Here is a 144179-nt window from a genome sequence, read left to right on the forward strand (position 1 = left end):
TTCTGAATACAGATTAAATTCAAAGATTTATTGTCTATTTTTAATACCCCACTCCCCCCCGTTTGTTTTTTTTCCAGGTGCTCTTGCATTTCTCTGATGTTTCCGATAGGGATAATCCTCTATGATTCCCTATAATGACATTCATGAAGACACACTGTTAAATAGGAATCACAGATGCCATGAAGAATTCCCTAATATCACTGCCAAAAGGGAGCTGGAGGAGGTAAGAGTTAAGGGCAAGAAGTTTGTTTCAATCCTACATGCTGCAAGAAAGAATATTTTAAATGTCATTTTGCGATCTTTTGAGAGTATCTCTTTCCTGAAAGGATTTCTTGGAAGCTCTTAAGTGTCTTTGGTAAGTCTTTGCATTGCATTTAGGCCATACATCTTTGACATGGATGATCTGGGAACTCTATCTCCTTCTTCAGAGCAATAGGGAAGACTTTAAACATCGGTTTAACTCTTTATCTTTTACTTGGGACAGGATTGATGCAAGATCTGCAATAATATGCCAGATAGAAGTTGTCTTGACCTGGAGATGTTAGATTGCCTGATGTTAATAGCTGTTTCTTAGCATTGCTGCCGCCTGGCCTCCTGTTTACTTACCATTTGCTTTAAAGTATTTTAACAGACCTGATGTGGTATCAATTCATTAACTCCTTCCTCTGCACAGAACAGAAAAAAATTGTGTCCTCCTGCCTTAGGGATGAAGACAGGGAATTTGCCATGAGAAGCTCATGCTGTTGCTATGATCTGTCTCAGTCTTGAAGAAACACAACTTGTGTTGCTCTTTTAGAGTCTCCAATTCTGCTTACCGTAGGATTCTCCTGATTAATTTTTCTTTACTTATCCATTTTTTGTTTTACAATCTTCATATACTGTATAGAACAGAAACTTATAGTCAAATGTGTTTCCAAGCTGGAGCTTTCTTTTTTGTTTTTCCATGCAGAAATTAGAGTATGGACAGCTATCTTTTAAATTACAGCTCTCAGCTTGTTTCAGGCCAGCTTAATCTGGTTTGCTAAATCTCAGTGTGAGTCACAATTTAGCCATTAAAAAGGTCAAATTTAGAAATTATTGATTGACTCAAAAATAAAGTCTTGAAAAAAGGGTTAATAAAGACAAATCCCACTTTCGTGCTATCTCAGCTAGTTCAGACACCAGCATTTCAAATAGTTCTGCTCAGGCCCGACTTCTGCTAATGTCTGCAAGCTCAGGAAAGTGCTTCCTGTGTCTATATCTTATTTTTCACAAGGTAATCCAAAGGAATGCCTATACAGTGCTCTAGTCAGTCCTGAAGGGTTTCTAACAATACACTGAATAAACACTCAGCTGCTACCAAATAAATTGATCACCACTCTGGCCATCTAAGTGCAGGACAAACCCATGCTAAGGATTTGTGCAACAGCTCATGCAAAACTATAAGTGTAGCAAAAAGAATAATGAAGCTATTTCACAGGCATGAGCACTAGCTTCTAAAAAATGAGCCTATTTGACTTTGGGTAAATTTGTTTTCAGATCCAGACTTGCACTAGTTTCACATGAAATTTCAAGCCAGTGGAAACTTTATTTTGTTTTCAGTTTAAGTCTGATGCACACCTATGAGACACTTGGGTCAGCAGAGCTGATTCAGGTTCACCTGGCTCCAAGCAAGGAGGTTCTCAGATGTCTGAGTACGTGCTGCTGAGTGGGGAAACCCAAACCTTCTCCCTTACAGTTTCTTTCCTTTGTGCACAACCCCTGTTATTATGCAGCCACATGTGGAGAAACAGGGATCACTCCTGTATTCTGCTACATCCTCTCCTACACCTCCTGTTGGACTGGTACTTTTCTTCCAACCTTTTGTGCTGAGGTTTTATGGCAAGCCTACATGATAGAAACAGCTTTCCTGATAGTGATTCTGTGGTGTTTCCCTATTTCCATGAAGTCTGTCCATTGTCTCTTGAAGTCAGCTGGATAGTCCTTTACCAGATATCTTGCCATCCCCCTTGTGTAAAGTGAGCTACATGTTACCATGTGTGGATGTGTGGTTTTGCAGGGTGTTCTGTTAATTCTGACTGGAGTACGAGCAAAGATGGCTTCTGTCCTCATCAGTGAGGCTGGAAAGAAATCTTCATAAACATAACTATCCTTTACTGTAACTCAAACCTGCTCTTTTTGTTGGACAGAGAAAGAGAGGAGAGGGGTTTTTTGCTGGAGGAGTCCTGTTGGCCAGTGCTGTGCCAGTGGGAATTGCTGGCTGGAGAGTTTCAGGTGAGACTGGAGTTGCTAGGGCTCAAATTCCCTTTCTGGTTTGTGGCAAAGTCATTCATTTTTTTCTTGGCCCTGCTGACATTGCAAACAGCTTCTGGACCTGAAAAGTTTTTTGAGCTCCTAGCAGGTGAAACAAATACCAATGGATGCATAAGAGAGGTCATTTTGGATTTCCATACAGACAGGTTTTGTTTTTTTCTTTCTTTAACGAGATTTCAGGAGAGGGTGAGGGAAGGTGGGGGACTGAACATTATGATGGAGCTTGTAATTGCTCATACAGCTTTCTAACGTAGCTGTATTAGCAAGAGTGTGATGGAAGAGAGGCAAGGGGCTGACTGCTCTCTGTAGAGTTGTGGGGAAGGGCAGGGATGCATGCAGCGATAGAGAAGGGCCCTTCTGACATTACATGCATAATCTAATCTAGCCCATAATAATTTCCTACTGGCTCAGCATCAGTCACATCGTTGGCCTAATGCTGAAATTAGATCTTGTCTGTCACTGACATTTGTTTTCGTATCTGGACCATCTCTGTACTGCAGTACTTCCTGGCTCAATTCATGTGGGACCAACAATCCCAGTTATGTTGATCCAGACGTAGCAGAAAGCTTTTACTGAGCACTCCCTGCAGACAAGGGAAACCATCAAAGTGAGTGTTTCAATATGCCATTGCTCTCTTGTGTAAAATAAGAGAAACTCCCCATTACAACTTGGGGTCTTATTCCCGTCCAACATTCTGCACTGGTCGCAAACAAACAGTGAATAATAAAAATATCACAGAATCATAGCCCTTATTGTCCTGCATTTGGCTGGGATAGAGTTAATTTTCTTCAGAGTAGCTGGCATGGGGCTATGTTTGGATTTGTGGTGGAAACAGCGTTGACAACACAAGGATGTTTTCCTTGCTGTTGAGTAGTGTTTACAGGGAGCCCAGGCCCTTTCTGCTCCTCACGCACCCCACCAGTGAGGAGTCTGGAGGGGCACAAGGAGCCTTGAAGGGACACGTCCGGAACAGCTGACCCCAGCTGACCACAGGGATGTTCCAGACCACAGGACCTCACACTCAGCATACAAAACTGGGGACGTAGAAGGAAGGGGGTGCATTCAGAGTGATGGTGTTTATCTTCCCAAGTCCCTGTTATGCATGACAGAGCCCTGCTTTCCTGGGGATAGCTGAACACCTGCCCATGGAGAGTGGTGAATGAATTCTGTTTCACTTTGCTTGTGTGCTTGGCTTTTGCTTTACATACAGAACTCTATCTCAGCCCACAGATTTTCTCACTTTTACCGGGAAGAGTGAGTGAGTGGCTGCATGAGGCTGAGCTGCTGGCTGAGGTTTAATCACAATACGTCTACATCCATACCGTCCCTGCGCCTATACTGTGTGCAGTCAAGCTGAGACAACTGAGCTGGTGGGACACATTCATTCAGTTGATGTCCTCTTCCTCTAAAGGTTCCTCTCTAGGAAATAAAGATGCAGTATTTCTGGCCCCTGCATCAAACCTTGGGTCATACAAGTTTGTGCTGTGATCTTATATATAAAACACAATTTAGCCATTACATTTCTCAATTAGGAAGCACCCAAGTGTTCAGAAGCTGTGGCGAGGAAATGGAAGATGCACTTTCCTCAAATGAGGGCTGCTAGAACCATCACACCAAGCGTGCTGCAAATCCTGAAGTTTTCCTTTTTCCTAAAAAGGGAATGCACCCAAAACTATATTTCATTAAGGGGTTCTTGCAATAACCAGTGAGTTTTTCACCCTTCAGGAAATTAGAGAAATGTGGACAATTTCCTGTGTGGGTCATAAATTTCTGCTGAGCTTCCTGTGCTTCCCAAGGTGCAAACTTCTTGCTGTACTCACTACTGATGGTTGTAGTGATGCTTCTCCACCTCAGGGGTGGGAGAAGGGATCTGAGCCCCAGTTTAAGCACCCTCCCTTGCCCCAGGAGGGCTGCAGCTCACAGGGTGTTGCCTCTGCATTTGTATAAGCTCCAGACATTTCCAGTGCAGTTGTTTCCACTGGAGCCAGACACTGTGGGCTTCTTTCACATTAATTGAGAGAACTAGGCATTTCTGGGGATTTAGCTCATCCTGAAGCAGACATTTAAAAAGCCAGATGAGCCCTAGAAGTGCTTAAGAGGACTTTATCCATGAACAGCTTGAGGAACATTAGCCATTGAAAAGACTGAATTTTGGACAAACTCCAAACTACAGATTATCATTTTAAAATAAAATGTTTTAAACACACACTTTAATGTAAAAAAAAGAACATTCAATTTGCTCTTCTTAGCAAACACAAAATTACTTAATTCACAGTTTTTCAAATACCAGCCAGGTTCCCAGTTAGGAACTGCAAACACCATGTAGGTTATCTTCTTCTGACATCTTGTTGCCTTGTATTTCAGCAGAACTTTGAAGTGATAAGATGCATTCCTTCCTTCACCTCTTACCTAATCACAAAGTAATTTTGTGGTCAAGACCATTTTAAAGGAGTCTGATTTAGAACCTTAGGCTTCAATTCCAAAAAAAATTAAAGATCTGGAGCCCAGAAAATTCAGTTTTTGCTTAGGGCTTATTTTCCTATGAAGTTTTTAGGACCTTGGCTACTCCATTGCCTCCCACCTTGTGTTTTAATTACTTGCCTGCTTCAGGTTACATTTCCTCTGCCCTGTATACAAAGGCATCAATGTGAGATAACACCAAATATTTTGTGAAAATATTTAGAAGATTCCTACATATGCACTTAAAAGGTGGTGATGTTTTGTGATGTGATTTCTTTTATGACCTGGAGCAAAAGAGAGGCACTCTATTTCTAAAATAGGCATTAAACCAGAGGCAGGAGTTAAACTTTCAGACCTTCAGGTGACATAAACACCATGGGAGGTGTAACATTTTACGTTAGCAGGGGATTTACATGCATAATGTAGTTTTAGGTCATTTTGCTGCAAATTCCAGCAAATTTTCATTATGTAGACAAATCAATTTGACTTTTATTATTTATTTGCTAGATTCTCTTTAAGCAACAGCTGGGTCCTGCTAGGGACCAGGGCTAAAATGCTGTGGTCCTTCTAGGGATATGTATTGATCCAGCTATTCATATAGTGATTAGCTACTTTACTGCCAAATAATCCCCTCTGTTTACTTGTCTTCATCTACTTGAGATTCTGGAAGCAGCCTGGAAATTCCACACACTGCCCATTACCAGTGGAAAGTATTGATATGCTGATTGTCCAAGAGGTGATTGGAAAACTTGGGAACAGCATAATCATCTTGCTGTTCCACATGCTATCTATGATTACTTCTTTCAAAATCATTGGCTGAAAATATTGACTTAGGTAATGTTAGGTGATGAAAAAAACTCACATTTTGAATTAAACCCACCCATTTCCCCCTGAAATGCAATGGATTTTTAATGAGTCTCTCCAGAAAACACAAGTACTCAGAAGATCAAGTACAATAAAACTGTGAGTAGGTGAGAGATGAGGAGCTTTTAAACAAGAACTCTGTCTGGCTTTGTAGCTAGAGAACTGTAAGTATAGAACCTCCTAATTGACCTCCACATTATAAATAGGTGTCTTGGTTTGACCACAGACAGTAGCTCCAGTGCGACTGGGGAAAGAATCAGAAGAGCAAAAGTGGGAAAACTCATGGGTTGAGGCAAAGACAGTTCAATAGGGAAAGCAAAAGCTACATGCATGAGCAAAGCAAAAAAAAGGATTTTATTCATCACTTCCCAAGAGCAGGCAGGAGTTCAGCCATGCCCAGGAGAGCAGGGCCCCCTCACATATAACAGTGACTTGAGAAGACAAACGCCATCACTCTTAATGTCCCACTTCCATCATCCCCAGCTTTTTATGCTCATCATGATGTCATATGGTCTGGGCTATGCTGTGTCAGCTGGGTTCAGCTGTTCCAGCTGAGCAACCTCAGCCTACTTGCTGGTGGGGTGATACAATAAGCAGAAAAAGCCTTGACACTGTGCAAGCACTGCTCAACAATAACAAAAACATCTTTCTATTAACAATGTTTTCAGCACAAATCCAAAACATGCTAGCACTGTGAAGAAAATCACCTCTACCTCATCCAAAACCAGCACAACAGGTAAAACAGAAAGGATGCAGTATTTTGGAAAGTGTTTATTTTGCAATTGACTCTGCTAGTGTAGCCCCATGTCACTCCATAGAATAGGATTGAAAGATAAAACAGGTATCAGAACTTTCCACCAGCATTTCTGATTTTGAACACTGTCCTTTGTATCAGAGTAGTTGGAACTGGGAACTTACTTGGCTTGAGCAAGTGATGTGGAATAGTATAGGCAGACTGGTGCTGGCAAGCACTGGGGGGATGTGTTTGTGTGTGTGTGTGTGGGTGGCTGGAAGAGGGAAAACTGCTCTGAAAATGACCCAGCTGAAATTTAACATAGCTCAGAGTAAAATAAGGATGTGGCAAAACAGCTGTGTGCCACCCGAGTGATAAAAATTAGAAGTGGGATCCTGCACATTTTGTGAGATCAGGGAACACAGAGACATCATCCAGTAATACTTCCAAGCTGCCATCATGGTAGGCAGAGTTGTGAGCTAAGCCCCTTGCCCTGCTGTCAGGAAATGCTGCTACTGCGAAGGCATTCCAGCCTCCTACCATGGCTTCGGCAGTATGGGACAGCTCAACTCCAAAAGCATTCCATTATCAGTCCTACATTGTGCAGGTCGTGGACAAATTGACCTCACAAGACTTTTCATCTCTGATTTCTGAGTGCCAAACAGGGAGTGTTGCTAGAGCTGCAGCTCAGGCCAAACGAGAACTGTGCAGCAGAGGGCCCTCTAAAGACTGAATAAATAAAGAAATGAAAATGAATGGGCCAAAGCTTCAGGACCTCCCCTTTTCATAGCACTAGAGCGGAAAAGCTAGTGGCTTTTGAGAGCTAAGAGTCTCTAACTTGCTGAGCCCAGAGCCTGGCAGGAGAGGAGGAAGAGGGTTCCACACTCAAGTTAACCTCATTCATACTAGCATCCCAGATTTGGTCCATCATAACATACCCTTTCTGGAGGCTTATTAAACCCCTTTTGTGCACACAAAGTATGGAGTAGCTCACATCTCTAGAGACCAGTCCTAGAATTAACAATTTGCATGCCTGAGGAAGCTGTGAGGAGTGTGCTCCTGGGGGCACAGAGGCAGGCCAAGGAGGTTGGGTGGATCCCTGAATCCAAGCCTGTCACTGCTGGAGCTCAAGAGATGCAAGAGTTTGCCCAGGTGCTTCCTGTCACTGCAAGCTCTGGAGTCCTTGGTACACAGGGGGCAGGAGAGGCTTGTCTCACTCACTCTTTGAGCTCCATCCTAGTTCAATTTCCTTTCTTTGAGAAGGCTGCCAATGTAATTGCACATATCTGAGAACTGTCTCTTGCTTTTGATTTGATCCTTATGTTTTCAACTGGCATATTGATGAGGACCACATCAATGCATACAGTTTAATAGCCCTTCACATGTCAAGATGAGAGAAGCAAATGAGTAATTTCAGGGAATCTGAATGCCTGTTATGACCCCTCCCTTAAAAACTGATCTCCAGCTCTGTTTTGCAGAGAGAATATTGCTTCAACAGCCAGGAGACATAGAGATCAGAACATTAGAAAGCCCTAATGAAGATAAATTCTAACTGATAGATGGATATAGGCTGATAGGCTAAAATACCTGTTTAACTTGATAGATGTTAATGCTGGTGACAAGTTCATAAATATATTTGGATCTACATTTATCATTTTGCTGCAGTGTGTTAAAAATTTGATTATTATTATATTGAATCCTTCAAAAAGCTGTTGCTAACCACAGCTCTAAACTCCCAGATTTGCTAAGTGGCAGTTCTGTCACATACAAAATATTGCAATACATTATTACAAATTTTTATCCTTAATTACAACAGTCCTGACTTTTCATCATTATCAATCTTGTCACTGGGCATGACACATATAAATTACTAGAATTAATTTTATTCAGAGTACTATTTACAGGTTGAAGTCAGCAAATTTAGATTGTACCTAGAGACATTATTTCATTTTGCTCTTTTGCCTCAAACCAAGATCAACTCCCTAAAAAATCAACTTCTACCTTATAAGAATGATTGTGAAATTAAATATGGGTTGCATACTGAGCTGATTAGAAACAACAAATGAAAAATTTGAACTTCAACTTATAACATGCTGAGCACTGGTACTTCCTATAGAGGTCAGGTTCTCTTGGGGATGCAGATCCTCTGCGATGTACTTAGGAATAATCATTTGTCCCCCTAGATAAGAGCTGGCAGGTCAGTGAATGTGAGCTGGAAAAACAACAGTTTTATGCTCACGCTTGCTGCCACCACATCTGGACCACTGGGTCCAGTCTGGGCTCCACAGTAAAAGGGGGCCATGGAGCACCTTGAGCAGGTCCAGTGGAGGGCTACAAGGATGATCTGGGGGCTGGAGTATCTCTCTTAGAAGGGTTGGAGGAAGGAACTGGGCCTGTTCAGCCTGGAGAAGGCTGAGAGGGTATTTCATCAATGTATCTGTACTTACGTATCTGAAGGGGGTTGCCAAGAGAATGGAGCCAGGCTCTGCTTGCTGGCTCCAAGCATTAGGAGGAGAGGCAACAGGCAGAATCTGATGTAGTGCAGGTTCCACCTGAATATATGGAAGAATTTTACTGTGTGTGTGTGTGTCTGAGTACTGCAAGAGATTTCCCAGAGAAGTTCTGGAGTATCTCTCATGGCAGATACTCAAAAGCTGTCTGGATACAACCCCAAGTGATGTGTTCTAGGGAAATCCTACTTGAGCAGTGAATTTGGACCGTATGGTTCCACCAGTGGTCCTTTTGATCCTTACTCACATTGTGGTTCTGTGATTCTGTGATCTTGTAGGAATACCAATGAGACTTCTGTGATAAGCTTGTCTGGAGAAAATTTCCCTTTCTAGCCTTTAACCACAGTGCACAAAGCTAAAAGTTTTGGCTTTCTTGTAATGGATCCTATGACAACTTGTCATTACTTCAGCCTCATGTACTATGAAGCTAATCTCTTTTTCAGAGTATATTCCTTGTTTGTCCTGATTATAGGCTGGTATCCTGTGTTACTGCTAGCCATTCAGAAACTAGCCAGCTTCTGAGCAACCTGAAATTATTTATTTATCCTTTATCTTTGTGGTATAGGTAGTTTCATCGAGACTCAAAGCATGGGTTGACAAGAGTGACTTGCTTGAGGCCGCACAAAGTCTGCAGCAGAACTGGGATCATATCTTGCTTTGAGGGACAAACCCAGAAATCTCTCCTGGTGAGAGGGAAGGAGGCATTCATGTGAGGATAAAGAGAATCAGAGTGTGTATTGTTGACCTGAGGCCTGTGGTCCTATTCACTTAGACACACTCAGACTGCTTGTTTGTTGGCTAATCTAGTTTGAATTTCACTAGTGTTCACACATCCCTCAGAAGTGATAGTGCACCTATGTGTAAGATAGCTGGAAACAGGACTTAGTTAGAATGTAGGATAGGCTGTGGTGATCAAACACAGGGCTCAGCTAGATCTGGCTAGCCCTTCTCATTCCCTTTTCCCTTTATTTTCCCCACATTTTTTCCTCCTTGATCCACCTCATAGATTTCCTTCTCCCTTCTTGTGTTCTTTGCCCTAAACATTGCATGGTAAATCTTGCAGGTTCCCAAAATGCTGTTCGCATTACATCCCTTCATGTGTCCTATACCACAGGCAATAATCACCTTTAGTTTGCAAGGCATCTAGGAGACAGTTTCTTGGCAGACTTCACACCAGCTACCAAGGTTTAATCAGTTTTCTCTGATGTGCTTGAGAGCAGCCAGTGTTGTGTGGTCCATTTTCCCCTGATGAAGTTACTGAGGTTTCTCTGCCTGTCTTTGTTCTCTCTGCATCTTTGTGTTAACAGGGATTACACTTTTAATCACGTAGCCCAACATCCAAAAGGTAACAAGGAATCACACTGGACTTTTTATTCTGTGCTGGCTAGGAAACTGAGGTGTACAAAATGCTTCTACAGATGAAGAGCTTCCCACTTAATTTCTCAGCAAACTAGAAGATCCTGCTTTTTTGGGAACTGCTAAGGAGGCTCCCATCCACTTTGCTTTGCCTCTGAACCCCAATTGCTGCATGTAGTCAGGGTGAGTTGGCTGGAGGCCAGCAGGTGGTGAGATGGTCATACTGGGGTGTCACACTCGCACCCCAGGAAGGAGGGGCAGAAGATGGAGATTGGTGTCCTGGCAGGCAGAGGAAATTCCCACAGTTACATCTCTCAGGAGTCAGAAACCACTCCTCCTTCTCCAACCCCCTTCTGGAAACCAGTTCCCAAGCTGACATCTATGCGGAAATTAGCTATCAGTGGTTAAAATACCACTGAAAAACTAACAGAAGTTACATCTAAGTATTCAAATAAAATATTTTAAATAAAAAAATAAATTAATCTTTCCAGATGCTGTGAAATCCTTATCAGTAAATCTCCACAAGCTCCTCTGAGTATGTTAAACATGAATTGTAAGAAACCTTCTTGGAACATTATTATTGTGCAGATTAGCTGAACACAGTTTTAGAAATCATTTGGCAGCTTTTTACTGCTATAAACTGGCTTTAATTCTTAGCTAAAATACCTTCTGCACTAAGCCTTCCTCTTTAGCTCTTAAATACATGCTTCAAGCTTTTTAGAGAGTTAAACTTTATTCTATACACAGGCAGATTTACTTATGTACTTGACACACACACAAGGGAATACTTTACAACCAAAATGTACCACTTAATGAACCACCTGATTTTTGCAGGAAAGCAGAATGGCACACAGTAATGTGGGTTTCTTCCTGATCATCATATACTGAAAAATGTTGTTCCTCAAAACAAGGCCCACTTCTGGTCCCACTGAAGTCAAGCAGGGTCAGGATTGGGCCCCTAGATTGAAAATGCAATATGAATTTCCCAAATGCTGTGTTTCAGAGCTTTACTAGAATAGTAAACTCCACAGGCTGCTCTGATTTCTCTTTGTACTTGGCACTTCCCCCTGTACTGGGCACTGGTGAGGCCAAATTTTGAGTGCTGGGTCCAGTTCTGGACCTCTCAATTCAGGGAGGACATTGAGGTGCTGGAATGTGTCCAGAGAAGGGCAACAGAGATGGGAAAGGGTGTGGATCACAAGTCCTGCGAGGAGCAGCTGAGGGAGCTGGGCTTGCTTAACCTGGAGAAAAGGAGGGTCAAGGGAGAATTTACCACTCTACAGCAGCCTGGAAGGAGGTTGTAGCCAGGTGGGGGTTGGCCTCTTCTTCCAGCCAACCAGTAACAGAATGAAAGGACATAACCTTAAACTGAGCCAGGGGAGGTTTGGATTGGATATTAGGAGGAATTTCTTTACTGAAAGGGTGATTAGATATTGGAATGGACTGCCCAGGGAGGTGGTGGAGTCACTGTCCCTGGAAATGTTTAAGAAAAGATGGAATGTGGTTCTTCATGCCAAGGTCTAGTTGACAAGGCGGTGCTTGGCCGCAAATTGGACTCGATGATCTCGGAGGTCTTTTCCGATGTAATTGATTCTGACCGACTGGCTATAGAAATACCTCATCTGCTAGCTAGAGAATGAAATTTAGAGGAGCATGCATCCGAAGATGTAAGGTAGGCTCTTTGAAAGCATTGCAGAAGGTGTTGAGCGAGCATTTATGCCCCTGCATGTCAACAGGGGTGCAGCTCTGACCCAGACTCTTCCAGGTGCTCCGAAAGGGTTCCTGCGGGCCGCTGCACGGCAAGCGGTGAGTTTGCTGTAAGCCACTCTAACGCCACCGCAGAACTGCCCGGGGGCATCTGAAGGGCACCAGGGCTGAGGGAGATGAGGCGGCCCCTCAGCCGCGCGGGCCGGGGCGGCGGCAGCGGCGGGTGGGCACGGCCGCCCAGCGGGGCGGGGCGGCGGCGGCACCACCCCCGGCCCTCCCCCGGCCCGGCCCCCGCACCGCCGCTCCCCGCCGCAGGCTCCGTCGGGCCGGACTGCCGGAGCAACCCCGAAGTTTGCGGGGCGGCCGGCGCGGGGCCATGTGGCTGCTGTGGCTGCTGCTGGGCTCGGCGGGTGAGTGCGGACGGGGGTGGTGCCCCGGGGCGCTGCCCGGGAGCGAGGGGGCGGCCCCGCTCGGCGGGGGAGGGCGCCGGGGCCTCCCCGCCACCCCCGCCTCCCTGGGCGGCTCGTGGCGGGCCGGGGGCGCCGCCGGCCGCCCGTCCCCGGGCCGCTCCCGCCGCTCTCCCCTCCCTCCCCGGGCGTGCCGGGCCGGGGTGCCCACGGCGGGGGAGCGGCGTGTGCGGCTCGGACCCTCCGCCCCTCGGGGCGTGCTCGGGGTGGTCCCGGCCCGGCGGGGGTGAGGCGCGTGGAGCGGGCAGCGGGGTCGGGCCGGCGCTGGCGTCGGGCGCCAGTGGGCCGAACCGGGCGTCGAAGTCACCGGCGGGCCGAAGGGGCCGCAGCTCCGCCGATACGTCCCGGGGCGGGCCCCCTTCTCCTTTGCGAGGTCGCCTCGGGGCGAGGGAGGCCGTGGCGGGTGGGGGCGACTCTCCGCCTCTGGGCCCGCGGCCGGGTATGGCCAAGTGAAGTGCTCGGGTCCTGCCTGGCTTTACTTGGGGTGCGGAAAGGGGATTTCATACTTCATCTGTATAGAAACTCTTCCTCCCCGCCACGGTCGGCATATGCCCGTCAGAATTGGCGAGTTGATGATGTTTTGTGCAGCTTTGCTGCAGGTGTGAATTATTTCTGCAACATGATCTTAGCGGGAGCTTTTCCAGACAGTGTAAGTAGCCTGGCTGCACGCTGCTGTGTCTGTTTCCGAATCACGCCTTGGCGATGAAGTGATGACATACAGTGTGTAAAACTCAGATTATCAAGATCAAATTATTTTCATTTCTTCTCTTTTTAAGAGCATTTGTTGTCATGAAGAACTTGTAAGTCTCACAGCTTCCATGGTAAAAGTTCGAGTTCGGTGTAGACGGGTAGGAAGGAGAAGAGTTAGAGGACTTGCACTGTTTTGAAATTACACAACTGCAAACTTTGTGACATTCATAAGTCTTTGGAGGTTTAGGTGTCTTTGCAAAACTATTTCCACCGTTCCATTTTTGAGAGGCTTCAGATGAAGCTCAGATTTGTGTATCTGGTTTGTGTTGCTTTCCTCTTTATTAATTTCCATTCTACTACTGCCAAAATTTCATCTAATTATTCACAGCAAATTATATGTTTCCATATGCTGAATATATTTGCTTGTAATACTACTCTTAGATTAACATGGAGGGTTCCCATCTACAAGATACTAATCTTTACATCTGAAGGTTTCCCAGCCTCCCACACACACCCCATGTTCCTGCTCTGCTTTGGCTTGGGAGCAGTGACCAAGACCTGTCTCTTGTGTGGAAGTTGGTATTTCAGATTTTTGACTGTTGACTGCCATTCTTGCACAACATTCTTGCAGTTACTTAACCAGAGGCTGGCTTATTTTGGGGCAGATTCAAAGAAATTTCTGAAACTTTTTTTTTTTCATGCATTCTGTTTTTCTTTTGAAAAATAAAGTAGGGGGTCTTCAGGGATTTGTTTTTTAGCTGTTGCTTCCTCTGTATATTTTGGCACCCCTGCATGCTTCCCACAGGGAGCGTAAGTTTGTCTCTGGCTGGCCTTCACAATGTTTTGAATTTTACTTCTGGTAACTCCTGATATAAAACATAAATACTTCTTTTCCTATTGAATCTTTTTTGGGTACAGATGGAAAACCTTGAAACCCTAGGGATGAATTTCAGTAAACAGAGGATGAACAGTGTCTAGTGACTCTGTCTAAACAGTTGTTCTGCTAGCAGAAGCAGTTCTACTTCTGCAGAAGTAACTGTTGACTTGCATTGGCAGTGAATATTTGCAAGGCAAAGTTGATTTTTTTTTGGTCTTTATTCATAATATTGTAGTTGTATTAAATAGTGCTTTTCATCCTGAAAGAGCCTATCTGCATGGGAAAGGTTTTACTTTGTTATGATACTCGAGTTTGATCTTACACCAGGCTGGTTCATTTCAGTTGGGAACTAACTGGTGATTGATCAGAAAGAGACTATTGATCTGAAGTTTGAGCCTCTGTTCCCTGTGCAGGAGCTTCCTGATTACCTTCCTTTCTTTTTCGAGTCTGTACCTCATTTCAAGTCTCATCAAGCTCTTGGGCAGCTCACACCATGCACACCCAGTTTCTTTCATCTCTCGTGCTCTTGCCAGTATAAGCAGGTCAGGCTCAGCTCTGATCCCCTCCTGTTGCCCTGTACATGTCGTAGTGTGACCCAGTTTCCAGCACTTTACTTTGGCTCAGTGTCAGTCCAGGAGTTCCTGGATGTAGGTTAGGTCCTGCAAGGATTCCTGTTTCCAGCTCAGACTGTAACAACATTATTGGGTTAAGTTAATATAGAAGAAGGTCTGTTAGTTAGCAAACAGACATCTATGTTTATCTTCTTCTACTGCTTGTATGAAGTAATGCAAGCTGATCTACACACAGTTACAATGAGTTTTGGAAAGGATTGTTTCAGAGTTGCAAGTACACTATAGCTGAAAAACCAATAAAATGTAAACAGTCCCTAACAGAAAAATGAGTTCTGTAATCCTGACTGCCACTGTACTGTGTATTCAAGACAATTTTATTATTCAAAGAAACCTAAATCTACCGAATATGTTTTGAACATAGATTTATGTATTTTTTTCTTCAACCTGTATATGATCCATTAAGGAGAGAAACGATGGCAGGAGTCACAACACTTAGGTAAATTAACTGCTATCAGAAGTATGATTGCAATGTGAGCAGAAAATCAACATTGTTTCTTTTGACAATTACAGACCTTTCTGCTTTAACTGAAGAAGGTTTTAAAATGTTTGTCTTCAAATGACTGGAGAATCAAAATGCAATGTACAGCTGGAATTTCTGATTATCATCCCCAGGTGTCATAGTTCAGTGTAAGGGCCTTTCTGATGTATAAATCAAATATATAATGTAGATATTATGCCTCTTAAAATATAAGCTTGCTCTGTATTAAGGGGAGGTTTCTATGTCTTATTCTCTCCAGTCTTTTGGTCTAATATGGTTAGAATCAGGACCCATTCCACAGACAGCACAGACAAAGTGCCACACATGTGCTTTCATTACATTTTGCAACTTCACCTCAAAAGCTTGCAAAAAAACCAGAACATCCCTAAAATCAAGCAGGGGTAGGAGCTGTTTAAGTCATGTTACCACATCAGTCTGCATTGTGTAATATCTGCTAACTTAAAATTTCTACATGGTGTTAAGGAAATATCCATTATTTCCTTACATGGAAATTCCTTAATTTGTACTGACATTTAGAGGTATTGCTAATAGTAGAATTTCCTTACTGAAAAACTTATGTACTGCATGGCAGGAGTAATCAGCACTGATGATTAGTGGTCTCTAGTACTGGATAAGCAGAGAGAGAAGAAAACCACTCTCTACTTGAAGACTCATGTCTGTATTGTGTATTCAGTAGGTCTGGTCTGTATTTTTCAGGCAGTCCTCTTAAAAACTCTTAAGCTGAGTCTAGTGCTTCATAACCAGTGTTTGTCTTTCTTGGTACGTAAGCCAGCTGTGGGTGTGGGTAGCACATCAGTGTGGGAGACATGGAGAAGGATTCTTGTAGTTGGCAAGTCAAGAAACTTCCAGCTTGGGACAGTGTAATAAATACACTGGATGTTTGCTGAAGATGTGAGTCTGCCAGTGATCATAATGAGAGCAGCCAGGAGTAATCACTTTAATGTGAAGCTCCACAGCCGTACTGAGGAAAATGTGGGATTTCTCTCAGGAGCCTGTGCCCACGCACCAGTTGTCTTGAATCATTTTCTGGTTATTGGACATTTGATGTTTGAGGCTGTTGTCAGACTTTACTCTTGCAAGCACATTTTTTGTGCAGGGACTGAAATAAGCAGAGGATGATTTGGAGGGGGAGGGGGGTGTGTGTCCTTGGCTAGATTTAAAGAGATTTCTCTTACTCACTGAATGTGGGGAGTTGCAGGGCCTGGGAGCTTTCAGCCATCCCATCTCACTTGGGATAATAGCTGCAAAGAGTCTGCAGTTGCCAGGTTGAGAGGGTGGAAGCATGACTGCAGTGCTGCAGTCACATGTTGTGATAGGAAGTGGAGATTGTCATAAAGAAAATAAGTAGTAAAAATGCACCTTTCATACAAATGTGAAATAAATTGCTACAAGTATGCCGTCAGTCTGTAGTGCCTGATACACTGAGACCAGCAAGCTCCATACCTCTTTAGAGGAAAAAGTTTCCTGATGATACTATAATATTTTTATTGTGACAACAGGAACCTGCATCCTGCTTTCATTTGCACACTGGTTATCTACTGGGTGAGGAATAAAATAGCTCTCTTTGCTGCAAATCTGGTAGACTGAAACAGGTATATATTGATTTGTTAGGTAGCAGTGCTGAATTGAGCTGAGATGCAAGCATCTCTGTGTTTCAGGGCAGTGTGGGAAGGCCTAATTAAAAATTAGCTTGTCACCTGAATTTGTTTCGGTTTTTGCTTGTGTTATTTATGTTTTTTAAATTTTAATTTATTTTTCCAAACTGGTACATTTTGCCAGAGTATTGTCTGTCATGTGTCCTGTTCTGTAGTTGCTCTCTCTGTCCATGTGAGCAGAAATGCAATAATGGAATAGGCCTGAAAAATCTGTAGAGTGACATCTGCTGCAATGGCAGCAGCACTCTCCATTTCCGTATCTTGTCTGTTGTGGAAGCTGATGAGTTTTATCAATTGCTAGAAACCCTTGTAGGCTGTTCAGTCCTGCCTGCTGCAGACTGGAGCTGTGGATATTCTACCTTTGGCACAAGGCACTCTGTGATAACTATTTCAGCTGGCATTTTCAGGGTCTGAATTTGAAAACAGCTTCATTGTCAGCTGGCAGGTTTTGAAGATGAGGAAGGAGAAACATCTTGGGTCTCAATAGTAGGGTTTTGGCATTTTTGTCTTTTCAAGTGTTAAAACATAACTCTTCTGCTTTGCCAGGATCTCATATTGGGCTATGTCTAAGATGCAGAATGGAATATTTCAAGTGAAAGCAGTTTTAATTATGTATTTTAAGGCAGCTCTCAAGTGAAACATAGAATGACAGATTGCCCTTTGCTTGCAATGTAAATAGATAGTGGCTGGAGGTAATTGCATAGTCAGCCATTAGGATAATCAGTTTATCATACATTTACTGACTGGTATAGAATTTTTGAGGAGGAGCTCATATATATTAAGAAACCAAAAAAAAACCAAACCCAACAACAAAGATTGAAAATTAAACAAATAGCTTAAGAAAAACAAGCAAACAGAGCACCACGGCAGAAAGCATTTGTCTAAATTATTCCGATGTCTAATTTCTCTGATAGTGAAACTTTTGATTTATATGGTCACTGGGGTTTTGCATTTGCGTGGGCTGGGTATGTGTCCAGATACTTGATTATTTGACATGTAGAATCTTGTAAGCTGCCGTAACTTGATCTGACGTTTAGTTTCTTTCATGCAGCCTCTTGTGCTAGTGAAACTGTCAGACTAAAAGGCATTTTAGGCCAACCTCACCTTGCATGCAGTGCTGTCTGTCAGGACAGAAAAATCCTTCTAGGGGAGAAGATGGTATAATAGTAGTTGGCTTGGTGTGTGTGTGAATTTTAATTTGCACATTGGAAATGCTGAGGCAATGAGATTTCTAAATGGAGCCATTCGTGTCTCCTTGTTCTCAGCTGCTTATGCAGATGCCCACTTACCACTTCTTGGTTGCAGAGGAACTTGTGGAATCATGTACTTTAGTTGCAGCTTATAGAAATGTGTACTCTTTGGGAGTGGGAGAGAAGCCGCAACAGCTCCTGTTAGTGTGAGAAATGTGTTGAAGGATTGGGGAATCATGTGGGTGGATAATCAAAAAGGCCCAGATGAACAAAATTAAAATGGAAGCAATTTGGAGGGGGTGGGGTGTCTGCTGATAACTTTTTCTTCTGTGTTCCTTAAGCCTTCTAGCCATGGGCTGGACACCTGTGAACTTGTCACAATTAAAACACATCAAGCAAAGCTGCTTTTTGTCAATGTGTAAATGGTTGAGTAAGTTGCTGTGTCACATGTCAGAGTAAACAGGGAGCTGAGGTAATGAATGGAAGATGATGTGGCTGTGAAAATCTGGGATCATTTAGGATTGGGAGCAAATGAATCCGAGGTCCTGATACTATGTCCTCCTAGCCAAAGGATTTCCATTTTAAAATGGCTTTGGTGTCTCTCAAGGAGCCTGTGAGATCATAAAGATTGGGAAGTGTATAAGTTGAATATGGTTGAAGTACGCTGTTGTGTTATGAAATACCTTGTTTCAATAGGGGAAAAAATATATTTTTTCAGGTTTTATTACTATTTTTGTTATTTAGTAGGGATTCTGATTAGTTTTTTCCTTTTAAATTAAAGGAGAAATCCCCAAGTGCCACACCTTGCTATGCATCTCTGGTTTGTATTGTCATCTTTCATCTGCTTAGACAGATTGCAGATGGCTCCTAGGGAATGTACTTGGGGAGATTCCTGGTTCAGGGTTCACTTATTGAAAATTTTAGATGGAAACCAGTTACATCACACGAGATAGCCTATGTTGGTCTATTTTGAAACTGTTTGGTTTGTTGGATGAAAAATTCCATTTTAGGTAACATTTTCCTGTGAGGATTTATCTCCATTTTGATAAAATGTAATAATGTTACTGCAGCAAGTAGGTTGTGGTGCCATTAAAAATTAAGATATGAATTCTGGCTACTAAGTATCACTTTGTGCTCAGATGCCTTCATTCCTTGGAGTAATTTCACTTGCTTTATGTATTTTGGATGAATTTATCACTTCAATTGTGAATGAGTCAGATGATGCTTATAGCTCCAGACAGAACACCATTGCTAGCCACATGTATCTGTGCCAACTGAAGACTTGTATTCCTCTGGGCGAAGCTGCTCAGGGTCTTAGTGCTGCAGGATCTACTCCAGGTTGTGTTACTGATCAGCAGTATGACTTTGGGCAAGATGTAATTCTTTCCTCAATGTATTCCCTCCCCTTTTACCTGTTTAAACTTTCTTTTGGACACCAGCTCTCTTCCCATCTTTCTCTGCTGCTGTTAGTGCGACCCTAGTTTTAGTCAAGAGCTATATGCCACAAATATCAGGCATGTGTTTTTACAGCTCAAAATGGTGTTTGTTGCCTTTAAGAAGTGTTCTGCCTCGCCTGGTATGGATTTGATGTGAGGTAAGTAGATTTTTCTTGATATGATAATTTTTAGTCAAGTATTCTTGGCTTTTTCTTTCTTTTTGTTGTTGTTAGCGTAAAGGCACTAAGCTGCCTCAAACACAGGAGCGTTAGGTGTACAAAAATGTGAAGTACAATAGAGACACACAAACTGATATACTTGTGAAAATCCATGTATCTGTCAAGTTGCATTTTCTCTCCCTTTTATAAGGCAGGGCAAGGGTTGGCAACTTAAAGTATTGTTGTTTGTCTGGGTGCTCTGCACAGGTAATCCGTGGTGCAGGCCCATGTTGAACCTGCTAAATAGTGGCTGCTTGAGAGGGAATGTGGTCATTGCTCACACGTGGCTACACAAGGTAATACTTGAGCTTGTGCTTTTGAGTTCCGAGGCTGCTGATTCAGTCTCAGGGCTGGTATTCTGCTACTGTCTCCCAATGCAAGAAGAAGTTACGTTAAGAACTATTAAATGTTTCTGCTGCTCTTTCTGTAAGCTTAGCTAAAATTCTGCAGCTAAAGATAGCCATTATTTCTCAGATTGTGAATCCCTTTCTTGTCAGATTCAAACTCCTTTCTTTTTCTTTCTTTGCCTGCATCCTTGTTCTCTTGTTGTGAAGCTGCATGCTGATGATTAGTCTTTACATGCTTCTTTTCATAGATGATTTGTGTCACTTCCTTCCTCCTCTCAATATCCTTTTCTCTTTTTTTTTCCTTTGTGCCTCATGACCTCACCAAATTGTACCCATTGATGCATAGAGCTAGCCATGGATTTCTTCATCATGCCTCTGTACTTAAAGAGAAAGATGCTGTTATGTATACTTACCTATGCCAAACCTGCAGTTCGGAATTGTCATTTTTCCCTTGCATCTACCTATTGCAAGTGCTCCACTTCACTCTGCCAGCAGTGCTGTACTTGCTTTTCTTCTCCTTGTCTGCCTGATCCATTGCTCAGCTGTGCTGTGTGCTAAGGCTCAGCTTTAGGCTATGTGGGACTTCACTGCTGCTGAGTTTGGAAGGTGGAGTTTAGTAAGAGCAGACTACTTGGGACTTGGTCTCACTCAGTTTCTGGTTCAACTTACAAGTGAATTGTGCATCTCAAGCAAATGAGCCATTTCTCAGGGATCGTTTACGAAGGACAGGTAACATTTACTTGACACAATGCAAGGTGTGATTTATAAATGGCTATATTGTTAGTGAATGCATTGTTGAACATGCACAGTCATAGACTATTTAGAGAGTTAAATATGTGGAGTTGCTGCACCTGCCACAGGTGCTGAAACACATCAGTTCCTCATAAACACATAAATTGGTAGAGTCAGCATGTGTGACCTTCCAAGGAGACACTGCAATCAATGAGTTTCAAGGCCAAATAAGTCCTAACTTGTTAGCAAGTTTCCTGCCAATGGCACAAGTTGTTCTTGTAGCTGGGCCCAAAAGTGTGAAGTCTTAAAAGCTGGGTGGAGCTGCATACTCCTAGATGGAATATATGGTTATCTGGAACCTGAAGTGCATAGATTTTGTCTTGAGGAAAATGGCTGTCCACCAGAAGACTTTGGGGCTCTCATGGTGATCATGGATAGGTGATCTTGAAGATGCCAAACCTAAATCTTCCGTGCTGATCAACAGGAAGAAACGTGTCTTCTCAAGGCCTTGGCATCATGTAAAATCTGAACACCTTTGCTTGTTTGGGTAACTGAAAAGGCACAGTACAGATGCTGAGATCAAGATCTGCTCAGTCTGGCAGAAGGCAGACTGCACTTGTGAAATCCTGGAGTCTGGAAGAACTTACTGCTCAGTAACTTAAAAGACCAAGACATTAAACTAAGTAGGCATAATTCAGAATTAGCTAAAGAAGAACAACAGTGTTTGTGGTGATTGCCGTCTTTGAAACTCAGAACAGCCTTCTTTTTCCTTTCAGCAAGTTTTTGAGAGGAAAAAATAAGTTGGAGAGGGAGGAAAACAATCCATATGGCTGAATTTCGGAGCCTCATTGTGAATGAAATGAATGGAGTTATAGGTAGAATTGTGAAAAAAACCAACCCAAAATATTGTGAACTTATAAATGAAAAGATCATTCATTTTACTATGTAACCAGGGTTCTAGATATTAAACTTGCCCTTTATTGAATTGAGTCCTGTTGGAATTCTGATTTACGTTCGCTAAGAAGTGTTTGGTAGCTCTTTCTTAAAAGGTGAGATCTACCTACTCGTTTTAGGCATTTTCAGTCTTGTGAATATACTGGATTTCAATATCAGCAAGTGTGAGGGTAAGAGAAAAGTGAATCCCTGTGATATTTCAACTTACGTGTTCTTAATCAAACCACAAGCATTTGTTCTTTTGCAGTCAGATGGAGAACTTCCCTCTGTTATCTGCAAGTAGTATTTAAATTTCAGGAACCTATTCTTTTTATCTCCTCTAAAAATGGAGCTACCACGTGCAGTATACAAATCAGGAATGTACTTCTGTCCAAAGATCAAAGCGGTGTGTCTAGAACATTAACCAAGTACCTGGAAGATAAAAAGGACATTGATAGTAGAGTTCCTAAGAGTATTTATAAACAATCCAAGTTGGCAGTACCGACTGTACCCTGAAAATCTTCCATTAGGAATGTGAGCTTCTAAATTGCAAGTTTGAAGTAGTGTTGTCAGATTTTTTTCCCAGTAACAATTACTTACAGCATCATTTTTTTTGTGTTTTTCATTGCAATGTTTCTTTTCAAAAAAAGAGTCCAGAATAGTTTCACTGACCTTATTTCATACTTGAGTTATATGCCCATTAAGAGCACAATAGCCATTTTTCTTCAAGTCTTCATCAAATGAGAGATGAAATGTTTTGCAGGGTAATTTCCTATTTGCACTCCAATTTCAAGTGACTGAAATGCCTGCCCTTTTCAATAGCTGAGGTATTAGACATTTACTGGAATACTCCTGATTCAGAGGTCCTGGATGTAGGCTCTTTCGAGGTTTCATATAAGAGTGTGTGTCTCTTAGTTACATCAACAGAGTCCACGTAGAAGTGGTGGGTACTTGATGACTTTGGTCTGCAGAACTGTACCTTTCCATCAGGGTTTGTCATCCTTATGCAAAATTGTGCATGTTACAGAGGAAAGGCCCAGTGTCTCTTCCTGCTGCAGCTTTGATAATGTTCAGGCTTTCAAAATTAAAGGCTCTTTACTTATTAATGACTTCTACATGAGATAGATTTCAGTGTCTAATCAGATTGAATATCCTTAAAATTTCTAATGGGATCCTTGAAAATTTGCCAATGGACTGTATAGGTTTTCTGATGAATTGTTTTAATTGAGCTCTGCCTTGCTATTTGGTTAACAGTCTTCAGGGTAGCCTCAGGCTGCTTACTTTCCAATTTCCTTGTGTTATCTGTAGATAAATGTCCACCTCATTGGAGCTTAATGGCCAATTAGCTGAATCAAATAAAATTTGGAAACACAAGAAACGGTGCTGATCATTGGCAGGATATTTGTGTCCTAACTGAGGTTGAATCCAGAGCTGCTGACCTGCTGACTGCCACTGCTCCTTGTGAGTAGTCTCGTGGGGAAACTTCAGCCTGTAGAGCATGGTTTACCTAATTTCTCCCTGCAGTGTTGGTGCTTTGTTTTCTTACCAGCAGTTGCAAAATTAGGCAGATCTCTATTGTGAGCAAACTTTCCAGTTGAAGAAGCAATCGGTGTAATTTCCTCTGGGCCTGTATCAAAAAGACCTTTGTAAGGCCTTTTAGATCCTGTTAAAATTAAGCCCACATACAATCATACACTCATCAAGGTTGGGAAAGCCTTCCAAGATCAAGTCCAGCCTTTGACTGAACACCATCACCACGTTAACTGAACTATAGCACTAAGTGTCATGTCCAGTTGCTTCTTGAATACTCCCAGGGATGGTGGCTCCACCATCTCCCTGGGCATCCCATTCCTGCGCTCACCCTTTCAGTGAAAAAATTCTTCCTAATGTCCAACCTGAACCTCTCCTAATGCAGCTTGAGGCTGCGTCCTCTTGTCCTGTCACTGGTTGTCTGGCAGAAGAGGCCAAACCCCACCTGGCTACAATGTCCTTTCAGGCATTTGTGGAGAGTGATAAGGTCCCCCTGAGCCTCCTTTTCTCCAGGCTAAACAACACCAACCTCCCTCAGGACCCATAACTTCACCTTGTTGAGCGTCACACAGCTGGCTTTGGCACACTGATCCAGCCTGCCCAGCAGATCAACACTCCTGCCCAACTTAGCACTGTTTGCAGACTGGCTGACAAGACACTCTCATTCAGGTCATTGAGAGAGGTATTAAACAGGACTGACCCCAAGACTGAGCTCTAGGGAACATCACTTGTGACTGGTCACCAGCTGGATGTCTGTCCATTCCCCACTGGGCCTGGCTATCCAGCTACTTTTTAACCCGGTAAAGAGTACATGATTTAGACTTCTAAAATATAAGGTGGTTATCTTCATTTTGGAAAGGAAGCATGTCTGATATGGGATGTCTCAAAGGAGCAGTGACACTGAGGAAATAGAATGGTGTTTCACCTTTGCCAGTCTGGCCCTTGAAGATGGAATAAGTTGGGTGTTTGCAAACACCAGCCTTCCAAGCTACTTTGCACATTCCTGTAAGAAAACTGACTTGGCATAGATTGAGTTACTGTTAGTGTTGTTTGCTTTGGTTTAGAAGGACTGTGTTGGCCTGTTGTGTTGGAAAAAATGTGTTACTGAAATGCTGTAGTAAATGTTTTGGTTAGAGAACAGTTTGAGTGAGCTCAGCTGTCAAAATTAAACCCTAGGTGTAAGCTGCTGTACCAAGAGCTAGTCATTGCATGTTTCCAGGGCAGAGTGATTTTTGGATACTTTGAAAGGTATTCATAATCTGTTTTCAAACAAGCTTCCCAAGTTGTTCCCTTTTCCCACTCATCACACCCCAGCATTAAATGAAGTAAAGGGTAGGTACAAAAGGAAAAGAGAAATTGAACCATACCAGGTGTTCTTGTTGAACCTGTAAGTGTAAATAAGACAGCAGTTAATTTCTGTATCTAAAATGATTTGAGTTTCTTAGGTCTAGGGGATCACTTATCTCTAGAGAGTTACTATGAGAACTGAGTCTACTTGGTAGTTGAAGCTGCAATTTCCCAAACTCCTTCCTGCTTATCTGTTACAGGGTGGTCCTACCTATTTTAATCAGAATCCCAGAACTGGGTATTAGCTGCATACCTGTATACCTCAAAGACTTTTGGTTGTAAAAATATAAAAATGCCTGTTTACTGTTGAGGAATAAATGGAGTCTGCAGATAACATCAGGCTGGATGGGAGTGTTGATCTGCTGGAGGGCAGGAAGGCTCTGCAGAGGGATCTGGGCAGGCTGGATCAATGGGACAAATCCAGTTGTGTAAAGTTCAACAAGGTGAGTTGCTGGGTCCTGGGGCCCTTGGGTCACAACAACCCCCTTGCAAGGCTTGGGCAAAGTGGCTGGAGAGATGCCCTGTGGAAAAGGACCTGGAGGTTTTGGTTGACAGCAGCTGAACGTGAGCCAGCTTGGTGGACAAGAAGGCCAATGGCATCCTGGCCTGTATCAGCAATAGTGTGGCCAGCAGGACCAGAGCAATGGTTGTCCCCTTTCCTCTGCACAGGTGAGGTCACACCTTAAATCCTGTGTTCAGTTTTGGGCCACTCACTACAAGAAAGACATTGAAGTAGTGGAATGAGTCCAAAGTAGGGTAACGAAGCTGGTGAAGGGTCCGGAGCACAAGTCTTGTAAGGAACAGCTGAAGGAGCTGAGGTTGTTTAATCTGCAGAAAAGGAGACTCGTTGGGGAATCTTACTGCACGCTGAAAGAACACTGTAGTGAGGTGAGGTAGACAGGGTAACAAGCAATAGGACAAGAGGAAGCAGCCTGAAGTTGTGCCAGGGCAGGTGTATATTGGGAATAAGGAAAAAATTTCTTCACTGAAAGGGTGATCAAGCATTGGAACAGATTGCACAACATTCACAAAGTGGTGAAATCACAATCTCTGGAAGTGTTCAAAAACCATGTAGATGTGGTCCTTAGAGAGATGGTGTACTAGTGAACTTGTAGTGCTGGGTTAATGTTTGGACTCGGTGATCATTGGGGCCTTTTTTTCCTCCTTAATGATTATATGATACACACTTTAATATTAATAGTTCGCATTTTTTATGATATTTCTTAAAATCAGTTTATATATTTGGCAAACAGCTCATCAGTGTATCTCTTCAGGTACCCATCTTCTCAGCATCCAAGCAGGATGGAAGCCTAAATTATGGATGCTGGCAGTATTCCCATGGGATAGGAGAGCATTAGCAGTCATTAACAGATAAGGAAAACTGAAGCCAAGGAAAGCAGAATAATATAATCATGTAAGACATCTGTGGCAGGGCTTAACCCGATCTCTGGACATCTCAGATTCCACACAGAAAGTTGCCCTTCCCTGAAAGGCATCCTGTCTGCAAGGCTGGACTATGTTGCAGGTACTGCCATTCATTTTCCTCCTCCTGATGTCACCAGCATTCCTGTCCGAGAGCTGACTACGAGTCAGCACAGAGCATGCATGTAACCATTATGGTGTTTGAAGGGGCATTGTGGTGTTTCATGCCAGTTGGATGACATATGGCTGCTAATTTGTAAAGCTGCATCTGTGTCTGCCTCAGCTCTGGCAGCTGCTGTTGAGGGTGAAAGCTGTAGAAGTGTGACCGACTTACCTTTAAGTGCATGTAGACAATAGCCTGTCTGCTCGCTAAGTCTGATGAAAATTGTGAAGGGGCAGGATAGATAATAATGTGCAGGGAATGCTCACATCCTCCTTTGTCTATTTGGTTTTCAGTGGTATAAATAGATAATGGCATCAGTTGGAAAGCTCAGGTGTGAAGTATGGTAGGAGTAGAGTGAGCTCTCTTTCCTAGATCAGTTTTGTGTGTTAGTGATAGGAAATGTTCCTGTGTGGCATTATTGACAGCCTTGAGTGGCTGGCGAGAGTGTTTTAAATCCAAGACTGAATTCTTGGCTTTCTTCTGAGTTTCTAGTTGAATATATTTGCATTGGCAAAAAAAGTTGGCTGCCTTGAAATCATGTTAAGCACAGACTTAAAGTATCTTGAAATAGTAGGGCTTGAATACCTTCGCTTTCTCAAGGGCAAATTCTGCCACTGAACATATGCTGTAGATCACATTTTAAAGTGGTTTTTCCCTGGCTCCAATATTGCTGCCCTTTCCTTTGAGCAGCTTTTCCTCCCCACCTCTGAAGGGGTAGTAGGATGTGGTTACTGAAATTATTGAATTCTGTACCTGGAGTGTTCACTGTGCCTCTCTGAAGCAGGAAATGTTACAAATCAAGGTGATTTGTGACCATGTACAAACAGAACTGAGATAACATGCTAGAGATAAGTGATCCTCGGCAAGATGTAATGTCACGGAATTGTTTGCTGTCTGCCTGGCTTTGTGCTGTCTGCAAAATGGGGATGGCACTTACCCACCTCTTAGTGGGTAGGTTTCTTTAGTTTCATAAATGGTGGTAAATGCTCAGTTCCCCAAAGTGAGTGTCATCAATAATTCATTATCACTTAATTGCTGGAGCTGATTTCCGATTGACTTGCTAAGTAAGACGCTAGGAAGTGGTAGTTGCCACTGTCAGTTTCACTTCTCTACTTTTGCCAATGTTTTATGAGGTTGTTGTGCACATGCCTTTTCCCTTCTCCATGAATGCTTTGCCCTCGAGCCACAATAAAACTGGAGTAGCTTACAAAAAGAATGGAGCAAACAGCATCAAATGAGGTAGTGGATTTCTTTTTGCCATCAGCAAAGCAGGAAGTCCAGAAAGGGCTGAAACTCAGACTGAACTTGGAGGACTCAGCACTGTTGCTGTTTGTCACTCTTGCTTCTTTTCTTTGTTCAAGTAGGCTACTCCTAGACTGCTGTCTTTTCCTCTTGCTGGTGCTCAAAGTGCTTACAGGTTTGCTGCTTTTGTCCAGTGATGTTGTCTCTAAGCTTGTGTGAGAAGGCTGTTTCAGTTACCCCTTTTTTATAGCCCTACTTTGAATCACATGTGAGTTACTTCTGATTGTTTTTCATTATAATGGGAATATAGAGGTTGGGAGTCGGTAACAGGTGCATATGTTTTGCTTTTTTATATGAGGAGTCTTAAGTGAGGATTTGGAATTGTGCAGGTTCTCCTTCCAGCGTTTCCTGATAGCAAAAAGTTAATGCCTCCTGTCTCCTAGGATGGAGTAATGGCAGATTTCTTTTCTGGGTGCTAGAGAGGGGAACTTTAAAATAGATGTCCTGGAAAATATGTGGTGCTTATTTTTATTAGCACAGGGTAGTCTCTGTTCTGTGTAAGATATGAGCTAAAATACAAATGAGGAAGCAGGGCATTATTACCCTCTCTCATACATAGAAATGAGAGATGGGGAAGGACTATTCATTTATCTATACAGCTTATCCCCTAGGACACTGCAGGCATCTTTCATCTACTTTCTTAGATGAAGCTCCAAAGATAAATAGCTACAACTGGACTTTATTCATATGTTTTCTGATCACTTTCTTAAAATTTGGGACACTGCCTTACCTTGCAGAATCTGAACTGTTTAACACTTGTGCAGGGATTGGCAATGCCAAATGTTTTCAAATGCTGTGCTACATCCTCAAAACCAGTGCACAGTCTGTTGGACCATGTCTTTCATCTGAATGTGGTTTGCCAAGGAGGCATTAAAGGGAAATACATAGTTTGTTTTTTGGGGTGGGTTTTTGGGTTTTTTGTGTTAACATACATAGCTTCCAATTGATTCAGTTCTATTTTAAACACACATCAAGAATGATTTTGTTACTATTTTTATACATTCATGAGAATTTGCATCATGATTCTTTAATAGAACCTAGATGAGTTTGTTTCAGTGCATTAACTTTTTGCCTTTAACTGCTGTGGGTGTAAAAATGAATCAACAGTTCTCGGAGATCACAGAATATCCTAATTTGGAAGGAACCCAAGGATCATCATGTCCAAATATTGGCCCTGCACAGGGCAGCCCCAAGAATCACACCCTGTGCCTGAGAGTGTTGTCCAAATGTTTCTTTACCTCTGTCAGGCTTGGGACTGTGACCTCTTCCCTGGAGAGCCTATTCCAGTGCCCAGACACCCTTTGTTGGTTTTGTTTTAATGTGTTCTGATGTCTTTAAACTTCATTATAGGGATTGGGCTGGAAAGAATATCAGTGTCAATCAGCTGCTTTGTGGGATTCCTTAAAGACCTATTGCATTCTTGCTTCAGTTTCCATTTACCAAGCTTCCTTTAAAAAGTGATGGTTTAAAAATGAAATTTCACATGATGATATTTCATTAAAACTAAAAACTTAATATTTTCAGCCTGTTGCACTTTGTTCTGTCTGTAGTAATTTTTACCTCTCCTCAGGGAAAAAGGAGGACACAAAAGGTGCTGCTACTTTGAGTAAATAGTTGTCCATGGAGGAGGTGTCAAACGGAGAGTTTTAACTTGAATGTGTTGCAGCTAGGATGTTTTGCACAGCAATGTCCTGTCTTATCTTCCTGAATTTGTTCTTCCATGTATTAAAGGGAATATTTATCCTCGACCTTTCTAGGCAGCAAATTGAGAAAGGCAAGAGTCTGTGTACAATGGCTTAAAACTTTACTTTCCACAAACAAAATAATCCTTGAATCTGCTTTTCTCAAGTGAGATTTTAACAGCTTCAGTGGAGCAGCTGTGATATAAAGGTGCAGCAGAAGGAAGACTTAAGACTTGGGGAAGGAGTAATTAATTTCCAGTTTCTAGTGGCACAATGAACTTTGTGCTTTTGGTTTGGGAATATGTGGGGGAAGGAAAATTTTTCTGTCTTACATTTAAAGTTTTACTGTGGTTTTGATCTTACCATACAGATTTTTTCAGGGCTAAGTAAGTGTTTGATCACAAAGCATCTCTGTCAGCCTGTGCTTCTTGTTGCCAAGATGCTTCTGAAACACAGAAGGTATGTGGACATACTGGAAAAGTTGTGTCACCACCCTTTCCTGGCAGTTGCTGTGATTGACTGACTGTTGTGTCTTAGTGTGATGAAGAGTGTCAGCCAGGTACAGGGTTATCTGCAATACACTGAAAAAATTCATAATGGCCGCTCAGATGATGACAGTGATGAAGCTGCAAAGTTACGTTGTTGTAGCAGTCTCTGTGAGGACATCTTCCTGCTTTTCAGATAAAGCTTCCAGCCTGCTGAAGGATACTCTGTACAATTTCTGATCATATAAATGAACTTGGTGACTGGCCAAGGTAAAAGGAGCTTTTTTCCTCATCTTAAGGGTGTCTATGTTTGGGATGTTGTATCATAGACATTTTCACATGACCCTCTTTTGAGTTTACACATGAAAGTATATGAATGAATGGATGTTGTTTGGTGGAGGTAACGCTTCCTGGAGTTAAGTTTGTTGTGCAGTCATCAGCTGTAATGCCGTCCATATTTATTTCATGGAAAACCTGGAGAAAACACAGCCATAGTTCAAAGAACTAATAGATACTATTAAGTGCTTCTGGTTGAGCCATATCATCTCCTTTGTGTATGAAACACAACAACATGATCTAGGACCCTAGATCTAGAGCTTGAACAAAGTTTCTTGGTCCTGGGTGAATTTTATCACTCCGTTATATTTTCTGTGTTAATTTTCCCTGTATACTTTCAGATTGTTCACAGAATATGGGTCAGTGTACATGGTGAAAAGTAACGCTATTTTTGTGTTAACCCCCTAAATCAGAAATATCCATACACAAAACTTGTAGTGAAGCAACAAGTGCATAAATATTTCCTTTCTATGATATAGACTATATTGTGATTGAATATGTGAAAATTAATTGCAAGGAGATGGGGAAAATGGGAAAGACTATAGTAATCACATTCAGCCTTTCTTGAGTGATTAAAAATGAAGTTAAATTAATTCTGTTTATTAGTTGAGCTTCATGAGCTTCATCCTTTTTTTTTTTTTCCAAGGGACTAACCCTTGAAGTAAAGAGAAGCCCCATTGCTTAAGTAGAAAGCAAACACAGTTGAAGTGCTTTCAATATAACAGACACTATACAGTTAATTTTTCCTGCAGACACTCCAGTTACATGGCTGTTAACAGTTAAATTATGAATGAGGTGTTCTGAAGGAAGCCTTTCCTGACTCTCTGCTTTCTCTTTTGTTTGGGCTGGTCACCAGGGTCACAGGAGTCTCATTCCACATGAAGCGGTATGAGATGCAGACAGGTTTTCTTCCAGACTTGAAGATAATGTGACTGAGTTGTCATTCACAAAACTCAATTCTTCTAGGTCTTGAATGAAAGGAGTTTACATTCTGTTACAATGAATGATGAGCATCCTCGTACATACTGATGAACAAAGGCGTGTCTGGAATGATTGGGGCTGTGAGGCACTGGCTTGGGGGTCTCTGAAAACAGAACAGCCTGATGTCTTCTATAATATATGAGGTCACAGGTTAGCCAGTGACATCACCATTCTCATCATGTTGCTTACCCTGCGTCCTAGACAGTATGGCTTATTGTCTTTTTGTGTTGTGTAATGTCTCCTGCTAACAGGATGGCACAGCTGTCCTGTTAAATTGAGCATTAGTGGTAATAACAATGAAAGCATGCTTTTTTTGGAGGCATCTTGAAGGATAGTGACTTTTTTGTGTGTAATAAAAAAAATATTAAAAGTGGTCTCAAGTTGATTGTCGTTATGATATAAGGGCAGGATTTGTCTTCTTCGCCAAGTATTTTTTGCTTTTGTGAAAGTAATTTTTTTGCTAAAGTGCTGGTCTCCACATACTTCAGTAACTTGCCAAAAGTGAAGGGAAAATTTAGGGAAGATAATTGTGTTAAATGAAAGCCCCCCTCCTACTTGTCTTGTAGGAGGAAAGTCCTTGCTCTCTTTAATATTTTTTTTTTCCATTTGCTTTACATATTCTCGGACGCAAAGTATTTTGCAGTGAAATGTTTAACTGATTTTCCAAAGTTATAGCAGGGTCTGTTACCTCAGAGCTTTGTACCTCATGTGTGAGGCCTTGTTTTTCTGGTGCTGATGGAGTGGCTTCAGAGGATAGGCTAAGCCTCAGTGTATGGGTGGTTGGAGTTTACTGGGCTTCCCAGCAGTGAAGGTGGGAGCTGGGACTGCAACTCCCCAACAGAAGATCTGAGCAGAATATGTCATCTTGACTTTTAAGAAAATTACTGCAGTAACTGGGAATCAAAATTAGAGAAACGAGTCTGTGAAGAATCTCAGATGCCTTTTTAAGAACTTTATTGCTCCCAAGGGTCTTCAGTTCAGGTTTCCCCAGGAGAAAAGTGACTTTTGAATGTTCGGCAAGATTCCTGTTCTTTTAAATACTGGCCTGTGCTTTTAAGGAGAGGCTGTGTGACAGAGACTCTGGTGCTGAAAGACTGAAAATGTCAGTAAGTATGGAGTAAGCCTGCTTAGGTGTTTGGTTACAAAATCCAACCCCAAATGAGCAGAAGCAAGTCAGGACTGAGTGGGTTGAGACATTGTTCTGCCAAGGAAGAATCAGTTGTCATAACAGCAGTGATGCACTGCCATGCTGATTCGTGAAAATGCAAAGGCTGGAGGCTGCTTTGCTTTTGTGCTTTTGTTGCTTCTGTTGCACACTTCTGTTAAGTAGGAGAAACCTTGGCTAGTGTCTGTGTGCATTACACTGGTGGTCTCTTTTCATGGCAGTGGCTGTCAGTCTGGCACTGTGTATTACTTAACAAAGTGTCCTTAAAATTACCTATTATGTACAGTTTTCGTTGTCTTTTGAACTTCTTGTAGTGTGTGAGAAGGACAGGAAGGTGGAAATGTGTATGTGAGTAGTAGTGGGAGAGCCACAATTAGAGCTAGCCAGTCACTGATTTCTTGAGGTTTTGAAAGAAAATTGAACATTGTTGTTACAGAGAAAATATGTTCAGGTTGTCCTTGTATTCCAAAGATGTCTCCTGCCGCTTGTTTTGTCTTACCAAGATTTGATAGTTGCTTGGCAGAAGTCTTGGCATTGCTTGGCAGTAGCAGTTCTCTGCTTATCAACTCAAAAAAAAATGACTGCTGAAACTCCGAAATGCACAGTTTTGAGATGCACTGTTTTCATCATTATCAAGTCAATACAGCTTGATTTTTCTTACTTCTTTCTTTCCAGAGATTTGGGGGAAAACCAGAGAAGCTTTCATAAAGTGTGGTATCTTTCTTTTAATTCTCATTAATCAAATACAGTCTCCAGCAGTAAAAACTTGATGTGAGACCCACTATGCTAAATTTACACCCTGCAATTTTCAAACATTAGCTGTCACTAAATTGGCAGAGTGACTGGAACCAAATGTACCTGCTTTGCAATTATATCTGCTGGGTTGGTATTTATGGGAATAGCCAACCAGGCCGACAAAAGTCAAAATTGAAATTAACCCTTAATGGCAGCATGCTGAAACTGGTTGCTGTTCATTACTGTGTTGAGTACGGTGCTGAAGAACCTCTGTTCTGGCCAGCTCCAGGTGCCACTGCAGTGATAATGTTTACTTTCCAAGAAGCTTAAAAGATTGGCAAATTTATCAGCTTGGTGCACCCTAAGTTCCAGTTTGGATTTTTTGTGAAAACAAATGTATCCTTCCTCAAGGAATCAAGTAGTAGGCACTTTGAGAATCAAAAATTTATTACTGAGTATGTAGAACCCATGTCTTTGGTCTGTGCTTTTGTGTTCTCTGGCTTACTGGGATATTAAGATTTTTGTTTTGTTGAAAATTTTCATGAGGTTCCTGAGATCTTGTGAGTTTCTTCTGATCCCAGTCTGTGCAGCTCGGTAGGTGATTCCCCAGCTCACGGGTTTGCTCTGCAGCCCTCACAGCGTTTGCCAGTTTGGCATGCTCTGTCTGGACATGTCTTCACCCCAGCTTCTACAGAATGTAGACTTTGCAGCATACATAAATATGATGGGTGCCAGAAGGAATGTGGACCTTTCAGTTTGTTTAGCCAGGAAAATAATGTATGGGGTTTTAGAGATCTGAGTTTTGATTTGGCTCAGTGGAGAATCCCTGATGCAAAAAATATTGAATGAAGCCTTAAAAGGCAAGAATGGTTTTCTGGTTAACCTGAAATATATTCATTTTTGTTAGCTGAGTTTGTCCCTGGGATTGACTTATCTGAATGAAACACATCCAGGTTTGGAAGCTGCAAGAGGGCTGAAGTGAGACACCCAAAATATTTGGATTAGGGGCTGAAGTATGTAATCTTTCTTAACTAGAGCATACTGGGAATTTTTTTTCTGAAACTTTTTGTCTCATGGGCACTTTGAGTAGGGTTGATATGGTAGGTATCTAAGAAGCAGGTGCCACTTTATATATATATATATTTTTTTTTTTTTTTTTTTTTTTAGAAATTTTACTGAGGGTTTTAGGAAATAAAGGGAACAGAACTGTCAGGAAGCAAAAAGTGGAAAAATGAAGAAAATTAGTGCATCACACTGACCGAATCTTGGTTTTTTTTTGTTTTGGGGCCCTTTTTGGAGTCACTCGTCTGCAGTTGCATCCACTGTTCCCAGGGAAAGTTCATTTTTCTCATGCTCTCATGAAAAGCTTTTCTGCTTTTTGCTAAATCTTCCTCTGTCTACCTTCATTCCAGTATTCTTCACTCTTTGCTGTGCTGTTAAATACAGCAACTGTTGAAAACGCCAAACTCCAAGATTACCTGTGTTGCAGTCAACCCCCTGATTTTACTGCTAGCTCAAAAGCAGTTTGAAGTATATGGTGTGTGGAATGGTATCTTGCTGTGGCAGTATTTGCTGGAAAGAATCGGACACCAGTGCCTTGCAGGAAGATTGCACAGTCCCACTGTGCTCCCTATGTTAATGTCCTGTTGTTTGGAGGCACTCTTACATTCCTCTACAGGGAGGCATCATTGCTCTTGGCTGTGGCTTCTGGTACAATAAGTGAAAGACAAGGTGAAACTAAACTCCAGTGACAAGAGTGAGACCCTCACTTCAATATAATCCCTACCATTTATCTGCCTAACAGCATGTTTCCTATTCACAAAATGCAAATTACATTTATTTTTCTGGTTTTGATTTGCCTACAGAAAGCAGCAGCAGTCTAATCCATTCAGCAAACACCCAGTAACTTTATCTTCTGGATAAATTTTTATTATTGCTGTATAAAGCACATCAAAGAGCTCAGTTTGAATGGGAGAAAATCATACTTTAAGTAAGTGGTTATAAAAGCTGCTATTTTTCAGTTGAAATGATGATTTTCTATGTCTCTGGTAGTGATGATGGGAAATTTCCAACTTCAAATAAATAACCATTACTTGTATACATCTGTCATTCCTGAGCCCCATCTTCTACCCCCACTTAACTCTTTTTGAGGCTTACCTAGTGGAGGGTATGTGACCAGCAGTACAGGAGAAGAGTAAATACACAGTCTTCTATAAAAAGAAACCTCTCAACTCTAAAGTAATGGCAAAATCTCTTCAAGTAGACCTGGGGCATGACATTTGAAGAGGCTTGTGTCCCGTGGTTAAATTAGATCAATATGTTAGCAGGGGTTTCCAAAATACTGTGAGAGTGGTGAGAGCTCCTGGACAATCTGAAGGGTGTTGCTGTGGCTGCCCCATGGCTTATCATGGCTTCATATATATATATATATAGGGTAAATGAAAATCATCTGATAGCCTGGTGATGCTCTGAAATCAAGGCTCTGTTTTGGCTTGTTTTGTTGAAATTGTTTTTTCTAGCAGGGTCCAGTTCTGCATTCTGCAGCTGGTGAGTAATGAGTTGCTTTTCTCCTTAAAGATTATGGGGTGTTCTAAGTTTGCTTTGCAGCATTGTCAACTCAGTACACATGGTCTTCATGTATGCCCTCTTTTCAGTCTCACCTATTTCTTGGATTTGCATGTATTTGAAGAGGTTATTATCTATTTCCAGATGATGCTTCTGTTTAGGAATACTATCCCATCTTCACTGTCTGTGTGCTGTCACTACCACCTACTACAGTCTTTCCCTTCTCTTAAACTATTGCCATTCCTTGATTCTGATTGTCTTCTGGTAATTCTCCTCATTTCAATTGTTGATTCAATGTATTTAGAAAAATATTCTTGTTCATCTTCTAAATTTTTTTAGGAGCCTCAGGAGAGAGGTTTCTGGTCTCCTTGTTTTCTTTTCTTAGGGCAAGACTTCAGAGCAGTAGCTGAGTTCCCTTCCTAGTGTGGGGAATTCTGCAGATCTTTCTCTTGTCTAGATGAAAATCATGGTTATCTGTCATCAATCTCCTCACACTTGGAAATTAGCTCTGTGTTGTTGAGCGAAGGGTTATGAGTTTTTTCTTTATTGTTAAGGACAGTGTTGATGTTTTGTTTTTTTACTCTGTCCTGCATTCTCGCCTTCCTTGGGCTTGGTTCCCCTGTGGAGCCTCACACACATCGATCTCTTCCAGGCTTATTTTGAGGCGTGACCTTTTCATGTAGTATCAGAGCCCAAGTTCTCCCCTCATTACCAGTACCACAGCTTATCTTCCCCTCCTGATGTGCTGTCACATCCTAAATGCAAACTCTTCAGATGGGAGGGCCCTCTGCCATCTCTATCATCAGGAAGATAATCATTAACACAACTTCCTCTTGGTTTGCTTTCTCCACCATTATTACACAGCGAGGTTGCTTTCAGAGCCCTGCACTTCTTGTCTCTAGCACACCTTTGAAATTGTCGGTGACCAGTGCTGAGGGATACACCTGGAGCAGGTACTGGGTGTGCAGCTGCAGTGGGAGCTGCAGATTGTGCCTGGGTGGGAGAAATGTTGGGAGCTCCAGACAAGGAAGGGGCTGTGACCTGGTGCTGAACCACAGCAAAGGGCACAGGGACCTGTGGCACTGGCCAGGTGACTGGACACTGGGACACAGCAGGAGCCAAGGGCTCAGCAGGAAGACCCCAGACTATCACAGCACAGACTGAGGATATGAAAGCACAGGGATTCCTTTGTTCAGCCTCCCTTTCCAGAGGCACCAGCTCGAGCTGGTGTTTAGGGTTACGCACCATGATTTAATTACTTAAAGGAACCAGAGATTTGGGACTGTATTATGGGAAACCAGTACAATGTGGGAAGGAAACCTTGTCTGATAGTGAGTGTGGGGTGTGCAGAGAGTCAAGTGTGCCCATTGTGTCACTGGAGCCACCCACAGTCCCAGCAGTGAAAGTATCTGGTAGTAGGAGTGTGACTGCCAGAGTGAGTCCTGGGTAGTCAGGCATGAAAGTTCCTGTGACCCCAGTAAGATGTCAGTGTGGGAAACCTTCTGTGGGAAACAAAGTGTGGGAAACATGTTTGCTGGGGCACAGAATGGCATGTTTGGTTCTGACAGACAGCTTTCCTTCCTGGAGAAGACAGCTACCAAGAAGAAATTAAAGCTCTTGAAAACTTTGCTGCTTAAAGAAGCAATCATGGCATAATTGTTAACGACAGACAACTTTGTGAGACTAAGTGGTGTCTACTGTAGTTGAAAATGGCAGAAATATTTGCTTTAGGTTACCTGACTTAGCCTGAGAAAAGGCTTCAGTCCTTGTGTTCTTAATCTGGAGAGGGGCATGTATATACCTTTCTCTCTTCTGTGAAGGCATAAGCTCTTGAAACTTTGTGGTGGGTTGATTGAGACAACACTGAGAACTGTGGTTATCTAGATCTAGGTTAACCTTTTTTTAAGGCTTGCTGCTCACCTGTGGTGGAGTTTATGCAGCTGCGTAGTAAGAGGAAGACAGGAATTTATTGCTAGGGTTAGAGAAAGATGGGGCTATTTGCTGTGATTTAAATCAGCTTGAACTGTTGAGGATATGCACCTTTAGCTAATCACAGCTGTGTACTGAAAGCAGCATAGAAAAGTCTGACATGGTGTTTCTGCCCCTGACCATTCCATACTACCATTATTGCATGGGCTTGGACTCTATGGTCTTTGTAGTTGCAGACGTTGTCATTTTGTATGGTGGGTTTTTTCCCCCTTGCTGGCTGAAACATTATTTTGCTTACCAGTTAATGGTATCTATTTATAGTGGCTTGTTTGTTTTTCCTGAAACACATAGCTCTTGCTTAAACTCATTCACTTGCAAAGGTTGGTTCTATGTCTGATCTGTGTGGTGAGATACAAGACTACAGAAATATTTAATACAGTTAAAATATTTTTAATTAAATATTAATATTTAATATCGTTAGAAGTGCTGAGCAGCTACTCACTGAAGAAGAGGCAAGATGATACTTTGTTATCATCCTGCTGAAGCCTTCTTCCTCCCCTTCTGTATTTTTGTACTGCTGCATATTTGGGCATTGTTGTTTTTGTATGCTGGCATGTAAAAGAGCAGGGTGTGTGTCCAGTATCAGCTACCAACTCCAAAGGACTCCAGTGGTTTTTCCACCCATAAGTTAGAGCATACTTTAACCACTGCCCTGGTGAAATGCTCCTAGAGCAACTGGCATTATGGAATTAGTGTTTTTCAAAGAAGTAACACTTTTACAGCCTCACAGCCCTACAGCCTAATTCTGCCAGTCCTTGTGATTACTTCTCATTGGAACAGTGCTTTAAGTGATTGTCATGTGACACAACAGAACAGCTTGAAGTACCACTTTCCTGGGAGGAAATAACCTAATAGTGAATTCAGTTGTTTTCTCCAGACAGAACAACTGTGGGATTTTTCTTAAATCCTGTGTAAGGCCTAGATGAATTTGCACAGCTAACCATATTCTCTGAGTGCCCTGAAATGCAGGTAATTCAATACATGCTTTTAAGCAAGAAAAGGTGGTTAACAGCAGCTCTTTATAATCTCTTGCATCTGCACACCACAGAAAAAGTCCTTGCAGAAACAAGTCTCAAAGGGTAATTAAAAGCTTTTGATCTTTGAAAGGAAATGTTCTGATTCCGATTGGGAAACTTAATTGTGGTAGGCAGGTTTTTTATTGGCATAGAATATCATGTGAGTAAATTTAAACCTAGCCCCTCCCAATTTTTAGGAAAACAATAAAATACCCGTCATGCTTTTTGCTAAATTGAAGGGGTTTTTTTCATCACTTCTGTTGCTCTTCTGTTACTCCTTTAAATTTGATGCTGAATGAATCAGACTCAGTCTTGCTGCTGTCACATTTCAGGCACAATCTCAGTATTTTCTGAGCAGAATGTCAGTTTGGCCTGTTTTTGGGGAAATTGGAGTAGTGTGATGGATCACATGAGCTTATTATCTCCTTGTTTACCCCTATTCCCCATTTAATTTCTCATAGGTGCATCTGTTCGATATGAAAAGTGATGCCAAGTAATTACAAATGCATTGTTAAATGAAGGACAGGAATAATGAAATCTAAATTCTGTCCTAAGATCTGTTGCAGGTTTTCTGGATTATTGTGCATAAATCCTTTAGTCCTTTGTTTTTGTGAAGACAGAAATGATGTTTTCCTCAGGGTGGTGTTACAGAAGAATGCCATAGAGTCATAGAACATGCTGAGTTGGAAGGGACCCATCAGGATCGTCAAGTTCAACTCCTGCCCCTGCACAAGACACCCCAAGAATCCCACCCTGTGTCTAGAGAGCAGTGTCCAAACACTTCTTGAGCTTTGTCAGGCTTGGTGCTGTGACCACTTCCCTGGGGAACCTGTTCCAGTGCCCAAACACCTCTAGGAGAAAAAACTTTTTCTAATACTCAGCTTAAACCTCACTGACACAACTTCAATTCCCTTGGGTCCTGACACTGGTCACGAGAGAGAAGATATCGGTACCTGCCTCTCCTCTTCCCTTCATGAGGAAGTTGTAACTGCAGTGAGGTCTACCCTCAGTCCCCTCTTCTCCAGGCTGAACAGACCAAGTGACCTCAGCTGCTCCTCACAGGGCTTTCCCACCAGATCCTTCACCATCCTAGTGCCCCTCCTTTAGACACTCTCTAATAGATTTATGTCATTTTTATATTCTGGCACCCAAAACTGTCCCCAGCACTGGAGGTGAGGCTGCCCCAGCTCAGAGCAGAGTGGGACAATCCCCTCCCTTGCCTGTCTGGTGATGCTGGGCCTGATGCCCCCCAGGACAGGGTTGGCCCTCCTGGCTGCCAAGGCACTGCTGGCTCAGATCCAGCTTCCCATAGTCCAGGACCCTCGGGGCACTTTCCACAGTGCTGCTCTGCAGCCTCTCATTTCCTAATCTATACACACAACCAGGGTTGCCCTGTCCCAAGTTCAGAATCTGGCACTTGCCTGTGTTAGACTTTACATAGTTGGTGTCCTTCAAAGGTATTAGAAATAAAATGTTTTTATCTTTGCTGCTTCTTTAAGGAAGCAGTGTGGGTAGCTCTAGCTTGGATAAGAGCAGCATAAGATCTCCGTTTGACCTTCTTACTGGAGAATGTTTGTCTTCCAAGGTGTATACAGTTCAGTAATCTAAAGCATTCCTTCCTCATTTGTTTCTGCTTCCTTTTTCTCTTTGAACCTGCACTAGTTTGGAGCTGTGTTCACTCTGCACTGTTAGCGGCCCATAGCCTGTTCCCTTTCCACCACACTAAGTGTGCGGAGAGCCTGCAGACCTGGGGGATGTATTTTTGGTGTATACTCAAGCAGCTGCACTGCTGCTGAGACAAGCAAATGTGGAAGCTTTAGTGAAATGCCCAGTCCCCCAAATATAGAATCCAGCCATGAAGGGTGCAGGATTAAAGTTAAGCCTGTTCACCATGGCTCACTTCCTGCACGTGTTGTTAAAAGGAAAAAGCAAATGGTTGTTTATTAGGGAATGGTTTAGAAGATTATATTTAATTAAGGTGCTTGCATGGCTAAGTGCTGAAATGCAGCCACCTACTACAGGGAATGTGCCAGTTGCTTCAACTAATGCTCTTAGATATTTAGAAGAAGATACTCAGTTCTATGCATTTTGTATTATTTATGGTGGGGATGGATTATGCTGGATTAATTGACCAGCAAAGGCAGGTTTTGCAGTGAGGTGTTAATGGGTGAATGATGGAATAGTAGCCTGAGTTCCTCGCCACAGTAGTTTTTCTGTCTAAATTAAAAGAAGCTATCCATTTTAGTGCTCTGAGAGGGTTGGTTTTCCCATTGTGTTTGACTTGCCTTAGTAATATTTAGTGTTTCATTTGAAGTTACCATAGGTGTTTCTGATCTTTTGGCTAGGACTCTTGTTGCAGTCAGCAACCTCAGGATCTCGTCCAGGGAAGCCGCAGGGTTCTGGGGACCAGCATGGAACACCAACGAGACGGGCTCCCAGTTCATGAAACCATTTATTCAGCATGGGAACAAACTCAGGTCCAGAACAGAGAGCTCTGAACAGAGGCAGAGCCGGGGTTTTTGAGGGACAGAACTCTTAAGGGTCTCCACACTTGAGGGTGGAGTTCAGGGTCAGGGACATTAGAAACACAACAAGGGAGAACCCCCCCCCCCACCCCCAGGGACACAAACCCAATCAGAACTCCTGGGCCGCCCTTCACAGGGGGTTTGGGGTGGGACAATGTAACTTTTGCTTCCCCGGAGGCACGTCCCCGCAGACTCTGATCCATTTTAAATCTTGAAAATGCCGGATACCAAAAATACCGCATCTCATGGATCGCAGTTGGAAAACTGAAGGAGGGAAAGTCAAACCTGATCAATGAGCAGTTCCTTGAGTAATCACTAATTACCTGCTGCTCCAGTGAAGAAACATTTTTGAGCACTTGTATTGCAGTGGGACTGTCAATCTGCCTTTACAAATAATCCTCATAACTTCTAATGTAGCATAAGCACTGTAATCATCAGGCAGTTTAGATGAGGATAGGGGAGGATAGGGATTAAAACTGTTCAAGGGGATTTAAGTTGTCAGATAATTAGTGGCAGGTGTCCTTTACTTGTGGCAGATGGCTTAGGTGTTGTCAGAGGTTTCACTGCACAACAAGAGAGCGCTTGTCTTATTCTTTGCTTCCCAAAGTCAGTCTGAATGTGCACTGGCATGCTTTCCTTCTGTTCTGGTAAGGACCTTTGCAGCAGTGCATAGGAAAGCAGATCAAACTGAAGACTGGCATTTTTCCTGATTTACATGATACACTTATAAACATTGAGCTACAAACAACTTTTTGGGTAATAACAAAAGTGTTTGAGAGACTGAAAGTAAGCTTCACCTTCATTGATGTATTTTCCTTACTTTTTGGTGCTGTTAATGAGCAATCTTTTTATACCCTACGTGCTTGAATTCAGTATGGGCACCTTCCTCTTCAAAGCTAGTGCCTTGTTTTCATTTTAACAAGGGGTGAAGTGTAATAAAGAGGTTGAGCAAGTCTTCCCCACAGTCTCTCTGGCTGACTGCATGAGTGAGTCCTGACTTTCTCCCATAAGCACAAAGTGTCTTTGCCTTCTGTTTCAGTGCAGTGAGCATTAATCCAAGTCTACCTTGATGCCTGTGGTGTTACCTTGCTGACAACATACTTCTATTGCCAGTGAAGTTTGTGCATGTACATGTTAAACTGAAGTTTATAAGCAAAGCACTTTCTTCGTGCTCAGCTTTTAAGTTCCTCCTCTAAGTGCATCACCTGCATTCGTAGATCTCTGTAAAGTAGACATGGAGTGAGCCACATGCTTCATGTCAACATGAAGAAGTATGAAAAGAAACATCTGTCCTGAGGGGCTAAATTCACAGAAGCAACTGGACCTGAATGTAAGTATTTGGAAGTAGTTTTGTGTTCTCTGAGGAATCAAATCTTGTAATAGCCTTCCAGTCACTTGATAGTGCTTGTTTGTTGTCTTTTAAGATGACAGAGGAAGATAAAAAAATGTCTGTTCAAGTCTGCTAATATTGCTGGTTTATCTTTAGTTGTGATGTGTGTTGCTGGTGATCAAGTATTGGCAGGTATTGAAGGTATGTCTTTTGGATGCCATCTTCCTGCAAATTCCAGTTACTGACTTACTGTAGTCTCTCTTCATTAGTTTTCATTACATGTTGCAGATTTCAGTAGCGTTAAAACAGATTTCTGATGTGCTTAAATCAAAGCTGATGTAGATTTACACCTGGCAAGGGTTTCAGCAGAAATTAAAAATGAGTATGGAGAATAATGTGTGCACGGTGTGACAGGAAAGTATCATCAGTAGCCCTTCAGCCTCGCAGCTGCAGCCTGATCAAAATAATTATCTTCACATATGAAAAACTTTAAGCAGTAATCCATTGAAAGTATCCTGTGAAGATCCCATGATCCCCACAAAAGACATGACAAAGGTTTGGCAATGAAGAGTTCATACTTTATCCTTTGTGATAGATCCTTTTTGCCATGAGGCTGATGTTACTGGCATTGTTCATGAGGGCAGTGAACACGTAAGTGTCCTGTATTTCTTCCTCAAAACCTCCTTGGCCAGGCTGATTGCCTGCTCTTACTGATTATACTTTCTGATACAGAGCTGTGTGATCAGTAATGATCTGTTCTGTAATGTGCACAATTCTCTGCAGTGTTTTCAGGTAAAGGTGGTTTTTTGAAAGATATCCTTGACTTGCTTTCTTAATACAGTGTGAAGTGCTTGCTCAGTATGACTTGTCCTTTCATTTATTTTTCCCTGATTCTTTTTCGGGGAATATTAAATATTTAGATACCAACATTTTTGGAAGTGGCTGCTAAAACAGATTGATTTTCCTTACTCAGTCCCCTTCAGAGTGAAACATGAGTCCATTTTTTTATATGCAGCCCAGATGGTATGCTGCTTAAAGTGAGCAATGTGTTGCAGTGAAAATGGACTACTTTCCCCTTCTTTCCTTCCTCCTTTACTTAACTGAACACATCCGTGTAGCTCTTATTTGGGTTGAATTCAAAATTAATCAAAGATGCTGCAGGGTAAATATGTCAACTATGGGAATGCCAGCTGTGCCAGATTGAAGGAGTTTCTGCCCCTGCCAGCAGGCAAGTTGGCTACACAAAACCTGACATCTTTATGGACCCTGTTAGAAAAATGGACACAATGATGTGGTTTGGTCCTTTCCACGTCTGTTCTGAGTGTGTCTGTGACACTGCTTCTCCTTGTGTGTGTGGAGTCCTGCACTGGGCTGTGTGCTGAGTGGGGAGGAAGATCGCATTTCTGAGGGCTGGGAGCTGAGGACTGCGCTGAGAATTTCTTTGAGTGGTTTTTTTAAAATCCATTAGGAGAGACTTGCAAAGTGTGAGGGAAGCAGAAGGAGTAATACCATTTAAAACAGTTCCACATGTGCCATTGTTTTGACAGTTTTTTATCCACCAATGATGTCACTGTCAGACACGAAATGATTCACACAGACACAGCTCGAAGTGTGATGAAAGAAGAAGCAAGTTTACTTGTTCTTTCAGTATTTATAGGTTTTCAACAACGACCAGGGATTGGATAGTCAGGTTACCACCTTCCCAACCACACTGGCTGTGAGAGATGTCCATCAGAATGCATATCTTTAATGGAATGTATAAACACCTATGTTTGTAGTTACTTTCCTGGGAAAGTGGCTAGAAATTATGAAAACAATATCGAAAGGCCTGATTCTCAGGACGACACAATGTTTTTCTTTGGGCATGGAGTAATGCACAGAACAAGTTTCTAGATGCATTGGCTGTGACTCTCAAATTGCTGTCTGCAACATACAACTCTTCTAGGAGCTGGTGAAGATCATGTTTTAAGAGAATATTTGTTGGTTTGAAGCTGGATTGAGTCAGAGTTCCCATGTTGCCATTCCACAGCAAAGCTTGGGTAGGGCTGTCTGCAAGTATCTTGATCTACTGCTATGTTTTGTTTGTTCGGTGAAAGGGTTAGCAATACATCCTTGCTTTAAAAGAATGTTGAGGATAAGGTTATTATATGACAAAGAAATCCTGTAAACAACTTACTGGGTAACAAAATTTGATACCTGTTCCTGGAATGTTGCTTCAATCTAATAGGTATGGCATTTATTCAGAGGAGTTGTTAAAAGGAACAGGGACTTGATAGTGCTTTTTTAGGGAAGTTTTAGGGAAGGACGAGCTGTTGCCATTGCTGATTTAAAGTCAGGGACTCAGGCATGAGTGGGTGTAGTGTTTCCCCAGGAGCTGCAGGGAGCAGTAAGGGCCCTGCCTGACTGGGCTGGAGCTGACCCTGTTCCAGTGTGCTGTAGGCTGTAACAGTATAGAGAGCAGACCTGCTCTTTCTCCATGGGAAGAACAGTGATCCAGGGACTGAAACTGAGGTTTGAATGACACTGCTAAAAGATACCTAATTGCCAGCTGCATGCCTGGGCATGCTTTTTGATGGCTGTCACTCTCTTCCTTTTAGGTGCTAGATACAGCAGGAGAGTTACAGGTGTCTCTGGAGACCTTATTTCCACCTTTTTTTTTGCTGAACTACATTGTTTTGTAACAGCTCAGGGCAAATTTCCATTAAGGCATCTGCTCTGTGCTGGCAGATTCTTGAAACATCCCCAGGAAAGTCAGCCATTTGCAAGAAAAAACATTTGAAAGGAAATACATTGTTTGAGACAGACATAGGTTTAAAGAGACTACCTCCCTGAAGCATTCCTCTTGTGTCTTTTGAAATAGTGATGTGAAACTTAGCAGTTTTGCCTGTGTCATGGATGGAGCATTTTGATACGTTGTGGGGGAGAAAGGAAACAATCTACATTTGGCTGATTCAGAAGTTTCTGATAAGCATCTTGCACTAATCAGGCTATTAAACTTACTGTTTTGGTAGATTTGTTCTCCAAAGATGCCTGTACAAAGCAGATTCCTCCCTGGGTCTTCAGGAATGAGCTAGGCAAAAGGTCTTACCTGAAAAATCTTACACAGGCAGTTGTGATCTGCACTGTGCCCTGTGCAGCACTGAAGAATGGGGCATTCACCATGCTGTGTTCATAATAGTTTTCCTTGCCCTTGTTGTTCAGGCTTTCCTGGGAGAGGAAGGAGTTGGACTCCAAGAGTAACAGGAAGTAAGATGGCACAGGAATGGGCAGTGGAGGGAACTGACTACAGCTCTGCCATTCCCCCAGAGTTCCAAAAATAATGTGGTTATCCTCAAAATAGATAACTGATAGGTAAATAGATAAGCTTTGTGTCAACTTAGCTTGCTGTTCCTGGTTCTGAACCATGAAGGTATGCAGGTTAGCAGGGGGGACATGTTTTTGTGACCCCTCCATCCTTACCTGGGAAGCTTTGTATTTCTGGGGTTTTTGCCTTCTCAAGTGCATGTTGCGTGGGACTAGTCTGGAATATGACAGGAAGACAAGTGGAACTATTTTTCTGACTCTCTTCCTTGTCTTGCAGCTTCCCCCAACTCTGTGACAGGTCATGCCATTTTGATGCTTATTAAAGCCATTGAGTGTCATTATCCTTCTCTCACTCAAGTTCGAGCTTCTGTGATATCTGTGTTCCAAAAGACAATGCACAAAAGTGAGAAAAATGGTAGATTGAAATGGCTGACTAGTGCTGTGTCTAACCTTGGAAGTAAATCTCTTAAGTTTCTTTCTTTCACTGTTCTCTTGATCTCAGTATCCTGATACTGTGCCCCCTCAGCCTGGCAGACTTAGTGTGCCAGCTGCCCCTGGCCTGTGGACAGATGTGTGCCAGGGGTCTGTATTCACACCAAGAAGCTCAATTCTAACTTTGATCAGCAGCACTATGTTTAAAACTTAATTGAAAACCTAGTATGCATTAGTCAGTGTGTTACCTGGTGCATAACCCTTGGCTATTAACAACAGCAGCAAAGTATTTTGCAAGTACTAATCTGACAAAAGCATTGGAGGGTAGAGCCGAGTTCATGTAGCATTGTCTGTTTTACTTCTGTTTAGACTGACCCTGTGAAGAAGAGAGAATTTTTTTTTAAACAAACACGGCTTTGACAAGCATAGAGGCTGCATGTGTGTTCTAGGAAGAAAATAACGAGGAAATCTGCAAAATCATGTGAGAATGGCAAACAGATAAAATGAGAATTTAAGAAAAAGAAAGTCCTACTGAGTACCAGGATAATGACAAAATAATCAGGGTCAGGGTCCATTTGTTTCATCTTCATTCAACCACTGATAAACAGCTTGCTCAGTGACAGCTTTTGCTGCCTTTGTTAAATTCTCAATGAACTTACCTCTCTTCCATTTGCCGCAGACAGCCAACTGTTGCCTGGGAATAACTTCACGAATGAATGCAACATTCCTGGAAACTTCATGTGCAGTAATGGACGCTGTATCCCAGGGGCCTGGCAATGTGATGGGCTGCCAGACTGCTTTGATGACAGTGATGAGAAGGAATGCCGTAAGTGACCGTTCCTGTGACCTTATCATGCTTTTCCTCACAGGGCTTGGCTAACTAGTGTTACTGCTGTGTTCTGTGTTAGAGAACAAACAAAGCTGCTGCCACTTTTCTCATTTAGATCTTGTTGGAAAAAACACGTAGGCTTTATTGTTTCAGGTCTTTAATGTTCTTCAATGTCCAGTTTTAATGGAGCACTTGGGGAGGTACCTGAACAGATGGATAAATTGAGATGGACTTGACTTACGATTCTTCCATGATGCTCTGTGATTTTTAGGGATCTTGCATGTACTGGTGTAGTGCTGTAAGTTGACCTTCACTAGGTTTGATGGTGCCTTCCAATTCAAAATTGTTGACTGTATCCTGTGATTTTTGCTCTCTCTAATCAAAATGCAATTCTTAACTCTATGAATTTTAACAATAGCCTTCTAAAAAATAGGCTAAATTGATTTGCAAATTGGTGTTGTTAAGTTTTAATCCTTCCTAAAGAACTTCCAGTTCTAGAGAGCTAAAAAGTCTGATCTGGTTCTCATCTGTGATTTCATCTTTTCCATAGCATTAATAAGATTTAGTTAATGAAATAACATGAAACTTTCTAGCCTACATGTATTAACCAGACAGCAAAATTATGCTGTAGCATAATGTTGTGATTCGAAATCCAGTTGAGAGTGAAACAAATCAAATTTCTTGTGATTCTAGAGCAACTGAGAAATTTCTGAGAGGTTACCGGTTTTCATGTAGCAAATGTGGTCTCTCTATTACACTTAAACTAAATTTATAAGAAGCTTACCTTTCCCAGGACATTTCCAAGACAGAATTAGCTTTGCTGATAGAACAGAAGGAAAAAATGATAGCTTCTTTCAAATTACCTGACTAGAAAGACATGTGTTGTTAAATGCTCTTGCTTGTTAAAACACGATTCCTCTTCTTTAGCCCCAGTAATCCATCAGTTTTAAATAATGGGGCTTTAATAACAGTGCTGTGTAAATCTCCATATATAGTTTTGCTTTAAGCCAGTGAGCTTTGCTTGCTTTCTAAAGAATTAAAACTATCTGTATGAAGTTATAATGCTTTACAGTCTTTTTAAGGCATCAGGCTTGTGTTGCAACTTTGAAGACAGGTTAATTTTTTTTCCACACTTAAATGTTAACATTCAGGGAAAGGCCTGTTACAAGGATTGGTGTGGTGCATATCTGTTTAAACCCTAGCAGGAGCTATATCAGTGGGAGCTTTGGCAAGAATAAAAATATCTAAAGTTCAACCTGTGCCTTTCAGTGCAGTGTTCCTGATGACAACTGCTGTATGACTCAGGTTCCTCATTACTTGGCTCCTGAATAGACTGCTGGCATGACTTTTGGTGTGTGCTTCTACTTTTTAAAACAAGCTGATTGACAGTACTTCCTTGCATTTATAGGATACACACCAGGAGTTTTTGTGTCTCTTAAGAATGTTGTTGTCTGCCTTGCATAAGTTTTGTTTCATTTGATACAATTAGATTATGTTTATGAAGATTTTCTTAATGAAGGCTGGACTGGGTATTTACTCAGGAATCAGTAAAAAGAAAATATGCTTTGTGACTCTCTGTTCAAAGACTTCCTTACCAAAATCAGTTGGGTCTGGTGAGCTACTGAGAGTATTAAACATAGTAACTGACAATAAAATATAAATAGCTGTAAAATGGCAGTTCATAAGAGCTGTTCTTGTCACCACAGAGTCAAATAAACTTCAGTGATGTAGGCTATGCTGCAACTATGAATTTTAAGTTGCTGCAGAACTGTCCTTCCTGGGTTTTTTTTCAAATACTTTTATCTGGCTTGATTGGCTGACAGGTTCCTGGATGAACATCCTTTTGATCCTATACAAATTGATGGAGATAATTACACTGTTCTTTCCTCTTGCCATACATCTATCGGCTATTGGATCACCCTCACAAATGTAAAATTAGCATACAAAAGACACTAGCAGGGAGAGCAATCGATGTGAATCCTATGCTGGCCTGCTGTTAACAGGTCAGATAAGCCAAAACAGAATGGAGATAGTGCTCGTTTGAATTTCCACATTTGTAGTGTTTCCAGTCTTTTACATTATAAAGTAATCAGAAGTTGGATGGGCTTATACAGACCAAATCTGGTGTTAGATTTGTTCCTAGCTCAGAGATAAGGCATTGAAAAGTGGCCCTATAGGTACAAAATTTTATTTTTAAAATAATTTTAATCTGTGTTTTGTTACTTTCCTTCCATGGGAACAGGGCTCTACTTCCTAAAGCTTACCTTGCAGCGAAATTAGTTCTTTGTTTTCTGCTATGGTTTTGCTTTGCAGTAGCTGAGCTGTTGATGGTGAACGCAAAGCCATAATGGTGAACACAAAGCCATAGGAGTTGCATTAGCAGCATGAGATAGCTGAGTTCCCAGTGTGTTACTACTCACAGCTGTACTTTAAGCTATTTTGTCTGTGATTCCTCATCAAGTAACTATTTCACATTGAAAAGTGTTAACCTTGCTTAAAAATGTCTGTGTGTGAGTAGGAGCTTGGTTAAAGGACTTATTTGTTGTGAAGATGAGTATGCTGTGTTGTGGCACGGCCATGAGGAAGTAGTCATCCACATGTGTGGTTATGTGAAAAGGCTTTCTCTTCTGATTTGTCTTACAGTTGAATGTGGATGTCCGACAATATTTTGTCAATTCCATTATTGTAGCATTTCATCCTGTATGTCCCCCTTTAAACAGGAAAACTTTGAACTCTGGGTCTGGTTCTCATTTTTTGTGGCCAATGAGTGGAAAAGTGATGGTCTGGGTGTGAGGAGGAAATAAGATGCAAAGCAGAATTACCTGCACATTGTCCACTCATGTCTTATATCTTCCCACTCTTCTTTTTGACCCTTTTCTGTGTCCTCTTCTGCAGGACCGTCTCTGTTAACTATGTCACTTTGCTTATGGCCATTCCTTCATTTCCCACACTTGACAGAGCCCACGTACCCACATACCATCTGTCATCTTCTGTGCTTCCTCTGTGCGCTTACCTGTCACCTTAACATGTCCCATGCCAGCTGTCTTTGTGCTGTTTAGTGCACAGAACATTTCTCATACTCTTGCCTTCTCTAATGGTGATGTGATGACTGAAAAATGTTACCTGGTTTTATCTGGGGACAAGGGTTGAAGAAAGGCATGGAAGGGAAGGAGTAAGCTGAAACAGTGACTTCTCATTGTTGTACATAAGAACTACTTCTTCAAGAACAATCTCGCTTTTTTTCCTCCTAGCAACTAATTGGGCTTGAAGAAGATTAATTTACCATATCAATGTGAATGTTTTGTGAGTACTTGCAGTTCTCTGTAGTTTGAGTAAACTGCTGTCATCAAGTGTATCTCCCAGTGGAGAACTGTCTTGTAGTTCATCCCCCTTTCTTCTGCTTCTCATCGGTTGAATTGCTCCTCAACCTATGTAGTCCAGTTATCTGTCATGCACATTGCTTTGAAGTGTTCCTGTTACTACTGCTTTTCACCTGTGTGGATGATTTTTAAAGGAAGCTGAGGCTCTTCTTTAAAAATGCAGAATCTTTACCAAAAGGACTTTGCTGTAAAGCTTGGAGGGATTTATTGCATAGATCCTAGTTCCTCGTCTGGTTGCATACCAGGTATTACAGATACCTGGGGTTAGTGCTTGCCCTGCTCAGGTTGGGAGCTGCATGCTGTCAGCACTCAGTTATTTCTGTTATCAGATACGGAAGATAGAAAATTTTCCAAAATAGAGAGCCTGAATGGAAGGAGCCTGGAAATGTGTGCTTGCATGTTTCAGAACATTTGGAGGTAAATGGATTATCTCTAGTGCTGACTTTTATTCCTACCTGCTGACCTATTCCTTTGGAGCCAAGACCTGTGTCTCACTCTTGGAAGGATTCTCATCTTGAGATTTAAGAGTGCACTAATATTCTTAGTTAAGCTCATAATTTACTCTGTCATCTCTGTTTCCTCTTTCCTTTGCTCTTTGTACATCTTTGTATTAGATTAGTACAGAGAGAACATTGTGAACACAGAATGGCTTTTGTCACTAATGAGCAGCAGCTAGTGGGGAGATGGCATGTGCTGCCTTTGTCAGCTAACAAGCAGCAGATGGTGAGGATTCAGAGCATGGCACATCATCCACGCTAAGTGCCTGGCATGACAGCAGCCATAATTAGAGACATACCAAATACCCAGGAGTCTAGATTTTCCTTTGTTGCTCTTCTGAGAGATGCCAAATTTGTATGTTCAGCTATGAGCAAATAGTGGCACACAGTGAACGAGTGACTATCTGTGTTAATCCAAGGGCTAAGGAGTGTAGTCTGGGGGCTAGAAAAAAACTGTGCAAGGATAGCCTTGGGGCAGTGTGTTCTCACATTCGAAACCTCCGTCCCACTTGTTTCTGGTTGGCACTGTTGCTCCTTCAACATGAACATAAAGGTAAAGCAGGTTTCTGAGTCAATGGTAAAAGCTGTGACTGGCTTGTATAGATGTCTGAAAAATGGGACATCGTCCATGCTTGTAAGGATGCGCTGCCTGCACACTCCTGGGCTGGCTAGCAAGAGCTGGTGTGTAGGAACATCCAGAACTGTAGTAATAAAAAGCTCATTTCATCACCAGCAATCCATCGTCATCAAGCCTTGCTCTGATTGTCCTTCAGACAGAGCAAGTCTTCTCCATGGGGGAGAATGTCTTTATTAAATGAAGTGCTGCATGAAAATGGTCCATTATAATTAGGATTCCCCAGACAGGTATTGAAGCCACCTGCCAAGCATGCTTCCACTAAGGGTCAGTTTTGTCTCTCTCCCTGAGATTCATGTGCTTGCAAGGAACACAATCAGAACTGAAGGTTTTGCAATACCAGCAGTCCTGGGTCGCACTCAGCATGGTGTGTGAAGAAGCTTTTCTGCAATTGCACAGCAGCAGGCTAACTTTCATGGTCCTGAACACTGTGACTTGTATTTGAGCAATCTGAGAAACCAGTTTAATCCAAGCGTCTGGTAGATCCGGTAAGAACACTTCTGTTTCTGTGTCAGGGAATGGAAGCCCTGGGCACCCCTGCTGAAGCCAGGGTCCTGGTGACAAACACCACAGGAACTGCTACAGCTGGTAGGCTGCGTGCCATAGTGCCAGGATGAAGCTGTGCGGTAGGAACGTGTTCTGGTTATGGTTGTGACCATGCTTCTATTGCTGGTTTTGCAACCATTACCTGTCTTTGTCAGGTAAGTAGAATAACATTTGAGATAGTCCTGTAATTACTTGTTCATTGTTGATATGTTTGCTTATTAATCTTTTATTTCATCTTCTCTTGTGTGTCTCTTAACTGTGTTCTTGCTTTTATCCTGTAGAGTTGGAATTGTGTGTTTATGTATAATAAACATGACCTATTTTGTCACATTCCATTTTGTCTGCCTTTTCTATGTTGAGTATGTTTGCATTTCCACTTAATCTATCTAAATGCACACCGAGTTTTGTATAAATGCTTTATAGTCTCAGAAGATTTTATAGATCTGGTGTCATGGGGTTGGAGATGTGGCACAAGTAAGCCTGCGTCATTCCAAGTGTTTGTATCTGCATGCTTGCTCTAAATCTTCGTTGTCTCTGCACTGGTGGGGACTTAAACTGGATTAGCAGTATATTGTAGTTTGAAAATGCAGCCTACAGTAACAATTTTTAGTTACCCCGAGGTTTGCTGTACCTTGCTTTCCTTATTATTTCCATCTCCTATATGAGGCTTTCTTACCAGACAAGTGTTTACTGCTCCCTCTGGTGTTCACTTGCAACAGGTGTTGGAGCTCCCGAGGCTGAGCAGCAGCGAGGCCGCGGGTTCCTAATGATCAGTTACACGCGGCCGTGGAGGAGAGAGAAGGAGGCTTTTCACAGGAATGCCAAATAAAACCCACGCTCTGCAATTAGTAGCCCGGGTTTCCTAGATCACGTGAAGAATATTTTCCTGTGCTCTAAACCCTTTCATTTGGGAAACTGAAACTCTTGGAGAACAAAGGCAGATTAGCTAGCTTTTCTTCAGGTGAATTTTGACTGACTTAATTGCATTCAGTTTCTACAAAAGAGGTAGCTTTTTAAACAACTGCATCTGAGGGCTGGAAAGTATTTAAAAAAGAAAAAAATCCTACTGAAACCAAAGTCATGTCTGAGGAAGTTGGCCTGTCATAGGAGAAGCTCTTGAGTGCATGAACTCCTACACTTACTGGCATGGGAAATAAGAAGGAGGTGGATTGAGTGGGGACTGCAACAGCTTCAAAGCCATATCATATGCTTGGAATCCTCAAATGAGGACTGTCAGACTGCCTTGTCCTGCCCTCTTTGATGTAGGGTATATTTCAGGAGGCAGCTTTTAGATTTTTTGCTGTTCACTGCTTTAAAAAAAAAAAAAGGTAAATCATGGGTTTGCCCTCAATCAAGAGCATGCTTTGAGTCTGCTCTACAGGAAGCTCACAAGTTGATACACGATGCTTTTCCCTTTGTAAGTCCCAAAATTATAATAGAGGCAAAAGCAAAACTTAGTATTAAATGGTCATTACTAACAACTCAAATCATTCTGGTGACAGTCTGAATTTAGATGTGCGTCCTAACCTTGTGTTAAGGTTTGCTGTGAGAGCAGTCAAAATCATGATTTCCACACTGCTAAGAATAAGTAACCAGCTGTAGTAGCCTCTTTAAAAGACAGAGAAAAAAACTCTTGTAGAGACAATGAGTTCTGCAATCTTTATAATGTATTTAATAAGTGCTTATTATGATAGTACAGTTATTACAGCTGAAGACATTTTGCTTGGATTTAACCACTCAGCAGGGTCAATCTAATGAATGGCTTTCATGTACAGGAACAAAGGGCACAAAGTAACTCTGGCTCCCATCCTTTTAAATTCTAGGCTTTCAGTTCAGCAAGCAGAGCTCAGTGCACTGAAGAATGAGATGTGATGTTTTGTTAAAAAGAAATGTCTGCCCCATTCAGAAGGGATTGTCTAAATCAGTTGAGATGTAGAAATACAGTGGGCCAGGACTTGGGCAGGACTAATCTTACCAATCAGTAAAGATTACAGACTTTGAATTAATATTCAGTAGCCCCAGAAAATTATTCTTAAAGCATTAATTAAGTGTAGACTAAGAGTAATTCTACAGAAGATGAGAGGCAGGGTGATATTTTGAAGAGATACTCTCAGATTCCTGGCATTAAGATCCAGCATTGCATACGTGCAACAAGCTTTTGGACTGCTCCATCATGTATAAAGGTGAAGGTGTCTCAGCTGCTGCAGTCTGTAGCTGCTAGCTAGGTGCATTTTTTAGCTTTGAGAAGTTGCCATTGCTGATAAGTTGTATTCTGTCTTGCTAGTGAACAGCTTATAGGCAGTGTGAGCTCAATAGCTGTGAAGTGGTCTTGTATCAAAGCTCACTACATTTTGGAGAAGATGAGTATTCATTCATTAGTTGCTTATTTGCAAGTAAGTGATTTAGTGTCCAACCTAAAAAATCCTAAAAGGGTAACTCCAGCATCGAAATCACTTTTTCACATCTGAGGATTTTGTTACAACCTTATGATTGTAATACAATTCAAAAGTATTAGAGCTGAACTTGTAGTCTTTATTTCATCAAATCTGTCTGCTACTTTGGGAAGTGTGGAGTGGCTGTGATAATGTTCAAAGTCCTTACCAGATGGTTAGGTGGCTGTGAACTTTGGTCATTGTCTATGTGCAGTTGTGGAGGTGATGACAAGCCTCTGCTGCAAATGGATGTGTCCCAAGACAGACGAATGGTTGATACAAACAGCAGAGCTAGCTGTCAAATACTGACAGATTTGAAGTGCTCTGTGATCCCCTGTGAGCGTGAAGGAGGGTGATACAGGCACAATGAAAAAGGTAAATAATAAATATATTAATATAAAAACAGTATGTTAAAATAACTAGTATAATTACAGCAGATTGAATACTTTCAGTAGTCCTAATATCTATATGAAAGGTGGAAGTGTGAGGCTTGTGTCATTTGAGAGTGTGATCTGGGAATTTGACTTGTAAACAGGACTAACCAGTGTACTTTTGTGGTGCCCTGCTTTACACTACATCTCCATCTAGTGCATTTTCAATGCTTACAGAGGAAACAAGAGGAGTCACAGATTCTCAGTATCACAGAATGATTGGAATTGGAAGGGGTTTCTGAAGGTCATAATCAAACCCCCCTGCTAATGCAGGTTCACCTGGAGCCAATTGTACAGGATCATATTCAGGTGGTTTTTAGTATCTCCAGAGGAGGAGACTCTAAAACTTCTCTGAGCAGCGCTAGCTATGGACAGAGTACTCCTGCCACAGCGTCACCAGGGCAAGGTAGAGGGGCATTGGCTTTTGTCTAGTCCTCAAATACCTCTCCTGTTCTTCATGATCTTTCAGAGATGACAGGGATTGGCTTAGCAATAGCATCTCTTACACATGTTGGTGCATCCCATTGGGGCCCATGGATCTGTGTTTGTCAAGATTGCCTTATCTCTAACCTGTTCTTCCTCAGCCAAGGGAAAGTCAGCTTTTATCCAGACTTTTTTTCCTTGCCTCCATGGTTTAGGATTCCCAAGGGCTGGCCTTAGTAAAGACTGAAGCAAAAAAGGCATTCAGTATCTCAGTCTTCTCTGTATTCTTTGTCACCAGGGTACCCACCTCATTCCCAAATGGGTGGATCCAAATTTTTTCTGGTCTTCTTTTTGCTACTGATGTACTTGAAGAAGCCATTCTTGGTGTCCTTGACATCCATTTCCAGTTAATTCTAAACTGACCATAGCTTTTCTTACTGCTTTCCCTGTCTACTCTGACACTGCTCCCATGTTCCTCCTGAGTTGCTTGTCCCTTTTTCCACATTCCATAATATTTCTTTTTGTTTGAGATTTACCAGAAGCTCCTTGCTCAGTCATGCAGGTCTTCTGCCCTTTTCACTTGATTTCATACTCACAGGGATGCACCTGCCCCCTTTGGTGCATCCCTATGGATAAGAAATCAAACAATCCAGAGATTGGAGGAAAACTCTACTTGACTATTAACCAGTTCTCTTTGATCCTTCTACTTTCTAGGGCTATAACTCACAAGATTCTCCTCCAGATTCCTTTGGCCTTGAGAATGCTGAAGTTAGCTCTCATGTAGTCCAGGCTGTAATTCCAGTTAATGCCCAGCTTCCTCCACTCAGGATCTTGAATTCCACCATCTTGTGGTCACTGCAGTCAAGGCTGAGCCCCAGTCTTCACATGCTCACCAATCCTTCCTTGTTTGTCAGTACAAGGTCCAGCAGAACACCGCTCCTCCATGGCTCCTCCACCACCTGTGTCAAAATGTTACCACTAGTACTCTGCAGGAACCTCCTGGGCTCCTGTGTGCCCGCATGAGTTGTTTTTCCATCAGAGATCAGGGTGGTGGAATTTCCTTGTGAGCACCAGAGCCTGTGACTGCGAGGCTTCTTCCAGCTGACTGGAAAATTCCTCATTGACTTCCCCTTCCCGACAGGGTGGCCTGTAGCAAACAGCCACAGCAGTGTCACCCACATTGTCCCTGAATTCTTACTGTAAGCTCTTGTCTTGTTCTTCACCCCGCCCAAGGCAAAGCTCGGTACATCCCAGTTACTCTCTCATGTAAAGAGCAGTTCCACCACCTCACATTGCTGGCCTGTCTTTCCCAAAAAAGGATGCAGCCATCCATGGCAGCATTCCAGTCATCTGAGTTATCCCACCATGTCTGTGTAACTGCAGTGAGAATGTGCACACAGATCTCTAATTCTGCTTGGTTTTCCCCCCGTGCTGTGTGTGTCAGTGTACAGCCATTTCAGAGAGGTAATTGTTCCTGCAGGTTTCCCTGGAGGAAGGGATGCAGGAGGATCCACCAAAACCGTAGATACCCTTGAGGTGGTTTTCCTTCTGGATCTCATCTTGGTAGTCAGATAAGGAATGTTTGTTGTCGCTGTGGTTGGCCTGGCTTATTCCCCAGCTGAATGTGATGTAGTGAGCATTGCTACTTCACACCCCGAGTCCTTCAGTTTGGAGCCTGCTCACTGAGTTGGCCAGTCTTTGCCAAAGATCCCTTTGCCTTTTCTAGACAGGTGGGTCCCTTACAGGACTGAAAATACGGATTATTTTTTATATTGGCAACTTTTGTGGGGTGGTGTGTTAATATATGGAATGAGAAAATCTAACAGCAGGGCCTGTACTTAGGAAGAGAGAAGCACTCTACTAGAATTAGCATCCTGGAAGGATCATGGCAATGAAAAGCTACTATCAAAGTAGATTTTATATGTTAATGGAAAAAGCATTGTCATGTGCTAGGATTCCAGGCTGTCAGGTGGTGTGCAAACAGCAATAGTAGAAAACGGTACAAAACCTATCTTTAGTTGTCTCATTCTTACTTACAACCCAGTAATAATCTGTTTAAAAATCGAATGAAATTAACACCTCTTTTTCTAGATAACTAGAATATATAGCAGAAATCTAGGAATTTCTCAATAAAGGTAGTTGTATTGTAGTAGGTGCACATATGCACATGGAAGACCTCTGGATATCTAGTCACATCTCAAAATCACTGAGTGCTTTTTAGTCTCCTGTGTTTCTTGCTGCTTCGTGTTGTATCCTGGTTGACCTGGAAAGTTTCTTGCAGGTAAGTAAAAAACATCAGAATTCTTAAGCAAAGCTGGATATTAAACAACGCATGAAATGAGCATCAGCATTAATTGTGAAGATTCTGTAAGGCAGCTGCTGATCTTTTTGCCGCTTACTCAGATGGCTCTGAAACTTGGAATATCAGACTGGAATTAGCTCTTGTTTTTACCCATGATTAAGCAACCAAATACTTACTAGTTATAATGAGATTTGTAATTGAGTGACCATGGTGAATGTTTCCTTTGAAACTCAATTACACATGAGTAAGGGCAAGTGCAATAGCTGCTTATGTTTTATAGCTTTTTATGCAGGGAGATCAAGAGGGTTTGTGGTGCTAATTATTTAATCCTCTTGATGGGGGTCAGTAAATAGCCCAGCTGGAGAGCTTGGAATTGGGCAGGTTTAACAATTGGATGGAATCAGTGGCACAGCTGAAAGAAAAAGAACAGGTAGGTAGTATCCCATAATGGAGTGAGGGATTGTAGCCCATCAGACACAGATGTTCCTGAGGAGCACTGCTACTGAAGTGTCTTAAGGGTGGTGTTCTGTCCTGTCTGTTTGCATCCTGAATAACTTAACAACTCTGAAATTGTGCTTATTTTGTCCTTTGGTATGATGTTATTGTTCAGGTTGTTTTACTGAGTAGTAACTTCTAAAATACTTTCCTTAGTGAGAAACTGCTTTACTGAATGTCTGAAAACCATGGTTTTTGTCTGTGCTTCCCTCTGCCATCTCTGCTTTGTGATGATTTTGAAGGACTAAAAGACTCCTAGACTATGAAAGATTACTTTAGGGCCTTATTCTGGCAAGAATTAAAGGCCACTGACTTATAGTAATTCAGCTCTGAAGTGCTTTCTTTTTTCACTCTTTTAGAAGGAAGCCATTTAGTCTTCATGGCAGCAAGACTCCCTTGGTATTTTTTGCTTTAGCATTGTCCTTTCTCTCTTACTGCTAACTGTAGTGTAAATATTCCCCATGTAAGTTGTTGATAGTTTACTGTATTGGAGACAACCTCTGATGCTTCCTACTGGGCTAATTCCACTACTTAAAAAACCATAACATTGCTTCCTTTAAAATGAAGCACATTTTAGGCTCTTCTTCTGTGTGTTTGCATTAGCAGTTTAAGAATAGCAGCTCTCTCACCTGCCTTGTTAAACAGGGAGCAAAAGCAAGAGTGACCCAAGGGCTTTTTGTAGGTGCAATGAATGCTCTGCACTTGGTTGTGCTTTGTATCGTAACTCATTAAATTAAATAGTTGCTTTGTTTTGAGTTGGAGAACTTCTGGCATAGTGGACTGTTGGGTGCTTTTTATAGTGGCAATATTACTCAAGTGCTAGCTTTTTTCTGGATAGGAAAAAGCAAGCAGAGGAAGTGAAACTTCACTGTGTTGTTCTGCAGGACAGCCCTGTTCCAGAGCTCTGTGAACCAATGATGCATTTGCCTTCAGTGCTGAGGCAGCTGAGTGACTGCTGGTAGCAGTGGCTTTCCCATGGGAAAGGGAGCTGAAAAAACTGTGGGGTCTAAACAGCAATTAACTAGCACAAAATAGCTGTAACTGTTTTACATGGTTAGGGTTTATATAATTTCTTGGGGTGAAAGGAGTGATATCCTGGTGCCATCCAGCTTGTGTTACATATTGTTGTCAAATCAAGCCTTCTTTGTAAATTAAAGTTAAAACCTTTATCTCCTTCACATAAAGTCTTTACTGGAATGCTGCATTTTGCCACTCATTAATCAAAAGAATCTGGTTTTACAGTGTTGTGTGATGTGGTTGTGGCATCCCTTATCTAAATTAACAGCAGCAGAGGAGTTTAAGGTGGTTCATTATCAAAGTCAGGAAAAAGCTGATGGCTTTGCAATAATGCAGCATCTGCACGCAGTGGTTTCTGTCTGGAGAGTTGCTCTTGTCGCATGCAAGTAATCAAGTTTTGATTAGCTGAATAAATCATTATCCGTTGTTGAGTTGAGATGTGTAGCTATGAAGCAGCATAAAGTTACTTTGCTTGATTGCTGCTTGGAGAGGTTCTAAAGCAATGATTTAGTTCAAAGATACTCAAGTTCTGTGCATTTTACTTCTATCTGTGCGTTGTCGCAAAATGTCAGCTCTTGTATCTGCTACATTTTGTCTCCTCGCTTCAAATGACAAAATAATTGAGAAACATTTTAAAACAGAAGTGTCTGTAAAATTAAGGAAATAGGCTTGCCTACTGGCCACATCTTGTGGGGTACGTGCTGTGTGCTCTCTTTGCATGTTGCATGCAGTAATTAGTGCCCAGTGCACTATAGTTAGCTGTGACATGCTTGAGGTGTAGATAAGCTGGCTCAACAGTAACAGTCATAGGATCACAGAGTAGTTTGGGCTGGAAAGGATCTTAAGATCATCTAGTTCCAGTCCTCCTGCCATGTGCAGGATACCTTTCATTAGACCAGATTGCTCAGAGCCCTGTCCAACATGGCCTTGAACACTTCCAGGGATGAGGCATTTGCATCTTCTCCGAGCAGACTGTTCCCGTGCCTCACCTCAGTCACAGCATTTATTCCTTGTATCCAATCTAAATCTACTACTCCCTTTCAGCTTAAGTCCTGTCACCACATGCCCTTGTAAATAGTACCTCTCCAGCTTTCTTGTAGATCCCCTGCAGCTACAGAAGGTCAGAGTAAGGTCACCCTAGAGCCTTCTCTTCATCAGGCTGAACAACTGACTCTCTCAGCCTGGTCTCATAGGAGAGGTGCTCCAGCCCTGTGGTTCGTTCTCTGGACTCCCTCTAAGAGGTCAACGTCCCTCCTGTGCTGAGAACCTGCTGGATGCATCCCAGGATACATTTCTGGTCCGCAGGCACACATTGCTGGGTCATGTCCAGTCTCATCCACCAGAATCCCCACATCCTTCTTGGCAGGGCTGCTCTAAGTCCACTCACCCTCCAGCCTGTCTTGACACCAGGGTTTTCGTTGACTCAGATACAGCACCTTGCACTTGGTCTTGTTAAACTTAGAGTTAATACTGTTAATTATAGAATGCATTTAGTGTCTTTACTATTCCATCTATGATAAGAAAAATCACCTGCCCATTGCAGATCAGTTGTAACCTTCTAATCAGGTTCCAAGTCACTGTAGCAATGAGTATCAAAATTGCTTTTATTCAAGAGCATTATCTATATACAACATAAGGATTTACACAGTATATGCCAAATCTGATTTCTTTTTCTCTGCTATTGTGCATCTCTGCTGAGAAATAATAAAATGGATTACACATTTGTAAAAATAGTACAGTTTCACACTTGAGATCCTAAAGATAGCAAAATGTTTTTCTGTCACTGCTGTAGAGCTGTGCCTGCAAACTGTCATATCCTCAGTGGAGTGTACTACTGGTCCTGATGGGAAGTTAGTGTTTTTTTAGAGCTTTGAAAGAAGAGGGTGGGAGGATTGGGTTCTGTGTAGCATAAGGAGCGACTTCACGCACTCACACGTACAATTGCCAAAATAGTTTTTTTGAACTTAAGCAAAGCAACCTGGAGGGAACATTTGGCAAACTTGTGCTGTGGCCAGCAGCTCTCTGCCTTCTTCACCATTTGCTTCATGCTTGAACTTTAAGAGATGAAGAGAATGTTTTAGTGAAGAGCAATTTCTTCCCTTGGGTAATGAAGTCACAGGAGGCTCCTCAAGTTCATGGTAGTTCACTGACACCTCATTTTAAATACCATGGTGATTCCCTTTTGTGTAATGTAAATAAAGATTCACATTAATCTTCCAGTCATGTGTTGTTTCTGCCAAGGGTAGGTAACAAATGAAAAAAGGAACTGGAATGAATTGATCCTTTCTGCCATAGGCTCACAAATTGGTTGAATGGCGGATTTTTGGGGTGTTTTTTGTACTTGCTATATTGAATCCAGACAGGATCTGTATTTGAGTAGCTTTCTTTTGCTACAGTTTTGTAAGTTGTTCTGTGGTTTCTTGCTGTATTTCATCCCTTCCTGTCCAGTGTGTGGTCTCTTCGTTTTTCTTTCTTTCTGGAAACATGGGTTTGGGAGGACTTGCCTGTTCCTTTGGAAACAACCAACTTCCTCCTTTCCCTTTCCTTTAGCTGGTTGTAATACCTTGGCTAAATAAGGTCAAACAATTTGCCTGTGTCCTTTTTTTCACTTATCTTCTGTCATTTCCTGATATCCCTGTAATTCTTGATTATCCTGAGCCTGTTTCAACCAAGTGTAGCAGAGAGGAATATAGATTGCAAAGACAATGCTGTCATTGAAAGCATACTGAGGCTGAAATCACCAAAATAGCCAAATAGATAGCTGCTGTTAACAAACATAAAGCTTCTCACATACAGATCTGCCTGAAAACATGAAACCTGTCCAGTAGAAGACACAATGATGAGCAAAGGAGAAGAAAATTCTTTTCATAACAGTCATGTAATGGGAGTTGGAATTGCGGAGGAATGCTGGGGTAGTGCAGGATGTGACTTGCATGTCCTATAGGCTGTCATGATCCTGGTATATATATCTGTTATTTGTTAGGGTGCCAAAGACCTGAAGAAAATGATAGCCCTTCATGTTTAGGGTATTTCCAGAGACCCTTCAGAATGGGAAGGTAGATTTCTGCTCTGGAAGAAAGCATTGTCCTTTCCATAAGAGCCTTATGAGCAGTGACCAAACAACACTTAAAAACCTTGGGGAAACTATGCCAGGGGACAAGAAGGATGCCAAATTTAAAATAAAGCTGAAATTCCTCAGTGTTCTCCAGAGTCAAAATACATGACTTGGACTAAACCTTTACTGGTTTCTCATTTTTCCTGCATTTTTGTACAGCATATGAAAAATGCATTTTGTGTCTGGAGTTGGAACTTGGAAAACTAAGTTCTGTTTGGGAGCAAGACCTGTCTAGAGAGCAACTGAATGAGTGACTAGTGAATCACCTTGGTGGTTAAAATGCTCTTTTATATTCCTAAGGTCTCTAATGAAGTATAAATTTGAATTTGGATTGGTTTGTATATCGTGTCTGTTGCAAATATAAAGAATTGCATTTGGGTTTTGTTTGTTATTTTTTTCCTGCCCTCCAGTTAAAACAAAATAAAATCAGTGGGCTATAGAAAACGGAAACTTAGAGATAATTTGAAGGTGTTTAGTTCCTTGGGTTTTTTTGGTCTGTGGTTGCTAGTATGTGTGTTTTTATGAACAGTTATTCTAAAACAGAATTTTCTTGTTCTCTGGCTGCTGTCTCTGGAGGAGAAGATAGGTAGTTATATAATGTTCAGTTAAACATTTTATCCCCAGATATTTTTCTGAGTAATACTTATACATTAGATAATTTTCCTGAATGGTTTCTCCCTCTTTTTTGGTGGAGTATCTGAGTGCTTTATACAGAAGAAAGAGTTCATTTTCCAGAAACTTGACTTTGTTCTTGGTTATTCCAGCTTGGTTTTCTTCCAGGTGTGGCCAAACATTAAATATTACTTATGACTTTACTGTGGTAGCTCAAGGGAATGTCCCAGATGTGCTTTGTACCCTTCGTGGCCAGAGCAGCTTAGGATGTTGTGACCTGTCCTTGTCATCCCTGAAACAGGGCTTTTGCAGCTCTCACCACCACTTCTGGCTGCACGCTCACTCTGCTCAGGAACGTGCAGCCACATGACCTCTCCTCTTCAGAGGGCCAGAGGCTCTGGTTTTGACAACTCAGTCTGAAATCTGTCAGGAAGAATAGGCTACAAGAGTAAGAGAATGGTCCATGCTAGAAATGTTAGAAGTAAGTAATTTTGGAGCCTTAATTTGTCGATATTGTCAGAGAGGACAAAGAGCATGACTGAGTATAATTTGCCAGAAAGTTGATAAGTCTCTGAATTCAGACCCCAAGTGACTGAAGTAAACCTGCTTGGAGAAATGGGATCCAGTAAAGGTTAACAGAGGCAAAAGCACAGTTGCTTCCCCTCTTTTGTTATTTTTTTCTCCCTCTTGAAACTCTTGGAACTTCTTTTTGTCCCCCCCGGAACTGTTCTGTCTCAAAATACATCTCTAAAATAAGTTGTCCGGCAGCACATGGGGAATGTTTACTGTACAGTTTCAGAAAGATGTCAGCTTTTATGGAAAGGAGAACAGCAACAAAAGCACAACATGTGAAACATTGGGCACCTCTTCACATACATGTGCTAATATCACTCTCTTCCAGCAGCATCTTGGCTGGCTTTTTAGTGCATTAATACAGACTGCTTGCTTTGATGACACTGAATCTGTTGCTGAGGTTGTTTTGCTGCCTTTGTTTAAAGACTGGGAGTACGATGGTGCCTCACACCTTGCAGTTACTGAATTATTTAGCTGAGATCAGTCTGTCTCAGAACTCTAACACAGAAGCTGCTCTTTGAAGTTGTGTGAAGAATTGCAGGGGCTCAAATGTCTCTGCTGATGGTTTTCTATTGCCAGAGGTGTGAAACACAGCAGCTATTCAGAGTAATTTATCATATTTTTCAGCAAAGTAATGGCTCACTTTCTTTTCCCCAAGTGGACCTTGGATACTCTTCAGAAAAAGTGGTAGTTGAATATATGAAATTTAGTGATACATCTTATTTTTGTACTTCATCATTCTAATTGAAAACCACTAATAAAACGAAGGAAAACATGTAAGAACAACTGCAGGAATTTGATTTTGGAGGACATTAAAGCAAGTGAGAATTACTGTAGTTGTGGTTTAAAACAATTCATATGCACTCTGTTAAGTGGTAGAAGAAGGCTTTGCTACAGCTGTACTTAGTAGTTAATCCTGGAAGAGAGGATTCCTTCCAAATTAATGCTGTTTATCCCTATTAGATTTTTGGTTTTTTTTTAGTCTGTACACTGATAGTCCCTGACCTTCTCCTGACCTTGTAAAACTGTGCAGGTTGGTGTATTGATGTGCCATAGGGCCACATTAAAAAAATTGCCTCTTGCTGTGATACCTAATCTGTCATATTTCAAAACCTGTGAGTTGTAAGTACATCTTAGATTTTGTAGATTTGGTGTAGGGGTGGAAACATTTGCTTAAAAGGCCAGCAAGTTCTGAATCTGACTTCTTTCCTGGTGTTCTCCCATTAGTGGCATTACCACGTTGCACCATAAACACATTCCTGCAGTTACCAGCATACTCCTGAAGACTGCCTTTGCTTTAGAGTGGACTGTCTGAGGACTTCAGTGTCCTGTGGTCCATCAAGTCATAAGATAATTTGAAAAAGTGAAGCATCTGTCTTGTAAAACTGCTTTTTTGGTTGGGAATGGTTTTTTTCTAGGCTGGTGATACCACAGGACTTAACTGGACCTTTCCTTGGGCATCGTGGTAGAACCATCTGCATTACTGTGGCTGAGGGCAGTGTGCTCTTACTATGAAGAGTTGCTGACTTGAGATCATAATGAGAATCTGTAATCGTGTGTTAAACATATTTTGATGCTATTGCTAGTATTTAATGTGTTATGAATAGCTGTGCTGTGCAGCAGGAGATACAGTGGTCTTTTTCACCCAGTTTTTATATAAATTATGTTGAATAAAGGCAGTGTTATTTGAGGTTGCAGCCTGAAAAATATTTTAATGAGGGTCTCTTGTTTTTTCTTACTCTCACAAAGACACTAATTTGCTTGGAAGACACCTAACATCTGTGCCAACATTGCTGCATAGAGCACCCTTAACTGTACTGCTACAAGAGATCTCTAACCATTGTAAATTGTTTCCCTCACCTCTGCCCACTTCTGTCTCTTCTTGCAGCGAAAGCCAAATCCAAATGTGGTGCCACGTTCTTCCCGTGCGCCAGCGGGATCCACTGCATCATTGGCCGCTTCCGGTGCAACGGCTTCGAGGACTGTCCCGACGGCAGCGATGAGGAGAACTGCAGTAAGTGCGAACCTGCTTGCAAGTGAGGGCACTGCGGCTTATTTCAACTCATTGGTGCTACTTAGAAAGGAAACATTCAGTATCCTTCAGTTTCTGAGTCATTCTCCCTGTCATTTATGACCCAGATGATCCTTGGCTTTTCATTTCATGGAAATTTGTCTGCCTTGTTTTTTTTTTAAGGTCTACCTCAGTCTTGCTTTGTGCATAATGCCTTTATGATACTTCAAGCCCCTGTAATTAATTTTAAGCTCCGTGTTTGTTTTGAATGTGTTCTATGGACTCAAATGTAACTCAAATTGGACAAATATTAAATATAATTTGAATTGTTCCATTTTTATTTGCCTATTTCTTGTCACTGAAGAATATGATGTATTTGGTCATCAGGACATCTGGGTTTCTCTTTATACGTGTTCTCAAACAACAAAAAAGCAAATAATGGCATATTTAGTGAAACAGGTTCTTGGAAGGAGAGGCAGGTTCTTGAAGCCAGACATGCCTGCCAATGCACAGTAGCAGGGAAGTTGTAGCAGAGAGATGATCTGAAGTGCTGTTTGTTTTGGGCTAAACCCTCTGTGTGTGGCAGCACAGATCCATTTGTATCTGTAAGTCTAGCAGGCATAAGTCTTAGCAGTAGGGGAAAGTTATGTTGAATCCAGCAGCTCTGTTGTTGCCATCAAGAGCCGGTAAAAGCATGGGTCTCTAGGTGAAAGCTTGCAGCAAAATACTTGCTCATCCTCCTGTCAGAGGCATGCTGATGTTTTGTTTTCAATGACTTTTAAAGGTCAGGAGGAGGACAACAGACAGCAGCTTTCAAAGATAACAAAAGGGCTAATCTTTAGAGCGATCTATCACTGTCTGCTTCATGGAGGACTTGTCTTTCCTGTTGGTGGTTGCTGTGCTTTCCCCACAGCATGAACCTCTCTTAAGATGGCATCTGTTGTTGTCCCAGAGAGTCTGGTTTGGGCCCTGCGAGGACTTCGACTGTGGCAGCGAGTCAGCATTGAAGGCTAAGGAAATTACTCCGGGTTACACTTGAACAAGTGGACTAAAAATTAGTTTTGACAGAAAGTGCTTTTGAATATCCTTAAGGTGGTGGACTGATAAGTGGCCGGTCTCAGTTGAAAGTGCACCAGCTTATGGAGTTCATTAGGAATGACACAATTTCCCGTGAGCTTGTAGTGTACAGTTCCAATGGGACCTTACAGCTGATGATAACATGCTACTGATCTCCCCATTATTCTATGCCAATGAGGCACTTGGTGTTTTTTAGCATGTCTAAATGTGTAGTTACTGCTTATGAAGAGGAACAACCATGTAGGTTCTAAGGTGACCTCAAAAATCAATGTGGTATGCAAGTGTGCAGCAGTTTCAAACCAGAGGAGTTTTAGCATGTTTGTGCTAAACAAGCGCTTGGGGAGCTGGAGAAATTGGGAGTGTTTGTTATTTGTCCTGCAGGTTATATCCAGGGTAGACTCTAAAGTTTTATTAATTAATTAATAAATTAATTAAAAACTCTTTAGCTGTAGCTCTTTAAAAAATGGAAGCCAGTTAGTATTTGGAAACTGTAATCCCCTTTGTTATTGTGTCAAACAAGCAGTTTGAAGTAGACAGGGCATCTAAGCAGGCTTTAAGATTTTAGATTGGAAAGTTGCATTCTGTTTCAGTCATCCCATTACCAAAAACTGTTTGGAGTTCAGAGAAGAGTGCCAAAAATATTAAAGGACAGAGACTGATTTATGAGTAGATACTAAAACCAGCTAAATTAGGCATATCTCAGCTAAGTGATGACTGTGTTGAAGGATATGGTTATATATGATGTATATGAGGGATGCAAACACTGTTCCTTAAAAAGGAGTTGAAATTCAAAAGTGAGAGGCTGAGAGATTTCAACATTGCCATTGTATCAATTCAAAATAGTAAGGAGAATGGGGAAGAGGTAAATAAGCTACTGCCAGGCCAATTCTACTCAGTCAGAATTGTTGTCTTATAGTATGAAACTTCATCTAAACGGAGTCTTCTGTAATGGGAATCAACAGGCAGTGTTTATGGTAGGCCGTTCTACCCTCCATATGTCTTCAGTGTGAGCAAATGTGGAACAGTTATCATGATTGGGCTCTCATGAAAATGAACAGAAGGCTTATCACAACTGTGGGTGGGCTAAATCTCTGGTAATTGTAATGAATCTTGCATAAATTAGAAGTTTCAGCTCTCCCTGGTTAGAGAGCCAGGGCTGGTTTGATTGCCAAGTTACTCCCACGTACCCAGTGAATTGACCAGCTGTTGAGTTGTGATCTGTGGTTGATGCTTATCAGCTATTTAACTGCCTGGGCAAGAGAATTCCTAATGAGAGATCTCACTTTCTCTTTTTGCAGCAGCAAATCCATTGCTTTGCTCTACTGCCCGATTCCACTGTAAAAATGGTCTTTGCATTGATAAAAGCTTTGTGTGCGACAGTCAAAATAACTGCCAAGACAACAGTGATGAGGAAAGCTGCGAAAGCCCTCCAGGTAGGCACAGGGGTTTTATTCTCTTCTGCAATATTATACCAACTCAACACAGAACAGGCTCAGTAGAAAATAGGATTCTATTGGCTTGCTCTTGTGTTGGCTAGCACTGCATATAGTGAGAGTGAAATGTGTAGAGAGTGTGCACATGCATACATTGCATTCTCAGTGCTCAGAAGAGTGGTTTCTTTTTCAGGTTTGCAAAAACAGACTTTTGCAGGAAGTGCTTGTAATGTGTGATCCAATGGTCACTGAAGTTGCTGGGAATCCATTTAGTACTTCTGTGAGATGGATTGGACGTGGGGAATTGATAGTCAAACCTGAGCTGGAAGTGAATCTGTCTGTGTAGCAGATGAGTAAATATTGTGTATGCTAAAGCTTTAGATCTTCATTGCTCAGTTAACTTCTGAAAGACATATTTATGTTTAACTGCAGGACAGGTCTACAGTGAAAGCATTTATTCCTACCCTTCCCCTAAAGACAGGGAAGAAAAATTTTATTTGAAAATTGTTGTGTGTTGAGTCTTGTGAGAATCTCAAAACACAGTGACATTTTTATTCTTTTTAACCTATCATATAAGTCTACAGGTAGTGCTTCTCAGTTTTGTTTTCTTAACACCACAGTATTTTATAAAACGTGAAGTATATATGAATGACTTGAGGTTAACAAACAGTGTGTATTGGGCATCTGCTGCTAAACATTTTAATGGCTGAGTTACTACCGAGAGACCAGAGTAGAACAAATATGGGAGACGGTGGACATTTCCAGGGGAGGATCAGCCTGTAGAAAGCAGGACAGATGAAGAGAGATAAAGCAGCATATGAAGGAAGATGTCATTAGTGAAATTGAAGGAGAATTACTTTACTATCTACCTGCACTGATGAATTAATCCTTTGTGAAAAATAAAATAATCCTGAGCTTAAGATGATGATAAATTTTTTTGACAACTCACAGGGGAAGAGGAAAAACACTCAACAGCCGTGCTAACAAAACAGGGTTTATAGCAGTGGTGTGTGACAGTCTCTTCTGTGTTATACCTCTATAAGAGCCTACGAGCTCTTGCCTTGGCTCCGCATATAAAGGTTGGAGGGGTCATCTTGGTAACTTTTCAGCGTGCTGAGCTACATCACAGCCTGGGAACATAGCTATGTGTGGATCAGAGCCTTGCAGAGGGTCTGGCCTGCCCCTCCTCTCTGTCGGGAGCGGGACCAAAGGGCTGCCAAGGGCCTAGCGTGTGCCCAGGGCTGGACTGCTCTTCACTCCAGCTCTAAGGCAACCTAATCAGCTTAATGTGAGAGGTAAGATTTCTTTTGCTTTCTCTCTTTGTTTTTGCTTCTGAAGCTTAAAGCAGCAGTGCTATTCTCCTAGGTTGGGATGACTGCTTCCTCTGCAGATTAATTGGTTGGATTTCCTCCAGGTTGTTTGTTGTCATGACAATCTGCTTTTGGAACTGACTGTCAGGCTCAAGAGAAGAAAAGAGCTGTATTTCATGAAGCTGTTACTTTTGTCTTCATATTTGGTCCGTCTGGAAATGTTAGATTAGTAAGAGAGTAAGCAAAGTAATTCTTTCTGATTATTTGTGTGAAAGCGATGCAAACAAGGCAGAAAGAACTCTCTCCATTAAGACAAGAACAGCCACAGTTGCAGGCCAATTTAAAAAAAAAAAAAGGTCCAAGTATGGGGCTGGGAATGAGGAGTTCCTAAAGTGCAGTACTGGTTGTGGGGAGCCTGTGTAATTCGCTTTTCCTTAGGCAGCTCAGAGCCTCCCTGAATGGCCGTTTCACCATCTATAAGTGGACAATGGTGAGAGGGTACCTGTCTTTAAAAGCTAGGATTAAAAGTGTGATGTGTTCAGCTTCCCATCTGAATATAAATGACGATTCCCTCTGGAGTTTGCAGCTGTGGGTATGTCTGTCCTGGCTTGCAAACACACCAACTACTTTGTGTTAATTGGGAATTAGATGCTACTGTGGACAGGCTTTAATTTCTCACAATTCTTCCTACAGCAGATCTAATTACTGTAATTACAATGTGTTCGTGTCAACACAGTAGCCAAGAATCCTGGTCATTAACTAGAACTCAAGTGCTCTGGGTACTTAGGGACAGAGCAAGGCAAATCTGTAGGGTGTTATAAAATGAATGTAGAGGGGTTCCTTCAGACTGGCTGTGTTATGTCAAACGAGGTAGCTTTAGTTCAGTGTAATTGAATGTAATCTGACACATGAGATTGTCTTTGTGTGCTGTTTTTCTATCTGTAAATGTGTTGATTTAGAAGTCACTGAGCTTCTGAACCACTGCATGATAGCATCGTTATCACCATTTAACAGACAGGAAAGAGAGGGCATAGATCAGCTAAAGGAAATGCTCCCAAAGTGCCATCCTGGATGGTAGGACTGGAGCTTCAGCCGTGCTTGTCTGCTTCAGGGGCATGTCATTAGACTTAATCAATGTTTGCAAACTGTTTTGAGATACTATGATAACATGGGAAATAGAAGTGTGAATTATTAATTGATACTTTGGTCTCCTTCTGCTCTCTTGGGTATACTGACAAGCTTTTTAGATTATCACCTCTTCCTGCTCTTCCATGAACTTCAAAGGCTTCCTTTATCCTGCTGTCATTACTGCAGACTCCAGTAGCATATCAGTTTGGTTTGTGTCAGATACTCCTCCATGCAAAAGGATCCTTTCTGTCAAGAAGGGTCACTTTGCAGACTATGAAAACAGGAATGTGGCCTCCTACTGAAAAACATGTTGACCCAGCTTTGACATGGAACACTTCAAAATGTGCCATATTCAATGAATAACAGCTTTGGTGGCATGCTGCAATTTGAGATGAACCTGAAGATATGCATTTATAAAGACTAATTTTGGTCACAAATAAGAGCAGATTCATTTGAGAGGAGGGATGGCCCCATGATTTAGTTGTGAAAATGAGAGGAAGATCAAATTTCAGAGCACGTTCCTGCCCTCTCTTTTCCTCACCACTTGTAACTGAGTGTTGTGTATTTTACAAAGGTTTGTATGTCATGAAGAAAGTGTCAGATTAAAAAGTGCCAGTTCAGCAGCAAGTCAAAGAATTCTTCTCTAATTCCTCACAGAAGTTATCTGTAGCTCTTGTCACTGCCGTGATAAACTTCAGAGCAATTCTTTTAATCCCACCACAGCTATACTTTGGTCATCTCAGTTTTCCAGCAGTGAAGTAGCACAGCAAAGTATTTCCCTTAATCTGGAATGTGATGTATTCATCAAAGTATGTGCTTCAGTCTTGGGATTGGATGGGAGATATAATTGCTTGAATTATCCACACCAGTCAAAAATGTGAATTACTTAAGAATTATTCTTTCTAGGGCATTACTCCAGGTTTAATAACACCAGCAACAATTAGAAATTTCTGCTACTGTTCTGCGTTTAATTGATCTCAATTCAGAGGAAAGTTTCTCTCCCCCACATACTTTTCTCCTATGCTTCTATTTAGCTGACAGTGTTAATCATGTATAGCATCTACTCTGGGTGTACTCCTCAGGCCTGTTGCTGGGGGGATTTCCTATTCTGTGACAGGCATCCACTCAATTGGAAAGGAATTGCTCCTTCTCAGTATCTTCCAACAACTATGTAAATTTGTTCAGCTCTAGGACTGTGTTTAATTTATTCTTTTAATTGGTTTGGGTTTTTTTTAATCTAAATGAGTCCTCACAGTGCTTCTTTTACTCCATTTTGTACTTTTCGTTAGAAGACTAACAAGCATAGTGGATACTTTAATTCAAATCCCTTTTTCTTTCATGGCTGTCTTTTTCTTTCCTTCTAAGTTGCTAAATACCTTTACTAGTTTAAACCCTGTTGCCTAGGAAAGGGAGTTTTATTGTTGGTAATCTGTATTTACTCTGTCTGCTGCTGTAAAAAGAGGTTCTTGACTTCAGTAGTATTTCTGAAATTCTAGCTCTGCAGTTGTTTGTAAACAATACCATCACGATCAAGTTATAAACCAAATGTTTCGCAAGTGTTCAGAAGTTAATTCTTGACCTGTGTATTTGGTAATGTCCTCTGCTCTCCATGTGGATACCTCCTCCTTTTATTTTTAATCTTTTAGATTAATTTGCATTAGGATTTTTATATGCCCCAGTATTCTAAAACAATTATAGAAGCATACACAGTTTCAGAAGTCTCTTTTCTTTTCCCTGGGGCATTTATAAATTGCTTATATAAAACTTGTCAGCATAATAAAAAAAAATAAAATCTGACCCTGTGTCGAATTAAGAGGAAAATCATTCAAAATGTTGACTTCCTAAAATGAATTGTTATGTGATAATGTGAATCCTGTAACAATAGTTTCTGTGGATTAAGTTATAGCAAAGCTGGAAGTGGGCTGGCTGTAGATGTAATCACCAAGGCCACTGCTAATGTTTGCATGACTGAGTTGCAATGCAAAGTGGGTTTTAGAACTGACAGCTAAGTAGAACAGACGTACTCTAAATTTCAATGAAATACCACAAAACCTAGTTTATGAAACATAACTAGCTCCCAGAACATCCCACTCCGAGTATGGAGCTTGTAACCAGCCCTTTGCACATGGTAAATTGAAAATCTGAAATTCCCAAATGCTGTGGTATCACTTGAACATCCCAAGGCTTTGTAGTCTGATCCTGTGTGTATACAGGATTTTATTGAGTCTCTGACTCATTATTGTCTCAGTCTGTAAACTGAAGCTCAACTTGCAATTATTGTGCATAATCTTAGCCCAGATTCAGCCTGCAGCAGGAATTTAATACTCAGAGGCAGACTGAATAGAAGCAGAAACATAATGAAGGATACAAATAAAATGTCACTGAATGTTTTATTAAATGAAGGCTTTGCCTGACCATATTTAGCTCTCTAATACCCTTCTTTTGTAGTACTTGCTAGATGGAAATAGTTTTGTTGGCTGTGATTTTTTTCTTTCCTGTGTTCCTCCATTCCCTGAAACCATGATTCCTCTTCTTTCCCTTTTTTCCTCCTCAAAAGATGACTTATTTGAGAGGGTTCTTCTTTGAGAAGAAAAAAACTGATCCATCTGCATGGGGACTAACATGTAAGGTGAGCTACAGGAGGCAGGTGTTCATGTAGTTGGTACTGACCTTTCAGGTGACTGCTGAGTTCATCTCTGTGTTAATTTTGACAGCACATGGACTCTGTGGTCTGTGCTGCCTCCCAGGGCAGGCCATCATTTCTGAAATAGATTGTTGATCACTTGATAAGAACAGATGGTAATAATCCAGGCATTGCTGTAGATGGGCCCAGACTCATTCAGAAACATGGTATCTTCTGAGTGGGATCAAGAGAGGAACTCTTGCTTCACTCTGCATGGAGGTTTTGGAATTTAAACAGTTTAAAATAGATGTGGGGATCTCAGGGAGAGGTCCAGACAGTTGGTACAAGTGGATTTGAGTTGCTGTCACTCAGCTCCCTGAGTTTGTGAATATGACAAGGTTTTGTTGCAGAACAGGCAAATGTAGCTGTGGAACAGTCTCCTATTCTGCTAGGAATAGTAGACCAGCATGTTGCTTCTACAGTCATTTTGGTAGAATAATAAAAGACATGTTGCCAAAATGTAATTAATAAAAGGCATGCTGCCCCTGTTCGGAGAGCAGATGTTCTATTAAGAGCAACTGTAATGTGGCAATAGACAATGACTTAAGTCTTCAAATGGACAACAAACTTACTTTAAAAGGTGTTTCTAGATCTGGGAAGTGTCCATTCTCTTCACCTAATCTGCTCAGATCACTTTTGATGACTTGAAGCTCAAAGTTACCAGCAGATGATAACTTGACTACTGTAAAAATCAGTTTTATGATCTAGGTCAAATATTGGCTGGGGTGTTGTGTCACTGGGAGTCACCGTGTTCATCAACAGCTTTATCAGTGATAATAGGGAAGAAAAATAGGATCTGGCAACAATCATCTTGACCTGAGGGCAATTCCTTGATGATAGTAAGGACAGAGAACTACCACTGTGCCTCCAGCTTGTGTTACTTATGTTCTGTAGACAGAAGTACTTCAGAATGCCTTCCCTCAAGGCACAGCTTGCTCCCATCATGGAAGTGCTGGTCTCACTGGATTGCCTCATTGGACTTCTACTGTAATACCATGCTTTTTAATTTTGGTTCATTGGTTGTTTTTTTTTTGTTGCTGGAACTGAAATTGCAGTTCTCATGCTACTTATAAAAACAGGAGGTGTAGGGATACTTTTCTTTCATCAAGTGACTGATGAGAAGAGCTGGGAACTGAGCCTGAGAAAGCATGGGGTTTTCTCACCTGTCCAGATGAAATGTGAGCTCTGAATGCTTGTGTCCAGATATTCTTACCTTCACTTTGTGGCATTTATGTCTAATTAAAAGTTGCAGAAAGAGGTGATGACGTGGAGATCCAGTTTCATTGCCTGTGCTTCAAGACTTCAAAAACAGGTTATAAAATGTTACACTTGAGGAAGACAAGTGTGAAATAAAGGACATTCTTTTTCTACATTGATCTTGAGGCTCATTAAATTATATCTTGAGCTCTCGTTAGTAAAAATAAATAAATACTTGTGAAATACATTTTCCACAAGTTTATAACATCCTGTTGGAGCTTGAGGTACACTGTATGTATTGGCATGTTGTGCCATGCCCTGGCTGCTGAATTGCATTAACTTTTCATTTATGTCAGTGTGACTTAGTTGTGCTAAAGGCTCCTCTTGCTGGACTGTAGGAGCCAGACCCAAGTCTTTTTGCTGTCACTGGAGGAAATCCAAATAAAAGGCACAGATGTTAATCTTTGACTTGCTGTGAAACAAAATCAGTTCCAGGTAAGGTGAACAAGTGCATTTTCTACACTTACTGTAGAAAATTATTATAGCACTTATATTTAAAATGAAACCTTCTGTCAGTGAAGTTTCAGTACAGGGACAACATGTTTTTTTCTTGAAAAATGGGAGTTGTTGTAGCAAGCACATGTCATGGAAGAGCTTCACCAAAGGTTTCCTGGGTTAAGTACTGAAGAGACACTCTTGCTAGCAGAGTGGGAGTTAGCTTGGCTGTGTCTTCTGTTTCACTTCTAACTCTCACTCATCAGACTGGCCTACCCCAACCTGTAATTCTACTTTGAAGCCCAGATGGGAGCTGGTCTGCATTGCTCTCCCACCGGGTCTGTCCCTATCAACCCTGCACTTTTAGTTAAACCTTGCTGTTTAGCCTGGTTATTGACATTAATCTCAGGTAAGTAATAATGCTTTAACCTTAATCTAGCTTTGAGACCTGTGTGCATTTACCAGGTCAGCAAAAAGTGTGAGGTTAATTTATGGTTCAGTGCCTTTGTTGGTCTGGCATTATCATGTCTGTAACCAATGGTTAGAAATGATTTCCCAAGTCTAACTGTTGAGGAAGGTGGCTGCATTCAGCAGTTTGCACTGGGACTTGGGCAGAGGGCACCCCTGTCCCTTTCTTTCTTTTTGGGAGTTGGACTGGCTTTTTGTGAAGCAGTGGAATTGGCAAGAAGACCGGTTTTGTTGTATATACCTGTGTGTATGGGGAAAAGCAGATCTCAGCTATTTGAATGTCAGACTTTGGAGTAGGTTTTTTATTTTGGTTTTTTCTGCCTGCAGCTGCCAACAGTGAAGTTGGAAGATGTGACTCCTAAAATGTCAGGCTGCAACTCTGTCCTCAGCTGTACCTAGTTTTCTGTGTGGTTAAAATCTGTATCTTTTCACTACTTCAGTTATAACTGGGAATAATTTGGATCATGTGACCTCTGTCAAAGCTTGTATGTGTGTTCTTACACAAAGCTAAAGCCACAGGCAGAGCCAACATGGCCAGCTGTAAAAGGATCTCCATTGAGATTCTGTAGCAGTTTAGTACATAGCCAATTCTGTGACTGACCTTAAATAGTATGTTTTCAGTCAAAAATGTGACAGTCCCCTAGAGTTACCAAGCTCTGCTGAGAAGCTTTACTGACATTGGCTCAGTAAGAGTAAGTGCAGTGACTCCAGATCATCTAGGTGTCCCTTTAGCTAGAATCTGTGCTGCTGCAGTGCACTTGGTTTGTGAAGGAGAGCAGGTAAAAATGCAGAACTGTCCCCAGAAGTGTAGGTGATCCCATCAGGGCAGGACCTCAACAGGTCTTGGCAGTTTGTGTCTATTACTTTGAGAAATCCTTGTTTAGGATAATTCTTGTTTTTCTCCAATTGTTTTCACTTTACTGTGCTAGCATAGCTGCAGTTTTATTCTGCCTTACAGAAAATACGATTTTATATCATCCTATAGGACAAATAAAGGTGTGGAAAACTGAATTGTGGGGGATGCCAAATTACTGAGGTGGTGTTAATGTCAAAGTTTATCTACCAGACCTTACCAGTCTTCATGCCCACTCATTCTAAATGCTGCTCCCAGCCAGGTCAATGGAAGCATTAACTTTCTGCAGCTGAAGCTAAAGGCATTTGTTTCTTTATTGTAGATCACACTTAAGTTGCTATATCAGTGTGCTGTGTTCACTCTGGAGAACAAATTAGTTGAGGGTGGCTTTAAACCCCAAGCAAGTTGCCAATTGGGGTTCCAGGGAAAGGTATTTCATGCTGCCTGATCTAAAACTAACAAATGAAACTTAATAAGTAAGTGGATTATCATGAAAAAGGAAGTTTCTTGCCAGGTTTTAGATTAAGCTGAGATTCATCCTCAGCCAAGCATTTCGGTACCTGTAAATGTGTGAAGGATGAGGCTGTTGAATTCTAGACTTTCCTTCTTTGCTGCTCTTGCATTAAAACTTGTGTCCTAGAGTCTGATCAGACTTCCTAGAAAAGCTGGGAACTGCAGCGGATTTTCTTCTGCCTGCTGAAAATTGCGAAGTGATCAGAGACACATCACACCAGTATTTAGTCTTCGTGCTGTTCCCTGAGCTTGCCAAAGGAACTCATGCTCTCATCTCACATTACCAGATTTTTGGTACTAATTTGCTGTAAAGCATTGTGTTAAAAAATCCATATTTATGAGGGATGTTAAAACAAAGTAATTATATGGTTTTCAATTACATAAACATCAACATGCAATGCGAATTAGAAGCTGAATAATTAATTTTCTGTTCATTTGTAGTATAGTCTATGCAAACAGTAAAACCTGGAGAATGAGGAGTGTGAAGGGTGTGGTGCCATAAAGTGCTGTTAGCATCTCTGTTCAAGTTCAGTTCAGATGTGAAAACAGGTATGGGCTATTCAGGGAGGTCACAACCTGCTGAGTGGGAAGCACTGGGTTCAGAACTTCTGTTGATACATACACCCTATGATTAAATAGTGTTTCCAGTAGCATGGCTGAAGGCAGGAACACTTGGGAGTGCCTGTTCACATGTCCTGAGCACAGAGGTGGCAGCAGCTGGAGCCGCCTGATGCTCTCTGCTACTGGTGTTGTAAATAACATTGCACACTTTGGGTTGTGTGCCTCATCTCTATTTTGCATGGGGAAAATAGCAAACTTTTAACTTTTCAAAGGTGTGTAAAAGATTATTAAGTCATTTGAAGAAAATATGATTAATAATTTCTGAATATTGTCAGTCACCTGCAGTGCACCAGCCAGTCACTGTGGGGTCTGGTCATTGGTGCTGAAGTATATTCTCTGAGGCTTCAAAGCAGAGGCTTTCAAAGCTTCATTTATTCTAACAGCATTATTGCACTACAGTAAATGCAACAATTACTGAGCTCTTAAGTGGAAATAATTTTGAGGATCTGGTTATTAAGAGGTTAGGAAATATGTTACACTGCACTAAAACTGTGGGAATTAAAAACTAACTTGTTCCATTTATATTCAAATGTTTTTTCATAGATTGTCATTTCCCTCTGCCTTCTTTTTGCTGAATTGCAAGCAAACACCAACCTTGATTTAGTGATGGCTGTCAGGAAAACACTTCTAGACTTTCTGAGGTGGTTTTTCTATGGCAAATAGTGTTTATGGTTCTCTACGGAAGACTAAGGGCTTTGCTGCAGCACAAGTTCTAGACCTCAGAGGTTTTCTGAACTAAAACTTGAACTGTTCTGTCAGTCAACTTTGAAGTCCATGTTGGCTGGAGCCTGGCTGACTGGTTTGTGAGGATGTGGTTTGGAGTTAGTTTGAGGGAAACATTATATGCAATTAAAATTGGAGCTCTGCAAGGTATCTTGTGCTGATACTTGTAAGAAACCGTAGTTCTGGGAATACTGTATGGGACTGTTGTACAGGTCCTTACAGTAAGTGACCATCAAATTTAATTTCCTTCTTTCATACTCTAGAGTTAGAAAACAGTAAGTATGTGACTTCAGGAATGTAGTACTGTGAAGGAAGTTGTATCCTTGCTTAGAAACTGCTCAACTGTGATCAACCACAAAAAGGGGGATGAGGAGATCATATGTTCCGTTCAAAAATGAACAAATTCCAGGTTCATTTTAATTTGTTGTTTTTACTTGCTATTACAGCCAAATTGGTCTGACCAGGTTGGAGCAGGTGTGTTGGGGATAGGTTCGATGGAGAGGTTCTTCCTCAGACAGCTGGGTGGCTATAGGAGAGGATGGGAGCAGATGTTTTGGTAAAAGATGAGGCCTGGTGGCAGTGAGCAGAGCTTACTGTGCAAGTAGCAGCTGCGTATCACAGGTAGAGGCTTAAGCCGTGCTCCTACTTTTTCTTTTTTTAAATTACATTTTATGAATGGGTCAGTTGGCCATGGTCTTGTCAGTTGCTGTTGTGTGGGAGGCAGCTCATATAATTAAGCCTGAGGTGGTAGTAACCTGCTGTTCATATGCACACATGATCAGTTTTGTGATGAATTAACTGCCAAGGTTTACAATCCTGAGCCCAAATACTTGCTTTTTTCATTGAGTTCACAGCACAAGTGTGATTGAATCAATGAGTGTTTGTAGAAGCCACTACTGCCCTCTCCCTTGTTTTCCAGACTACCTTTAGCACTTCTTGATATGTAAATCCCAGTTGATGGTTTGTTGGCAGCCATATGAGATCAGATTCTAACCGTGACTGATAATTGCAAGAAAATATTCAGGGAGTGCCTTCCTGGCCAAGGTGGGTGTAATTCAAGACTCTGTATGTGAAGAAGCACTGGCTGGAAGTGCCTGAGGAAACGTGCACATGTGGTGTTGTGAGCCACATTTTGGAGACAGATCCCAGCAGATGCCTCTGCAAGCTGTATGGCTTGTCTGAGGTGGAAACCAAGCACATGGAAAAACACTGTGAAATGAGTTAACATTTGAATAATGCATTTCCCAGCAAGGTATCAGAATGCTTTTGGTTTGTGTCTTTCTTACCTGTACATCAGCAATATGGTCAATCTTTCCAGAAAGCCTGGCGTAAATACAGAGTAGAGGAATCATACTGAACCTGTTTCTCTTGTTTCTGTGCTCTTTTCATTCATCATTTCACCCTCACCATATTCTCTACTTTATTTTGTTGGAAAAACTCTTCAAGAAATTAAGTCAAATTTATGCTGCTTCCCCCCCCAGGTTGTTTTTTTTTATTTTTTTTTTTTTTAAATTTTTTTTTTAATTGCCTTTTTTCTTGTAAGACATCAGGAGCTTTTCCTCACTTGTTTCTGTTTGTTTGCTTTGGTTTTTTTTCTGTCTTCAGATTTTGCATCTTGCTCTTTTGTCACATATTTGTTTTTGGCTTTTCTGGACATGTCAGGCCAGGAGAACTCTGCACTAAGCCATATCCAGACTTCACTTTACTACCTCTAGTTAAAACATCACAAAATTTTGATGCCCTGTTCGGGTAAATCTCTCCTACACAATCATTGTTCTCCGATTTTAGTGTCACCTTGAAGGGGCAGGAGATCATCTAGGCTTAAAACATAAACAAATATAAGAAAACCCTCAAAACCCATAGGCAGGAGGAATCGCACATCTCGCTGAGAAGACTGGGTTATATGTTCCTTTCTGTTCCATCTCTGGACCACATCTCTCCAGTGTGATTGCCAGACAGTGGCCCTCTACAAGAACATTGCCATCTGGCAGTATTCGTAGCAGTCGTGTGTTTCTTTCAGCTGAGATTTAATGTAAGTTTAGTGGTGTCTGCAGTTCACAATCAGGTGAGAGAAGGAGTCAATTTTTGCTCTGGTTGTGCTAGAGCTGTTAGAGCAGGAATTTCCTTTCTGCCCTTTTTTACCATATTATTTGTTCTGCTTATATTTTATGGCCATGATTTATAGCATATGTCACGAGTTTCTCTGATGCTGCTAGCAGTTCCCTGCCTGTGGTTTGCTAGGTGGGGGCAGTGTCCTGATGCTTTTGACATGAGGTGTGTTTGTTGGCTGCAGTACCTTCCCATTGAACACCAGAACCAAGCCCTTGCAGTGGAAGGAGGTGGTGGGGGGAGTGTCTTGAAAGAAGTTAGTGCATTAAACATCTGCTAGAGGAAGTTTCCACAAGAACTGGGTTAATAGTCCATTTCTGGAGTGTAAGCTGGGGGCAAGCCTTTGGCCAACCCCAGCCATGTGCACCCCACAGCAGCAGATGTGGCTTTGCAGAGGTTGGGGTACAGAGCAGGAACTGTTGCCCACTCATAAAAGGGAGGAGGGGGAGGAAGCCTTTGCAGCTGGGTTGAGTGCAGACTGCTGCCAGCAGTTGTCTAGAAGTATTCCTCACTGCTGTGAGTTCTGTGAGTGATGCTTCAGCGAAAAATCTCCCCTGGCTTTTTTCAACCACAAGTCTTTGTCATGTGTAACAGGGTGGAGTTCTCTGCTGTGCTCTTCCCCAAATTTTTCAGCTGTGGGAGACAAGGGAGGAAAAAAACTAATCAGATTTCTCCAATTTGTTCCTTTCCAGGGGCTGCAGGATTGCCTCTCCAAAACCATTACTTTACTCTATGGTAGTTGCCTCTGGAATTGAAATCACATCATATTCTGTCTCTTCTCCTGATAGGACAGACTTCTTTAACTTTCTCCTTTATTTGCTTTTCCGTACCCTTTTCCCTTCTACTTTTACAGTGAGAAAGCCAAGGAAAAGAAGAGGGTGCTGTGCACCTCTGCCCTTTTCACGTTGAGAAAGGAATGTGTCTCTTTTATGTGTGCTATGGCTCTGTCCCAGCAAGAAAGCCAAAAATATGAAGTGGGTTTTTTTTCCAAAACATGTTTAGATGCACAAGTAAAGTCAACTTCTAGTAGGTTCTGTATTCAGGCAAATTTGAAAATATCACCCTTTTATATAATGTCAATGTGGGTTTTCTTTAAAGGAGGTAAATAATGAAGCAGGAAAGATAATACAAGCAAGGTTTCTCCCTGTTTGAAAGAATGCTGACTGGAGCAGATATCTCAGATATTTCCACTTATTTCCTTGTTAGAGGCTTCAAAAAGGATCACCATATCTTGACAATTCAGTTTGCCCTGTCCTGTACCACTCTGCTATGCTTTTTTGTTCAGTCTAAGTTTCAAGGCCTCAGGCTGTGAGGATTTAATTACTGTTTCTGGGGGATTATTGTAACGGCAGCTCTCACAGGTTTTCCTGTTCTAACTTAATAACCTTAATAACCTGCTCTATAGCCTATGTCATTTCAGGGCCTCTACAAGCCTGTAGTGCAGAATGACTCTTAACTTTTATCTGTCCTTTTTCTTTTGCATCCAGAAAAAACTCTCTAGATCTTTGACTTCCTGAATAGGGTAGTGAATTTATTTCAGTTGTTTTGGGTGAAAAACCGATGCTGAGATGAGGTTTGCTCTACACTTGGCTGCTTCCACTCTTGCTGTGAGCTGTACATTAAATGTGCTTCCTGCTTTTAATGAGCACTTCATCCCAGCTGCAATTTTATTAAGGTCTCGTGGACCAGTTCTTGCTGAGTCTTGCTAAATAACTCTTGAAAGAAGATTCTCATTGTCCAGAGGTAGGATTGTGTAGTGCTGAGCTTGTCTTTTAGCTTGTTACTTTTCCAGTGGTTAGATCAGCTGCATTTTGGCCCATTTTGTCATTCGGAAGTTATTAAATTGCTCCCTTGTGGCTTCATCTTCAAGCATTGACCTTTCTGTTGATGTTCTGTGCATGGTTCAACCTGGCCTGATCTCTTTCTGTCCTCTGCATTCTATCTGTTACGAGGTATTTTTTCCTGCAAGTGAAAATGTGTTTGCATAGGTGCTTCATTTCAGAGGAGTACAGGAGGGATACAGATGTTATGACTTCATTTTTTATTATTTATTATACTGTTTGGGCTTTTTTGATCTCTGGAACTCAAAACAATGATCAAACAAGGATTCTCTTTCATTTTTCTTGGCACTAGTTTCTCTCTCCATGGATGGAAGTGACTGGGGTTGATTTTCAGAGTCAGTGACTGGTAAATCACATGAATCCATCCTCAGTCCAGCTGAATTTATTACCTATTTATGTTTTTGCTGGATCTCAATTTCTAAAGCTTACTTTTGCCCTACACAGTTTACATTTTGTGTTCCAGACTGAAAGTGTATCTTGTGAGTCTGGGGGTAAATGCTTGGGTGTTTCTTCCTCCCTATCTAGCTCATTCCTTGGGCAAGGTCCAGTTCCAGGGCCTTGTCCTTTGCCTGGCCCAGGGAATGGCCAGAGCTCATTGCAGAGGGGGAGCTCTGCCTAGTGTCCAGCTGCTGTGGGTAAAGGTAGCTCTGCTGCAGGGTCTGTTTTCTTAGGCACTTTCAAGCTGCATAAAAATTATTTCAGGCAGCTGAAAAGCATTTGTACTAGCCAATATTGCATTAAATGTCCAGAAAACAGATCTGGTTAGGAGACTTTTCATGGGAGGGTAGAAGGAGAAGAGGAAGAAGATAATAGAAACTGTCAGAGGGAATTCAATGAGATAGAAATGGAGATCTCTTTGGTCATAATAGTGGAGTCTGTGAGACCTACTTGACCTTTCTTCCACCTCACCAGTATCTCTTAAAACTTCCAGTTGTTGCTGTTGCTTGTTAAAAGGTGTTTTCCTTCTGTCATTCCTTGCTCCATCTCACATTTATTCACTGGCTCTGCTGTACCAGCCCCTGTCTCACCACTGCTGGTGAAAATCCTTTCCATTGCCCTTCAGGCAGAGTGTCTGGAAGGGCAGGTGGATGTTCAGTGGTCTTCATTTGCTGAGACAGGGCTGCTCTGCTGAAATGAGGGAGTACTTTACCCAGTGCAAAACACAAATAGGAGCAGCTATTGCTTGTGATGGTTATTCTGAGGGCACTCTCTTTTCTCTCTAACTGGGGAAAAATTCTGGTGTCCCCCACACCAGCTTATTTGGCATTTTCTGGTGAATCTGAAAGGGATGTCGACTGTTGCACAGTGTCTCTTAGCGATATGAGAAGCTCTACTTTTTTCTGCTGGGTCTTGTGGGCTTGGCAGTTTGGTGTCACCCTTCCTCTAGGCAGTTTCCCACTTCTTTCGCACTTCTGGTGTGTGGTATGGCTGCTGTTTGGCTGATGTGGCTTTCGTTCTGTTGGTAAAGTAGTAGTGGGAAGGGTGCAAAAGTAGATGTAAGTGGGAGACAAGGTCCTTTGCCACTGTGCAGTCTAAGAAAGGAGAGGGTGAGGTCTGTTCTCTGGCAGTAAAGTGTGAGTGGGAGCATTTTCAGAAGAGATTATCAACCTGTCTTTTCCCTCTTGATTTCATGCTCCACCTTAGCCATCTGTTCTGTCAGCCCTGGAGAAAGCTGCTGCTTTCTCTAGTTTTCACTTGCTTAACCAAGGTTGTGAAGGTTCATTCCTTGCAAGGACAAAACTCCTGTCTGTTGTCATTTAAAAACATTTACTATTATGAATTATGAGGCCACCTGTGTTCTGCCCAAGTGGGCTTTAAATGACGCACAGGTTTGGTTCATTGAGGTACAGCTGTCACTGCAGCAGGAGCCCTTAGCGTTGGTGTAGTTCTCATTCCTGCGGGAGAAAGGGAAATTCCCACTCTACAGAATCACCATCATTTCTTACAACTTACCAGTGCATCTTTAAAATGCTTCCAAATGGGCTTCCAAAGCTCAGGTTTTTCAGTCTGTCTTCTGTTAGGTACACCTAATGTCAGTTCTTCCTTGCTAACTATGAGTAGCTAAATTCATTACAAGAGCTTGCTCAGAAGAGACATGTTCAGAGAAGTCCAGGAGGCAAAGTGAGAGTCCTGGGAGCTAACACAGGAGAACTGCTTTGCTCTCTGTGAACACTTGGTGCTGTGGTAGTGGCAGTTCTGGGGTTTTTTTTCCCACTTTCCAGAGGAATTGCATTGAGGGTGATGGGGCACAGATTAAGGGACGGTGTAATCTGGGTCCCATGAAAAATGCCAATAAACGGCAGATCAGGTATTTACACTTTAAATACAGGACTATATTTCAGTGAGGATCTTGTGCTTTCATCTAAGACAAAGCCTTGAATATTGTGAATCTTCTAGCATGGTGGTGTGGCAGTGTTGCTGATGAAAGTGAGCATTTAACCAGATGAATTCCTGTTTCTACTATCAGTAGTAGCTTTTTGGTTCCCTTTCTTCCTGTCTTGCACTGTCACAGGCATCTCAGGAAACTCATTTGCCGTAATCCTGTGTTTGACTCATGAGACCCAATGAGCTAATAGCTTGAGAATAAATTGCTTTAGCAATTGCATTCATAAATATCATGAACAGCCTCCTTAAAGTGGTGTTTGATTACTTGAGACAAAGCTTTCAAAACATTAAAACAGTTTAAAATAATCACTTGGCTAAAGCAGTAACATTCCGTGGATGTGTTTCATTTTTCACAATCCTCTATTTATTTCCCTTTTCAGAAAATGGACAAGAAGCCTGTATTAAAAAGTAATTAAATCTGCAACCCAAGCAAAACACAGAAAATTCAAAATTTAATGCTAATGCAGTTTTTCATTTTGCAGATGATTGTTGCCCACTCATATGCACACAAGTATGCACATCATTAACACTGACAAAGAGCTGACTGTTAACTTTGAGATTCTTGGTTTCCAGGAGTTTATTTCACAATCTTATTATGTAAATGTGGTTTTGTTAGCTTGTGCAGTTGCCAGGAGAATTACTGTTTGTCTATAGAACTGCATGACATGCATCTGTAAGAGCTGGGTAGGACTATCTGTTCTGTTGAAAAAGAGTCATGTTGCTTTGATTTATAACTAATCTTTAAAAGTTTAAAGTATCCTGACAATATAAACCAAACAAGTGTGATGGCGGTGTTTGCCAAATGAGACAGTGGCATGGCATCCCACTGAGGCTTGGGGGGGTTACTGCTGCATAGTTGCTGGCTTTCTTTAGGAAAAGGGGTGTGTTATGAGGCTGTGTGTAAATGCACAGAACAAAAACTGCTGGCTGTTTGGTTAAGAAAAAGTTAGTGTTGGGTCCCTAGTACAAGTTTCTTCTAGTACAATATAGGAAGTGTTCGTTGGGGGGTTGATGTTTGACAAAGCTTTATTCCTGTTACATCTGGAGACCTGATGTATTTGTTCTTGATTGATGTCTGATCCAACATGAGAGGAATGAGAACATCCTACTGCTTGGAGCTTTCCTGGCTGGAGGGCAGCTCTGGGAGTTCCCACATCAGGTAGTTCACCTACCAAAAAAAGTAGAATTAGAAGGCTCATTAGAGTGTAGTTGTGAGTGGTAGTCATGTACAGGCAGGAGCTGGTAGGGACAGGTAATGTGCATGGGAGGATTTATTTACACCGAGAGAATAATGTTCTTCTGTGAAGCTACAATGGGCGGTACATGGTGCCAAAATTACTTTCTGTGAGTGCTGTCAAATGCTATTGGAAATAGCATTCACAAATTGTCCCATCCTTCTGTGAAAACAGATTCCTTCTAGCTTTTCACAGTGGGGAAGGGGATTCAGTAGGCAGATGGTTCAAGATCATACTTCAAGGCACGTTAGTTAACGTGTCTTTAACCTTAAAAGGTTGTCAGTCCGTGAATTCTGACTTTGAAGCTTGCAGTGGATGAAGGTGGGATTGCTGTTCAGGATGGACGTGAATTTCACCTGTTAAATAGAGAGTTTGGCGAAGAACTTTCCTTTGCAGGTCTGTATTATGCTGAGAACAATGCTGCTTCTTAGCACTACTAGACTTATAGTTTGATTGTTGCACAGTATTTAATAAATTATATATGTAGCTAGAGGTGAGGATCAATTTTTTAAAATATTAAATCTTCAACTTCTATGTGGTTTTAAGCCTGGAGTGAAAAGCAGTAACTTGATGATTACTCAGTATTAACCCTGCAATGTTTTTACAGCACAGAATGGTCTAAACACTGTCCTTCATCCTCACAGCAGCAAGGTAAATTGGTTGCATTTTTTGTTGTCCTGGAGTTTGCAGCCAGATATGGATGAAGATAAGACTTCATTCTGAAGCAGTAAACCATCACAGGTTTGTCACACTGCAAGTGCTGTCTCGCTGTCAGGGGAGACTTGTGAGCTGCAGTGGGAGTGTTCAGTGGTAAAACCTGCCCCCTCCGCAACGAGCGTGGTCTTGGCTTCCAGAGAGCAACAGATCTCTCTGCTACTGGTGGGCTCATTTTCCATGATCTGGTTCATGCGTATTCAACTCATCACTGTGGGCTTTAATGGTCAGAGCTTTTTGGCTCCTTGTCCAATACAGAGATTGATTTGAAAGCTGAAGTAATTTTGTAGTACTTCCCATATTTTGCCCCAGATATTTTGCTGTGGATATTCCTGTTCCATCACATTTTTATGACTTGAAAATAGGCCACTTCAGACACTTTCCTGTGTAAAAATTGAGCTAGACCTTTTTCAAGATGAAGTTTAAAATTAGAAACTTCACACTTGAATGTCAGAGTTGCGTATAATTTCCTGTGTTGACAACTACATAGCCTGTGTCATGGATGAGTGAAATGTCTTGAGGTGTTGCTAAGTAAGTTTGTGCCTGTTTCAAGAGCTGCTGTGCTTCTGTGGCACAGATGAAGAAGCCAGCTCTTGGTTGTTGTGGCTGAGCTTTTCTGGTGTGCTAGTCACTCTGCAGGGAGTATCAACCTTTCCTATAGTTGTACCATGCCAGGGTTATGCTAGTTGTATTTTAGTTTCTGTTTTGCTATTAATTGTATCATGTAATGCTGAGATTGTTTTGTGTTTAAAATTGTTAAAGCAGAGGGAAGATAATTTTTCTCTGGGCTACGCATAGAAAGCTCTGGAATAACAGGTTTGATTTTCTATCACAATGACTTGCCATAGCCTCTGCCACTCCAGTGGGTAATGTTTTCCCTTCTGGTTCCCATTACTATAATTAAATGCATTCAGAGCATTCTGTTTCTGTCTATTAACATGTAATCATGTGATTGATTCTTGTATGCCAAGTAGATATTTTTTCCAAAGGAAATACTTATTTGCATGAGTTTTCGGATCAGCTGTGTAAATCAAGTGCTTATGAGTGGCATTTTGACGTGCAGCTTGAACACTGTATTTCCAACTTCTGTCCTCTGCACTTCTCCCTCATCTACCTCCACTGCTTTCTGCAGTTTTGTTAGCTCCCTCACTACCATGCTTAGTCAGATGTTCAAGGCACTGGTTATTTAACTTCCCAAGAGAAGATGTTACTGTATCCTGTAGATTTTTTTATTGATCAGGATTTAGTGGGAAGCTGACTTGCCTTTCTGAACAGATTGCTTGTGTCAAGGAAAGTTGCTGACCAAGGATATTTTTAGACATTGTTAATGATCCAGAGAACATACTGTCAAATATTTTCTTTTTAGTCTGTTTTATTTCTTTGGCATCACATCAGGTTAACATTAAGCTTTTTGTGTTTGCATCCTTTCGTACTGTAAATTCTTTGCCTTCTTTGTTATAACTGTCTATGCAAACCATGTGACTCTGTTTCTCTGCCCTCTTTTTCTTTTATTCCCTGATCTATGGGAATAATGTTACCCCTGACCTATAGGAAGACTTCTAAAAGTAGCCAGTAATTGTAAAAATGAACAAACCTAAAGTGCTCATACAAACAAACACCCTGTTTTTCAACCCCAAAGAATTAAAATGTATGCCCATGGATAAGGCATTGATGATCAATACTGTCTTCCTTCAAGCTGCCTTGTAGCAGAGGACAGGATCGGTACAAGACCATGATTCCAGAATCGTTAATCCTGAGAATGTGTGCTGTTCTGTCAGTCAGAGGTACAGATTTGGCCAATATTTTTGTTGTTAACTGCAGCATTGAGTTTAGGTCAGCTGAAGAAAGACTGATGATGATGCCTATCCAGCACAATGTTTTCAGACACAGGCACTTGTTTTTAAGAAATTTCTTAACCCAAAGTAGCCCTTTGCATTATGGCCCAGGTATTTTTGATTTCACACTGCAGATTTGTGCTGGGGATGCAGTGGTTTAGCAGAATGTTGCTGATCTAGGAAAGGTATTGAAGCCCCATCTGTGAGCAGATACTCACTGCACGCTTCATTTACAGCCATCCTGTGCTGAATAGACTTCACCTAAAATCAGGAGCTGTCTTAATCTTCAGAGATGTAAAGAAGGATGTTTTAATGTAATTTCTTTATCCTGAATCTTCCAGTCCATTATGGCTTCAGAATTTACTGTTGTTTGTACTCCAGACCAATTGCAGAGTAAATGAGAACATCCCAACTGCTTGTGCTGGTGTAGCCATGGCTGCATGGACAGACTCAGGAGCAGGGTATTGCTGATAAGTCTTGTGATCTTAATCTGCTGCTTTATTGATATTATAATGATTCTAATGACTCCTCTATAACAGAGCATCTTCCTAGGGAAGAAGGATTTTCTAGATGTATTTGTGGAGCTTAGCTTTTTGAATGCGTCCTCCAGAGAAGGGAGAGAGCTGCTGGAGAGAGTCTGACATTTAGTCACGCATTTGACAGTGCGAGTCAGAGTGCTTACTTGCCAAATCTGTGAAGGCATTCCTTGCTCGTGATCCCTCTCACTGTTACTAAGAGGATCTGCATTGTTGGCAACTGGTTTTGCAAATCAAGGAAGAAAGCATTTTTATTTTGAAAAATGCTTTCCTTCCATTTCTACTCTGCTTTTAGGTAGAGGAGAAATATAGGAATGATTTGTCGAAAGGCTTCCTGACACACTGTAATTATCACCAGAGATCATAAAGATGAAACAAGGCATCCTTGAGACTTGGGCCATCTAATCAAAGAATTAAGCAAATGAATTTAGTTTCTTGATCATCTATGATCCTACTATGTGACTTATAGTGAATTTCTGTCGCATTTTTTTTTCCCCAAATTTATAAGATAGCAGTAGCACTTCCTTTATCTTCAAAGGGTATAGTCAGAGATTTATATAAACTATTTGTTGATTGCTTACTTAATCATAGACTCCTACACCAGTTTGGGTTGGGATTCTAAAGATCATCTAGTTCCAAGCTCTCTGCCAGGGTCAGGGACACTTTCCACTAGATCAGTGTGCTCAGAGCCTCATCCAGCCTGGCCTTGGACAGGGTGAGGCATCCATGACTTCTCTGGACAACCTCTTCCAGTGCCTCACCTCCCTCACCATAGAGAACTTCTTCCTAACACATAATCTGTATATACTCTCTGTTTAGAGCCACCCCCTTTGTCCTGTCACTACATGCCCTTGTAAAAAGACATTAAAAAGACAGTAACCATTAGTGTCTTGGCTTTTATATCTAGCAGGACAGAAACACACTGTCACCTGAAAACATTGTTCAGGAAGAAGTTGGGAATCCCTTTCTGCTTTGGACATGCCCTTGGGAAGGTTAGGAGTTAATTCATGCAGTTCCCCGGGGCACCTACAACCAAGTGTTTTGAAATAGGGTGATCTTGATCAGATCCTTCTGTATGTTTGCAATTCAATTCAAATCATGTTTCTCCTACATTATTTCACTTTTAGCAACACGGAACTCCTCTATATGGAATTTCCCAAAAAAGCTTTTGATACTTTGTTATGCTGACTGCCAGCAGAACTGCTGTGTGACCTCTGAATGGGTGAAACAGGCATTCTTCCGTTTGTGGAAAATGCTTGCATCAATCAGCAATTTGAAGTGCAACAGAAAAAAAAATGTAGTTCCCCTTCTGATCAATACAGTCTGACTGTAGACATTAGTCGTTTTTTAATGTGATGCTTTTATGCCTTGTTAATCCTCCTGACCAGCAAGAAGAGTTTAATACTGATGATCCATTTCAGCTAGGAATTCCTATAAGGTAACACTTCAGAGTTGTATAAAAAATTGATGTGGTGACAAGAGGATATTTGCAAAATAAGCATTTACGTTATTATCTCAAAATACTCTGGCCTCTAAATCTCTCTATCAAATGTTTTTATCCCTTTTCGTATTTTTACATTTTCATTTGAAATTATTCCAGCAATTAAATAGAAGTATCAGAATATGATTAAGTCACTCTTTTGCTTTGTCTGTGCAAATAAATAATGATGAATCGAAGTTTATAATTTGTCTCTTATTCTCTGTTTTGTTTTGGGGTTTTTTGTTGGGTATTTTTTGCTTGCACAGGTAATTTTTGTCTCTTGAGAAGATAAAGGGCTTGGATAGTCTTTTTGTAGTCTTGACATACAATTTTAATGACTATACTTCTGATTTTATGTAGGGTTTTTTTTTTTTCATTAAGCTTGGTATGCATTAGATTTTAGTTCTTTGAAAGACTGTCCTTATTAATTAAATCCACTAATTATCAGGAAGAGATTAATACCTTCTCACTAAACAGTGCAATTAAAAATGTTTGCAGAGTATGCTTCCTCAAAAGGTAAGTTTATGCTCATTCAGATCTGCTCTTCTTGGAAATAGAGAAAGAGGAATTTTTGTTGCAAATTGGTGATTAAGGCCAAAACATGAGAACAGAGAAGGCACTGAGGCTCATTTGGTAAAATGGCTTTTGTTCTGTTACAGAGGTGGGGAAGAATTTTTGCTGTTGCTAATTAACCACAGGAAGAAACAGCTGGTGTTCTGTTGAGGCTTTTACTTGGAAAGCAATTTGTTCTTTGGCATCTTCATAATGATCATGTTGACACAGTCTATGTATATGGCAGCCTCCCTTCCCCTGAAGTTACAACATACAAGCCCTGTGGAGTTTGGAGGATGACACAAGTGGTGTGGAGAGGAGATTTATTGCTTCTTGATTTATTGACAGTCCAAAACTGGGACACTCCTGTGCCCCCTCAACTCAGCAAAGAACAGCTCTTGTTAATTGCTTATAATCAATACGTGAGAAGACAGTTTTGTTACGGAATCTTCAGAAGTTGAGTCTGAAAGGATATTTCTAAGCCATTATAATTTAAACCCACTTATCATTCTGAAGACAATTCTGAATTTTAGATGATTCTGTACATACTGAAAAGAATTAATATAAACCCCACATCACATAAAATATTATGTAGGTTAGGCAGTTCATTGAGGTAAATTCTGTGTTCAGTGCTGCTCATTCAGCTGCTTCTGTTAAGTTTCTGTGCATAGCTAAGTGAAACAGTCCTCAGGCTACCCAAATTTTAAATATATCATTAATTCTTTCACAAATAAATGTGGTAGAAATACAGTGTCTACCACTTTAAATCATCAGTTCAAAGAAAAGACCAGTCAAGCTGAAAATCCAGTGAATGAGGTTAGTATGTTGTGTGAGGCAAAAACATCATTCCCTTAGAGAGTGTGAAAGCAGTGAGAAGAATAGAGGCTGGAACAGTTATTAACATTTATAGTAGTCAATGAGCAATAAAACAGTTATCTACTATTGCATTTCTTCGTGGTGGTCGCATTTCCGAACAAGTATTATGTATATATCGTGTGCACAGCTCCGTAATACTGAGCTAAGCAAAAACTAGAGCAATGCAACAATCAACTCTGAGGAGGAGATCTGATGGTGGTGGTGACAGTGGCTTTTCACTTACCTAGCTGGGTGCTGAGGGATGCCATCCTGAGTTCCTCTGGGTTGTGTGATCTCAGGACTGCCCTTTTGCCTGAAAAAGAGAATAGTACTGCAAGCTTTGTACCAAAATAAATGTTCGGACTTGTATAAATTAAATTTAGAATTTTTTCTACATCTGTAGAGGCATGGGGGAAGGGAAGGAGAAAAAACAGTGCAAGAAAAAATTAATTTATTTAAAACTTCATGAATGCCAAATTTTGAGTAATTTTCTTTCTAAGTAGATCTACGGTGCACATCATTACCCACCCATTTCCTTCTAATGCAATTAAAAGAAACACATACCCTGTGCTTAAAGAGGAAATGTGCTCAGAGGAGGGCTCTTGGTGCTACCCCTCTTGCAGTCACTCCTCTCACGGGCCAGGAGAATTTTATAAATAGCATAGAGAAGACCTGGTTGACTATTTTCCTTATCTTTCAAAATGAAGTATTAATTATTTAAAGATAGAAACAGCTGTTGGCCATAAATGAGGCCCAGTGATGAAGGAAAATGAAGCTGTGCAGGTTTCTGTGTATGAAGACATGCCCAACAGTACATTGCTACTGACAGGGTAATTTAAACTCAGCCATAGATTTATGTACACCTCAACTTAAGTATTCAGCTGACAGCTCTTGGATCGCTTGGGCTCAGCAGGAGGGGAGGAGGCTGTGTCCCTACCACTGTCTAAATAGATCTCTACCAAGGATATCTGTTCTCATCCACATGTCCTACCTGAAGCTGTTGGCTAACCTGTAGTCCCCAAGACTGGTTTCTCACTCAGATGAAGGCTGTCTTACTTCAGCAGCACAGCACATTAGAAAATTTACATTTGTGTCAGTGTGAAAAATGAAATGTGTCTGTCGTTTCAAGCCTCAGCAAGTCATTGGAAGTACCGTGCTAATACTGGAGCATGAAACTGTTACCAAGTACTGATCGAATTTCTGCTTGACAGCCAGTCTTGAAATTTTGTTGGTGTTATTTAAAAAAAAATAATAATTAAATAATGGCTTTGTAGGTGTTACTGAGAGGAATTCTGCAAGACTAGATGCCATTGGGGGAATCAATATTAAGACTGTCAAAACGTTAAGGACCTGACCTGAGTATAATGTACTCCATTTTAAATGAGTAGTAAGTCATCTGATATTGTAGTAATTAATCTGGTGTAAATGAGATTAAAATCAATATCAGATTAGTGGCTAATGGGATGCCACTGATTGGTCTGGGTGTGATTTAAGGGACTGGGGATAAATTCCATAGCCTGTTCTGCTGTGCAAACTTCTTTGTTCTTTCCTTTGTTTTCTACTGTGCTTTTTCTCTGTGCTAGAACTTGCAAGTTCTCATAATTTATAAATACTACTGAAGAGCACTCCTTAGGAGAGAGCATTTCAAAATTGCCTTGTAATCTCTGCTAGGAAAGATAAACCTGAAACCAGAACAGATGGAGAAAATTTATATTTATTAAATAGATGTTACAAGCTCAAATCTTCCTGCTTGATACTCTTCAGTTGTTTTATATTCTTACTGTTCTTTGTTGAGCCCTAATTCTGTCTGATTTTCTCACACACTTGCTTTATTGTTCTGAGTTCCTTGCATTCAGGTTGCAGTGCAGCTGGCTGACAGATGAGGGGGAATTGCATTTGTTTTTCTTTGAACAAACTGTATTAATTATAATGCCTCCCACTGGGCTTGCAGTTTGCTTCAAGTAGCACATATCATTAGCTTTTAAAAACCGACAGGATCATAAGCTTCCTATTATTTTATCTTAAATGGTGTATGATTTAAATACACGGTATAACCACGAGGCAGTACAGCAAACCTGCACTCACAACTCTGGGTACTACAGAAAAACGTGTTTTTCTTCTTGAGGAAAAAGTATCTGTATTAACTAGAAGGGATATTAAAAAAAAAGGTTTTTTTTTTAGTCAGCAGTGAAGGTTAATTGTTAAACGTTTATCCAGAGCAATCAAAAGTGAACATTAATGCAGTCTTAACAGATGTGTTCTTTTTTCATATACATATACATATATTACTGGAGAACAGGTTCCTTCCTGGCATGTTTTCTTCCTGCCAAAAACCTTTGGCAATGAGCAGCAGACTTCATCCATGGACATGTTTTGGCTTGAATAGTGGAGGTCTGTATCTTCTGTTTCTTGCTTAGTTCAGAATATTCTTCTATACAGATGAAAGCACTTGCTTACATCTTTTTACGATATTTTAATGATCAGGAGTTTGTTAGAGTGAAGGTGTGAAAGGAGAATTCCAGGATACCTGGTTTACTATAAACTATCAAGAAGAATAGTAAAGAGCATGTACTGTGTGTTTTATAAGGGTGTCATTAGTTACAGGACAAAGGCAGAACCTTGGGCTATTTCCGTACAAGTACAATTCCGTCTGAGTTAGGGCTGGTTTAAAGTCACCCCCTGAAGTGTTAAAAATTCGGGGTATAGGATGGATAGGAGCTTTCCTGTGCTGGAAAAGAAGGAATTTGCATAAAGTATTTAAGATGTTTATCACATACCATGTATTGCCATGCAAACGCTTGTGCTTTGTGGCATGCATTCACCAAGTATAAGTAAATAGAACCGATGTAGTTGGTCTGTGGACTTCAGATGAAAGGAAATGTTTCTTTTTTAACAAAATGTTTGCCTTGTATGATGTAATGCAGTAGATTTTTTCACTCAGTCCCTTATTTTAAAGCAGTGCAGTATAAAGGATTGTTAAATAAGGATGTACAGTTCATTAAGTGAAATGCTCTATATCCTGTTAGCAGTGAAACAACAAGCAACTAGTAAGCAAATGAATAATTACATTTAGAGTTTAAATAAAGAAACTATGCCGAAGACATAGAAAGAAAGTTTGTTGCTAATCTATCCCCCATATGCTGATGGTAATGGTGGAGACCACAGAATGAGAAGGATGTGGTTTTGAAACATCTGTGCCACTGTATAGCAAGCAGTCCAAGAAGGGACTTGGATTAATGCAGCTGAAGTGTTCTGTATCTGCTTCCATTTGGGTGGAGCAGAGCAGTTTGGCTTTGGTTTCACACAAGTATCTGAGCGAGATGCTCTCAGCTGGAGTTCATTTACCAGAGACTGTCAAGGTGGCAGGCTCACATGCACAAACAGGATTAATTTCCACCAGAAATGTAACATTTGCATTCACTTACCTCAGAAAGACACAGGATAATCTGATTTTCCCTTTCATCCTCTATCATGGTTAGTTAAATCTTTGTTGGAGAATGGAACACCTTGCTGCCCTCATCCTAACATGATGATGAGCAAAACACCTTAAGAAAGAACCTTGAACTCTACAGCTTCAGGATATATGGGTGGAAGCACTATTTTTAAATTACATTTTATTGCTTTGTAGGATAGAATTGGAGAGTCCTTGGTAAGGGAGGGAAAAAGGAAGGATGGTGCAAAAGAGGCGTGGGAGGAGGCAGCTGTTTATTCCATTGTCCATAAGTATGTTTCATGTATTTGTATGTTGCACTGTATAGAAAAGTGTAAGCAGTCCTTTCAGAAGAGGTGAGACTTGGCATGTCCTGTTTCCTGGGTGAACTCTGTAACTGTTAGGCCACAACCTAAAAGTTAGGTAGGTTCAGTAACTTGAGGGAGATGAAAGAATCACACAGCCCCAATTGCCTTTGTTATCAGATGCTAGTGAAGAAGGAGAATAGAAGAATACTGATTTTGTGTTAAATGTCATAATGCTGCAGTTCTGTTACAAAATTAGCATGCATTGAAGAACATGCATAATATTTGTTCTGTACAATGAGTGTCAAGTTTGGAGTGTTTGTGTAAGATGCAGCATTAAAAAGAGGGTGTGCAGCATAGAATATGTCATTGTTTTCTCCTTGATCTCAACAGATCCTATTACTTCAAAACTGGTTCAATTATTTTCCTGGAGATGATCTCTTGGTACTCATCCTTAAAGCATCATGGGTTTATTCCCAAGGGCAGAAAAACCTTTCCTTTACTGAAATTTGGCAAGTCACTTTCAAAAGAATGCAATTTTTTTGAGTCTGAAAACCTGATTTATTGCTTAATCCCCACAGAGGATGTAGAAAGTGTCATATGTTATACATTCTATGGTGTTTTTGTCTAGACAGAGTATTAGAGTAGGGTTGCAAAGATACTCAGGAACATCTGCAATTTTCAGAAGCAAGAGGACTGTATTACTAAGTACCTTCTCAGCTGCCAGTTGCTTTTCACTGCATACTTACTTTTTTTTAATAAATACAAATGCCTATACTTGCTTCCTACTAAACAGCTTTGCCCTGTTTTCAACTACTCAGATCTATCACTAAGCAAGTAATTGCTTTCATTGCTTGGTTTTACCCAGAACCAGAATCTGTCTGCATCTGACATATACAGCCTTTGAGATTCTTGGTGAAAAATCTTAGTGCAGAAAAAGAATGAAGACATACCCAGATTTTCCTTCACAGAGGTCTGGAAATCAGTGGGTGGGTTTCACATTGCTGACAGCTATCCCAGAAGTCCCTGTAGGACATAACTCAGGAGAGAACAAAACTTCTTGCCATCATCATGGTGGGTGTGTTCTTGGTCTCTTCCAAACCCCTGTGTGAACACAAGGAGACTCTGCTCTAGGTGACAATCCTCACTCTCTTGTCTGATGGGAAATGCTTTGAACTGATACCTACCATGTGGTCTGAAAGACTCCTCTTCTTTCCCCTTTCCTGTGCCACCCATTGTCCCCTGTGACAACTCTGACCATTTCACTTGAAGTGACCTGATTCCTGTACTGAGGTGGTTGAGTGAAATGGTCACAACCATGAGTCAGAGGAGAAAAGTATCAATCAAATGTGAAGATGTTTGGGGACTTCTGCATCGGGTCCACTCTTACTGAGCTGACAAAGTTAATGCTGAATAGGCTGTTTCCCTAAAACTGGTTGATTTATTTCCATCAAATATTCAGTTGCCATAGACCTCAGGTATGTTTGGATTAAACTTGTTAAACCAGTACTTCTTTGTGAACATTGTATTACTGAGACTGATATTTAAACTGTGCCATAAGGGACAAATTCGTGTCCAGCATCCTGCCAGACTGAAGATTTTCCATTATACTGAGGTCATCCTGCTAACCTTCACTGGCTTCAAGGGAAAATAAGCTCATTTTAAACCACAGCAGTAATTAAATCTGCATGCCTACTTGACTGATTTAATGTTTAATTAAAGCAGAAGTATTGTGGTGGGGTAGTTGAAATAAATGACTGTCAATATTTGTAAAGCTGACAGAATCTGATTTTTCTTCTTTTTTTCCCTTGTTCTTTTTAGGTTTTAAAAGTGCTTCTTAGTAGTGTCGTGTGTAGGTATGCACTAAGAAGTCCTTAAAACATGTGAGCTAGCATGAAATTTTTGAAGAGTGTTTTCTGAGATTTGAATAAGAGCATGTAAAACTTACAGCAGATAAAGGTGAAGAGTACAAAAAAAATCATTAATTTCACAGCAAACCATTCATGGTATTTTTGTGTATACATCTGTGTAACTCTTGCTAGCCATTAGCAGAATCAAGTTTCTTTGGTTAAGAAAATTTGAGACTGGTTTACAAAGAGCTTTGCAATTTTATGTGGGTAGAAATATATTACTATAGTCAGTCTACAAAAATGCACAAGTGAATTTATGTTTTGCTTCACTTTTAAACTATACATGGTAAAGAAGTAGGGATTTTTCCTCATTGAATTGCAAATTATCTGTAAAACAGCAGTCATTGCTTTCTGATGCTGTACCAGTCTAACCTCCTAGCTAATAATGCACATGTGGCTCACAGGTTCACAGCTACTCACAGGCAGCTCTTAGTCTACTGAGACAGAACAAGTACTGCATTCATTTGCTTTGCTGTAAGGGATCACTTGCCATAGGTCTTTACGACACTTGCTGAAAGAGCTTTCTTGGCATTCTTGGGCTCTTGGCTTTCAATGCTTTTTCTTATTAATTACCTGTTTAATTGCTCCCCAACCACCCTGATTTTTGTTGCAACAAGATATTGAGCTAATCTATAGAAATTGAATTATTTCTACAGAATTGAAAGATTCTACAGAAATTGAAAACAAAATATTATAAGAGAAAAGCTACCCATTGAGTCTTTGGCTTATAGAGACAATGGAGGAATAAGGAACAAGTGTTCTCCTAGCAAAGTTCTCTTGTGCTTTTGAATATCTTCTATCTGATGAGAAATATGCAAGTCTTCTTGATAGATGGAAAAAAATAAACACAGCAAGATTGAAGCTTTGAAGTTAAGATTGAAAAGGTATTTGAAGTAGACTTTGTTTTGTTTAAAAAAATAATTATTTTAGTGGGTAAAGCCCCCTCATATTGCCACGGTTATTCTAAGGACATAGGTTTAAATGAAAATAATAGTGAAATAACAAAAATAGTGGATTGTGTTACATGGGGCTATGTGGTGTGGGCCCCTGAAATGTGTCACTGTTCCTCTTGAAGTGCCAGTTGTGTGGGATCCCCGTCCAGGGCTTCTGCATCTTCTGTCTGTTGTCACAGCATGGGATTTAGATACTTCTTCAGATGATAGGAAGATTTTGTATTGTACAGAGCCCTTCATTAAAGGCACTCCCAAATCAATAAATCACAATTGATGACAGAGACTACCCCAGAAAATGAAGACACTGTGCTTCCTGGGATAAGTCAAAATTTTTCAGGCAATTATTTTTCTAGATCAAGTCAAATTTTGGCTTTCCCCCTCTTCTCCTTCCTCCTCCTCTTAAGGGAGGAAATGTTCATTACTTTTTCAAAATTGATTGTAGAACTGGACATCCAAAATCATCAGTCACCCTTGAAATATTAGGAACAATGTTTAAACCATAGTCAAATAAAATTCCAGGTTTGAGCTTGATCTGAGCTAACTATGGCTGATAGTAGTTTCTGTCTCAAGGGATGGCATGGTAATGCACTGCATGAGAGGCCGAGTGGCACTGGGCAGGCTGAATATTCTATGGGAAGTGTAGCACTACCAAGCATATGGTACATATGTATTAGAGCAACACTCTCTTACTTTAAATGATAAAATTTACACTACTCCTCTATATTATATTACTGAAAGCCATTAAAATAACATTTTGGTTATGGCACCATCTGAGGTAAAAGCACCATGCTTTCAAGAATGACTGGTTTGAAAAATTTTAATTTTCAATTAAGCTTAAAAGGACAAAGTGCAAAATTAACTAACTTGCAATTAATTTCAGTAGTAATTATGTAAAAAATTCCAGGCATATAGGAGATGAGAAGCATGGCATAATTAGTTGTGGAGGTTTTTACTGCTGTAATTACAGTGATAAATATGTATGAGGCTGTTTGGAGAAGGGAAGCACAGCAAGCAATTGTATTTAATTAAACTTTTAGCTGGCTTAGTTATGGAGACTGCTCTTTGTTTAATCCCTTCAAAACTGCAGTGACACTCCCAAGGCAGGGTACTTACACCCCAGTGTGTGAAAACTGCATTTTAGGATTTATTTTTCCTAGGTAGAAGTCTCTCAGGTCATCTATCACTTTATGAATCACAGGTAACCATTATGTTCCAATTTTACAGCTCTTGAAATTTTGTGAAGCCCGATGAAAGCAAATTGCACCATTTATTGTTTGTGTATTTAAAATGTTCAAAGAGAAGGATGTCAAGTTGCACAGGTCAGCACGATGCAGTGGAACCATCAAACACAAGGCAAGAGTGACTGCTAAGCAGTGATGTTGGGATCAGTCAGGCCTTTAGCATCCAGAGGTCTCCATTTATGGGGTCCTTATCTACAGGAACAAAATTAGCTGAAAAATTAAAGCTATTTGTAAAGGGAGCAAGGAGGCATGCAGACCAGGTGTGTGTCTGTGGAGTGTTTTGCATTTTTATTCTGTATTTTTTAGATACTTGGTATGTTCCACTTAGACTAGAATCCAGTATGATTTGGTCCTTTCTTTTCTTTTAATTTTCTTTTCTAATTTGTGTTTAGACAACTTTTTAATCTGAGACATAAGCATATTAAATCAGCCTCCGTCTTTAATGTGTGAACACTGTATGTAGACAGCTTGTTAAAAGTGCTGGGGAGGACAGGACTGGGTTGCTCAAGGATAATTAAGTGCACCTTAAGAGTAAAGCAATAAAGCTGCCTCCTCTTTGATAGTAAAGAAAAAGTAAATAATTTATTAAATCTGTGTGTTTTTGTGTGGAGAACAGGGTATGGCTGATGGAAGCTGAGAACTCCAAATTTCTGATTCTGTCTGACAATCTTTAGTTCTGCAACTTGAAGTGAATCGTTTTATTAATTTAAGTCTTGCTTTTTAGATAAGGAATAGGTTTACCTATCTTGTTGGATTACTTTAACATTTATGTGATTTGTCTTTAAATACTTAAAGGAGTAGTACTATAAAAAATACTACAGTTGGCCATTTGTATCTGTACTATAAAAGAGTAGTAGTCAATGGTTTTGTTTCATCCTCTTTCAAATTAGATAAACTTTTAACCTTTCTTACAAATGACTTTTAAAATTATAGCAGATGCTCATGTGTGTGTAAATGGAAACATCACAGCTATTAAAAATTATGGTTCCTAGAAGCTTTTACTCAGCCCAGTCCCCCAGCTTTTGTTTAAATTTAGTCATGAAGTATCATTTTACCTATTTTCTCTTCTTCCTGAGAAGTGTTTCATTAATTTTTTTTTTTGCATCTTTTCCTTTTTACCCTTGTTCGCCTTTAGTTCTGATCTGCCCAGTCATCTAAGAATTAGTCACTGAGCTTATTTTTTATAGCTCGTGGCTATTATAAACACTTCAGTCATATCTCCTCTTAATAATATTTTCTCAATCCTAAATAAAGCATGCTTTTTTCTCTCTTGATATTTAAGCCCTGTTTCCCCCATTCATCATCTTTGTTTCTCATGCTGTACTCTCCATCAACCTAATTCTGTCTTCAAGTAAGCTGGCCAAAATAGACTGCCAGTGTTCAAACATGGTTTCATTGGGGTTTTGCAGAATCATGCCATAATACAGTTAATATCCTTTCCTTGTGATAAGCCAGTTTTCTATTAACCTTCTTTACCACTGCTATGCATTAGCTGAAGCTTCTGTCAATAAAGGTTCGTTCTCATGTGACACATTAGCTAATTCAGTGCCTTTTAAACTATGCTAAGCTGTCCTAATCATTATTATTTGCCTCCGGTCTTTTCACACAGAACGAAGCTATAAGTATGCCACCAAAAATCTCTTCATTTGCCCTTGCATACAGTAATTATCTTGACATAGTGATTAATAATTATGATTCTTGCCTCTTAATACAAATTCTAAAATACATTTTTCTTTCTTGCATTGTACACATGCTTTTCATATCAAGAGCTGTACAATTCACTATGACTAGTTTAGTCAGTCAGCCAGGGTCAAAGGGAAAATAATGTTTCCACAATCTCTCTGGAAACAAAAAACAAGACTACGTGTTCAACAAGAATAAAATCTGGCACTCTCACATTCATTAGGCTGCATTTTTCAGTGCTGAATAAACAACCTTTCATCAAGTGCAGCAATTTTCTTCGTTCTGTAATTAAAGATATTTTTCGCTTAATTTATTTATATGAAAACTTGCTGAAGTGAGAACAAAATTTTTACAATGCATATTTCAAAAGAAAGGTTCTAGATAAAGTCCCAGGTACCATAATATCTTGATTTACTGTCTGAAATGCTACGCTAAGTCCATCCATGGGGAAAAGGTGTCCAAGTGTCCTCTCCACTCTAAAGGAGGAGATGAGCTCCTCCTTCCTTTCCAATGCATGGTTGGCTCCTAAGGCTTATAGAATTTATTGGTTTGTCAATGAAGTATGAACTCCTGCTGAACTTGGGAGAAGAATGGGATCATGTAACAAGTGATATAAAATTCTTTACAAGAGGATCTCTATCCTCATTGTGAGAAGGCATTTTTCATCTTTTTTGTTTATCCGAAGACAGGTTGGCGAAACAAACACAGGTTTGTCAGCTCACCAGGAGAAATAACCCAAATTTAGGTTTATGGGGTGTTTTGGGCTATTTGATTGGCACGGTGAAAATGTTGTTATTCCTGACTACAGGCCACTGTATACATTCAGGGCTGTCAGAGCTCTCAAGGTACTTCCAAAGCACACCTAGACCATTGTTAGCTCGAGGGGATCTGTTCCTGTGCTGCATTCTCCTTGCCACTTCACAAGTGACAGCTCACACCAGAGCTACATGTGTAGGTAGTAAGTTACTGTGGTGCTTTGCCTTTGGGGTAAGTGGTTCAAATTCAACATAGATTGTAGATACTTAAAATTTATAGGAATTCTTATATTCTTCAGAAAAACCTTGAGAAACTCTCCTGAGGACATACAGGAATGATTGTCCCTATGATAAAACCATCAGAGAGTGGTTAGTGTAACTGGAAATCTAAAGGCATGGAGGCACGTGGTGCTACTACTGTTTATTCACTGACATAGGTGACAGCTCTAATCAATTGGACATATGAAATAAAGTTGTGATTTCTCACATTAGTTATTTGTGACACTTTCCTGTAGTGCTTGAAAGCCCTACACTTGCATTGTTAGAGCAGGCATGGTTTTGATTCTCATTCATTTCAAACTTCTGTATTGAAAAATATTAAAAGCTTCCCTGCAATGTTTTCTTCAGCCTAAACAATCCCTTCTTGGTAGTTTGTGTCTATGTGGGCATCTGATAATTCATGTTGTTCTACATCAAACTCTGATTCCCCCTTTGCTTTTTTTTTTTTTCATAAATATGATGTCCTGAGCTGGATAAATACTTGAGCACACACCTTGCTAGAGCTGGATTCTGCTGGGGTTGTGTTTTTCACTGCTGGTGAACATGCTGTGCCCTGCTGACACCTGACTACATGTGATCCTGACCATTTGTGCTATTTTTAAATAATTTTTAATGTTGATCTCATCTAGCAGGGTTGATTTTGCCTAACAGCAAGCTGAATAAGCATTCTCTGTCATTCAGGTAATTACTGAATAGTTTCAGGTTCAGAGCAGACCCTTTTGGACCCTCCTGAAAAGCTTTCAATTTTCTAATGAGCCACTGGCAGCCACAGCCTTTGAATGTTTCCCTCCCACTCCCTATTTTCAGTGTCATCTTTTCTGATCAAGTGAGATTTTTAGCAGAGGATGAAAAGCACACGTTTATCTTCTTCCTGGTGTTAATGCCTTCCAGATGCTTTTTAATGTCCCATTTGTGTACACTAGCTTTCAAATGCAGCTTTTTTCTTTTTCTTCTCTTTGCCTCATTTGCTTCTCTGTTCTTTCTTCCTTTCTCTTTCTCTGGTATTTGAGAGTCTGGGTCTTGTGATCAGGAAGGCCAAAAAGGGCTGTGCAATAGCTACTTTCACATCTAATTGCTGACTTCTGTGCTGTTGTATTTTGCTCTTCTTTTTTCTGTTGTATGTATGTACATATAATATTTAAGGAAATAGAATTTGATTTGCAGCCAGGTACAGTGTTTGTTATGACCTTCTTGAAGGTGAAATGTGAACAACGTGAAGCTACTGAGGCCACTGTTTGACAAGAGTTTCTTGAGTCTACAAGGCTTGTGACTGAAAGAAAACTTTAGTTTGTATGTCAAACAATTGCAATGCAAAGTCTGGATAACTTTTAAGGGGCAAAACATCTCATAATGTAACCTGACACAGGTGCATTGTCTGTTGGAACCAAGCACTGAGCTTCATCTTGGTTTGGACTGAGTGTCTACCCACATCACTCAGCTGTTATAGTCTTGCTTTCCTCTCCTGTCTCCCTTTGAGTCCTAGAGCTAGCAGGCTCTTGCTGGAGTGGATTTGCTGCTGGTTTCTTCTGTGGCAGTCACTGAAGGGGCGTTGAGCAGGTATGAATGAATGGGTGATGTGAAAGGTGACCCTAGGAAGGGGATTAGGTGACCTGGAAGATATTGTCTGTCTCTGGATTTGTTTCTTTTTTCACTCCCTGCTAAACTTTTTTTACAACCTGCTCATCTTGAACAAGTGAAGCTATGCATACTGTGTATCTGGCAACATCACTTCTTCAAAATTCTAGTAAAAAAATAGGATTGACAATATTAATATGTAAAACAGGACATGGATGTTGTACTAACACTTTCAAAAATCAGAGTCATTAAAATACAGTTCTTGAATGATTAGACTAAATTTATAAACTGATTATAAACTTACTCTACAATAGATTTAAATCACATTTAAGCAGTATTTCTTGCCATGTATACCTGACTGCAGGCTCCATAAATCCTGCACTGTATTTCTTCAAACCTTATTATCCTTATTATGCTCCAGCTGTTCATAGCACTAATCAGCACCCAGGAAAAAGTTAATGTGCACATTCTAGCTGAGCACTGTGTCTCTTCTTGCCAGCCTCCAGAATAAGCACTATAAAAATGCAATTCAGCTGTCCTGCACAGCATCCCACATTCAGCTTTCTCCAGACGTTCTGTTGAAATAACACACATTTTTTTCAGGCATGTAGATCACTCAAGATAAATTGGTAAGTTTTGCAATGGGTGTAATTTAGTTTCAGAGTTGATAGATTATAAAAACATAAGTATTTCAGCCACAAATTTTCATTTTAGTTTACTTTTTGGTTTTGTTTATTGGGTTTTTCTGCCTCCTAGATATTCACATGATTCCAAGGAATATTAGTGGAGTATGTCATGGGAACTTGGATTCTAAGTAGTTAGGGAATAGGAAAGGCAAAATCACCCATGGCCTTTGCCAAACCTGTTTTCCTTCTTACTTTTGACTTGGAACTGTACTGAAGACCTTTCAAAATTGATCAAGGTAGGGTATGCCTTTGCACTGGCAGGGAGCTGATACAGTGTCCAGGCTCTTACCTGGCTCAGAGCTCCAATTAACCTTTGCAGAAGACAGGACAGTTCACTTGCACGTAAATTTGCTAGTGTTGCCAAGGTTATTTGGTAGAAAATAGTATGTTGTAGTTAAAGAAGTGAAGATGAAGCTGATATTACAGAATCGAAGAATCACTAGGGGAAGGGACTTCCTGAATGACTCCAGAGAGGCAGATACCATGATTTCTTGGACAGCCTGTTCCAGTGCTCTGCCACTGTCAGTGTAAAGGAATTCTTTCCTTTAAGAAGGAAGGAATTCTTTCCTTAATGATGAAGTGGAGCTTCTTGTATTTTGGTGGATGTCCGTTACTCCTTAAATATTGGAGACTGAGTACACTTGGGTCTTGCTGGTTGATTTTCACAGTTCTGTTAACTTCTCCATTAAAACATTATATTGTTTTAACTTTCAAGATTATCTTATACTACTCATTAATGGTATGCAAGAGATTACACAGCAACCAAAGACCCCAAACCTGGTCTTTCTATGCAGTTGGGGAACAGTGTGACTGGAACAAGGTTAGACTGGAATATCTCTTGGGAGATTGGAGGAAAGAATAGGCTATGTTTTAGGATCAGTGGTTATTACCTCCAATTGAGGTACCTTCCTTGAGCTGGCATTTGAGCCTGGGAGGTGTGTAGTTGTCCTCTGTCTTGGCAAGAGCACCAGAGCATGCTTATGCTATGAAGAGAATACTGTTTTTCTTCCTTTGAAGCAGATTCTTGATTTATTTTATAAGCTTGGTTTACCAAAGAGCCTTTTGGTGGGTGCAGTTAGAGATTTTCCTTCTGTAGAACAGGTTCAATTTAGTGCTTGGGAGGGGCCAATAGTAGCACAAGCCCCTAAAGCTTTCAGTGCCCCAGACTCTTCCTGAGTGGCATCTTGGTGTCATAAAATGTTAAAAGAACTCTACAGTAACTAATTTTGGGGTAGTCTTCTTGATGGTGACCCTCCATTTACAAAGGAGAAAGAGGAGACTAACAGGACAAAGTTATTCCTTTTTATATTCTACCCCTGCTTTTAGGCATGTTTTTTGTACTGGCTATGATTTCATCAAAGTACACCACTATCCTATCACAAGTCCAGGAGCTGCTGCATAGATCAATGCTGGAGTAATCCTGAATTACATTTGAGTAACACTTTAATTTCCTCCTTGGGCTCCATCCAGCTGCCAAGTCTGGACCTTTTGTTTCTGTGCTTTATGGCAGGTTTTGGCTTTACAGGTTTTTACATTGCTGCCAAGTTAATTTTAGAACTTTGGTTGCTATGACTACTGCTAAGTATTTCTTAGTTCTCTACTTATTTGCTCAGTTTGCTGCTTTTCTTTATGTGTGTGTGTGTGTGTGAAGTGCGGAGTAATTATCCTACCCTGCAGAAGATATAAAAGGATGGCATGTGAGAGGTGAGGCTCTTGATCTTCAGGCTGACTCAGCTGCTCTTTTAGAACAGCTGCAAAGACTTAAAAGCACAGCTCTTGTAGCACATGGTCAGGATGAGGATTTAAGTCTGGGGAGGAAGGCACTTGTAATGCACTCATTCTGGTGCGTTGAATGAGATGTGCTGGCACTGCTTCTAATTCTGCTGACTGCTACTGTCCTTAGGTTTATCTGTGTCTTGCTGGCTACTTGTGTAACTATGTATAGTTCCAAGTGTTACACTTAGATTTACATTCTTGGGAATAATAACCATTGTTTTGCTCAGAGCCTCTAAAGTGCATTATACAGAGAAATTGTTTCATTGCTCAGAGCTCAAGTTGTCACACTGATACCAACAGTGATGTAAATATATATATATATATATATACGGCTAACAAGTTCTTCATATCAAGAGGTCCTACTGCGTTTATGCAGGCAGGGTCATGACTGTCTTTCCAGTCATCTGAAAGAATAAGTGAAGACAGAGCATGCAGTGGTATTTAAGACTCCTGATTGATATTTGAAACACTTAGACTTTTCAGGAAAATGTAGTTCTTGTCAGTATGAAAGAGCTTTGGAGAATGTCCTGAGAAGGTGAGAACATCACTATCTAGTTTTCAGGTGGAGATAGCCAGGCAGAGGTGGAGAAAATTACCTGATGGGCAACATCAAGAGTTGGGAATAGATTCACCCTTTGCTCCAGTTTCTTAGATCAAGGGCTGTTTCGTTTGCTGTGGTTCTGGTCTGTGGGCTAATGGGACACTGTCCTGGGGTGACTCCCTAAACTAAGACAGACACTTGTGATTAGCAGGGAGTTAAACACAAGATAACCCTGGTGCCATCTGAAGCCAGGACATCTCTGCAGATGGTTATTGTCTATCTTTGTGAAGCCATCACTGTTACAGGCATACCTGGAAGAAACTTCATCCTGGTGCCTTCCCAGAAGTCTTACCCATTTACCAAGTACCTGTTAAGCAAAGATGTAATCATATTGTATTCCTCTGGCCAATTCCCATAGATAAGGGGGTATGTGTAACACCTCCATTAGTGAATCTCTCTTCTGTGCCTGAAACAGAAAAAGCCATAGCAGGGCAAAAACATGCTTTGAATGCAGCTGAAAACAAGTCCTTGTCTCTGGTGTCTATGGGAACTGTGAAGCTGTCCGGGAGGGAAACAATGGTAACCTAGCACGAGACTTCATGAGGTCAAGGTGCTGTGTTGTCTGAGAGAGATCGTTTGTAACACTGAAAAGGGCAATAGGGAAAGAAGATAACTCGGTTAGAAAAACATTGCTAGAATAAAGAATATTCTGAGAGTTAGTTCAGTGCACAAAATCTACGTAAGATTTGTTTTAGTGGCACATAAAATCATCAAGGATGAAAAATTTAATAAGAGTTTTGGGAGACTTAGCTGGATGCCCTAAGAACTCCAAACACAGAAAGTAAATAATGTGCAGAGGCTCCGCCTGTCTGCATTTGGTTTCTGTCGTCTTTAACCTTCCAAGCTGCAGCCCTGCACTTTAACCAGTTGGAATTTAAATGTGTTGTTACAGTAGCATCTTTGTTGGAGATGGACCGTGACTCGTGCTCATTAAGGCTACAGATGTCTGCTCAGATTATGTATTTCAAAAGCTTTTTCTCCAATGAACTGTGAAAAGCCAGGCTTGAGCAGAGGATTGTGAAAGATAAAATAATAGCCTCTCATCCCTGTGTCTGGCAGACTTAATGCAATTACTCTCAGATCTTTTTTTAAACTTTGAGACAGCAAATTTGTTCGCAGTCAATAAAATAGACCTCTGAGCACAACCCGCTATGTTTCCTTTATCAGTATTTTCCTAAATTATTCACAAGGCTTTTTACACTCCAAAAATCTCTAATCTGTGAATTCAGCATTTCCCAGACACTAGGTTTTAATAGGCATAAGTGGCATTGATAAACTGTTTATATGTGGCATGATGGAAAACGGATCTTCTTAAGGGGAAGAAAAGCACAAAATAATAAATACTCCATGAATTTAAATTAAATTTGCTTGCCCACTCACTCTTTTTCATGAATTTGCACTTAGTAGGAGAGCAGACAGAACTTTTTAAACCTACCTGGATAATGCATGCTTCTCCTGGGAGAGGATAACTGAATTAACAAGAAATTCAGTTCAATGACTTCTGTGATGTGTAAACATTTGCTGAAAGTTATTAGAGCAGAGCTAAAGAGTCATGGATTTTGTTTCCTTAAGTAGTCGTGCATGTCCAACTGAGAGTTTTCAGGTGTTCTCTATATCTCACTTTCTCCTTGTTACATCAAGTGCAAAATGAACAGAGCTTCATCAGGCAGTCTCAGCTCAGTACCCCTCATTCCCTTCCAAACCTCTGAATATTCACCAGGCTCTACAAAAAAACCAGAATGTTATCAAGGAGCTTTAAAAAGTTACTTATTTCAACATGATCAGGTATATAGAAAGACAAAGCAAAAACTTGATGTCGAAGTCTCCTGTATGCAAAACTGCTTCATAGTCCTGCTAGTTTAGTTTGAGCTATGCCATAGAGCAGTTTTCTTGCCAACGTGTTACTTTGGATGACCATTAAGGGCAGTTGACCTAAGACTGTAAGCTAAGCAGTGTTGATAGGCTCAGGTAATGTCACTTTCATCTTTTGCAGGTTTTGGATTTACTTTGGATTTTTTTTCTTGCTAGAAAAGAGATACTAGGTACAGGTTGGTCTTTTGTGGAATAAATTATATGACAGCCGAAGTGAAATGCCACTGGACTTCACTTGTGAGCATGGTTTGCTAAGACACTGTAAGTTTTTGTCTTCTTGGCCCAGAAAACCCACCAATAAGGCAAGAATAATGTTGTTATTGTGGTGAAAGAAGACTTAGTTTCAATGATAGCTGAAGCTTCCTAGTTAGAACTCCATCTCAGGTACAGTCTGTTCCTGGACAGGTATAAAGGCTGTGCATGTTTAGGGAGCTGGATTCTGTGTATGGGGAGGGTGTCCCTATGCAAATCCTCAACACTGCTTGGGCTGCAAGAAAGAGCACTTGACAAATGAACCAGCTTCTTTCCTTTTCACAGGATATATCTGTACTCCTTTTTGCCACTTCATGTTAGAGGCACATGGGCTAGAATTAGCTGAACTGATGGAGATGCTAATTCCAATCCCAAATGCAACATTGCTGTGTTGGCTGGTTCAAAGGTTGCACCAGACAGCACTGTTCAAAACAGTACCCTAATGGTTTTTCTTCTGGTTCAGAGACATCTACACATGTCTAGGCATGCTCTTAGATTGCTCAGAGAGACAGTGAACTGGATGGGAATACAAGAAACAGATCTAAACACCCAAAAAGGAATAGAGTTACTGGTAAATAAATGATGTTTCATTAGCCTCAGTAATCCCAAACAGCCTGTTAAGCCTGTTAAACTGCAAAGATATCCCAAATCTCTGCAAAATTTGTCTATGGTTGTTGTATGAAAAGGATTGTAAAACCAGATAAGAGATGTTTTGTTTCACACTGTTCTAAAGCTGGTCATCAGATCCCATCTGCCTCTGGACAAAGCAGTTTTTCTTCAGCAGCCTAGTTGACTTGTTTGGATTTATGGAACCAGTTCTTGTAGGACTTAGGAGATGATATCCTAAACAGGTGGATAACTTTAAAAGTTGGGGGAAAAAAAAGTTGATGGATAATCACTTCTCATTTATCTTCCCTTTTAGTAAGATGGAGATTATACACAGAAGAGACTGTGCTGCTGCAGAATGACCCCATGGTAACTAATCAGTCTCATCAGGTCTACAAAGGCATCCTATTTTCAGCCTTATGCCAATGCACTGTAACCAGTGAGCCAAGTTGAATGAGAGTCTTGTGGTATTTTACTGGGGTGTCATAGATGATTTCCCTTCCTTGCACTTGCTGCAGATAGTAGTATTCATCCATGGGTCAGTCCTTGCAAATAAACTTTTTGAAGTTTGCATAAAAATTATCTGCTTGTCATTATATTCCCTGTGCTGGCCCTTGTCTGTGATATGTGACATGACTTCATTTCTCAGCTGTTGAATTTAGGGAGTGTATTAAAGGAGCCAGAGTAATATGTGATGAGCTGTAATTAAAATTACTAATGCATGTCAATTCCTTTCCTTCCTTCTGCTTTCATTTATATTCCTCATGCAGACTTGGTTCACTTTGCTGAGTGAGCCAGAGACCAAATGTTGAGTGGAAACAGTGATTTCTGCTTTCTTTAGCACAGTTGCACAGGGAAATGAAGTTAGCAAAGATCCTCCCTGAGGTATTACCCTAAGGCATTACACTAAGTATCAGGAAAAGTCTGGCTTGCAGCTGGCCTGCTAATCTCTGGTCTGTGGCTGTAGTGGCATCATCAGTGGAACAGCTCTATCTGACTGGTAGTTTTCATAGCTGGTAGCAGGACCAATAATCACAGAATAGTTTGGGTTGGAATGAACCATAAAAACCATCTTGTTCCATCCCCCTTCTGTGAGCAGGGACACTTTCCACTAGAGCAGGTTGCTCAGGGCCCCATCCAGCCTGGCCTTGAACACTTCCAGGGATGGGGCACCCACAGCTTCTCTGAGCAACCTGTTCCAGTGCCACACCACCCTCACAGTGAAGAAATCATGTTTTCTTTGTTCTGATACAGTCTTTTTTTTTTCCCATCTCATCTGTTCTTATGAAAGTATCTATGTTTTAAAATGGAGATGTTTAAAGGATTAGCCATTTTATGTTGTATTATCTTTCCAAATGCAGAAACTATTTATAGTGATGCTGGAAATCATGGTTTGGTGTTTAACCATGGAAGTGAACTACCAAAATCAAATATTGAGAGAGATACCTAAAGCATCTTGATGAAAACAATGGGTGCTTGAGTAAAGGTCTTCCATTATGCTGGGCACAGTCATTTCATTATCTGTTGTTAGAAAAATATGTTAGTGGCTCTGTTGCACTTCCGAATGACTGAAAAGTTTTTTTTGCTTGTTAAAGAAAATAAAGGAAAATCATATGCTAAGACTTACTGTGCCAGCCCTCTGCAGTAGGAAATTTAGAATTTGGATGGATCACGCTCTTGTAATTGTGTGGATTTGGGGCTCTGTTTGTTTGGTTTGGTTTTTACTCAGCTTCATATTTTTCTTGAGGTAGATGAATGTCAGAATAGTCTGTTTGAGGCTATAAGGAACTACTGGCTGCACAGAAAGAGAAATTCCTGCCCAAAAATATATTGCTCAATGGCTGCATGACCTTGTGAACATGAGGCTTAAATGGTGTCAGGGAAATATAAAGTTTAAAAAAAAAAAAAAGTAAAAAAAAAGGGTAAGTGTTGCACCTTCTACATCTCTGATTCTGGTGAGCTTTGCCAGGTGCAGCCAAAGTATTGTGGTTATGGCTTGGAACTGGGTGTCTCACCTCTGGAAACAAAAGCTATGACTGTTAGGTAGGGGTGGGAGAGATACTCCCATGATAATGCTCATGCTTCCTACTACAGTGTGTATTCTTCCTCAGCTTGTCTCTCCCTAGTAGTTTATGTGCTGGCACTACTGCGGGTGAGGATGGACTGAGGGATACTCTGCCAGTCTCCAATTTACATGCATGTGCTTTTAATAAGCTCATTTTTCACAGTCTGAAGGAAAAAGAAAAACTTTCTTTTGTCACACAGCATGTTAGCAGAAAACACAGCATAGGCCAAAAGCAGTTTTGTATTGAAACCAATCTCAGGCTTCCTTTTCCTTTTGTCTTGCAGAGGCAGGGAGCGGCCAAGATTACGTGACCTCCGAAAATCAGCTGCTTTACTACCCGAGTATCACCTACGCCATCGTCGGCAGCTCCGTCATTTTCGTCCTCGTGGTGGCCTTCCTGGCCTTAGTGCTGCACCACCAGCGCAAGCGCAACAATCTGATGACACTGCCGGTGCATCGCCTGCAGCACCCCGTGCTGCTGTCCCGCCTGGTGGTCCTCGACCACCCGCACCACTGCAGCGTCACCTACAACGTCAACAACGGCATCCAGTACATGGCCAGCCAGCCCTACCACAGGCCAGTGGACCTGGACTCCCCGCCCTCCTACTCAGAGGCCGTGCTGGACCAAAGGTATGTACGGGAGCTGATTCTGCGCTCAGCAAAGCATCCCTCTGCTGGTTGCGGCTCTGCTCATCTGTGCTGCTGCTCCCCACTTACTGCTGCTTTTGACAGGACCCCAGTGCTGCGCTTCTGTCACCTGCACAGGATCAATTTTCAGTAAATCTGAGCTCCTTCCATATATGAAAAATTCATAGTCCTCAGGTCCCTTTACTGGTACAAACTCAAGTCATGTTCTCCTAGCACATGTTGGTAGTAAGATTTTGAGAATGGCAGGAGAATGTATCACTTGTCTAGTAGTGATAGACTGTGCTAGTCTGGAATCAAAATGTGAAAATTGAATTTGGAGTTTCACCAAAAAAACCCAGCTAAGTTTTAGGTCATAGCACTGAAAAAATACAGCCCTCTTCATTTATGATAAGTGTATAAAGGTGAGAGAGTTCTTCAATTCTTGTATAAAGAAGTTGTGTCATTCTTCTGCTCTGCACTGCTTTACCTTTTACCAAGAGAAGAAAAGAACAGAACTCTGGAATGAACTCTTAATTAAAATAGCTGAAAGTGCTTTGAAATTTGGTGTGGGTGTGGCTTGTTTATGATGCTTTTGTAGTTATATAATTATTACACTGGTTTTATTTGTAGATAATTAACCTTCGTTTTCACCTCTGTCTGTAAAGTGTTTCCAAACAAAACTTGTAAGCAGACATCCCCTCTATATAAAAAGGTTATGGTACAAACTTCAGCAATTCAGATTGTTCACTATCGCCCTGTTGGTATTTTTAGTGCAAATTGTGGGATTTAAGAATAATATTAAATTCCTATCCCCTACTGCAGGTCCCTTGTCTTAATGTTGCCTTTCATAATAATGATAACTTTTCATTATTAAGGACAACTAAATGAGCAGGTGTCCAGATTGTAATCACTTCTCACCTGAGCAGATAAAACCATCAGCAGTTTGGGAGCTAATTGCTCCCAGGGCCTGTTATCAGTCTGCTCAACACTTCAGTCCCTTTACTTGCTTGCTATCAGAACCACAGAACAGTTTCCCTGAATGCAGTTCTCATCTTGCCTGTGCCTACTTAACAGTTGCTCTGCATGTGATCTCATGACAGCCAAAGTGATTTGTCAGTGTGGAGAATTCAGTTTGTTACTTACTTGTAGACTGTAAGCCATTATCTTCTGTCACTTAGTGGAGGTTTCCTTGGAGCTTTCTTCTATTCAGTCATCATCTATAGGTGTAAATCCACCACTTAATGTTACTTCTTTTAGTGTTTTCTCTGGTGTAAATGTTAAACAGAAAAGCTTTCTACCTCTTGCACAGCTGTCTTTGAGCCAGCTTTGTTGGAAGTCTATAGCCATCTAACTCAGTGTGTAGATTGTTAAATAGGTTGTAATTACTGTGTTGCCCCTTGGCCAGAAACCTTGCTTCCCAGTGGTGGTGTGGATACCTTGAAATTACCTGAATAATGTGAGCAGGTCTGAGATCTCTTGATACATGTCATATTTGAAAAGCTAAGAAATACTGTTTGTTTTTTTCATCATTACAATACTATGTACTATCCTCTGTCCCACTGTTTTCAGTAACTTCTTACTCTGTTGTGTGTTTTACAGCAGACCACCTTGGTTTGACCTTCCTCCACCACCTTATTGTTCCGAATCTGAATCCCCTAATCAGCCAGACCTTCCTCCTTACCACTCTCGGTCAGGAAGCTTGGCCAGCACAGACACCCCCCTGGCAGAAAGTCCTGTGGGCACATCTGACAGCTGGACAAGAGATGTCCATGGCAGCATGGATGGGCTGAACAGAACTCTTCTGGAGAGGACAGTAGATCAGAGTGATCCTCTGGTCAGCCACATTGCTGACAGAGAAGTGTAACTGCTCCAGTTGGCACAGCCAGAAGGCATTTGCTGTGTCTGTGTGGGTTATTCTGCTGTGGCTAATAGGTTTCAGGGGCACATGTGCCTGAATGCTGACTTGCTTTGAATTCACACTGAGTTAATATATGAAGTCAACATTTTCGGCTCATCAAAGGCAGAGCAAGGAGAGCTAAACCTAGAGTCACATCAGCTCTCCACAGTATTTCTGTGAGCAAGTTCTGGTTCAGACAAGTAAGAGAAACATCGGTGCTTTCTCAAAAGACCTGATGTGATGTATTTATTGGATTGCTTACTGTATATGAATGTATATATGTGTGTGTATAATAGTTACAGAAGTTGCACGTGAAAACTCTGCCAGAAGGACTCTTGTTTTCAGACTGCCTTCCATCCTGTCCACGTGGGAGCTGTTTCTTCTTACTGTCTGGTGCCAGCTGGTGGTCACTGAAGCACATGAGAGGCAGTCATTCTGCTTGGATGTCTGGTCCCCAATGCCAGCCACCTGGCAGAGCCCAAACTGCAGAAGATCTCCCACTTGACCCATCTCTGCATGGCCTGTGAAGGAGGTTTAAGTTTGTGAGGATGCAACAACTCTAACCAAGCAAGGTTTTTTGTTCCCAGATGCCAGTATCTAGGCCAAATTTGCATGGGTTGTCTCAGAAGCACCACAAAGGTTGGCTTGTCTGTCAAAGTTGAGGCTGAGTACAGAGGCACTGAAGCTTCTCAGAAACAACAGAGCAGCAACAGAGTTTCTTTTCCTGTGTGGCATAACATTACTCCATGTGTTCCCTCTTAAAAAAAACCCACAACTAAATAACAAAACAAACCCCCAAATTGTTCCAGCAAAATCTTCAACACCAAAACTGGTGTGAGGCAAATACCCAACACAGAAAGCTTTAATGTCAATGAGTAGTTTGTTATGTTTGTAAAATACCTGAGCACAGGTCATGCAGTGAAAAGTGTTGGGCTTGGCATCCCATCTACAGCATGTATGTGTACATGCATGGATACACATGTGTAATCCTGTGTGTAGATATGTACATAGTTATCACTTGGGCTTAGTTCTGCTACACCACAAGAACTCTATAAACTGTCACAGTTTTGTTTTTTATAAACTCGTTGCTTTTCACAGAGTTTGCATTACTCACATTCATTTGGTTGAAATTCTAACTTCTGCAGAAAACCAGAATTATTTAGGTCTGTTCTGTTCTAAGTCTTGTAATGGTCTTCTGTCAAATGGGTTTCAGTGCACCTTGTTGAATCACCATGTGAGATCACCTCCAAGGTAAAGGTATTTAGAGTGGCAAGAGGGAAGAAGCTGTGAATTTAAATGCCACTGCAGTGCCATTCTTGTGCTCAGCAGTGTCTTCCTCTTGTCTGGGGGGAAATTTGCCTTGAAAATTTATTAATATTCATCTGTCTCACATTTCCCACTCTTTCTACGTAAAAGAACAGTGTCATTAAACAGACCTTGCTGTTTAAAGGAAGTGAAGCTGACTTCAAACACCTTCTGCTTTCTTCCGCCCCATCTTTGTAAGGTAGATTCTTTTGCCCAAAGATTATATGCTCAGAACCCAAGAATTTGGAGTGTAGGTAAGGGAACAACTCAAGTTCAGTCTCAGTTCTCATAAACGCACCTGAAATTCTTGGGAGGAGGTTAGGATATTGTTTTTTGGGTTGGCTTTTTTCTTTTTTTATTTCCAGATCTGGAGTCTATTGCCATGATATGCAAGAGGCAGGGACCAGATAAATTTACAAGCACAGGTCATTCCAGGACTGAGGACATGGTGGGGTGTCCTGGAGAATTCTAATGCTGATGGGCTGGGCTGACTTTGGAAGCAGATTAAGGGCAGCTTTCATTACAGGCTTAGGCAGCCTGTGGTGAAGTGCATTGGTGAAGATGCTCCTAGGTCCTTGCAAAGTACAAGAGTGGGTCAGATTTCATCCTTGCTGAGAACTTGAGCAATGTAATTATGCTGTCCTGCACAAAGCAGGGTTTAGCTTTATTACTGACTGACCAAGGTCATAGGCAGACTGTTGTCATTGCACAGAGCAGACAGCTGTTCCTTATTTTACAGGTGGGTCAGACTCAGGTACGTGAATGAGTTAATAGTACAGGTGGGTGCAGGGACATCTCCTGTGATCACTGGACCCTGCTGCCCCTCTTGCCTTCCATTAAAGTTCTGCTTGGCCTCTGTAAGAGAGCTGTGTTATGCTGTATCAGAATTAACCTTAATGGTTTTCTGTTGCAGTTTTAGAAACTTTATATTGGTCTTGAAAACATACATACCAGTGAAGAGTTTGCAGTAGTTTCATTGTAATTAGGTATCTTTTTAATTTTAAAGTCGCCTTAAGCTATGTTAGTGAAACTAAATCTTTGTGCCCAGTATTCCTCAAACAAGCCTTCCACAGGGGATTGCATTTCACCATGTGTATTCCATGACACCAGAGGGTGTGCAGCCCAAATACCGTGTGCCTGTGGCATCTGAAAAACATTGCCTTGCATTGCTAAGAGGTAGGAAAAGAGTGAATATAGCCTGTTTCTCCTGTCTTCTGTGTCAGTCACTGTCATATATGTACATATATATATATATATATATATTAAAAAGATACTCTTTCAGGATGTATATATTAATGTAACTTTTGCATTAAGATAATCCATTTGGACTTTACGAAAAAAAAAAAGGAAAAAACATTCTTAATGGTGTGATGTTTTCCCTTCTAGCTAAGGGTGTATTTATCTTTGTATAGGAATCTTCTAGTTTTTGAGAACACAACTTAAAAGGAGATGGTGCCTTTCTGTTTGAATGTTGATTGGAAAAGCTGTTACCTGCATTTCTGGGTGTTGTTACATATCACTTTCTAGAGATCCAAAAAGAGCAACAAGTCTTGTCTTCCTCTTCATTGTTACTTGTGAGGACCACTGAACTTTGAGGACTGCAGCAGTTCAGTATCTTGTTCCAAAAAGGTGCTCTAAAACTTGGAGTGACTCATCTTACTCCAATTTTCTGGTTTGTAGAACAGGTTTGCCAGGCTGGTTTCTTTGGAAATTGCTGTAGTATCACACAGAAATTGTTTATGATGTGTCACTTCTAGTGATGACTTCTGGCATTACGCTGCATTATTCAGTGGAATCTTTTGGAAATGTGCTGATGAAATTAAATATTTCATTGAAAATCCTGCAGCTCGTATGGCTGAAGTTAAATGTTCATCCAATACCACGTGATAGGGTTTCTTCTCAGTAGCAGCTAAAATTGGAATTGATCATCCTATTATTTGTAATTGTTCTTAACCTTTTAGTTTGATGTTAGTCATCCAAGAGCTTTCCTTTCTACTTAATATTAAAACAAATGGATATTATTTCAAAGACTCATTCTTAAAAAAGTAAAATCCAATTCAAGTTTTCCTCAAGAGCCAAATTCTGTTTCCACATCTGTACTGAATGATAACCACTGTATTGAGTAGTTCTCAGTGCATCTATTAATATATTTGAACAAAAGAATTTGAAGAATTGACTACTTGAGGTAAATGAAGGCATGTTGGAAAGAAGGTCATTTAAAAATAAACAAATAAAATTCAGGAGCTTCAAGGCTGAAATCAGAGTGCTGTGTATTTAAAATGAAGCCATTAGTGATTCTGCTTGATAGTAATCTTAAGTTCCTTGTAAGGCAAATTACCATTTACCTCTGTGGTATTGGAAATGGAAAACTGACAGTAACGCTTTTTAAAAAAGCCTGTGAATAATTTTCTTGGCTCTTGTCTGCAGTGACATATACAAAAACACTGACTGCATTGCAAGTTTTAAATAACTCTGCATTCCTTCTTCCTCTGCTTTTAAGCCAAATAAGTTTTATTTACACCACTTCACTTTGATACAGCTAATAGGGCCCTTGTGATAGATTTAGAAACTAAGTGGAGGAAAGAGATGACTCTCACTTTAATTAATGCTGCAGCTTGTTAATCTTGTGCTCTTTACTTTTAGACATCTTAGCAAAGACAAATGGTTTTAGTAGATAAGGAAAACTATTAATGATGAAAAGGATGGAGGGACACTGATTCTAGTTTTTAATAAATATTTAAAATTGTATAAATGAAGAAAAAAAATTAACGCCTTTTTTTAATGTGGTGATCAAATGAGAAATACTGTTTTTAACTGTTGCTTATTGGAAGCTACTTTGCGTATAATGCCTGGAACTAAAATGGTAAGACAAGGGCTTTTCTTGCAGTTCTTACTGGATCTGCAATATTTTATTAACTCAAGGTTATATTATACCCATGGACTAAAATATGGACTGTAGGAAGAATTTCAATACTGTGCTGGATTCTGCCTGAATGTATCCCAGTACAGGACTGTGGCCTTCATTTGTCTTTTTTTTTTTCTTATTTGAGGGGTTTTGTCAACTTGAAATGGAGAAGTTACTTAAATGCTTTAAGGGAGGTTGTATGTTGAAAGCCAGCCTTGCCTTAAACTTTTGTAAACTGGAAATCTTCAAAAATGTATTCTGTATTCCTGAATAAAATTGGTGTTTTAACACTGTTCACAAGTGAGCATGTCCCCTGTCTCATAAAGTCGCAGTTGTTCTAGTTTTATAGCCTCCTGCATGAGGCTTCTTACAACTTCTTTTGCATTCCATGTTAAGTTTTGTTAACTCTTTGTGGGTTTTAAATATATTTTTTAAACAAAGTCATATTGGAAACTCACATGTACCTATGTGTATAAAAATCTACTGATCTGTGTGTCTCCATATTTATACAAATGAAAATTGTTAATATTACAATTTCTTATTTTGCTGTCCTGTTTGTGTTATCAAGACGAGGCATCTGAACCAGTTTTGTTTTGTCTGCTTTGTTGCAAAGCTGTAAAGGCCACAGCAGAGCTTGGTGCTCTGTGCTGTATATGGATTTACCAACAGAGCTAAAGGGCTGTCAGCATTAGCTTCTATCTCCCCCTTTCTGCCTGCCACTTCCCCACCACTCACGCTCCCAGCACAATGTCCCTGGTTATCCCCAGGTCTGTGATCCACGTGCCGGATGCGTGAGCTGGATCCAAGTGCAGATGCTCTGTGGAGGCAGCGTGTGTGGCTGCAATCCTGAGTCAGGACTCTGCCCCCAACAGATGCCTCATGCAGGCACCACCACTATCAGGGGAACCATCCAGACCCACTTCTTGTCAAAGTCCTGTCACTCAAAGGATTACTGTAAGAAGTACCCCAATGTTATAAAGTTATTTTCCCAGACTAAGGAGAACTAATTCAAATGTTATGTCTAAATAGTTGAATCTCTATAAGTATACAGAAGTTGGCATATCCCACTTCCATGATTCTTCTCCACTTGCTACCTTCACAAAGGCATGCCAGTTTTATTGTTATCCTCATTAATTAAATCACATGGCCTGACTCAGATTCTCAGAAATCTTTGGTGCTGGCAAACTGCCCCCAAATAGCTGTGGATCCAGAATTCACGCCAGCAGCACAAGGGAGACGAAGCTGTTGAGGCTGCCACAAAGGGCTCTCTGCAGGAGAGGGAATGCTGGGGTCTCAGGGCTGGCTCATTCAGGCACATCACAGCAAGAGCTGTGCTTGAGAAATGTTGATAATAAGTACCATACTCTCCAGCTAAGCTCCCTAATTAAGCTTTTTTATTCTCTGCTTTGATTTGTTTAAAGATCCTAATTTTTACACCTTAAAAATTAAATAGGCAGCAGTGAATTCTGAGTGCAACATCTTTTCTTGCTGGTTTGCAAGCAGTCTGTTAATCAGTCAGCCTCAGTTATCTGCTGGAGAGAGAACTAAGCAGCTTTTCACTGTTTGGGGAGCTGTAGTCCAAAATGATGTGTTGTTATTAATTGAAGCAAAGACATCTTCATGTGGAAATTCACAGCTCTTCGTTTCTTTTCAAAGCAAAGTTGAGGGTATGCATATTGCATAAAGCACTCTGGAAAAGTACTGGATGGATCTCTCTAGGGATTAACTTTTCTGTTTATCTGCCAAACATACTGTGAGTAGATAAATTGAAGCATGATTCTCTGCTCCCCAAAATCCCAGTAATATTCCTTGCAGCCTTATTGTGGGGAAGAGAAGAGGTAGAGCAGTTTTGGGGCTGATTTGATCCTTAGCATTTCTGAAGACAAAGTGTTTCAGTAGGTGCAGTTGCATTGATGCTGGATACTGTGCAGAAGACCCCCATTCACTGAGAATTGATTTGGGACCATCACTTCCTATATGCTTCCCAACAGCCACTGTACAGGTGGATTTTCATTTTTATCCAAGTCTCTTCTTACCTAAGGTTATTTCCTCTCAGTTACCCTGAGGTAAAACCTTTCATCTCTCACTATTTTGGGACCACAGCCTGTAACTCCTTCAAATTTAAACCACTGTCATTTTTCAGCACAAATGTACAATAACCTTCACCTGTGTAGGAACAGCAGCACTAACAGCTCAGCTTCACCCAAACCTCTCTCTTCTCCAGGAGCACCCTAGCAGCATCAATTTGACGAAATGAATCTGAGTCTCTTACATTTATTTAGAACACCTGCTATTTCCTTGACAGATGGGAGTCCTGTTGTGGCACAGTGATGAAGTAAGATGTGTTTGACAGAGTAGATTTTTCTTCTCATTTGTTTGTGACAGAGTTATTTCAGAAAATGCTCCAAATGCTCCCCACCCAGTGCTGCATCTAAAGCAGAGATATCTTGCAGAGGTGTGGGGTAAGGGGAGGACAATGAGGTTGGCTGTTTAATGTATATGCATATACATAACTGCTTTGGAGATTTCTTATGTGTTCCAGCTCTTGTACCTGAATAAGAAATATTTAAGTGCTGCACAATAAGTGTATTTGCAGACTAAGGAAGTATGGTTGATACTTGGCTGCTCTTTTGCTAATTTCTGTTTACTCAAATATGATGCATAGTCAAGAGCAAAAATTCTCCATGCATCTGTTGCTGTATTTATTGTTCTCCCTTGGCAGTCTGTGCAGAGCAGAGGACTTAGCAGAACCAATGAATTACCTGAAGTGAATTTGGAGAGTGCTTTGCTTCAGAAATAAAGGAGCTGGCTTACATATCCACTTGCAAGGTGTCATGCTAGATATGCTGGTTAAGACAAGAATTACATAAAATAAAATTGTACCTGGGCTTCTACAGGTAAAAAAAAAAAAAGCAATCCTGTGTATCTGAAAGCTGGAGCAGATCTTCATCAGCAGGGCCAATCTAGGAGCTGGCTGCAGGTCAGGGTTAGAAGTTTCTTCACTGTGACCCTGAGTGGAGCTGCAAGTGCAGCACTCACAGGAAAAACCAATGGTTGTTTCAGGTTTGATAGTGTGAGTTAGTCTGTCTAGTATCTGATACCTGAAATACGTGAAAATCATTCTAGACCAATTATCAGCTTCCTTCAGGAAGCTATGTGGAAATCGTTTGGCTGCTTTGTTTACATCATGTTTCTCAAGCAGTTAACCACTCTCTCCATTTTTATCCATTGCAGGAATGGAAGGAAGATTTGCACTGTTTTTAGTAGGGACACCTGAGATAGGGAGAGACATTAAAATGAGTTTCAGGAATAACAGAACCTGCATCTTCCAAGGTCCAGCTTCCTGACCACTGGATAGTGTCTTATCCATTCCATTTAACAGAAGATCCTTTGCAGATTTAAGGAGGGGGAAAAAAAGAAGAGGTAAGTCTGGACATGCAGGTAACTGTTTTAAATTCTTCTTGCAAAAAATTCTTGTAGTGATCAAAAAAAATGAACAAATGTGCATATTCATAATTCCTTATTTTCTTCTATCTTCTAGGTATTTGTTAGCCCTTCAGACTCATTGAAACAGTTACTCTGTACAGCTCTTCACACAGGAGGATTTTGCTCTAGAATAAGATTCCAGGCTGGGTCTTAACCTAGAGCAGGTATTTCTGTAGGTTTCCACAAAGGAAGGTTGTAGCTTAACGAATATGTGGACTCCAGAAGGGAGCTGGGGGAGCGTACTGGAAATGGGCTGCTGTAAATAATGCTGGTTTAAAGATGCACACTGGAATTACAGTGTGTGGAGGGGAGGCCACAGGTACTACTGGCCCAGAAGGAACACTTTGTCAGGTGGCTGGCACCAACATTTTCTGCTTTATGGAACTGGGGGAAAAGAGGGGGAGGAGGTGGGAGGGAGAAATGTAATTTTGACCCTGAGTTTATAGGTAGCCCAAAGAGATACAAGGAACTACAGAGAGAAGAGTGTGACCTGGCTGCCTTTCATGCTGGCATTTGAAAAATTAGCTCAAGATAGTGCTTTGAAGGGTAATATTATTAAAAAAAATAAAAGAAGTCCCCACTTTCTTTTCTTGATATTGACATCAAGAATGAGATTGCTAATGTGGGCGAGAGAGTGATTCAAAATGATTTTTGGATGTTTTTTTTTCCTTCCTTTGAAAATTTAGGTGAAGTTAATTATGGAATGGCAGCAGCGTCCTAACAGAAGTGAGTGCTTTCATCTCACCTCCTGCTTTTAAAATAGCTGTGCTCTTATCTCTGCTTTGAGGAAGGGTATGTGGGGGGAGAGCACCCTGGTGCTCCCGCAGCCTGACAGTCACCAGATGAATGAAATGCCTTAGAAGACCTGAGGCCATTAAAGCCTGCCAGCAAAGATATTAAGAGCCTGCCAATGTGCTGATAGCATGTTTTGTGTTAATCTGATGAAGTAAGCAGAGGAGCTGTTCCCAGCACAGGCCAGGTGCAGGTAGGGAAGCACTTGCTGTGCTCAGCGGGATGGGCTTTGAGCTGCTCTGGGCTGTAAGGGGAAGGTGTGGTGTGACACCAAGACAGAGGACCAAATACAAAACCCTAAGAAGATGAGGCTCTGGCTGGGAAGGAAAAGGCAGACAGGGAGTTGGAGTGCTAGCATTGCTGCCAGCAAACCCCAACAGGGCAGCCCCTGCTCTTGGTTTTTTCCCTGGGGTTGTGTGTATATGCCAGTGCATGGTGAAATCCCAGGTCAGGTGAGAGCTGAAGGCAATACCACTGTGTTGGGGTGGGCCTCCCTTCAGCTGCTGGGTAATGAGCCTTACCACCCCATTGTAAGCAGAAGTTATACTGCTGCATGGCACGCTGGTAGCACCGGCAGCTCCAGGGCTGTTCATTACCTCTTAGTGCACAGGGCATGCCTGCACAGGCACTCCCGAGGGTTTCCCATTCCTTTGAAGAAAGAGGCACTTATTTCAGTGGATGCAGTCTGATCTGGCATTCTGCAATCACCTGTAGCAAATGGTTTCAGGATCCATGTGAGGAGAGGTCTTGGATTGCTAGATATGCTTGAACTTCAGCCCTCTCACAGTGTCAGGACAATAGCTGAACCTCTGTGGCAGCCCCAGGACTAAGTCTGTCTGAAAGTCCTTAAACCACATTATGGGATCCAAGGATCTCTTTAAACAGAAGCAGCACGGATAATCTTTACCAAATGGACTGTGAGAGGTGTGAAGGCAAAGGGAAGGAAATGAAGGGGAAGGGGGTATAAGAACATGAACTGTCATCTGGAAACAGGTTTGTGCTGTTGTCTTTGGCAAGTGTCTGACTTCACACCGTCAAGTCATCTATAAAGGATCCCTGAGGCTGTGGGGAGGCTTCCCCTCACTACTATCAGCTGTTAGGAAAATGCCAGAGGATCTGTGTGCCCTTATCTCTGTTTAGTCGAAGAGTTTATTAAGATGCCCTGAAGAATTCTGGATTTTTTTTGCCTGTGGTTAGATCTCTTCTGTCAGCTTGGTATTACATGTCCCTTTGGTGAAGGTCTGGTGCTCCTGTGCATTCTCAGTCTGAAGACTGCCTTCTGCCCTTGCTTTCTCTTCAGCTCTTGTTACTGCTTTACAGTGCCCTGCTGATGAAATGTAATTAAAGTAACTTCTGAACTTTTACAGGATATTTTCACAGCCCAACATTCCCCTAATATCCAGTCTAAACCTCCCCAAGAAACCCCCAGCTTGCTACAACCTCCTTCCAGGCAGTTGTTGAGTGATAAGGTCTGCCTTGACCTCCTTTTCCCCAGGCTGATCACCCCCAGCTCTCTCAGCTGCTCTTCACGGGACTTGTGCTCCAGAGCCTTCTCCATTGCCCTTCTCTGGACACGCTCCAACACCTCAGTGTCTTTCCCGTAGTGAGGGGCCCAGAACTGGACACAGAACCTGAGGTGTGTCCTCACACACAGTGCCGAGTACCAGGGACACTCACTGCCCTGGTCCAGCTGGCTGAACTATTGCTGAAACTATTTCTATAATTTTGTCTCAGAGCTTGTGAGCATGGAGGTCTGGCTGCACTGTTGTGGCTTGACCAACTGCTTGGGTCTCTGCTCGCCTGTCTTAGGCAGCCAGTGGGAAGAAGCAACTAAGCATCCCTCTTCTGAAGTGGCAGGTTGGGAAAGCCTCTCCCTAGCAGCACTCTGGTGAAGGCTTGGTAGCTTGAGACATGCCTGGCATCTGAGGCACCACTCATCCTAAATGCAGCCATATTTTCATCCCGTGCAAGGGGTAGTGTACTTCTCTGTAAGCAGTACTCTGCATTCAGACAGATGAGAGGTGCATTAGTTATGATGTGTTTGTGTTTTTCAAATGTCTTGTTTTTTCCAGTGGGAAATTAATAGCTTTGGCTGTAGTCTGGTGAGTCTAGGAGTCACAGCTTAAGGAAGAACCTTTCAAAGCTGGGTTCTAAACCAATAAAACATCAGATGGTTACTGCTGAGTTAATGACTCAGTGAATAAACAAATCACTGTGTGACCCTTCATGTTTCTAGTCTGCCTGATCTTCCTTTTCCCCTTGCAGCCTGCCTGCATCACCCAAAAATCAAACACAAGGCAATATAATCAAATGCAATGCAGTAGTCTCCTTTTCCTTCTCCGGCAGGGCTTGTTTTTCATCCTGTGCTACAGAACAAGGCGGGCATGAAGACATGAAGCTGAATTTGTTGCACCCCCTCTGGTTCAGCAAGAAATTACTCAGATTTTTTTCCAAGATCAATGAGTTGCCATCATGTCCCAACAAGCTTGCACTCCCTGGTAGAGACATGAAAAATGATCCTTTGTCTCTCCTGTGACACCAGCGCTGTGGGTGACAAACGCTTCCCTCTTTATGCCTGCTTATGTTTCGGCGTTGTGCATTTCTCTAGATAAGCTGTGTGGCAGCTCTCTCGTCAATCAAACTTGGTGCTGGCCCATGAACTGCAGGCCTAGAGCACTTTCAGCTGGATTTGACCCCACTGAAAGCAGGGTAGAAGGAGCTGGTGGTTCTGGGGGGACTGGGATTGGGTTCAGTAACATCACATTTCTTTTCTGAGAGCTATGTGCTCAGATAAATAAGTAGACCCGTGGAGTATTAGCCTGATTATTTAGCAACCTCTCCTTGAACTGTGTAAAGCATTTAGTCTTTAGTCTGCAAGTAAAGCAGTGATTCTCAGTTAAGGTAAAAGAAAAGGGGAAAGTATCAAGAAATTGGCAGTGTGCTGCTTTTCTACAAGCTTCTGGACAATGCCAGAAAGAAGCACTTTATCATTTTCTAGTTGAAGAATATTAGTTCCAAGCTTTTAATTTTGAAATGTTGAATGACCTCCTCAACACACCCCACCCCCCAAATGAGACTGCTAATGAAACAAACAGATGGTGATTTGAATAGACTAAAAGGACATCATAAAGATGTGCTTTGAAACAGCCAGACAGAACAAATTGCACAGGAGACTGTGGAAAAGAAAGTGGTGGAAAACTGAGAGCAAACCACCGCATATTCTTATAGTTCACCAAATGGTCCAGCATGTGAATGGAAAGCTGTCTAATTATCTTCCATAATCTGATAGGAATAAACATTTTCTATGCAGAAAATGTTGGGATAATAGTTAAAGAATTGTAGTCTTGATCAAGCACCGAGGCCAGTCGCAGGCATCTGTCTGTGTCTGTGCATCTCACTGCTGTCTCCAGGGCTGTGCATGTCAGCAATGACATTTGTTTGCTTTCTATTTTAAGCAATGCCTGGGAGAAAACCAACTTTTTTTGTTTGCCTCTCTCCCAAACTAATGTAATTTGAAATGCTGTGCCAAGGAGTCTGGAAGGCCTGAGGCAAAAGTTGAAACTGTGACCTTCTGAATATTAAACTGTATCGTGACAAGCTGAGCATCCCTCAGTTGGGGAAGGGGCTGGGGAAGATGGCCCTTGGGCTGGTTGCTTCATCACTCCCCTCTTTCTGTTGCCTCTGCCCTGTGTCTGGACTCCCTGTGCTTCATGACAGCACTGGCTGAGGCTGCTCACTGGCCTTCCATCGGTGCTTTCTCCCTGGGAATTGCTGACTGCTTTGCAAACACGATGACTTAGGCTTTATAAGCTGCTGTGAGGAGAGGGAATGACAAAACCAAGTAATTTACTTATTTCAAGTTCAAAGTAAAAATAGGTAGTGAAATCTGTCTGAAGACTGCAGGTTGAGGAAAAACCCTAAACTGATTTTATTTCTGCTCTTCCCAAAGTCTTCTGGTGCTGAAGCAATGGAGTATCTTCCCTTTATGCCTGTATCCCCTGTCCTAGTTCATTACAGCCTGCTTTGTTGTCCCCTACCATGGCACTGGAAGAAGTTACCTAGGTGTTGAACACTTAGGGAAGTTGGAAGTCATTTGTTCAAACTAAGGTGGAGTCCCTTAGGATGGGAAGAGGGAAGGCGACACCTTCTTTTGGGCCCAGCTACCAAAGCTGGGAGAAAAGGAATGTGGTATACTTAACTGCAGAGTAACCCCTACCTCATCTGCACTGACTGCATGGAGGTGACAAGTAAATCAATATCCAAGCCACACACATCTCCAAAGCTTTGATATTTCAGTGTCTGATGTTCCAATATTTTCAAAAAATTAACTGTGCTCTTCTGTTGACCCAAATCTCCACAGTAGCCTCATTAACACACAGCCAAAACTTTCTCTCTTCCAGCCTGCTGAAGTAGAAATCAGTTTTGTTTGCTTGGCTGAGGTTTTTTTGCTGTGAACAAAATGCTTCTTTGTTTCTACTGTGTCTGCAGTTGCAGCCTGAAAGGAGAAGGAAGGCAAAACAGCCTTCAGTCTCTCCATAATCATCAAACAACAGTTTTGCAGTCTTTGAGCATCATCTTGCACCTTCCCTTGCTATATGGCAAGTTCTCTGGTTCCCTCTGGCTTCCTTCTGTCTGATTATTAAAATTGTAATGATCATATCTCCCGCAGCAGAAACAAGTAGGAGCTGTGGGTACCCTGATGGCCTGGCTTGTTGCTACTCCAAAACAACTGTGGCAGCTGCTCAGTCTCAGAGACAAACTTTAGTGTCACTTTGTACCTTTTACTGGATTAGTGAATAATAAATATGTAACTTAAGCAAGAGCAGATTCCTCTCATGCAGACACACATCAGTTCTGTATGCGTGCGCCCACTCCTGTCTCTCTGGAGAGAAACTGAAACATCCTTCAGTCAGTCCTGCCTCAAAATCCTTATGCAGGCTATTATACTGTCTTTTACAGGGAACAAAAGCTTTTCAGCTTCTGTGTGTAAGCTAGCAGGAAATTATGATCCTGCTTTTACCCTGGTGTACCTCATCAGCAGGGAGAGGTGAAACAGCCTGAGCACAAGGCTTGCTCAGGAGTCAGGACAGGAAGCCTGGATCCTGGCTGCTCTTTCAACATCTGAATTGTGTACAATGCTTCAGCTTAAAGGCATGATGGTGGAGAGATCTTTGAAAGCATCTGAGGGATTTAGAAGTGCATTATGTATTCCAAAATGTAGCAGTTTGTGCATGTTCAGTATTCCACTAGCACAGCTCTGTGTTACTACAGGATGTGTAAAAACATACATTGCCCACAACAGTTTTGAGGACAGAAAGTGGATTATCAAACACTGACTATTAGTGTCTAATCAAAAACCTGATCAGTACATGGTTGTTTTTCATTACATGGAATCAGCTTTTTGCTGGTCTGGGCATCATAAGCTCAGTCCTGCTGACAGTGCCTAGAGAGCTGCTTTTAGCAAAGGAAATGTCTCAGTTTTCCTCCTGTGTTCACTGCCTGCCACATGCTCTGATGTCCAAAGCATCCCACCAGCCATTCCCTAGTTCTAGCTCTGTGTGTTGCTATCTTTCTGCAAGGAGTAGGGAGTCATCCCAGTGGTGTTGAAAAGTGAATTTTGCTGTACTTTGGAAGACTCTTGGGCTGGCAGCCAAGGTCAAAACCTCAGACTAATGTGATTTGAGGTTGGATTTATTAAACTTTCCTAGAGATTTCTGTGCAATGCCACTGCTTCTTAATCTCATTTCAGTTTGCCTTGCTTAGGCAAACTTTTCTATGGTCTTCCTGAAGAGCCAGGGCCTGACAGGACATCTCCAGGATGGCTGGGATCTGCCCAGTTTCCAGAAGTGTTTCTTCATAGCCTCTGATGGCAAATGACTCCTGAGCTGGATTGCAGGTGAGGAGCAACATCTGCAGTGCCCAGGAGGAGAGTGGGGAACAGGGACCACAAACCTCTGTGGCCAAGATCACAGACCCATGGGGAAACAGGAGTTTGCTTATCAATGTGGTGTGTTAAAATATTATCAGTGTTATCACTAAAATGTTATCAGTTATGTTATCAGTGGTGTGTTAAAATATAGCAGCTGTTTTAACTGGCAGAGCTGGTTTCTCTCTGCAGTGGGACTGGGGTGGTGCTTGGGGTGCCTGCCAGGCCTCACTGGTCTGTGTTGTCTTGGCCAAGTGAGCTTTGAGGGCAGGGAGGGAAGGAGGGAAGACCCTACCACTGGGGCTCCCCATTGTTTCTGCCTGTGGAAATGACTCCTTTCTTAGGGGTAATCATTGCTCAGGGGATTTCAGTGAGGCAGGAGGGCCAGGGGAAGGCAGATGGCTCTGAGCCTCCAGAAGGATGGTGAGCTGTCAAGGTCAGGACTGCTCCCTGAGGTGACCTTGAGGAATTCAGTATGTCAGTGCCTGCTCATTTCACAGGGCCCTCTCAAGCAGCCTCAGGAGCTGAGAGGAGACCTCAGTGGCTGCAAGAAGGGGAGAGAGGGTCCCTTTATCCCACCTGGGTGGGATGAGAAGCAATTGACTGAAAATTCACACCCAGGCTGGGAACTGGAAAAAATATCTTTGTGAAAAAGGCAGCAAGGCATGGGTTGGGCTGCAGGAAATGTCTTGTGCCAGCTGAGGGAGACTCCTCAGGGTCCTGCAAGTGCCTTCTGCCCAAGTCACTCCGCAGCACCCGCCTGCCACACTCCTTGTGAGCTGTGGTATGGCTCTGACCACTGTTCAGTCATTGATCCTGTCCTGGTGTTACACTTGCTGTGGAGTCTTCACACATCAGTGCTTAGGTTGCTACCTTGCTGTCCTTTCCAGATGTCCACTTATTTCATGGCTTTCAGCCAGAGGTGTGGAAAGAACCAGAGCATGGTCTCTAAAGAAACATTTCCTAGCCTTGGGCAGTTCCTAGCTTGGCCTGATGAGATGCAGGCAACAGTGTATGGGAGAAGTAATGCAGCCATAGTAAAGGGTTAACCACTGACCCTTGCAAAGCGTTGCAATAACCTGCTGATGGAGAAAGGATAGGGAAAAAACAGACGGTCTTTACACCAAAAGAGGAGAGAGAAGCAATTAACATGGTCAGATGTGGGAAATTTGACAGGAGAGATGACCAGAACCAGAATTTGCACTGATGTCCTTCTCCTATCAATCTTTCCGGGGAACTTGACAGGCAAGAAAAGTCAAAGAGCAGCCAAGGGATTCTGAAATCAAAGGGCTTTGAAAGCTGGATCAGAGAATAGAGCAGTTTTTCCATCTGCTTTGAATTTATTGTTGCTAATGAGGAAGCAGGCTCTGGTCTGAGTGAACATGTTTGACCAGAGGGGTCACTTGATATATCCATCACATAGGTATCAAGGGACTCTCTCCAAGTTAACCCTTTCACTGTTGAGTACTTACAAATGAGCAATTCAGAGGAGGGAAAGACATGCTGTTTGGACTATCAGATCCTGTTTATCCATCTGACTGGTGGGAGCTCTTGCAGGCAGAGCTAAAAATCCCAGCATCACCCCATCCTGCTGATCGTGTCATGAGCAGGTGTGGATCTTCTGCTTCCTTGCTGATGTTGGCTGTGGTCACTCTTATTTAGCTGTGAATCCAAGATCATGCCCGAGCATTGCTTTGCTCAGTAACATAAAATTAATTTATATTCAAAGCTGGAAGTGGTCGTTTCAAACTCTTATTTACAACAAGGCCCCCTGAGTTTGGGTGCTGTCCCTATCTGCCAGAGTGGCATAAGAGGACCAACCTCCCTCCCCCAGCCTCCCCACCAGGGTTCCCAAGCAATGGAGACTACATTTGGGTGAAGGAGCAGATGGGAAAATAGGCTGATGGGAAAAAGGGAGAGTTGGAATTAATTAGAGGCCTTTGGCAACCCATGAGAATTTATCTTCAAATTGGTAGCCTCATTATCTAAATCCCAAACACCAACTTTCCCATTCCAAATTACTAAAAACTCTTCTGTGTTCCCTGCCCTTTCCTGCCCTAAGTGCTGATGCCATCACATCTGATTTTCTCTGACTCCTGATAATGCTGAAGGCACAACAGCCAGAGACGAAAGCCATGGGGATCTGCTTGCTGAGGTTATGATCCCCAATTATCATTCCAGGCTGCTGCCTGTCTGCAAGGCAAGAGCTGTAGAGGAGGCTCACAGAGCTGCAAATCTTCCGAGCAGGACAGAGTGTGCAAGGGGAAGTGTTGGCATGTGAGCCACACCTCTGACTCATCACTGAAGAGATTGCTCAGGGAGTCTCAGTTACAACAGGGAGCTTGGTGGCTCACACTGCAGAATTACACTCCATTTCTTCTTCTCTTGAGCACTGCAGAGCTCTGAGCCAAGCTGGCCATTGGAGCAGACACGGGTTGCAAAGGTAAATTCAGGGGGTGTGTTCAGAAAACTTGCAAAGCAGGTGACGGGATGCTTGAGTGGGTCCATTTCCTGTGAATCCTCTTCCAGCTGTTATGTTAAAAATACAGAAATCTGGCAGAAAGTTAACCCCCCTGCTTTCCAACTGGTCCTCAGAGATCAGAGGGCCTGGGTATGGCTGGGCTTAATTTCTGGTAAGTCTGGTTGCATTTAGTAAGATCCCAGATGCACAAATCCTGTGGGTCATGCTGTTAGTCTGGTCACCTTCACTATCACTGATGCACAAATAGTGCAGTTTCTTGGAGCAGCAGGTTACAGATTACTGTGAGATTGCTTGTGATAAATTCACCAGACCTGCAAAATATAAATGGAGATTGCTATGTACAAGTGTTCCTGAGTATACTCCGATGCAGTCAGAGGCAAAATCTGATAAAAGAGGCTCCCTGCTTTGGGGAGGAGAGAGGAGCTAGATGATCTGTCTGTAAGGTAGGATTGTATTCTCATCTTCTGCCACTGAGGATTTCAAATGCCCATTTATACTTCTGGCAGCAGTGGAGGTGAAACTGTTGTCAGAATATCCTGTTATTGCCATCATAAATGGGAGGGGGGAGGCAGGCATCTTATGTGTGAGGCATATGGAGAATTACAAAGAGAGTGATTACACAGTGTGGGGTTTGTGCAAGGATAGAACAGAGCCCTGATGTGTTAGTGTGTCACTCCCACTAGTCCCAGAGATAAGGGCCCTCCCACCTGATAATCAATCAACAGGCCATCGTGCCCACTGTCCTGCCAACATAATCCCCTCACCACATAATCCTCAACATATCTGTTGGAAATCCTTTCACTACGTATCTCATGGCATATCTCATCGTTTTAGGCCTCCTTCCTGCACTGCAAAACACATTTAAACCTTTAAACCACATTTCAAGCACAGGATGAGATGGATTAGTCCCATCCATTCAGAAGAGGATGCAATATGGCCTTAACTCAGCATTTCCAACCTGACCTGTCCTAGGTGAAGGGTGCTGACCTGCCCATGGCTGCAGTTTAGGTCAGTGCAGCTCTGTGTGCTCTCAGGCACTGGGAGCAGAAGGCACAGCGAGTTAACATGGTTCAGCTGATGTGCAATGACATTAAAAGGTGATGGGCTGAGTGTGTGGCTGAACCCTGAGATTTGCATGAGCTTAAAACCATAAAATGCAATTACTCTCTGGGGATTCATTTACAACCAGTCTCAGTTTGTGATCAGGTGAGGGCATGTGACAGTGTCTTTACTGTACCTTGTCATCTTTTTTCTCTTCTGGAAGACTGCCTTTCCTGAAGTATTTCTGCTTTAGTTATCTCCTTGAATGTCAGGATGTGTAGTTTTAGGGCGATCTGTCATTTGACTTCAGCAGCGTTGCACAGAGTCTCTTAACAGCACTTCTGGGCCTGCTTCAGTGGATGGTGATAATGTGGTAGATATCAAATAGAAGAGGATTTTGGAGTGGATGAAGGTTGTTGTGGCCATTGGTTAATGACATATTTAGGATTATGTTTTCAAACAAAGTGTTGGGAGTTAAAGAGACAGTGAGTTTTCAAGGGCATTTTATCTACTGGGAGTGTTTAAATCTGGAAATACACAGCAGGATTAAAGTTTGCTGCATCAGATTCAGCACAAATTTGGTTGTCAGCTAGCAGATAGAGCACAAAGTCCTTAAGCAGCAGTTAATTCTCTTATTTGGAGGCTTTCTGCTTGCTGACTGCTAAACTCTAAATACTGGCTGACAATTGTCTGTTTAGAGCACTGTCTGTTCTTAAATCTCCCTTCCAAACTGCTCCCTGCTGCTGTGCTGGGTCTGGCTCACTGAACAGCTGACTGAACTCAGCACTGAAATCAGCAGGACCAGGTGCATTCACTGCATACTCCAAACATGGCATGGCTTGGGCATCTGACCTTTCAGGACAGAATTAGTAGATACATTTTTAACATAAATTATTTTTTCAGCTGAATATAGGTATTGTTCTTCTAAGTCCAAGGCTTTGCTAAGTCCAACCAGAGTTAGATTAGTTAGTAGTCAGGTCATGTGTGTTAAAATAGGCCCACATTGTGGGTCAGTCTCAGCCTGCCATTTCTCATCACCAGGCTGACTGGGGAACATTTTCAGTCTGGTTGCTCACAAAGAGCAGAGCACAATTGATCCTTTCCCTCTCTGCATCACTCTCTCTGACTTTCTTTTCTTTTTTTCCCTGTAATGCACCAAATAAAAAAGGGAAGCTGTAGTTGCTGGAGCAGTATTGATGCTGTCGTTGCCTTCCTAACAGCACCCACCTGGATACAGAGCCCTGTGCTGCCTGCAGTCCTGTCACAGATTAATTAACACCAGACAGCCCAGCCCTGTGTCCTCACAGCAGAGCTGCCCTCCAGACAGTGCTCCAAAATGGACAGGAAGGTGCTACGACAGCATGAAAAACAGCTGGAAGTAAGGAGGGAGAATCTGTGGAGCTGGCTTGGGTTTGCCTTTGTTTCCAGAAGCACAGTCAGACTGTGTGGTCATGCAAAGGCACTACGGGGGACAAGGGATCCTTTTGGTAATGCATTCAGAGAACTCCTGGTGAAGGGCTCCTGTGGGGTGAGAGGAGGAAGAGAGTCAAAAACACTGGTTAAGGGGCTGGTTTATAATTATAAAACATCTTCTGTGGTAGTTGACATACAATAGATCTCAAGGGGAAACTAACAGACCCATAAAGTTCTTTGTAGGTCAGCCCAAATAAAGGACAACACCTGAACATAACTAACTCATTGCAGGCATTTCTCTGTCTGGTGTGGAATGTCCAAATATCATAAATGCTATAATAAAAGTGAGTTAATAAGGCAATAAATGGCAATGATGAAGTCCCTGGTTGATTTCAGAACAATAAATCTGTATTTCTATTTCACTTAGGATAGCTGGAGGCCCCTTCACTGTTCCCTGCATCTGCTTCATCTCAGGTTTATTTGAGCAATACGTCATCACTCCACGCATGAGACATCCCTGGTATCTGCCGGCTCTGCAGACCTCCTAAAGGCCTGCTGAGGCTCCACTGCCTCCCAGGGCATATGTATTCTGTACCATATCTTATAGTAAGTGCCTGGAAACCAGCATTTAAAACAAAAAAAAAACAACAAAGCACCCTAGGCAAAAGGGACCTGAGATGTGAAAATGGAATTAATGTCAGTGAATGGATGAGAATCTTCCAGGCTTGGTTCATGCAGAAGTGCCATAATCCCTTCCCCACTCTGCATGCACATGAGCTTCATACAGAAGGGACTTCAAACACATGGAATTTACTTTCTGTGCCCATTCATCTGCCTAGTCACAGCTGCATGAAAGGAGAGCCTAGGCTAGGGATATGACGCTGCTGCAGAGGTGGAGAAAGGAAGGGGGGGTAGGCAGGGAAATCGTCTGGATAGTGGCCGATTTACATGGAAGGTCTGAGACAAAGCAAAGGGGGTTCTTCCTAAACAAACAGATGGGCTGGTCTTTCACTGTGGCCTTTATTCACAGCTTCCTTCTACAGCCTTTCATATGAATGAGGTAGAAGGACACACTGTTAAAGTGGGTCAGAGAGAGGTGAAGAGTTGCAATCGGCTATAAAGCCCAGCAGGATGTGATTCCTTTGAAGAGTGTTGTGATAGTGATTTAGGTCCAGGAGTTGAACCCTGTTGTATTTTCAAAGCTGTGTGGTACTGTGTTCCTGAGGAAGTTGAGAGAAATTCTGCAAAACACTCCTTTCTTTGTAGGCAGCAGAAAATCATTTCAGGCTTCGCTGTCGTAGGGAACACAATACTCCAGTATCGACGTCTTTGTCTTGGCAAAATGCTCAGTACATGTGTAGGTTCCTTTACCTACACACTGCAAGAGGCTTAATACCAGGTGGATCAGTTAATTATTCTATCACCACCAAAACAGGTGTAATGTAGCTTTTTACCTGCTAGGCAGGAGTCAGAGGCAAAGTGTTCAGAGGCGCTGCAGACACAAGCGCTCGGCTCAGAGGTCTGTGTCTCTGGGCCTCACCCCACCTAGGCTGCCTGCTCAAGTTTTACTGTGGTCCCAGAGGTGACATCAAGGCCTCCAGGTCTGCTGTAAAAGCCAAACTCAGTCCCACTACCCAGGGTTGGACATGCTGTTGAGCCTGGAGAGCTGCAGCTGCTCCTGGGCCCTGTTTGTTTCTGCAGCCAAGGAGCTGTGAAAAGTTTGATTTCTTGTAGGGCATGCAGAGCTCTCAGCCAAACCAGGCTGTGGTCCAGAGCTGTACCAGTGCCTGCTGTTAGAACAGCCCTGTGCTAAAGGGTACTCCTTCCCCAGAACACTGCTCATGTGAGTAAGCTGCCTCTATGTAAGAATAAATATCATTAATGGCCAGAATGTTGATTTTGTATGCAGAGATTGCTCCCAAAGGTTTTTCCCCCTCTCTAGAGAAATAGTAATTAATTGAATTTCATCACCTGAAAGTCAAGTTCATTTTCAGTTACTAGAAGGCTTCATAGCTCTCTTCACCATTTCAACAAAGGACAGTCTGTGTAATTTATTTTATTTTTTAATTTTGGTGTTTTTCATTTATTATTGAATTTTTAAAATAGGATGGTGTTCTTTCACTGTCAGAGTGTAATCTGCTCTGGAATGGAGAATGACAGTCTGTATGATATAGAATGATAAAAGGAAATGGAACTGTACAGGAAGAAGAAATCCTAACCAAAAACACCATGACAGTTGCTTCTCTTGGGGGAAATTGTACTGAGATCCCTTCTGACACTGCAGATTACATGGGCTCAGAGGGAGGGTTATCAGAAGTATATCAGAAGTATCTGAAGTTCCAAAGTATTCCACACCTCTGAAAATTGGACCATTTCTCTGTGAGCTGCCAGTGGTGACACAATCCACCCATTAGACAGCATAGATCAGCCTTATTTATCTAGGAAAAGATAAGATCGCTGCTGTGTCAGGCAACTGGAAATCAGATCCTGAAATAACTACAGTATTTTGGTGATGCATTAACACCAGGGGACAGAATCCTTGGTATTACTGATGGAGTACCACTGGCAGAGTCAGCCTCCTGTATGGGGCTGTGAAGACAAAGTCTCTACCTAAGAGATTGTGCAGTCTGGAGAGGTGTTGTGCAAGCCACAAGGTGGAATGAGGGTTCACCTTGGTTAGATTTCTTGCTTAGCTGTTTTATTGTTTTGAAAGCATAGGAAAGGGTTTTTATTTTTTACTTGCCTAAGGACAAGGTGAAAATGTGGCCAGCTTTCATTTTGTTTAAAAGGTTTTTGCTTTATTGAGAACTATGTTACCACACTCACAAGGGAGTGTTGAATGTGTCTATTTCAGTGCCTTTAATATTAGCCAGAACTTCCAAGACAGCACCAAAGGGAGAAATGAGGTCACTGCAAAGCAATGGCTAGAAATTGTAAATAAGATTGCTTACAGGGCTTATGTGGTAGATGGGAGTTATAGTGATGTTTGAAGTTTACTGTCTGTGCCCAAGAAAAGCAAAACATCTCGAGACACAGATGGCCAAGTACACTTTCATGCCATTCTTTTCAGAGAGGAAAAAAAGTAGTTTCTAAATGCAGTTCTCTTAACTTTCAGTTATGCAGTGCACTAAAGACATGCTTTGTATTTCTTTGATTTCACTCTGACCTTCTGATTATTTATTTGTCATCAGACACAAAACCCTATCAGTTGTCTGTTGAGATCCAGTTCAAACTTTCTATACTTTCTACCGTACTGGCTTAATAGAGCATGGAATAATACTGGCTGACAGTAGTTTGAAAAAAAAAATAACATTCAAAAGTAGTGGTCATGTCTCTGTGTAGGCATAAAAAAAAGATAAATGCAGAAACAGGCTTGGGAATGAGGCCCCAATACCTAAATGCCACCAAGTACTAAGGAACCAGAATGCTTCAGACAGTGGGTAACTTACTGATTCTGGTCATAAATCTGCAGTGAGCTTTATGTGGGTTGAGCCCTGCCACTGTGTGGAGTAGAGATACAACTTGGGGAGCCTTGCAGACCTGTACAGTGGTTTGTTTGGAAGTGAAGATGCCATTTGCCTCAAGACTTACTGATACAGAAAGTGTGTTTGAACACCCTGGACCTACAGTCACTGATACAGTTGTGAAGAAATCAGCATTTCCAGTCTCAGTGTAAAGCATTGGTACGCTGCAGTCATCTCATCCATTTCTTATCGCTTCTTTTCAGCACAGTGCAGAATGTCAAAGCAAACCTGATTTTTTTTTTTTTTTTTTCTTTTTTTTGGTAGGAAACTAAAGTCCAGATTTTCAGTTTAGAGTTCTTCCTGCATCTTATTTGCAAGGCTGAGTTATAGCCCTCTAAATTACAAACAAAAGCACTGGCCAGCTCTAGCTAACAGCTCTGATGGATGCTATTATATTTCTTCTGCTAGTTGGCACTCAACCCTCACTATCTCATCAGCATAAAGGGATGCTGTCAACTTGACAAATTGTGTCTTCCTTAAAGGGGGGGGAGAAAACGCCGTACCTACTATTGTTCCAAAGCTGCCTGTACAAGAACAGTGACTAGGAGAAAGTAAGGATGAAAGCAGGGTGCTATTTCACTGCCTCTGTTCTGTGTGTTTACTTTGCATATTTGACAGCACTGTGTGGTGTGTCAGTGTTGCTAGTGTGCATTAGCACTTCCCCTCCCAGACTGGCAAGATGATGCCTCCTGGGAGCAGGGGGTGCAGGAAGGTCAGCAAGGGGAGGGAATGCTTTCATCCTGGGCCTTGTATTAACAGCAGCAGCAAAAGTGAGTGGAAAAGCAAGAGAATTTGTATATACATTGCTCGGGATGCCATTGTGCTTCGTGCACTGGTTTAAATTGTTTTCTGACATGCTTGGGAAAGAAGGAACTCTCCCTCCATCTTCCTTCTCCAGATGTGATTTTTACAGTGTACTGCTCACAACTATTTAAAGACAAATCTATGCAAGACTCACACCATCTGAGAGAGGCCAGTTTAGAAACATTCAAAGTTGTCCGCATCCCTTTAAATGCAACACTGTTCTTACCCTTTTAAGTGCCTAAGCTCTCCCTGGAGGATTATGCATCCAACCTGGCAAAAAGGAGAGTTCCTCCTTGATGTTTAAAATGACTGGCACAGTCCAGAGAACCATCTGGTAACTTCCATCCGTGCCAGCTTCCCCTATAATGTGCTCAGCTGCCTCAACCCGCAACTCTGGGAGCAGCTGGGAGACCTTTTGCTGAGCAGTGAATAATATCCCCGTTCTGGTTTGGACTCCGGCAGTCATTGATTCGTTCCCAGATTCGGAGGAGGACAGCCTGGACTGCTGTGTCCTGCGGAGAAACCGAGGAGGGAAGAGAAACGGGAGACCGAGCTCGCCATCTCCTGGGGAAAAAGAAGTCGCGTTTTCAGGAATGTTTCTTTTGTTGTGGCATCCTTTGATTCGCTCTCCTTTCATTCACGCGTGCCCAGCCTGTGGACGGGAGATGGTCACAGGTGCTGTTCCAAGCCGAGCCCAGCCGGGCCAGGCAGTACCAGTTTAGAAGGCTGGAAATACTCAGCGAAGTGGTTATGTTAAATTCTCTCAGTGACATTTAGGCTTGAGTGTTTTAGTAAACTAGGAGGACTGTAAATATAGGCTCATTTTCTTGTTCTCTGTTGAAGTTTAGCCTGGTTATTTGGAAAAGTTTATTTCCCAGAGGGTGGCTGAGCACTGGAACAGACTCCCCAGGGAAGTGGCCACAGCACCAGCCTGACAAGAGTTGAAGTAATGTTTGGATAATGCTGTCAAGCACATAGTGGGATTGTTGGAGCTGTCCTGTGCAGGGTCAGAAGTTGGACTCCATGACCCATATGGGTCACTTCCAACTTAGGATACTCTGTGATTCATCCTTTCCTAAAGGCCAATGTTGCAGAAAGCTTAGGAAGCTTGTGAGCTTGCAGTGCCAGCTCTGACCCTGCTGTGGTCCCTCTTCTTCCTGTGCTAGTCAGTAACATACACCAGGGAATTGTCACAGGTGGGTGTACTGTGTCAGTAATTCACGTATTTCATAGGTACAGCAGCAGCAGCATTGTCAGTGCCAAGACCCATAGGCACTAAGAAGTCCAGAAAAGAGGTTTATAAAGCATCAAGCAGCACATACAAGGGCTGTCTGGCCACTGATTCTTACACTGAGGCTTCTAATGGATACCTTTGATTTTTTGAGTGTAACTGGAAAATTTAAGACCTTTAGCACATTCTCATCAGCCTTGCTATAACCGTGTCCCTGCTGTAGTTTGTGAGGTTTAATTCACTGTGGATGGTAGTGCAGCTGCCTTCAAGCAGGGGCCAGATGAATGTGAATCGTGAGAGCAGATGGAAACACTGGGCAGGACGAGCATATATCGATGGTGGGTAAGCCAAGGTCCTGCATTGTAATGACACAGGGCTGTGTTGGTGCAGTGAAACTGGAGACTAAATCACATAATGTTAACCAAGTTATACCTTGGAGAAGTCAGTTAATAAGGCAGGCCCAAGTGTCACAAGCATTATTAATCTCTGATATTAATAAAGAGCAAAAAATCAGCAACTACCTGCACAACATTTGTGAAGACAGGGGGAAAATACATGACAGTTTGTGTAATTACTGTGTCATGCACTGAAGTTTCTGACTAAGGGGTCAAAACCCCTTATAAAAAGAGTCTGGGGAGGTGGGATTCCTCAGCTTCAAGTGCTGCTGCCACTCTACAGCCTAGTGAGATGATTCTTTTAAGGGTATATAAAAAAGAGTGGTAAATGTATTAAACTGCTACTTCTGTAGGGGTTATAATGACTCAGAATAACCATAGTTATAAAGCAGCTGAGGAAATTACACCACTAGGTATGTTGCTCCTAGTGCCAAAAACTGAGATTAAGGTGGACTATTTTGGTTTTTGAGAGATGTTCATTTAACAAGAGACCTATCCCAGATTGGTCTCTTGATCCCAAAATGCCTTTTTCAATCCTGATCTGGGCAGGTGGTCCCATCTATATTGTTAAAGAAACTTCATTATATCCAGTGAAAATTAGATAGCAAAAAACCCAGAAACTAACATTTTTAACTTGGGTCAAAACAATTCCACAGATTAGTAGTAACAAAATAACTTGTTTGAAGTGAAACAGTAAGACCTCAGTTATAAACAAAGCAAAAACTTTGTATACACGGTAGTTTTGGAAGAGCTTGAGTATATAAATTTCATGTATTAAGCTCAAAACTTAAATATAGAGTAATTATTATACCTTACCAAGCCATCATGAGTCTTAGAAAGTATTCTACTGTTTTAAACTACTGTTTAATGATCAGTAATTGAAGTAGAAGCTAGGAATCTTAAAGACATTTTCTTGCTAAGCTTTTCTTACTCTCAATCATATCTTCACAATTTTTAGTCTGAACAACCTAAAGTGCACATTTCCTTGCAATACAAGGAAGCATTGTTTGTATTGTTTTGAATAATACAAAAGTAGGCTTTAATGTTTTTAATGCTTTTTCAACACTTTGACACAGTCAGATTCAACACAATGTCTGATTGTGAAATTACAATTTGAATTTAACTTGCACATTGTATTTTACAAATACATTTATCACTGTCTTGTTTACTGTAACTGAATTAGCACCATTACCAAGTGCACATGTAGAAAATTAATTTTCTATTTCTCAAACACTGGAATGAGGATGGAGCTTTTAAGCTCCACTTCACAATGAAGGCTTGTGGTTTCCTGGCAGGAGTTCATTCAGGTGATTCACATACTATGACAGTTCATTCTTCAGTAATGTCCTTGGACAATCCTCCAGAAACACTTGTGGTGATGACCCCATTCAAGGGATATGCAAACTGCTAAGTGAAGAATGGCCACTGCAATTCGGAAAGGCACAGAATATAGAGCTTACAAGGCTTAGTCATCAAAAGTGGAAAGAGATTTTACTGCTAGTTTAATAGGAGGGGAAAAATGGAAAGGCAAGAAAGAAGTAAGCAAAAGAGGACAGTGTTGGCACAGTAACAAACTGGTAACAGAGAATGAATACATCATCTCTTAGGCTAGCCCTACCAAATAGCAGCAGTATGTGGAGGGAGGATGAAAATCTAACTCATTTTAAGAGAGCAATAATTTTGTGAAAAAGATCACATATGACTGCCTGCAGTAGAAGGCAATTTATTCTTTCTTCATAAAAAGGACTTTAACGTGAAGTTCTCCTGCTGTCTGGTTAATGACAGTCCTACTCAGCTTCCCTTGTTTTATGTACCTTTTTCTGAGCAGTCTCAGCTCTTCTGGCTAAGGAGATAAGAGTCCACAATACATTACCTAATAATTTAGGCAAAGATTTGAAGGCAAGCTCTCACAGCAACCTAAATATTGGGCTAAAAAATACCAGTGTCTTCTTGCAGAATGACTTGAGATCTACCCCTGAAAAGTCACCATTTGTTTGGCATGTCTCTGGTCCAGTGGGCACACTCCTTTTTATTAAGGCTCCACAAGCAACTTTTAGCTACCTGCAGAAAGCTCCACTCTGCCACCGGAAAAACCCTTTCAGTTTTAAGTCTTTCTTTTCTTTACAACTATTCTATAGTTGTATAATTGTTTTACATGAGAACAACTATCAGTTCTTCATTGTATTGGACCCTACATTTTGACTATAACTTCAGTATTTACCTCAAGGATTTCCTCTGTGTTTTGACTTCCTCAGCTCCTTTACAGTACCTCATCCTGCATTATTTACCTCCTCAGTGATTCTCACCTTCTAAAACACCACTATATCAACTATTTGTTATTTTTTCTTAAGGCTAGGCTGCAAAGGCAATGAAACTTCCTCGTGCTGAAGTACTCTGAGAGATGTTTTTCACAGCTTGAATCTTACAGAACATACTCTTAAATATCCATCTCCTCCATTTGAGATGTCCCTATTAAACATGAAATGTACTAAGCATTACACTCTTTGCTCAAGACATTAACGAGAGACTTGCCACACAGTTGGTCTTGATGCATGAGCTGCATTTCATCATTATCTTTTAAAGGCACAGCCTTCACTTGCACTTATACTCTGGCCTGTACTTTGGGGGGGTGCACATAAAATTAACAAAGTTCTTGTAGTTTATGCGCACTTCTTGAATGACTTCATGTTTCCAAACACACCAAACAATGTTTTGTGTCCTGAAGGAGAGCCCAGTGCTGTAGGAAAGACTGGATTTTGCCATAAACGCATTTGGATACAGACTTCTATAGAAGCTCATCAGAAAGAAGAATCTGAATTTTGTTGATTTTCTGCATTTAACTCCTCCAAACTCTCAATGCACATATATTTATAAACTTCTAGGTCAGGGTCATCACCTCTAATATTGAACAGAGGTGGTGCCCATGGAAAAAGGTGCCCTGAAACTGTATTATAATGAACAGAAGGAAGTTTAAAACATGAATCAATTTGAATAGGAAACAAAAGATCCTTCTTTTGGACAACAAACATGAACATCCATTAAACCAGCCTAGAAACTTGGCACCATCACAAAGAGGCTGGTAACCCAGGACAACATCTCTTCCAGACTGAAAAGGATTCACAAAATCAATTAGCAGTTCATTCTTTAATTAAATGAAGATTTACAGAAACACTTTGGAGAAGCATAGGCACGTATTGCCACAGAGGGGTTTCCTACAGCACAGAAAATAACCTTTAATTCTTTATTCTCCCAGTCTGGCTTTTGTGCAGCAAAGGCAAAGCTAGAGTCCAATAAACCCCAAACATGAATTACCTGAACCCCTTCTCTTCTTTTCTAACAGAATGAGGAAATTAGTTCCTGATAAAGATGTTCAGAAGAGTCATTTTGCAAATGGTGCTGTGAAGCCGATCAGAAGGGAATGTGTTGTGGCATAATTGCCCTATTTCAATGCATTATCCTGTAATAACAATCTGCAGCATGGCTGTGCTTCATTGAGAGGGGGAGAGTGCTACATCCAGCAGGCACCTCAGTACATGCACATTCCAGAGAGAAGCACCATCCTTTTCTAATTCTGGAATGCACCCCATTACCCAGCTTGAACCTTTCAGATTCTCATTTCAGAAGAGATAGAACTTGCTTCATTGGCTGCAGCTATTTGCTGTTTCCAGTTATGACCCTTGTGATTAAGCCAGGCTCTGAGCTCTCAAATCCTCTTCTGTAACGGTGAACAGCTTTTGTTCAACAACATAATAGGAAACCACTTTTTGGCATCCAACCAAATGAATATCTGAGTGTTAGCTTTTCAAAAGCTATCTCATTAATTCGAGAAAGAAACCTCTTTAGTTTTGTTTTGCTGAAATAGACAATATGTTACTCTAGGCTGCAACTTCTGACAGCTGTAGGTAGAGAATACTTCCCTTCCCTGCTGCTGGAATCCAGGCCCTTGAGCATTCATTTGTTTGCAACAGCAGAAAGCTGGTCCCGAATCCTTCCCAGACCTTCCAACATGGTGTCCAGGGTTTCTTTGCTCAGTTCCATGGTCAGTGCAGAAACAACAGGATTATTTCCACATAAGGCAGCATCTTCCTGAATCTTAAAACAGGAATGAAGATGTTAGTCATATGAAAAATTGTATGTTTTTCCAGAGCCACTACAAATGTCATTATTTAAGACATAGAATAAACAAAATGGTTTGAATTTGGAATCCAGCTCCATCCTGAAGAACCATGGCACATTTTCTAAGCTGTCTGCCTCACTAGTGAAGTGCATTCACATTGACAGAGTGCAAGTGAACATCTACTGCCATGAGTATTGGGATATTTTGAAGATATATGTGGCTGGAAGCCACTTCTGTATCAAAAGCATCTCAGCAGATACCACAAAGGATACTTAACCCCACCTCACACAAGGAAATTAGATTTTAATTCCTTCTCTGAATCCCACTCATCTGATTTTTATTGGCTGGGGGTGAGGGGGGGAAGAATCCAAAACTCTGCAGAACATAAGCAGTAAGTTAGGTGTACTCCCCAAATGATAGATGTGGCCAGTGAAGGAAGTTATTAATAATCTCAAGTAATTTCCCAACTAATGAAGTCAGCTAAACATGCTGACGGAATGCTTAGAATTAAAGAATGATGGCTTTATCTTCTTTTTTTCTGTAGAAAACAATGGTGACTAAGAAAAAACATGGTGACTTCTCACATCCTCATGCATGCAAGACTTCATGCAAGAGAGCTTTATCAGAGACATCATTCCCATGCTCTGTGGCATTCCAGGTATCATCTCTGAGAAAGTCTAATGGGCCACCAGGCACGAGGCAAGCACCAGAACCGGTTTGCCCGGCAAGTCAGGTGCTGGACTTCATTATTTCTGTCCTTCACAGCCACTGCCATTACCTTTAACTGCAGCAGGCAGGTAGGGACTGCCATTCTTACGATGCTGTCAGATGATGTCTTGATGTCCACCCTCCAGTCCATGTCCACCAGCCGGGGCAGGGAGACTGGGGAGTTAAGAAATGGCTCTGTTAGGCTCAGCAGCACACGATGATACCAGACCCTGGAACCTGTGACTACCACCACGCACAGGCCTCTCCACTTCTGGCCCTGCGGAGTGTACA

General features: G+C 41.4%; 2 protein-coding genes across 5 annotated transcripts in view; one reads left to right on the forward strand and one right to left on the reverse strand.

Annotated features, from left to right (window-relative positions):
* Positions 1 to 12215: 12215 nt before the first annotated feature.
* Positions 12216 to 118269, forward strand: LDLRAD3 (low density lipoprotein receptor class A domain containing 3). 4 transcript variants are annotated; one of them, XM_014252176.2, is made up of 6 exons: positions 12216 to 12332; positions 46586 to 46732; positions 65081 to 65206; positions 67579 to 67713; positions 111520 to 111865; positions 113462 to 118269. In XM_014252176.2, the coding sequence occupies exons 1-6, from the start codon at positions 12299 to 12301 to the stop codon at positions 113724 to 113726; spliced, it is 1053 nt and encodes a 350-aa protein (XP_014107651.2). In that variant the 5' UTR covers positions 12216 to 12298; the 3' UTR covers positions 113727 to 118269. The 4 variants fall into 4 exon arrangements, with proteins under 4 accessions (XP_014107651.2, XP_087914380.1, XP_087914381.1 ...); XM_088058254.1 differs by having other exon boundaries at positions 113465 to 118269; XM_088058255.1 differs by having other exon boundaries at positions 67582 to 67713; positions 113465 to 118269.
* Positions 118270 to 142188: 23919 nt separating this feature from the next.
* Positions 142189 to 144179, reverse strand: part of COMMD9 (COMM domain containing 9) — a 4617-nt gene continuing 2626 nt past the window's right edge. Inside the window, exons 5-6 of the mRNA XM_005522395.3 lie at positions 143959 to 144062; positions 142189 to 143155 (exon numbers count right to left, since the gene is read on the reverse strand). Coding sequence (XP_005522452.1) covers positions 143015 to 143155; positions 143959 to 144062 — 245 coding nt within the window. The 3' untranslated portion in view covers positions 142189 to 143014. The remainder of the gene's footprint in view (positions 143156 to 143958; positions 144063 to 144179) is intronic.

Source organism: Pseudopodoces humilis, chromosome 7, assembly GCF_049639895.1.
Source record: "Pseudopodoces humilis isolate 2021_Gansu_Grassland_sample_001 chromosome 7, ASM4963989v1, whole genome shotgun sequence".
In the NCBI taxonomy this organism is placed as follows: Eukaryota; Metazoa; Chordata; class Aves; order Passeriformes; family Paridae; genus Pseudopodoces; species Pseudopodoces humilis.

Bases quoted from the DNA above. Each gene is read 5' to 3' on its own strand.
- LDLRAD3 (XM_014252176.2), top strand. From the start codon at position 12,299: ATGTGGCTGCTGTGGCTGCTGCTGGGCTCGGCGG. The intron at 12,333-46,585 runs GTGAGTGCGGAC...CATTTGCCGCAG, and splicing joins GCTGCTGCTGGGCTCGGCGG to ACAGCCAACTGTTGCCTGGG. The intron at 67,714-111,519 runs GTAGGCACAGGG...TTTGTCTTGCAG, and splicing joins AAGCTGCGAAAGCCCTCCAG to AGGCAGGGAGCGGCCAAGAT.